The sequence below is a fragment of the Panthera leo genome, chromosome C2 (genome assembly GCF_018350215.1).
Source record: "Panthera leo isolate Ple1 chromosome C2, P.leo_Ple1_pat1.1, whole genome shotgun sequence".
Lineage (NCBI taxonomy): Eukaryota > Metazoa > Chordata > Mammalia > Carnivora > Felidae > Panthera > Panthera leo.
Genome location: NC_056687.1, coordinates 104161633 through 104301117, shown reverse-complemented (window position 1 = coordinate 104301117; position 139485 = coordinate 104161633). Strand labels below are relative to the sequence as shown.

At 38.0% G+C, this 139485-nt stretch overlaps 1 protein-coding gene and 1 non-coding gene across 3 annotated transcripts; both read right to left on the bottom strand.

The window, feature by feature from the left end:
- Positions 1–51952: 51952 nt before the first annotated feature.
- KPNA4 (karyopherin subunit alpha 4) lies at positions 51953–120094 on the bottom strand. 2 transcript variants are annotated; one of them, XM_042954290.1, is made up of 18 exons: positions 119745–119815; positions 119063–119184; positions 94295–94339; positions 93337–93426; positions 93203–93232; positions 93067–93119; positions 90098–90193; positions 89488–89573; positions 79768–79854; positions 76943–77112; positions 76810–76854; positions 73732–73863; positions 67455–67583; positions 65950–66054; positions 61275–61346; positions 59893–60055; positions 57273–57367; positions 51953–53937 (listed from the first exon to the last, which is right to left on the bottom strand). In XM_042954290.1, exons 2-18 carry the CDS (start codon positions 119072–119074, stop codon positions 53839–53841), a joined length of 1509 nt encoding a protein of 502 aa, XP_042810224.1. In that variant the 5' UTR covers positions 119075–119184; positions 119745–119815; the 3' UTR covers positions 51953–53838. The 2 variants fall into 2 exon arrangements, with proteins under 2 accessions (XP_042810224.1, XP_042810223.1); XM_042954289.1 differs by lacking the exon at positions 119063–119184 and having other exon boundaries at positions 119745–120094.
- On the bottom strand, positions 66909–67237 carry LOC122199066. Its single transcript, XR_006193334.1, has one exon.
- Positions 120095–139485: the final 19391 nt, after the last annotated feature.

Sequence of the window (139485 nt, the reverse complement as noted above, 5' to 3'; positions counted from 1 at the left end):
AATCTTTAGATTAAACTTTTAATAGCCTCTTGAGGCCAGAGCCAAGCTAAATATTTGCCATCAGACTTTCCTGCAATACCTATAGATTTGGGTGTATCCCTCTTCTCAAGGTCCTCAAAATATCCTGAGGTTTCTTGCACCGGGCAGGAAGTAACATTCTCTACTCACCTGTTAAGGTTGCTGGGAACTCTGTAAGCAAGGTATCAGGCTAACATTCTCAAGGAGCTTTATTGGCTCCATAAATTCAGCATTAATTCCTTAGAGCTGTCTGGTCATACCTCAGTCTCTGCATGTCTTTCTCAAATATGACATTCCAGTCAAAGCCTTGGTAATCTAACCAATGTTTCCAGTGGTGTACTATTACAAGAAGAATAGATGCTTATTGAATGTACAAAAATAATTATAATTGCCATGGAAGAAAGAATACTCAGTTTCTGAATTCTAGAAGGTTCAGGTAGGGAAAAAAAATTAAATGCTTCCATTTGTCCATAATGGAATATTTTATCATCTTTCTCAGTTCATTCAGTCCTATGTTATTAATTTTTGCTCAGTTTGAATGCAACTTTCCCATTACTTCTGGAAATTCTTACCCAGTTCAGTTTTATGATTTTACAGATATCAAAAACCTGTATTTGTCAAAAGTCCTTTTTATGAATCTCTTTGAAGACAAAACAGATTTTGCAAGTGCATCAGAACAATAACCATAAATGACCAAAAAACAAACACACAAACAACTCATAAATGGACACAGTTAAAGATCTGATATGAGAGCTCATTTGAAAAGGAAATCCGGTTATTTCTGTAATGCACATTTCAATAATTCAAGTAATGACCTTATACCAGCAGATATTAAAACTTCAGGAATTTCATATATTTTCTAGAATAGTTGGAGCAACAACCTAAGACTAATTATTATTGGTTTGACAGTGCTTTCCAAGTAACTTAACATACCAAATAAACAAGCCTATTCAGTAAAAAAGACTTCATTTACAATTCAAATCTGAGGGGATTTTGTTAAAAACCTCAGAAAGTTTTCAAGCGAATGCCTCAACTGGATTATAGATCATTAAAAATTCAATATTTACATTTAACCAAGGTGGCAATAAGGGATTCTACAAAAGATTATACAATTGTTAGTAAAACTTAACTCCTTTAACATTGAGAAGTTTTAACTTTCTTAAGTAATCAAAGACCTAAAAAGGCAAAACACAGAAGTTTGGTTTTCTGGGCAGATGAAGTAAAGAGAAGAAAAAACTTTGTTTACATATTCTTATCAAGAGCAGTCCAACAATCTAAGAAAACTGTCATTTTTTTTTTTTTTAATGTGTTTAATGTTTACTTTTGGGAGAGAGACAGAGTGTGAGCAGGGGAGGGGCAGAGAGAGAGGAGACACAGAATCCAAAGCAGGTGCCAGGCTCTGAGCTGTCAGCACAGAGCCCGATATGGGGCTCGAACTCACAAACTGCAAGGTCATGACCTGAACTGAAGCTGGATGCTTAACCAACTGAGCCACCCAGGAGCTCTGAAAACTGTCATTTTAACAGAGAGAGAAAAGAATTTCAATCCTACACCAGTGTACTTTTAAAATCCATTCATTTCAACCTTAGTACTGACCACATATAAAATTCTTTTCCAAAGATTTCTCTTACAAACTTTCTACAACTTCCGTTTTCATTCAGATTGTCCTATTTTCTATGTCCTATGTATTTCCACTCCTTTTGTCTTTCTTATTAAAAACACATCTTTTCTTGCACAGAGTTGCTTCTCTTACTTCCATCAGTCTTCATTACATTTAGCAGAATTTTAACTCTTAGAAATTTTAGTGTCCAGTGAAAATTAAGTAGTAACCAATTGCAAACTGCTATACCAGAATTCTTTAGATATGAAATTTGTAAATATATTTCATAATTTCTTAAAACATGTTCTTCCATACTATGATCTCTCAATAAAGCATAAAGCACATTTACCAACAGACCCAAGTATCCTCAGTTTCTCTGCAATAAGAAGCCAAAAGCAGACAAACCTACAATCAGTAACCAATACTTCAGTATTCTGTCTTATTTGGAAAAGACTTAGATATCCAATGAGTTTAATCCAATTTGTCATCTAACTTACACAAACTTTAAAGTTCCAAGTTCCCAAATATTTTGACAGCTATTTTATTTTTTTTTTTCTTTAACGTTTATTTATTTTTGAGACAGAGAGAGACAGAGCATGAACGGGGGAGGGTCAGAGAGAGGGAGACACAGAATCTGAAACGGGCTCCAGGCTCTGAGCTGTCAGCACAGAGCCCGACGCAGGGCTCGAACTCACGGACCGCGAGATCATGACCTGAGCTGAAGTCGGACGCTTAGCCGACTGAGCCACCCAGGCACCCATGACAGCTATTTTTATGATTACCCATGAGAACTTCGAGACACACAAATTTAGCTATCATAGTAAGCCATCTTTTCCTGACAGATTGCAACAGAGATAACATGAGCTTTTTTGCACTTTAGTAAGCCTTGGTAGGATAAAAGTTTTACATTTAATGCTGGTAACTCTAAAGACATGTCTATCTTAATTAAACTAACAGATTTAAATTAGGTTACTATGTTGCACCTGGGGCCAGCTAAAAGTTAATCAATTTGTTCCTCACTATGAATTTTCACCTGGGGCACCAGTAGGGAAATGAAGTGGGCAGTTTAAGTGCAGGGAGGGGTGCTCTTTGTTCCTTGATAGCGAGGCTAGGGGAGAAGGAGCCTGGGGATGGTATAGGAGCAGGTTATGCAAGCCCCGTGCATGATGGTGCAGAAATGGGGGGAGGGGGAGGGGCTGCAGAAGAAGTGAGGTTAGGCCAGGAAGGCTGGAGGTGGGGAGGTGGATAACACGTTTTCTTTCCACACACAAAAAGTGAAAATAAGCAGTCCATGCCAGGCTGGAGAAGACAGGGAACCTCCAGGAAACGAACAGAGTTTCAGCATCTGCTTGGGAATATTCCTTAAAGTCCCTGTCCCGAGGTAGACTAACCAGACATTCGACTCCAATTATTATAGCCATTAGCCTGGGAAATAGAGGAGGCAGGAAACCCCACGTATATCAAGAGTCAGGCAACATTCATCCAGTCCTCTCAAGATATATTCCAGATTTGACACACAAAAGAAGCAAACAAAGAGGAGATGAGTGATTCAGCAAAAACAGAGGGAGGCAGGTACAGGATCTTAGCAGCAACCTGGGCAGGGGGTGGGACACAGTGAGAACAGGACAGAACACAGAGAAGGTGGCAGATTAACAGAAGTAGAAGGGCCTGAGGCAGCTGAGCTGATGGTGGCTTCAGGGCGGGAGGGTCATATCCATATCCCTAAGGATAAGGGGGTATCCTTAGGCCCCCTAGAGGACTATGGACAGATCAAGGTTTTGGTACAGGGCCATGAAGGCCTGACCATATGGGATTTCAGACCATTTTCCCTGACACCTACAAAAAAAGGTCCCATTGGTAAATAGTATTGAAATTTAAGGACCCATTAATGGGCCATTTTTCATCATCCTCCAGAGAATATTGAGGCCAGGCATTATTACAAAAGAAGATGGGAACTTCTTCTTTAAATCCTGTTGTCCAACTTGACTCCAATGTGTTAGGAGACGGCCCAAAGGGGAATTGAAATTGAGGAAGTTGATCCCATAGTCAATTCCTACAAAACTAGGAGAGTACCTCAACTAAGTAGGAGTCCATTACCAAAATCCCCCTCAGCTTCTGACTGGATCCCATTAGGAATATTGCCAAAGGTCCTGGGGTTCCAAGTGGTGGGAGGCATCCCTGTTTCTCAACTACTCTGATAACTTTGTACTACATGAGAAGGGATGTCGACCTCCCTTCACTTCCCCTTTGCATTCTAGACTACCATGGGTGCCAGTGAATGGACTGAAACTATGTAGAGACTGGGGCTGCCTCTTTCCATTTTGGGGGAGTTGATATATTTGATGACCAATAATAATACCCTTTGTAAGCCTCTAGATCTAGTACTAATGGATGGGGTAAAGGTCCTGGACTTTGCCAAGAAGGGGCAGCTATTTTACATCATATTAAGTTATCCTGTATCTAAGCTAGAAGTGCTTTCAATCTAGAGAGCAGGATCAAGAACGCCAAACAACCCATGGGTAAGGACAAATGAGAGACATGGAAAAAAACAAAAGTATGGAACTTCTATCTAATCCAGGCTTTATCCATGATCCATGAGCTTTATCCATGATCCAGTCCCAAGGGAGCAGTCCCCTATTGGGTGAGTGTCCCAACTGGGTAATAGTTCTGGCCAATCCTTTTCGGGAAGCATGCAGTCAGACCTATCTTGGATTTTATGCTCATCGAGTTATTTAGGAGGAAACCTTACACAGAAGTCTTGAGATAGGTGGACATCCTAATGACACATGTGGCTGTCCTGTGCCTGACAAGAATACATGCATTAAAAGAACAGAAAAAACAAGGAGAATCTGATTGCTGAGCTTAGTGCTGTTAGGGCTGAGGTAATAGTCAGAAAGCAAGAGTCCATTCCTCCCCACAGTGTGGCCACAGGCAAGAGGTTCTCTTTTGAGCACTCAAACAAGACATGTTCCAAAGGGTCAAACTATTCAGGACATCTCTGATAAAGAAAAATAAAAAACAGGAAGGAAACAAAGCCTGGGGGTAAAGAAGACTTACCAAGTTGCACTGATGCTCTTGGAGTCACCCCGTTGTCCCCATACGGGCCACCAAAAATACTGTGGGATTGTGGAGCACAACTGCCAAGAAAGAATTCTTAAGACATTGTATGGTGCAACTTAGTAAGTTTATTGACGTAGCACAGGGACAGGACCTGTGGCCACAGGTCAGCCAACTGGGCTAAAGGTGAGCGTTTTTCTGCTTCTATCTCTCATCAGTAACACTGTGGTGGAGGATGTTGGTAATGGTGGAGGCTATGTATGGCAGGTGTGGTGCAGGAAATATGTAAGAAATCTCTGTACCTTCCCCTCAATTCTGCTGTGAACCTAAACTCTAGGGATAACAGTCTTGATCAAAAAATTTTTTTTTAATTTTTAGTGTCATTATATCTAGAATTAGTTACTGTGACTAAATAATGCTTTGAGCTACTAAATTTTCCACCTGTGTCTTTCCCTCTACCTCCTTACCTGAAAAGAATTCTATAGCAAGAGAGCAGAAGGAGCTCTTATTAGACCTAACTGGCTTCTGTTTTCCAAAGAGTCTCAGCCCATTGAGGAAAATAACGTATAAGGGAAGAGGCTGAATGTTTGGGAGAAGCAGAAAGAAGTCTGACAGCCACTTTAAACTACAGATTACTCAGGTCCTAATAAAGAAGCTATTGCACCTAACTAAAAGGGCTACATCCATTTCTGCAGGGAGACTGGCTTAGAGGCCCATGGGTTCCCAACTCTGCCAAAGATTTCTGTAACTCAGCACGGCCGGGAAGTGGCAGAGAGCTTTAGGAGCCAAACAATGGCAGCCTCAGCAGTGACAGTCAACTTGCCATACCTGGGCTTGTGAGCTGTGCCCCGTGCACTCTACACTATGTTGGCCTGGAAAGGTTGGATAGAAGGAAATATTCAGATGCAGAAGTACATACTTAAAATCCATAAGCTGAAAAATCTGAGGTGGTAAAGTGCTCACCTACCAAAAAAAAAAACAAAACGGGAGGGAGGGAGAAAGTTGAGCTTCTTTGGGTCTCTACCTATATACTTACATCAATCTCCTTTTGACAGAATACAGGAAGAGGATCAAAGATGGTAAATTTGTGCCATTATTAACAGGTTATCTGAAGAGGAAGCAACGAAACATGAACTTTATGTCAATCTTTGGTGCTCAAGTTAAGGTTCCCTGCTCAGATATTCTCGGTCTCAAGCACCAAAAGAGAAGGCCGCAGTCACAGAGCAGTGCCCTACAGGCGAGCTCAAACGCTTTCTGATTTGGGATCTTAATAGCTACAGAATTTAAACAGCCCCCTGTTGTCTCCCATTGCATTGCCCTCATCAGTGTTATAATAAAGACAACCTGTGATTTCCCAACATCGGGAGGCACCTGTGGTTCATCACTAGGCCTTCAAGGAAAGCACAGCAGCAGCTGGTACTGTGATTACAGCAGCAGCGCATTGAGGACAAGAGTGAGGAGGGTTTCCTAACAGTCCAGAGAAGTTCACGTTAGCGGCAAAACCTCATTTTCAGAGGAAAAAAAATCTACCAACCATGTGGGCATCGTTTGCATGATTGCCTTAATGCTGAGTTTGAGCCCAAAGTTGATACTACTACCTAAAAAGATATTAACTATGCAATTTTAAACACTCAGACAGACATAGAACTTATTTTCACACAGCCCTTTCCAGCTGTATCTCTAATTAATCCTAATTAGTCTCCCTTTCATTTACTTTTTATCATTAAGAATCATTTTATTTCAGCGGTGCCCAGGTGGCCCAATCAGTTAAGTGTCTGACTCCTGTTTTCTGCTCAGGTCATGATCTCAAGGTTCGTGAGATCAAGAGCCTGCTTGGGATTCTCTCTCTCCCTCTCTCTTTGACCCTTCCCCTCTCATGTTTTTTCTCTCTCAAAATAAATAAACTTAAAAAATAAAAGAAGAATTTTATTTCAAATTCCACCTTTTGGGGGCCATCAGCTTTCAAAAAATTGAGATATAATTGATATAGAACATTATATTAGTTTCAGGTGTACAATATAATGATTTAATATTTGCACATATTGCAAAATGATCACTGCAATAAGTTAACATCCATCACCACGCAGTTACGATTTTTTTCTTACGATGTGAATTTTTTTTATTTTTTTATTTTATTTAAAAAAATTTTTTTTAATGTTTATTTATTTTTGAGACAGAGAGAGACACAGCATGAACAGAGGAGGGTCAGAGAGAGAGGGAGACACAGAATCTGAAACAGGCTCCAGGCTCTGAGCTGTCAGCACAGAGCCCGACGCGGGGCTCGAACTCACGGACCGCGAGATCATGACCTGAGCTGAAGTCGGATACTTAACCGACTGAACCACCCAGGTGCCCCACGATGTGAATTTTTAAGATCTACTCTCTTAGCAACTTTTAAATACACAATAGAGTATTAACTATAGTCACCATGCTGTATGTTACCTCCCCAGGACTTATTTGTTTTATAAACTGGAAGTTTGTACCTTTTGACTCTCTTCACCCATTTTGCACCACTCCCCCCATCCCCCCGCCAACCTTCTACTTCTGGCAACAACCCACCTATTCTCTGTATCTATGAGTTTGGAATTTTCAAGGGGATTGTTTGTGTTTTAGGGAGGGAGGGGAGTTAGATTCCACATGTAAGTGAGATCTTTCAGTATTTGTCTTTCTCCACTGACTTATTTCACTTAGCATGATGCCCTCAAGATCCATGTATTTCGTCTCAAATGGCAAGATTTCCTTCTTTTTTATAGCTGAATAATACTCCATTATATATTTATATATCTCATAACATCTTTAGCCATTATCCACCAACGGATACTTCGTTTGCAACCATACCTTGGCTATTGTAAAAAATGCTGCAATGAACATGAGGTACAGATACCTTTTTGAATTGGTGTTTGTTTTCTTCACATAGATACCCAGAAGTGGACCATATGCCACTAACTTTTCTTAAATGCTCAGTTTTAACCTTAAAGGGTGTCTGTAACCTTACATAAATTTGGGAATCTCTTAATTTAGGCACCTTTCTAGGACATTATGTTTGTAATTGTTATGCCATCATCACATTTATTTTCATTATCCAAACTTCTTTAATTTTAAGAATGTTTTCCTGTAACTCATTCATAGAATTTTAATTTTGATTTTGCTTCAGTCTTGTATCACTCTCTAATTTCATCAAACTAATTTTTATTATTTGCCTAATAAATGTACAGCATGCAAGATGCTAAGAACACAGGTCCTATTTGCCTAAACAAGCTAATCCACAGATATAGTAGAGTTAAATGTAGTATCAGATAAACTGTAATGTACAGCGATCATCCAAGGGGCCCAGACCTGACGCTGCAGAACGCCCCAGATTGTTGGTGACTGGTGACCAGGTAGTTGGAGCTGCACGTATGTGACCAGGTAGTTGGAGCTGCACGTATGTGATCCAGAGAGAGGTTTCTACAGTAGACACAAATCAGAGTGGCTGGCCGCGACTATTCAAGGAGATAGTTAGATCTCCTTGAATCATGGCTGTACTACACAACCTTTCCAGGTTATGGTCTCTGTTACCGGTACTCAGAATGGCAAGATAAGTCTGGGATTGGCTGACGCCTTCCCACCGCAGCTGGCAGCACAGCTGAAAAATCAAGAAACGTTCATCTTTTAAGTTTTAGAGGCAGGGAATAACACACCCCTGTTGTTTAAATCCTCCGCTGAGACACTGCCCTGTTTTCTTTTAAAGGAGAAGGACTCGGACTCTGAACCAGGCACTGGACGAAGTCATTTAGTATCTCACTTCATCTTCACAACCACCCTACAAAATAGTTACTATTTTTTTCTTCTTTACTTCTTTTTTCTTCTTCTTCTTTTCTTCTTTTTCTTCTTTTCTTCCACCCTATAAAATAGTTGCTTATTTTTTTGAAAGAGAGACAGAGCACAAGCAGGGGAGGGACACAGAGAGAGGAAGACACAGAATCCAAAGCAGGCACCAGGTTCTGAGCTGCCAGCACAGAGCCCGACATGGGGCTGGAACTCACGAACCGTGAGATAATGACCTGAGCCAAAGTCAGGTGCTCAACTGACTGAGTCACCCAGACGCACCCTCATCTCAAGATTCTTTTTTTTTTTAATTTTTTTCTTTAACGTTTATTTTTTGAGACAGAGACAGAGCATGAATGGGGGGAGGGGCAGAGAGAGAGGGAGACACAGAATCAGAAGCAGGCTCCAGGCTCCAAGCGGTCAGCACAGAGCCCGACTTGGGGCTCGAACTCGTGAACCACAGGATCATGACCTGAGCCGAAGTCGGACACCTAACTGACTGAGCCACCCAGGCGCCCCTCAAGATTCTTAATTATATCTGCAAAGACCTTTTTTCCGAATTAGGTCACATTTCTCAGGTTCTGGGTGCTAAGATGTGGACACATGTTAACCCACCATACCTTCCTACTAAGATCCCTGAACATTGTACTTGTCACATATACAGTGTTGAGGGCTTCACAGACTCACAGAAAACTAGGTAATGAATCCCAGGGATCATCTCTTATTTTCAGCAGAATAAAGTGAGGCTCAAAAGAGAGGTGCCTTGTTCAAGGTGACACAGCAAGTTCACAGCAGATTCAAGGCCACAGTAAACTTTCTGAAGCCCCATCCAAAGGCCATTTCACATCATCAGAGGATGATTAATATACATCATTGTGTAATTAAAAATGTTTTCATCTGTCAAAGAATCATGATTAAAAATAATGATCAGGGGGCACCTGGGTGGCTCAGTCAGTTAAGCATCGACTTCGGCTCAGGTCATGATCTCACATTTGGTGGGTTTGAGCCCCGTGTCAGGCTCTGTGCTGACAGCTCAGAGCCTGGAGCTTGCTTTGGATTCTGTATCTCCCTCTCTCGTTCTCTCTCTCTAGCCCTCCCCCATTTGTGCGCTCTCTCTCTCTCTCTCTCTCTCTCAAAAATAACTAAACTTTAAAAATAAAAATAAAAACAAGCGAAAAAGAACAATGATCAGGGGGTGCCTGGGTGGCTTTGTCAGTTAAGCAACTGACTCTTGATTTTGGCTCAGGTCAGAATCTCAGTTTATAAGTTTGAGCCCCATGTCGGGCTCTGTGCTGACAGCACTGAGCCTGCTTGGGATTCTGTCTCCCTCTGTCTCTGCACCTCCCCCACATGCTCTCTATCTCTCTCTCAAAATAAATAAAAATAAACCTGGAAAAATTGTTAAAAACAATGATCAGTACGTCTCTGTGGCAAATTTCTCTCAGATCTCAGGCCCGGGAAAAAGTTTTTTTCCCACAGCTAGACTATGGTTCACATAGCTATGAAAGTTAAATAATTATATCTATTTGTGGCTGACTGCTAAGGTATTAGGTCCGAATCTGACCAATTTCCTCTTCCCCAGCCAAAAAATTACTTTTCCTGAAATGGCTTTTGTATTAGAAATTTCAGTTACAGCTTCAGGGGTGCCTGGGTGGACCCATTAAGTGTCCAACTCTCAGTTTTGGTTCAGGTCATGATCTTACAGTTTGTGGGACCAAGTCCCGTCCTGCTCTGTGCTGACAGCACAGAACCCACTTGGGACTCTCTCTCTCCCTTTCTCTGCTCCTCCCCTACCTGTGTGCACTCTCTCTCTCTCTCTCTCTCGCTCTCGCTCTCACTCTCAAAATAAATAAGTAAACATAAAAAAGAAATTTCAGTTATAGCTTCAAGATACAAGATATTAAATACCAAACTGAACCATGAGGCAGACCACCCTGGAGAACTTAGGGAATACAGGGGTTTTGAGAACTGGTGAGGAGTATTAACCTCTCACCCCCAGAGAAGGTGTGCAGGGCTGGGAGATGATATGTGAGGATTCCCTTTATAAAGGTCTGTGGGGCTACTTTGATACATGCCTCTCTCACCTAGTGTCTGCCCCTCAGCACCAAGCTGGTGAGAAGGGCTCAACTATACCCTGCCCTGCAGGGAGGGAGTGGACTGGCATTTACTAAGTCCCACAGAAATCTGAGCAGTGACCGCCAGCATGAGAAGAACTGGGCTGCAGTCTCAGAGGTGGTGGGCTATATGGAGCACAAGTGTCCCCGAGGGTCAGAGGAGCCGGTACGGGGTTGCCTAAGGTCCTGCCCACTGTGCCAACTGGACGGGCAGAGGAATCTCAGCAGGGAAAGGCTGGAAGTGTCCTGGCACTCCTAGAGGCTGCAGAAAGAGTAAACGAGGAGCTAGAGGGGAATACATCCACCAGCCCAGCAAAGTCCCTGTGAGAAGCCCCCACGGATAGACTCCAAAGAGCTGATGAAAGAGCTTCAAAATCTCCAAAGAGCTGCAAAAGAGTATCCATGAGAAAAGAGTCCGCTTCAAACATCTCCCAGGCCCAGAGAATTCACAGGTTTCCCATAGCATCAGTCAGGTGAGAACTTTCCCTCCCTTCCACCCTAGCCCCGACACAGGAAAGATTAGAGATAGTACGAGATAGTACATAGCTGGGGGTGGAGGTGGGTGAGAGGAGGTAATTTATAAAGAAGCCAGCCCTGTACCTTCCCAGGAGTCACCGGGCCTCCTGGAGCAGGATCGGAGGAGGAGGGAGTAGCTTGCAGTTTCAACGGAAGTTAGAAACTTGGACAAATGGGACTAATTGCTGAAATGAGACTGTGTTTTGTAATTTAAAGGAACCCCGGGACTTTTGGTACCAAATCGTGTGTGTGTAGCCAACCAGAACATTCAGGCCTATTGGCATTTTCCTCCAGGATCATGGGAAGAACTTTCCCCACTGAGTACATTTTAAAGGAACCTTCCCCAAAGAACAAAATTTTTAAAGTTTGCTATGTAGTTGATACGTTCCTGTTCAAATTATCAGTCACGTTGCGTTGAAAACAAAAGTCACAATCTCCACCACCTTCCATGAACAATTGGAGATCTATTACTCTTAAACAAAAAGATGTTTGTTCCAGGGGCACAATGTTGGCAGTGATGTCTGCCAGCTCGTGATGGCTTCAGCAGACTGCCCTGTTCACCACACATGGCCTTGCTTCCCTGGTTTCACTGGACCTCACTTCCAATCACCATCTATTCACTTTCTGCATAGAGAACAGCTTAAACGTTTTTGTTTTTTTTTTTTAAGTTTATTTATTTTTGAGAGAGACAGAGACAGCGTGAGCAGGAGAGAGGCAGAGAGAGGATCCCAAGCAGGCTCCACGCTGCCAGCTCAGAACCCAACATGGGGCTCGATCTCACAAAATCGTGAGATCGTGACCTGAGCTGAAACCAAGAGTAGGACGCTTAACCAACTTAGCCACCCAGGCACTCCAGCCATTTCTTATTTTATAAGCTTCTGACTTCCATACTCACAGAATAAGTCACTTTTCCTACAATGAGTGATAAAACGTTCCTTCTCTAAAAGTAATTCTGGCATCAACTGAAGGGACACTGTGGTTTTCATCCTGTACCCACTTGATGGCAACCAAAAGTGAGTCATGCATTTATAAAAAATAACCCACTTTGTGCCTTTATGAAGATAATTTTTCCTTTTCAGTAAAAATTACATAGCTGTCAAAACTATGAAACTCACATATATGGGGAGACCATGCTTGACTACAGTTCAGTGCTTTTGGTTCCTAGCAGTTTTTAGTGTGTTATATAAACTTCCTATTCACTCACAACTTCTGAATCCCTGTTCTTAAAACCTATTCAATCCAGCTGCAGGATTGACTAAAGTAAGTACTGCCATATTAATGACCAGGTTACCAAAAACGAGTAGCTAACATTTCCCACAGAACAAGGATCTGGATCTTATAAAACTGGGAGCTTTCTATTATTTAAAACTATTCACCTGAAGAATGATCCATTAGTAAGTCAGAGATGATGGACAGGATTATTTTTATAACTCAAATGATCTTAGATTATGAAGAATGACATATCATTTGCAGCTGGCAAGGTAGTTACCACAGGGGAGAAATTCTTGCCGAAGCTCCTTCTAGCTCTGGTTGTAACATCCCAGAATATTTCAGATTTCCTCGATGATTACTGTAACATTGCAAAATATTTTCTCAGCAGATCTTTTTTACTTCCATTTTTTAAATATGCATGGAACATTTGTAACCATAAAGTAGGTTGTATGAATTAACTTTTTAACAATCCATACCAGATGCATTCAGATCAGTGCCAGGCCTCTAAGTTACCCCGGGAGACTCGAGTGATTACACTAACATTGCTCAAAGCATCTATGGAACTCTTCTTTGGAAACTTTTTTTTTACATATAATTTTTTTTTTTTAGTGTTTATTTATCTTTGAGAGAGAAAGAGTGTGAACAGGGAAGGGGCAGAGAGAGAGGGAGACACAGAATCTGAGCTGTCAGCACAGAGCCTGATGCGGAGCTCACACTCACGAACTGTGAGATCAAGACCTGAGCCAAAGTTGGACGCTCAACCGACTGAGACACTGAGACACCTCTGGAAACTGTTTTTAAAGTTAGTCTATGACTCTTAAAAACTGAGAATAAACTGAGGGTTGATGGGGGGGGTGGGAGGGAGGGGAGGATGGGTGATGGGCATTGAGGAGGGCACCTCTGAGCACTGGGTGTTGTATGGAAACCAATTTGACAATAAATTTCATATTAAAAAAAAAGAAGTTAGAAAAAACAAGCCATAATAAATCTAAAAAGTAGACACAAAGGACAAAAAAAAAGTCTATGAACTAGACCAAAAAACAAACAAACAAACAAACAAAAAACAAAAACATTAAATAGGTGCATCTTTCCACTGGTCTATTTTATATTTGTTATTTTATTTGATTTTATATTATTTTATTTTATTAAGTTTATTTATTTTGAGAGAGAAAGAGAGAGCATGAGCAGGGGAAGGGCAGAGAGAGAGGGAGAGAGAACCCCAAGCAGGCTCTGTGCTGTCAGCACAGAGCCCAATGTGGGGCTCAATCTCACAAACGGTGAGATCTTCATGACCTGAGCTGAAACCAAGAGTCTGATGCTTAACCAACTTAACTGATCCACCCAGGCATCCCTTATATTTGTTTTTAAAAAGAATTCAGCAGGGGAAAACTAGCCCTACCAGACATTACAGCATACTAAAAAGCCTTTATATTAAAAGAATGAATTATGATGCAAAAATAGACAAATAGACCAGTGGGATAATCTACAACAGGGGTCAGAAAACTATGGCTGTTTTCTCATAGACAATGTTATGGCATTGTCTATGGCTGGTTTTGCCCTAAAACAGCAGAGACTTAAGGGCCTACAAGCCTAAATACCTACTATGTAGCACTTGAAGAAAAAGTTTGATGACACCTAGACTAGAAGGTCCTGAAATAATTTCAGATGCATATGAAATTTAGTATATAATAAAGTTGGCATCTTAAATTACTGAGGCAAAGATGGATTTTTAAATAAATGCTGCTGTGACAATTAATTAGCCAATTGGAAAGAGATAAAATTATATCCATACCTCTCAACATACATAGGAATAAATTCCAAATGGATTGAGTCTAAATAAAATAAAAATTAAACTATGCATGTATTACACAAAAATGTGGGTGAATATCTCTTCATACTCCAAGCAGGGAAAAGCTTTCCTTTTTTTAAAAGAATATTTCTTTTTTTTTTTTTAAGTTTATTTATTTATTTTGAGAGAGAGCAAGCAAGGGAGGGAGAGAGAGGGTCCCAAGCAGGCTCTGCACTGTTAGCACAGAGCCCAAAGTGGGGCTCTATCTCATGAACAGTGAGATCTTCATGACCTGAGCTGAAATCAAGATTTGGACACTCAACCGACTAAGCCACCCAGGCACCCCAGGGAAGGGCTTTCTAATGATTCAAAATCTAGAGGCAATTAAAGAAAATATTGATAAATTTCACTACATAAAAATGAAAAACTTGGCGTGGCAAACCCACCATAAACAAAGACAAAAGACAACTGCAAAACTGGGAGAAATATTTGCAACATATTTCATAGACAAAGGGCCAATAACCTCATAGATAAAGAACTAAAATTTGAGGGACAAATGACCATATATCTGATAGAAAATTGGGGAAAAGACGCAAACAGACAATTCACATAAAAGATATAAAAGTGGCACTTACACATAAAAAAGATATTCAAAGTCAATCATACTTAGAAAAATGCAAATTCTGTATAACACTTCTCATGTATATATCTGTAAAATATCATGGGAAATTAAAAATTATGACAGCACATTCTGTGATAAGGCTCTAGTGAGTCTCATACACTGCTGATGAGAATGCAGATTCTTTGGGAGCATATTATGGCAATATCTAACAAAACTAGATATGCACTTACCTTTTGATCCAACAATCCTAGGAATTTACTTCAGGAGACACCTCCAACAATATAAAAATACATATGCACAAGGGTATATGTTGTGGTACATTAGCAGTTGTTTGTATTTGCAAAATACTAGAAACAACCTAAATGCCTATTCACAAAGAGTGGTTGAATAAATTACAGAACGTCCATCTAGTGGAGTAGTAACCGGCTGTAAAAAAAAGAATGAGGAAGATCTTTACGAACTGATATATGGTGATTTCCAGGATATAACATCAAATGAAAAAAGCAAAGTTCAGAAGAATATCTACAGTACACTACTTTTCATGTAAAAAAAGAAGAGGATCTAAGAATATTCATGTATCGTCGCATTTGTGCAAAAAGAAACACAGGAAATGTAATCCAGAAACTAGTCATTGACTGGTGATGTACAGGGCATAGGCAGGAAAGGAGGGAAAAGAGTGAGGGATGGAAAATGCAGGTAAAGCGTCATTTCTCTGAGTATGCCTTTGTGTGTAATTTTGTCTGGAGAAGCAGTTGCCTCCCACCCTGCTGACTCCCCTGGAGTTTTCATCCTGCCGCTGACACCCCTGCTGGTAAGCCTTCTGCAACAACTCCTGGCCTGCCAGACCCAAGGGTATTACTCATTTCTCATCTCACTTTGCTTTCCCGTCTGCCACAACACCCATATGTGACTCTAAATAAATTAGGAATTATTTTGGTTGCAAGTAACAGAAAAGCAGCTCCCAAGTAAGGATTAACAAGTGTTAGACAAGTAAGGTTTTCATCTACTCGCATAACAAGAAACCTGGAGGTAAGTGGTGGCCTGTGTTCATTCAGCGGCTCAGCTCTGCGACATGGGGACCAGCGCTCTGCAGTTCTCTTAGCCTCTCCCTCAGGGGGCAGGAAGGTGGTCCAGCTTCAGACACGTGGCTCAGTCAGTTGAGTGTCCCACTCTTGATTTTGGCTCAGGTCGTGATCCCAGGGTTGTGGGATGGAGCCCCTTGTTGGGCTGTGGAGCTTACTTAAGATTCTCTCTCTCTTGGGGTGCCTGGGTGGCTCATTAGGTTAAGAATCCAACTTCGGCTCAGTGATCTTGAGGTTCGGTTTGTGCGTTCAAGCCCGCGTTGGGCTCTGTGCTGACAGCTCAGAGCCTGTGTCTCCCTCTCTCTCTGCCTCTCAAAATAAATAAATAAACTTAAAAAAAAGAAAAGAAAAAAAGGGAGGAAGGGGCAGTGCCAGTCATGGCTGTCTCTTTTACCAGGAAAGAAAAGTTTTTCCAGAAACTCCTCAACATTCTTATATGCTGTCTTCTTAGCCAAGGGGGCCGGGATGGACCCTAATAGCCTTTCCAATATAAATTATTATTTAAAAATACATGTACATACAGTGATTTGAAAGAAGGCTATTTATGAACGAGACATTTTCTGGACTTCTGATGAAAAAAACTAAATAATGAAACCAATTTTGTTTCTTACAAGAAAACTCTGAACATTTAAATTTGAAGGAGTTGGAAATACAAAGCAAAGTCAGCATCGGTCCCTGCTTGAACTGGATTTAAATTTTTTTTTTAATGTTTTATTTATTTTTGAGACAGAGAGAGACAGAGCATGAACGAGGGAGGGGCAGAGAGAGAGGGAGACACAGAATCCGAAGCAGGCTCCAGGCTCTGAGCTGTCGGCACAGAGCCCCACGCAGGGCTCAAACTCACGGACCGCGAGATCATGACCTGAGCCAAAGTCGGACGCTCAACCGACTGAGCCACACAGGCGCACTTGAACTGGATTTATACGTGCTAACTGTCCCGTGTGAGAACCATTTTGAATGTTACTGAGATGTTCTCATCTTTGTTAGCAACCAGCCCCGAACTGTGAGCCAGTGAGCCGAGGGCCATGTGGTGCCACAAGGTGACACAGCCATCAGGAAGGGCGGTCTGTGTGCCCACACGGCAGCAGCCATCACAAGTTTCAATCAGAAGCTTGTTAAAATAAACTTGTTACAAAACAGGTTAGTTCAGTTCCATGTCAAACACACACGTGCAAGGTACTCCTCTGCACCCGCTGAGTATCAACACAGCAAACTTAAACTTTATTTCCGTTTCATCTTTATGTGATAAAGCTGTTTTACCCTTTTTCCTGTTTCAAGTGAGAAAATAATCTCCAGGATCAGGAGACGGTCAAAGACTCAAGTATGAAATAAAATCGGCTTTTTAAAAATATTTTCTGATTGCAAAAGTAATGAAACTCCCCATTTTAAAAAAAATCATTGGTACAGAAATGAAGAAAGTAGAAAACGGAATAATCCTACCCTTTAGAGTGACCACTGGTTATAGTATGAGAGGTATAGAAATCTCCTTACATGGCAACATTCACAAATAAGGGGGGAAATGGACTCAGAGTAGAAGCCTCACTGTCTCTCCCAGGCACCAAAAGATGCAGTGAGTGGAGACTTGCAGAGTGCACTTAACATACTTAAGGACTTCGTGAACAGGTCATATATATATATATATATATATATATATATATATATATATATAAAGTCAAGTTGGCTAACATACAGTGTATACAGTGTGCTCTTGGTTTTGGGGGTAGATTCCCATGATTCATGGCTTACCTACAACACCCAGTGTTCATCCCAACAAGTGCCCTCCTCAGTGCCCATCATCCATTCCCCCTCTCCCCGGCCACTGTCCGTTGAGTTTTAAAGTGCAATTCCTGGGGCGCCTGAGTAGCTTAGTCGGTTAATCATCCAACTCTTGATTTCAACTCAGGACATGATCTCACAATTCATGAGTTTGAGACCTACATCAGGCTCTGTGCTGACAGCACGGAGCCTGCTTGGGATTCTCTTCTCCTCTCTCTCTGCCTTTCCCCCTCTCAGTCCCTCAATACCCCCCCCCCTCAAAAATAAATAAATAAACTTTTTTTTTTTAAAGTGCAATTCCTTTAAACTGCCTCCCACCCTCAATTTCCAACACCTGGGAAAATTCTCAAGTTTCCTCAAGATTTCTGAAAACTGCCATGCATTTAGCTTTAAGTCCCCGTGTCCCCATGGGTGATGTCTCTAATTCACCTCCCATGTCATCCTAGAAGGCAGAGCTCAACCCCACTTCTGGTTTGCACAAGAAATCTCTTCACCCAACGAATGTTATGTTTGAAAGTCCTTACCAGAGTTTGGAGGACGGCATCGTACAGTACCCAGCATTCTGCCACTTCCTTTGCCTCCCTCTGCTCTCCTTTCCTCCTGAACCTCCCTTCCCCAAATTCTTCCCCCTCAGTTATTCAGGCAATCTCCTGTTTCTTGTAAGCCAATGGTTCCCAAAATTTGGGGAGGCCAAACTGTTCCCTCCAAGCTCTTAAATAGAGTTCACTGCTTTGCAAGCCATTAGAGATTGGTCCTGGTGCTGCACCACCCCCTGCTCCCCACTACCCACTGCTCTGTGGGCCCAGCTAGACAGTGGTCCTCAGTGCTGCATAGAAATGAGGCCCCATCTCCAGCCCTGTGCCCCTTAGATCCCAACGTCTCACAAGGTCCCTTATCATCCAGTCCTGCAGCTTCTATCTGAATCTCTCAGGGTCAGCAGCATCAGTACCACCCAAGAATGTGTTAGAAATGCAAACTCTCAGGCCCTATCCCTGATCTACCACATCAGAAACTCTGGGAGCAGGAACTGACATTCTGTTTTAACAAGCCCTCCAGGGGGGTCGATGCATGCTAAAGTTTTAAGCATGTCTGCATTCACATCTAGGGTTTTAAAGCTACCCCATATATGCCTGTAAAATTATTTTGTGAATAAAGGAACACCCACTCCCCACCAAAAGAGGAATTTTCACACCAGCTACTGAGAGAATAAGAATGTCCCCGTCTCACTATATTCCACATCCATCATAATACATTTGCTTCTTGCTTGTCTCAATCTTCCCCTCTGATCAGATACCTTCTCTGTTTTCTGGAGGGAGGCGGAACCTGAGACCAGCCATCCCTTTGACCTTTGAGCACAGCCTGATTCACCGAGTGGCCAAGCCACTCCAGAGTAACCTGGGTGGATCCAGCCCGTGGGTGTCTGACGGGCAGGGGATTCACAATAGGACACTTAGGTGAGGGCAAGGTGTGCATAGAATTAACCAGCAAACACCAAACTTTAAGATGCGAGGTTGAAAGGCTAATATAAATTAGGAGCACTCCCCCTAGCTAACAGGTAATTAACTTAAAGGCTTTGAGTTATTTTGGAGGAGCAGAGGAGAAACGGGAAGGGAAGAGCAGCCCCTCCCCCACCCCATCCTGCCCAGAAGCTTACAGACCAGGTCATAAATAAATTCCCCCAAGAGGTGGGGGACACCCTATTCTGCACAGACTGATGGTCTTTCCAGAGAATGGAAAGAGGCCTGAACTTCTCTGGGCCATCACCTCCTAAGAAACCCAGCTGTTCTTTATGAGATCCGAATTTGCTTTCTCATTCCCACCTCCCAGTCTGCCTCTTCACCCCTCAAGTCCTGATTATCTTTGGTTGCTTCCATCTCTCATCAGACCTCCTCTTATGCATATTCACTACCTTATTCTTCTGGTCTTTCTTTCCTGACCTAATTTTCTACCATTCCACTCCCTCCAGAACTTTCCTTTCCCCTGTGACTTCTGGAACTTCTGTTTCCAGGAAAACAAACTCTCCTATAAACTCCTCTTTTCCACTAAAAGTTCTTTCCATTTCTGAAACTGGCTATTCCCAGAGGAGCCATGTCTCCTGCAGCTCCCTCCGAGAACTCTGCTCTCTCCCACGCCCAGGTACCTGGGCCCCCTCTCACCAGCCGTGGACACAGATGAGAACACTTTTTGTGCTTGCTCCTTCGTTCCCCAACAACAGCAAACCCTCAGCTTCCAAAGTTTCCCCAGTGATGTGCTGTGGCCTCAGAGGGGTCATTCACATGTACTCTTGCTGTTCCATCCGAGCTCTTACGTAGAGTTCACTGCTTTTCAGGCCATTAGAGGCTGGTCCTTATGCTGCCCCTTACCCACCCCCACACACACTGCCTGCTGGTCTCTGGGCCCAGATGGCGGTCTTCTGTGCTGCATAGAAGTGAGGCCCCATCTGCAAACCCCAAAGTCTCACAGGCCCCTCATCATCCGTCCTACAGCTTCTACCTAAACCTCTAAGGGTCTCCATTTTCTTCATCTTTCTCCATCTCCCACACACCAAGACAACAGTATCTTTTTCCTACATTTTATTGTTCTGTTTTTTTCTCCAGCTTTATTGAGATATAATTGACAAATAGCATTGTGTAAATGTAAGGTGTATGAAGTGATGATTTGATATATGTATATATTGCATGATGACCACAAGAAGGCTAGTTAACGACATACATCACCTTACATAATACATTTTTTTCTTTTTCCTCTTTTAGACAAAAAAAAAAAAGTTAAAACCATCCATGCATATTGAGATACAAATGGATTCCAGGGGGTGGGGGTTATTTACAGCCCCAAATGGCAAGTTTTACACCCTTAAGCATCTCTATCTTCTAGAAAGTAACTCAGTTTCAGCTTTCAGGATACCACGTGCTTTGATTTAACTCCTCCTCTCTGGCCGTGTCTTCTCTTTTAGGAGTCCTTTTCTGTGCCCGTGTCTACAGGTCCATGTTCCCTTCTTGGGCCCCCCTTTCCTTGCGCTCCACGCATTTCTCTCTGCCAGTCACACTTATTGTCCCAGCTTCCACTACCACAGGTAGGCTGAGGATTCTGTCCTACAGCTCTAGCATGGACTCCTTTCTCCACCACACAGCTGCATATTTTCCTGCTCATTGGACATCTATCTCTTCTTGGATGCCTTCCAGATACCTTATCATTAACATGTCCTAACTCACAGCCCTTCCCCACGCAGTAGCTTTTTGCCTTTGTTCCCCATCCCTGCACATGGCCCCATTTGGTTGCCCTGATTCCTACTTTCTGCTTTACGACCATGAATTACAGAGTCAGGACTCAAATCCTGACCTCATGGTTCAGGTCAATATGATTCCCTCTTGGATTTCCTATGTAATGGGGCTCCCCACCTAGAGTTTTGCTCTCCTCCAAGGCCATGCTTTCCAATCCATTTCTCATGAAGGACTCATGGAAAATGACAACTTCTGTATAGCATACTGGGATAACTATTTGAGGCTTCTCGAAGAAACCACCAGGTTTTGCCTATTGCCCCCAAAGCTAAAAGGTTCATAATCTGGGCTCTCTTTAATGTGATTCCTGCCACACTGGGAAGCTCTGGGCTAATCTAAAATTTCCTCCTAATGATTATTTTCATTTCTATGGTTCTTTTGCTTTTACAGTAGTATTTCACCTTCACTCACATTCGCTTCTTGAACATTTTCCTAATACATCGAATAGAGCAGTAGACAGGACTTGAGATTTGGGGGTGGGACCTGAGAATGAGATCAGGCAGAACAGTACAGGAGGGAAGGAAGTGCGAGTTAAAATGTGTTCCTGCTTCAGCCAGTTATCATTTCACAGTATGTGCCCCTGCAGATAAGATGTTTTTTCTTCTGGCTTTAGAGTGAGGGGTGCCAGGGTTGTTTCGATAAGCCCGCCTCGCGAGGGTGGCTGCTTGCGGGAGGATGGGCCCAGAGCTCTGTTTTCTAGGAGGTAGGGGCATCCGTCCCCTGGGCTTCAAGGGGTAGAACTGACCGCCCTAGAGGGAATGGGAACAGCGGTCTGGGCCCCCCGGGGTGAGTGCCAGAACACAGCTTCCAATGCAGGGAATGCCCCCCATGGGTCCTACAGACATGAGAGCTCGGGACTGGCACCTGGGAGCTATCCCCAAGTGAGGCCCTTCCTTGGCTAAGCCTAGTGCCGAGGGAAGGAGCGTCCTGCTTCAAAGGGTCACTTAGCCTTGTGGCCCACTTGGGTTCATGGGGCACAATCACTCAGAGGCCAACAGTAATAGTCTATGCTAATGCAGGACCAGCCTCAAAAAATGACACTAAATACCAGTGAGACACTATAGCAGCAATGGCTGTCGGGATTGAGGGACATGAGTGCTTTCCCCGCTTGAGGGGGCTGACACCCCTTTAAACAGGGCAAACCCTTCTGCAGAGTGGGCCTTCTAATGCACAGACTTTACCAGGTCACTGTCCTGCTCAGAATCCTTCTGTGACTCCATCAGCTCACATAGCTCTTCACGATCTGTCTCTGCCTCCTTCTCTAGCCTCCTCCCTTGTTTTCTCCTCATCCCCTTCCTTGTGTTCCAGTTGATGACATTAAGAAATTTTGGGTTCAGAGTGAACAGCTAAGAAACAATTCTTCAGATGTTTTGGGTGCAAAAAGGTGATTTTTTTATTATAGCACAGGGACAGGACCCCTGGGCAGAAAGAGCTGCACTGGGGTTGTAAGGAGTGACTGATTATATACTTTTTAATTAGTGGGGGTTAGGGATAGCATAAGTGCCTAAGGAATTTGGAAGCAAGGCTTGCAGGACCTCGAGGAGCTAACTGCTGTGAAGACAAGTTTACTTTTAGTCGTTAATAACACATAAACATTAAAGCACTAAGGCAGCCATGTCCCTGAGGAAGGTCACGCTCCGCCTGTCTCAGGCGTGTATCTGTGGGCTGCAAGCTGTTAGGTAATTTAATTTAAGCTACATTTCTCTTGCCTCTGTTTCCCTCATCACAATCACACCAAAATTACTTGCAGCTCCTGGCCTCTCCCGTAACACCCCGTACTCCCCTAAGGCTGGCACTCGCTGCCGTCCAGCAAGGAAATTCATGGAGGGCAGGAACTATGCCCACAACTGTGCCTGACACCCAGTGAGAATCCAAACACTTCCTGAAGCGTGTGAGTGAATGCATGAGTCCGCTTTTGTGATAAAGCACCAAACCAGAGAGGAGAAACTTGGGTCCCTGCTGTGCCTCTGACCCACTACACCACTCTAGATACCTCCGTCTGGGCCTCAGTCTTCTCATCCATCAAGCGAGAGGACTGGTCTCTGAATTCCTTCCCAGCTTCAAAGGCCTGTGCTCCCCAAGGGCTCTCCGATCCCAGCTGTTCTGCAAAACTGCCTAACTCTTGACCCTTGCAAATAATGGAGGTTTAAATTTGTAACAATTGCTACAAATTTCCTCACCAGCAGAAACTGGAAAGTAACTAGATGTAAACAGTATATTTTTATAATACTTTTTAAAAATTCCACATTTGGGGGAAGTCAGCAATACCTGGCTTCCCCACCTGCTCCCCACCCCCATCCCCAAGCCCACCCCACCAAACTCCTAGTGTTTGGGGTTCAGCTTGAGGACATAAGGTTGTGACTGTGGAGGAGAGAGGGTGTCAGAGTCTCTGTGCCTCCTCTCTTCCTGCTTTCATTCGCTTCCCCTCACTCCTCTGCCCAGTTCATTTGGTTGGAGGAAAGAATAGATACACTATCGGTCTCAAGGCTGACTGTGAAGTAAGATCCAAGTGAAGGAGGTGAAAAGGTAAGTAACACAAGGTCAGGGGCAGGCTCTTCTGTAAGTCCTTTCAAGATTATACTGATCTTCTCAGACCATAGTCACCAAACAAAAAGCTTTAGTCATCAGGAGGAAAATGGGTCACATTCATGCTACACTTTGTATTGGGCAGTGACTCTAAATTGAAAATGAAGCTAATAAATGACCCAACTCAAGAAGAAAGAAAAGAAAAGTCAGTCTTGCAAGGGAAGAGAAACTCGGCCATTTAAAAAACATTTTTTTTTAAGTTTACTTATTTATTGTGAGAGAGAAAGAGAAAGAGCACAAGTAGGGGAGAAACAGAGAGAGGAAGAGAGAGAATCCTAAGCAGGCTCTACACTGTCAGCACAGAGCCCGATGCAAGGCTTGAAGTCACGAACTGCAAGATCATGACCGGAGCTGAAATGAAGAGTCAGATGTTTGGGGCGTCTGGGTGGCTCAGTCGTTTAAGTGTCCAACTCTTGATTTAGGCTCAAGTCATGATCCCATGGTTTATGAATCTGAGCCCCACACTGGGCTCTGTGCTGACAGTGCAGAGTCTGCTTGGGATTCTCTCTCTCTCCCTCTGACTGCCCCTCCCTCTCTCTCTCTTTCTCTCTCAAAATAAATAAATAAACATTAAGAAAAAAAGAGTCAGATGCTTAACCACTGAGCCATCCAGGCACCCCAGAAACTTGGCCACTTTTAAGGACCTTTCATCCAGAAATTCTCTTAGTGTGTTTAAGACGAAAATTAAGTCTTAAAGTGATTGCTCCCATTAGGGTTTCTGCCAGGTAGAAATTTTATAATTGGAAGACCTTGCTAATAACCGCTAATCAAAATAATATTGACCATCAAATACTAAAGCATTGAGTTATTGTATCTATTGTGGGCAGGCTGAAGTCTGTGCTAGGGTGCATTCTTGTTCCTCTATATATTTGTTTCCTATATATTTTGTTTTGTTTGAGAGAAACTAGTGCTATACTAATAACTTAGGCACACACCTACACACACATACATGCATGTACATAACTAGTCCTCCGGAATATAATCTAAATTTTCCTCCTAATGATTATTTTCATTTCTATAGTTCTTTTGCTTTTACAGTGGTATTTCACCTTCACTCACATTAGCTTCTTGAACATTTTCCTAATACATCGAATAGAGTAGTAGACAGGACTTGAGATTTGGGGGTGGGACCTGAGAATTGAGATCAGGCAGAACAGTACAGGAGGGAAGGAAGTGCAAGTTAAAATGTGTTCCTGCTTCAGCCAGTTATCATTTCACAGTATGTGCCCCTGCAGATAAGATGTTTTTTCTTCTGGCTTTAGAGTGAGGGGTGCCAGGGTTGTTTCGATAAGCCCGCCTCGCGAGGGTGGCTGCTTGCGGGAGGATGGGCCCAGAGCTCTGTTTTCTAGGAGGTAGGGGCATCAGTCCCCTGGGCTTCAAGGGGTAGAACTGACCGCCCTAGAGGGAATGGGAACAGCGGTCTGGGCCCCCCGGGGTGAGTGCCAGAACACAGCTTCCAATGCAGGGAATGCCCCCCATGGGTCCTACAGACATGAGAGCTCGGGACTGGCACCTGGGAGCTATCCCCAAGTGAGGCCCTTCCTTGGCTAAGCCTAGTGCCGAGGGAAGGAGTGTCCTGCTTCAAAGGGTCACTTAGCCTTGTGGCCCACCTGGGTTCATGGGGCACAATCACTCAGAGGCCAACAGTAATAGTCTATGCTAATGCAGGACCAGCCTCAAAAAATGACACTAAATACCAGTGAGACACTATAGCAGCAATGGCTGTCTGGATTGAGGGGACATGAGTGCTTTCCCCGCTTGAGGGGGCTGACACCCCTTTAAACAGGGCAAGCCCTGAGGTTTTTAGCAAATTGTGTGCTTTACAATTCTTTCAGTCTGTGTGAAAGCCCATCTTCAAGTATTGAGAGAGTTCTTTTAAGGTCTCAGTTACTCTTGCTTGTTACACTATAAACAACCTATTTGAACAGAAAAACCCTGTGACAATTCTTACAGTAAGGCAGGAAGTAAAGGTGACATTGGAGTGGAAGCAGTCTGGAATTTACCAGATACAGCATTTTATCACAGGTAAATACCATTCTCTCTTTCTCTCAACGCCTCCCCCCCCCCATCTCTATGTTTAAAAGAGGGAAAAGGACAAGAACTCTGGAGAGAACACTGTGGCCACCTGAATACTAGTTGGGGTCACTTAGAGGCCTTCACCTTTTCATCCTCTGGTGAGCTCTTCTCCATGCATCCAGTGATTAAATCTCAACGAAACCACTCACTCCAACAAAGACAGAAACATTGTAAACAAAAAACATTGCTCTGAATTTCTGCTTGTTCTCTCTTCCTCAACTTTCTTTTGGAGGGGGTGATGGATCAATTATTATAATTTACTTTGAAGGTAAGGAATTGTAATAAAAATTTTAAACAAAAAGTTTTAAAAGTCACAACGAAAAAAAGTATCCCAAAAAGTCATAACGGGGTACTTGGTACTATAGCTCTGAGCTCTGATGACTAAAGGTATATTAAGATAAATAAGAATATGAGTTCTTTGAATGTAGGGAGAAAATTCTTGACTTCCAGATTGGCATATTTCAGGTGTTTTTAAATGTTTGGAAGTCAAAATGTGTTTTCCTATGGGTGTGGCAGGAAGTAGACAAATGAAGGAAGAAACATAATTAAAAAAAAAAAAAAGTGGGTCTCTACATATTAGAACAGAACTAGTTGGGATTAACAACTTCCTGCTATGGAATTTGAGGGAAAGAAAGGAAAGAGTGGAAGGGTGGGGGCAATTCTCAGAGCAGGTCACGAAGCACAGAACCGCTTGATTGCTCTCCAGAATAATGGTTTACACAGGTAGCCACTTTCTTCATCTGTTGTCATACAAAGGTCTTTTATAAGTCACATTACTGTCCTTTGGCCATCACTGCATGGGCCGTCCAAAATCCCCATTCTAATCCCCAGTGTGGTTAAACTTGATACAGAATCTCTTCTCTAGTCTCATACATTGCCCAGAATCTTCATCTATGAACAAACCCCTCATTTATCTTTGGCACAATCACCCTTCTCCTTTAGGGTACAACAGAAATCTCACTTTTATAGAAAGAACCTTTCTGACTCAGGCTACAGGAACATCTCTACCACCATATTTTGACTCTACCTAGAGAGAGGTAATCTCTATTTTTGTACATATTGTTTAGGTACTTATGCTTCTTCTTCTTTTATTTTTATTTTTTATTTTAGAGAGAGTGTGTGAGTAGAGGAGGGAGAGAGAGAGAGAGAGGGAGAGAGAGAGAGAAAAAAAAAATCTTAAGCAGGCTCCATGCTCCACGTGGAGCCTCATGCAGGGCTCAATCCCCCGACCCTGGGATTGTGACCTGGGCCAAAATCAAGAATTGGAGGCTCAACTGACTGAGCTAATCAGGCACTCCTCCTTGTGCTTCCTCTAATCTATATGGCTTCACAGTACTCTTGGAAAGCTTTTTTGCATCCTAGAGCCACTTAAGTTAGGTGAGCTTTCAAAGAATAGAGGATTTTTTTAATAGAACCATTTCTATATTAATTTTTTTTCTAAAATGAACTTTATTTCAAAGGCAAGTATTAAAAGTTGTTAAGTGTCTTATAAACTATCATTAATTATTTATTTATGATTAAAAACTAATCTTTTAGGCCAAGTACACAGTGGAAGGGGTAGATAGATCCTTCTAAGGCTACTATGAATAGATAACAATTATTACAAATTATAGGAACAGCATTTAGAAAAAACAATCATGCTAGTCATCACACTAGTTATTTAATGGCAACACATTGGTTTATTTAACGCCTAATGGTTTCTTCATATTCCATCACACAAAAGTACAAAAGCATGTAAGTATATGTAGTGAGTGGACTCCTCATTAAATTGAATCCAAGGAGTCATTAGGGAATCACTATATGTAATTTTATTTGTAGGAAAAAATCAAAATTAGTAACCCCATCACTCCTGTTTGGGATTATTGAAGAAGATGAAAATTACATAAATATTTTAAAATGGATGTTAGTTTTAGTAATAAATAGCTGCTGACTTAATTTTGGATAAACCAAATCTTAGTTGGTGCTAAAGGACCAAGGCCAGCGGGTTGACATCTACTTGATGCTCATTACTCAGAGATTTTTTTTTTAATAGCCATTGTCCCTCTGAATTATTCCCTCAGAAGTATGTGCCTGTGGTCAAGGGAAGCTAGCAGTGAAAAGCATGAAGGTGACTGAGAAATAACTCCAAGTATCCATCTTGAATGAATAGTCTTTGGTGCCTCCATATATGAAGAACATGTCATTTTGATTTTTGCATTTATATGGACATCCCATCTCATTTCCCAAAGGGTTTAAGGCAAACCACCATTCTTAATCCACAGTTTAAAACTGATACTTGAGGAAGTCATTAGACATGAGGGAAATATGAAAACAATTTTAAAAGTTGAAGTGTCTAGTATTCAACTGTCTGGGGTTCACCCTTGTGTATGATTGCTTCCCTCCCCTGAGTATGGGTGGGACCTGCGATTTGCTTTTTTTCTTTTTTTTAACACATTCATTTTTTTGAGAGACAGAACATGAGCAGGGGAGGGGCAGAAAGAAAAGGAAACACAGAATGTGAAGCAGGCTCCAAACTCTGAGCTGTCAGCACAGAGCCCGACGCAGGGCCCAAACTCATGAACTGTGAGATCACGACTTGAGCCAAAGTTGGACACTCAATTGACTGAACCACCCAGGTGCCCTGACGTGATTGCTTCTAATCAAGACTATGGCAAAGGGGATGGGATGGCACTCCTGTGATTACATTATGTTTCTAAGATTCCAACTTGCTGGCAGGCTTGTTCTCCATCTCCTGCTGGCTTTGAAGAAGCCATGTTATGAACTGTCCGTGAAGGGGCCCACGTGGCAAGGATCTGCAGGTAGCTTGTAGGAGGCCTGACAGCTTCAAGGAACTGAGTGATCCTCGAGGTGGACCCTTTCCCAGTCAAACTTCAAGATGAGATTATAGCCCAGCCAACACATTAGTTGAAGTCTGGTGAGACCCCAAAGCAGAGAACCCAGTTAAACCACACTTGGGACTCTTGACCTACAGAAACTGTGTATGTTGTTTTAAACTGGAAAAAAAAAAAGTGAAACTAAATAGGAATATTTTCTTTTTCAGCAACTCTATATGCAGAAGGATTTTTAAGTTCCATAATTCTATCCTGTCCAATTTCCTAAAAACCTTCAGGCCTATGCTAAGAGAAGAAGAAGAAAGAAGGGAAATCAAAATGGCAAATATAGAAGGTAAGCTTAGCAGTAATATTTAAGACATAAAGGAGACAGAACTAAGAGGGATTCTGTGAGATGACTAACCATGGTCATTCTTGGTAGCCACTTTTCACTATGTTTTTTTCTTTTTCCTTTTTCTCTTCCTCCTCCTATGTTCCAGAAAGGATGCTCGGCACTTTCATATATTACCTCATTGAATCCTACCATGAGATAGAACACATGTATTTTTCTCAGATTAACAAATTGAGGCTTGGATAGATTAAGTAGTTTTTCTTGTCTAGTACGTAAAGCAGAGGTAGGATTCAAACCCAGGCCTGCTGAACACAGATGCCCATGTTCTTTCCACTGCACTAAGGTCTAAGCAAGGAATCAGAAAGTCTTAGTGTCTGAAAATACACAGGGTTTGGTAGACCGTCTCTACTTCCATAGAAGCTACCTCTTTCTTTTTTTCTTCCTCCCTTCCTTCCTTCCTTTCTCTTTCTTTCCTTCCTCCCTTCCCTTTCTTTCTTTCTTTCTTTCTTTCTTTCTTTCTTTCTTTCTTTCTTTCTTTCTTTCTTTTTCTACCTATAGCACTTTGTAATGATTCTGCCTTCAGACCAAGAGTGTGTTGGAATAAGGACTGTTGGGGCGCCTGGGTGGCTCAGTTGGTTAAGCGTCCGACTTCGGCTCAGGTCATGATCTCACGGTCTGTGAGTTTGAGCCCCGCGTCGGGCTCTGTGCTGACAGCTCAGAGCCTGGAGCCCATTTCAGATTCTGTGTCTCCCTCTCTCTCTGCCCCTCCCCTGTTCATACTCTGTCTCTCTCTGTCTCAAAAATAAATAAACGTTAAAAAAAAAAATTAAAACAAAAAAAAGGAATAAGGACTGTTGAATGCAAAAGTTGCTTCAAAAGGAGTTTATGTAAGTAAGAATACATATTTATACTTAAAACAACATTTTCAAAATGACTAATATGCATTATACCTTGCTTTCTGAATATATGACCATTAGAGTTAGCCCTGGACATCCATTTGCCTGGAAGAGAAATTAGGAATATTATTGGTAATATTAGCTTCTGACATTCAAAAATAAAATTCTGAAACAAGAGAATAGCCTTGTAAGACATGCTACACTATAGTCTTGAGAGAAACAAAGCATCTACAAATCTTTTATCTCCCCCATTAGCATATCAAGGATCAGACTTGGCCAGCTTTATGAGTGGGATGTCCAGAGAGGAAGAGGAAGGACCACAAAGTAGACCCTTTCACATTTCAGTGTTAAAAGAAAATGTATCTGTGATGCATTAATTTGTGTAGCATCTTGCAGGCCATGAGATATCCAGATATCTAGTTAAACATTATTTCTGAGTGTGTCTGTGAGGATGTTTCCAGGAGAGATTAGCATCTGAATCAGTAGACAGAGTGAAGCAGATTGCCCTCTCTAATGTTGGTGGGCCTCATCCAATCCACTGGGGGCCTGAATAGAAAGAACAAAAGGGGGGAGGAAGGAAGAATTTACCCTGCCTAATTGCTTGAGTTGGAACATCAGTCTTCTGTGCTCAGACAGGGATTTATACAATTGGCTCCTGGTCTCAGGCTTCAGGCTTGGACTAGAGCTAAACCATGGGTTTTCCAGGACCTCTAGCTTGCAAACAGTAGATCATGGGACTTATCATTCTCCATAATCTACTGAGCCAATTCCTCATAATAAATCTTGCTCTCTACATATATGTATGTGTGTGTGTCTGTACATATATATGTATTTATGTGTATACACACACAGACACACACACATTCTCTCTCTCTTTCTCTCTCTCTATTGGTTCTGTTTTTTTGGAGAACCCTAATATAATATCCTATAATTTGGATATGCAGAGAAAATGTACCTTCTTTATTTTATTTATTTTTTTTTAATTTTTTTTTTAACGTTTTATTTATTTTTGAGACAGAGAGAGACAGAGCATGAGCAGGGGAGGGTCAGAGAGAGAGGGAGACACAGAATCCGAAACAGGCTCCAGGCTCTGAGCTGTCAGCCCAGAGCCTGATGCGGGGCTCAAACTCACGGACCGCGAGATCATGACCTGAGCCGAAGTCGGACACCGAACCGACTGAGCCACCCAGGCGCCCCGTACCTTCTTTATTTTAATCTCTAGCTGATCTAGCAGATCTGGTGATCTTCCCAATGAGCTTCCACCCACCTGTTACAAACGTAATATTTTTATTAAATTTTTTTTTAATATTTATTCATTTTTGAAAGAGAGAGAGAGAAACAGAGAATGAGCAGGGAAGGGGAAGAGAGAGAGGGAGACACAAAAATCAAAGCAGGCTCCAGGCTCCGAGCTGTCAGCACAGAGCCCTACGCAGGGCCCTAACCCACGATCCACAAGATTATGACCTGAGCCAAAGTTGGGACGCTCAACTGACTGAGCCACCCAGGTGCCCCACAAGAACAATATTTTTAAATAAAATTCCAATTTGAAGTTTAGTTCAATCTTGTCATTTAAAAAGTCTCTTTAGGTAGTGTTTGGTCTTGGAGAAACAATTGCTGAGGCTCCTTCTCTCTCTAAGGTGGGTCTGGATGATAAGGAGAGAGGTGTTCCTCTGTAACTTTGTACAGTCGGTTGGGGGAAGAGGCAAGGTCCTTAGAAACGTGTTCAGGTTTTGCTTTTGCACCTGGAGGCTCTGCAAAATCCATCATCTACTCAGTCCCTCTCTGTGCAGCTGGACTTCGTGGCTGAAGTCTGAGGCTGGTGTGAGTGGGGACTGGGCTCTCTCAGTGTAGGCAGTGCTCCCCCGGCTCCCCTAGCTGCCTGGCTTTCCCAGACCTTTCCCTGGCCTGCAGACCCCAGAGTCTGCCATATTCACTCTCCAGTCTTTTAGCCTTGTTCTCCACCCCAGGCTCTGGATGAGGGTGAGTCACCTTGCTCTGCTTCGCTGGGACTCAGTGTAGACCTGCAGCTCCGGCTTCCTTGTCTGTCCTGCGTGGGAGCTAACCTGTTTCCGTCCAGCTGTGCTGGTCACTGCACTGACATGGAAGTTCCCTTGTGGGTATAGGCAGCCTGAGGTGGGGGTACCTTCCACGAGTCTGAACTAAGTTGTGTGTCCATCTTCCTCCCTCCCTATTTCCTTTTTGTTTCCACTTGAAGGATTTGAGGGAAAGCAGAAGTAATAAAGACCATCCAGTGTACCCAGGAGACTCTGTCCGTGTTCTCAGTAGTTGCTAAACAACTTTTAGGAAAACTGCTAGGGACCATGTTAAGGAGCCTTCATTAGGTTTTCAAAATCAAACTCAAGACACCACAGGATTTGACTGAGTAATCAAAATAGTCATTGGAAAAATCGCAGTTGGGCATCTGACTCTTGATTTCCGCTCAGGTCGTGATCTCAGGGCATGTAGGATCCAGCCCCACCCCCACCCGCATTGGGCCCTGCACTGACAGTGCAGAGCCTGCTTGGGATTCTCTCTCCCTCTGCTCCTTCCCAACTCACACACACGCTCTGTCTCTCTCTCAATATAAATAAACTTAGAGAGAAAAAGGAAGTGCAGCTCTAAGGAAAGGCCTGCAGGAAGAAGATGGAACAGTAGGAGAGGTGAGCAGGTAGACCTGATGCGGTGCTATTCTTCATGTTATCCCCTTGATGTTTATGGCAAGTTTAGAACGGCGGGAGGCCCATAGCTGCCAGTGTAAACAATGGCCCTATGCTGACCCTGTTAACCTCTTCCTCAGACCCTTCACACTCTTTGGCTTGGATTTAGAGTTGCAACTGCAATGCCTAATAGTTAATATATCTGACATAGAGGTCATCCGGCTTTGCTCCCAGGCTGCACCTGCCGGCTCGCAGGCCTCACCAAAGGGTGCACATGCTGGCTGGCTGGGCACCTTGGGCCCTGAGCCCAGCCTCTTCCACCACCTCCGGCTCTGCTCCGAGGAAGGTGCCGCGAGATGCAGCTCCCCATCGCACCCACCCTTGGCCACTCCCCCCGCCCCGACCCTGGCACACCCCCCCCCCCATTATAAGGTCAGGAGAGGAAGACAGAACACATCTTCTTTTTTTAAAACTTAATTTGTAACATTTAAATAATTAGACATAAGTAATATTGATTCAAGTTTGTACTTTTCTTCCAGGCCTGACCAGAAAGAAAGGGAAGGGGCAGAGGAACTGGTGGGGAATGAGATCAGCACATCAAGGAGAAAGGCTAGCAGCGAGCTCTACTGTGAGTGGCCCAAGTGTATCTCTCATAGCGCTCCAGAAAACAGATGGTAGATGGGTGCTTCTTTTCAACGAATAAGAGAAGCCCTTACCTGAACTTGTATACACAGAAGTTGATAAATCATAAATTCATATGGCTTATGGTGATTCCGTGGGCTGTTTGCTTTCCTTTCAATAAATTCCTTGTTGCTTAAATCAAACAGAGTACATTTCTGAACTGCAATGAATGACAAAGGCTAGGGATGATATGGTCTATAATAACAAATTAAAAAACAAACAAATCTGGGGCCAAGCAAAATGCCCCAAAACAGAATTTATAAGTAAATTATGGTCTATCCATACACTGCAATACTATGTAGCCATTAAAAATCATGGAGTAGAAAATTTTGTGACTTGAGAAACTGGTCATGATGTAAGTGAAAAGAGCAGGATATAAAATGACATGGTATATTATCAAGTATACTTTTAAAAAATACACCATATGCATACTGAAGAGACTAAAAATAAATACATCATAATGGTAACAGTAATTATTTGTTTGGTGGATAATAGAAATTTATTTTCCCATATTTCCAAATTTTAGAAGTTGAGTATGTATTATAGTTATAAACTGTTATAAATACATATACACACACGCACGTACATATGAGATCTGGGGAAAGGAAATAAAAGGCAACACTACGAGTTATCACCAGAAAATTCCATTTCAATATGGTGATGAAATGTGTATTTTCTGTATTTCCATTTGGGAAACTGTTGAAACGAAAATGTAGGAGCACGTAAAGGAATAAACCCTTAGCAGTAAGGAGATTAGGTGAAGGAGTAAATCACTAGATGAGAGGTATCAAGTGATCTCAGGGGAAAAAAAAGTAGATAGGAGCAGGTTGGTCAGAATGGAAGTTGCTCATAAGTCTGGAGACTGGAGTGCAGATGGGGATTGACCTGGAAAGCTGAAGGAAGAGGCTCCAGGCCAAGAGTGGGCTGGTAGAGAGATGAAGAAGGGGTCTGAAAACAAGGATAAACTGAAGGTTGACCTTTGGCCCCTTAAACTCCCTTCCCTACCCTTATGTGCAAGTAAAAGAATTGACATTTATCTTGAGGGCAAAAAAAAAAAAAGGGAAAGCAAAACAAGTGGGCTCTTAGCCAAAGAAAACGATCTGCTTAGGAAGAACTTTGGCTTCCTCTGTTTTCCTCCCCTTCCAACCTGGGCCCTGATCCCACGACCCTGGGATCGTGACCTGAGCTGAAATCAAGAGTGGAATGCTCAACCTACTGAGCCACCCAGGCGTCCCTTATTCTATCCCTTTTCTACAATATTTCTTAACCCCTGATATGTAAGAAGAGTATTATCACTTCCACTCTTCACCCCTGTGCCCTTCTTCCACCTCACAACTTTTGTTAGCTTTACTTAAAAAAAATCTTGATTGATATATAATTTGTATGCCATAAACTCTACACATTTAAAATGTACAATTCAATGTTTTCTTGTTAAGTTTTATTTATTTTTTGAGAGAGAGAGAGCGCGCGAGCGAGCATACACGCGCACAAGTAGGGGAGAGGCAGATAGAGGAGGACTGAGGAGGAATCAGGCTCTGTGCTGACAGTCTCAGGCTGATAGCAGTGAGCTCAGTGTGCGGCTCGAACTCGCAAACTGCAAGATCACGACCTGAGCCAAAGTCATAAACAGTTGTGCAAGTATCACCATAGTGTAATTTTAGAACATTTTCATTACTCCCATACGCATTTGTTAACCACTCCAGACTTACACAACCACTGATCTGCTTTCTGCCTTTATAGATTTACTTACTCTAGGCACTTCATATAAATGGAATCATACAATATATGGTCTTCTGTGACCAACTTTTTAAACTTAGCATAATGTTTCTGAGGGCCATCCATGTTTTAGCATGTATCAGTATTTCATTCCTTTTTATTGCTGAATAGTAAACTGTTGTAAGGATATACCACATTTTGTTGGTCTGTCTCAGTTGATAGACATTTTCGTTGTACCCACATTTTTTTTGCTCTTATGAATAATGTTGCCATAAACTTAGATTTATTTTTCATTTTATTCTGTAGCCATAATTGCTTTATCTGCCTTGATTATGGATTGATTCTAAAAGTTGAAAAATAACAAATAAGGTTACATTATTGTGGACATGTTGCTTACTACAGAGCAAAATAGTTTGCTAAGATTTTATTTACTTCTCTATAAAACTAACCTCATAATCACCTTTTTTCCCCTGAGGCATCCCTTCCAGAGCCTTCCACCATCTGCTATAATGTAGACTCATTGCAAGTGGTAATCCAGGAATTGATCAATTCCTTCATGGATCCCGTCTTTCTCTTTCTTGTTTATTCCTTTACAAGTAACTTCCTCAGAAATGGCTCATAAATTTTTGAAGTCTTTGTGTGCCTGAAAATATCTTTATTTTACCTTCACATTAATTTGACCAAATATAATTTTCTGCATTCAAATCTAGAATTCCCAAAGCCTTGAAGAAGTTACTTCACTGTCTTCTGGCACCTAATATTACTGATGATAATTTTTATGACAATTGATTCTCATTCCTTTATTGATAGTCTATTTATCCTTTCCTCTTTGAGCCTTTTAATGATCTCTTTATATTTGGCATTCTGAAACTTTATGATGATATATCTAGCGTGGATCTTGCTTCTTTTATCATATTTGGCAGAGTCATGTTTTTCTTTAGATATTAGAAATGTTTGTTATTTTCTCGATAATTTCTTCTCCATTTACTCTGGTCTCTTTTTTTGGAACATACATGTTAAACCTTGGATGCTACTTATCATCCCCCCCCCCTTTTTTTTTTTTTTTTTTTGCTTAACATTCTAGGAAGTTGGTTTTTTTTGTTTTTTTTTTTTTTTTACTTTATCCACAGGTCCTTTTATTAATTTCTTTTTTTACTTTGGCAATCACATGTATATTTCATTTTCGGTAGCTTAATTTGTGTTTCTGAATGTTTCTTCTTCCTTACATTCTATTCTTGTTTTATGGGTTACTGGCTTCTTACACCTCTCTAAATATTAATTTGAAGATTATTTCCTCCTCTTTTCCTGAATCATATTGTTTTGTTTTTTTCTGTGATCAGGTGTCTTGCTTATATTGACCCTTATCTTTCTTGCCACTGGTTTTCATGTGGGTAGTGGTCTTTCATTTTCTCTTCATCTTTAAGAATGGAGGGTCAGACTGGTTGTGCCAGGTAGCTAGTGTGAGTTTTCTCTGCTGTTGCATTGTAGGTCCTTTTCCCCAAGAGGCTTTCCTTTTTTTTTTTTTTTTTTTTTTTTGAAAACAATGTGGTTTTACTTGATCAGTGGAATGTGGTTCTTCTTCTTTTTTTTTTAATATATGAAATTTATTGTCAAATTGGTTTCCATACAACATCCAGTGCTCATCCCAAAAGGTGCCCTCCTCAATAGGCTTTCCTTAAGCTGACAAGATGCAGAATTCTGCATGCTTTGGCTAGTTCTTGTCGACTGCAGACTTTGCCTTAGGGTATGTGGACAGGACGCTGATCCTCAGTCTGACATCCTCAACATTTCAGATTGAAATGCTTGGGATTCTCTTTCTCTGTGCCTCTCCCCCAATCTCTCTAAAATGAAATTTAAAAAAATTAAAAAAAAAAGAAAATGGATAGAACTAGAAATGGAGATTTAATGAACAACTTGAAGCATAAAGATAACCATTAGAAGAATTCAAAAATAATGTATCAAAATTGGGAGGAGAGAGAGAATAAAAGTGTAAGGTGTTAGTGAGCTACGTCTTTGTCTTTCATATTACAAGGAGCATGTACTATTTAAAGTTGATAAAACTAGAGAGATGGGTATTATTGAAATAATACTATAGACTATAGTTATAAAATTAGGGAAATGAAGGGACAGTATTCACCATAGCTCCCCAAATATGCTATTTTGTATGAAAAATAAATTTTAGATATTTTCAATCCTCAATTGGATCCTTGAAAATTACAGGCCAAATGAAAACATTTCTGTCCTGAGACTAATTTAAAAATACTGCGTTCTTCCATAAAGCCATTAACACTGCCACCTTGTGGCAGGAAACGTGAAACTTTACGTAAAAATTATTTTTGTTTATATTATCCATGTGGTTGAAAATTCAAAAAATATATTTTAAAACATCATGAAATGAAAAGTGTCTCTCCAACACTGTCCTTCAGAAACTGGGTTTTTCTCCACAGAGGATCCAATGTTAACAGTTTCTTATGAATATTTTTCCACAGAGATTTTAAGCATATTCAAGCAAATGTGTATCTGTAGTTATATTTTTAACACAAATAATAGAATACTATATACATTTTGCATTTTCAGTCTTTTAATATTTGGGGGATTTTTCTATATCAATACACAAAGAGACTTCCTCAATTTTTTAGTAGGTGTATGATGTTCCCTTTATATGTATGTTGATTGATTGATTTAAACCAGCACCCTCTTGATGGTTAATTCCAGTCTCTCGATTTTTCAAATGACGTTGAAATGAATACATTTGTAGGTATGCCATTTCTCACATTTTGGGAAGGCTATGTGTATTTATAATTTTGAGAGAATTGGTCAAAGTCCCCTCTACAGAGTTTGTATTAGTTTGTACTCCAAACAGCAAGGCAAACTAATGACAACACATTTTGTCATCCGGATTCTTGGTCTTTAACAATCAGGTAGACTGCAAATGGCTTCTTGCAGTTTTAATTTCACTTATGGTGAGGGTGGGGATGCTGAGTATATTTTCATATGTTTAAGAGCCTGTGTTAGTTTGCAAGTGCTGCTGTAGCCCAGTATTGCCAAGTGGGTGCCTTAAACAACAGAGATTGATTGTCTCACAGCTCCGGAGGCCAGAAGTCTGAGATCAAGGTGTTGGCAAGGTTGGTTCCTTCTAAGGGCCGTGAGGAAGGATCTATGCCTCTTCCTTAGCTGCTGGTGAGTTGTGGGCAATCCTTGGTGTTCTTTGGCTTGGAAAAGCATCTTTCTGATTGTTGCCTTCATTTTCACATGGTGTTCTTTCTTTGTGCAGGTCTGTGTCCATGTTTCCTCTTTGAAAAAGTTTTTTTTTTTTTTTTTAATGTTTATTTTTGAGAGAGACAGAGTGTGAAATGGGGAAGGGGCAGAGAGAGAGAGGGAGACACAGAATCCAAAGCAGGATCCAGGCTCTGAGCTGTCAGCACAGAGGCCCACGTGGGGCTCGAACTCAGTGAGATCATGACTTGAGCCAAAGTCGGATGCTTAACCTACTGAGCCACCCAGGCGCCCCCATATTTTCTCTTTTTATGTGGACACTGGTTACATTGGATTAGAGCTAATTTGATTATCTTTTTAAAAATGCTTTCTCCAAATGAGGTCATGTTCTGAGGTACTAAAGGTGAGGGCTTCAACATAGAAATTTTAGAGGAACACAGTTCAACTCAAAACAAAGTTATTTATATTTTCTTAAACTGTCTGTTCATATGCTTTATCCATTTTTCCATGGAGTCTTTAAAAGTTGATTTGTAGGACGTTTCATATGTTAGAATAATTGGCTCTTTGTCTAGAATGATTAGAATTATCTTTTTAGTTGTTTTTCTTTTGAAGTTTTCTTATGAAGATTTTCCTGCACAGATAATGATCTTTTATGTAAGTAAATTTATCAGTTTCTTGTTTATGGTGCTTCTGAAAGTTTGTATTATATCCAGAAAAATCTTCCTCTCTTTACAGTTAATTTTTTTTCTTTTAAAAGGTCAACTTTGGGGGGCTCCAGGGGGGCTCAGGGGGTTGAGCATCCAATTTTGGCCCAGGTCATGATCTCGTGGTTCGTGAGTTCCAGCCCCACATCAGGCTCTGTGCTGACAACTCAGAGCCTGGAGCCTGCTTTGGATTCTGTGTCTTCCTCTCTCTCTGTGCCCCTACCCCACTCATACTCTCTCTCTCTCAAAAATAAACATTTAAAAAAAGTTTAAAAAAATGATCTTTTAATTAAATGTTTGTGTTCAACTACAGCATTTTTTAAAACTTTTTATTTATTAATTTAAGTAATCTCTACATCCAATGTGGGGCTCGAACCCATAACCCCAAGATTAAGAGTCACACACCCCTTTGACTAAGCCAGCCAGGCACTCCCAACCATAGCATTTTTTAAAAAGTGAGATATAATTTACCTACAGAAAATTTCATCCTACTTAGTGGGCAGTTCTATGAATTTTGACGAATGAATATAGTTGTGTAATCACCACTACACTAAGGATATAGCACTTCTCCGATCACTCTCAAAAATGTCTCTTGTGCCCTTTTATAGTCATATTTTCTCCTCCCTAGACCTGGGCAACCCACTAATCAATGTTTTATCCTTATAGTTTTGCCTATTCCAGATTATCATATGATTGGAATCAAACAGTGTTTGAATTTGGCTTCCTTAAGTGTAGCAGAACGCATCTGAAAATTCATTCATGTTGTGTGTATCCATTTATTTATTTTTATCGATGGATAATAATCTATTAGATGGATGAGCCAGTTTATCCATTTGTCAGGTGAAGGAACTTTAGGGTTGTTTATAGTTTTGGGTGATTACAAATAATGCAGCTATACACATTCATGTGCAGGTTTTTGAGTGAATGAAGTTTTCATTTCACTTGAATAAATAAATACCTAAGAGCAGGGGTGCTAGTTGTAGGGTAAAGTCTATGTTTGGCTTTAAAAGACACTGCAAACTGTTTTCCACAGTGACCGGCCTACATCGCATTCCCACCGGGAATATAAGACAGCCAGTTGCTCGGCATCCTTATCAGTCCTTGGCAGTCTGTTTTTTGTTTGTTTTTGCTTTTGTTTTAACTTTAGCCACTCTAATATAGGTGTGTACTAGTACTTCATAGTTTTTACTTCCATTTCCCCCATGATTAATGACGTTGAGCATCTTTTCATGTGTTTATTTGCCATGCATGTATCATCTTTCATGAAGTGTCTACAAATTTGTGCTCATTTTAAACTGGGTTATTTTCTTATTGTTTTGAGAGCTTATGTATTTTGAAATTACACTGATTTCCTGCATTAATATTTTAAGTTCTCTTCACCTTAATCTGGTACATTTATTATAAAATTTATTCCTTGGATAAAATAGTTACTGTGAATCTAGTTTTATTATATACTCTATATACACACACACAATGCCATGGAAGAGGCCTGTTGGAGCTGCTCTAAAAGCAGCTGCCTTGTTGAGAGAGCATGGCCTGAAGGCACAGCAGGAGCTGGCCCCTGGTCACTGGGCTCCAGGGGTAAATCATAAACACGGACAACTGGCATCCAGAAGTGTCTTCTTCCCACAATTGTTCTATGGTGTCACTCCAGTGCTCTCTATTGACAAAGCCTAACATTGTGCCAGCTGGTAATGGAAAAATATTTATGGTCCAGCTCCAGTGTCACAAAGTAGTGCAAAGACGGGTGGATTTGGAGCTGAGAGACAAGTAATAACGGATAGGCTTCTAAGTATTTTTTAGGCCATTCCTTCTTTTCTATTTCTACTATGCACTGCCCTGTTCAAGACCTCCTTATCTCGTGCTCAATTGCTCTAAAACTTTTCTAATTGGTCTTCCTGGCTCTATTCTTATCTTCCTAAAATCCACATTCAGCAAAGTTGACAGTGATTTATTTAAAAATCTGAAAAGGACCCTCTCCCTCTTAAAAACCCTAAGTCTCTCTCCCTAAATAAAACATATTATATGTTGCTTGTTCTCATCCCTTCCCACCACTCCCTGATGTGAACTTTTAGAGTAAAAATGATTACAGGTATACCTTGAAGATACTGCAGGTTTCATTCCAACCACCTCAATAAAGTGAGTATCACAATAAAGTGAGTTGCATAAATTTTATGGTTTCCCAAAGCACATCAAAGTTATGTTTACACTATACTGAAGTCTGTTACGGGTGCAATAGCATTATGTCTAAAATGTAGATACTTTAATTAAAAAATATTACTAAAAAAATGCTAACCATTATCTGAGCTTCGGCTAGTCCTAATCCTTTTGCTGGTGGAGGGTCTTGCCTCAATGTTGATGGCTGCTGACTGCTCAGGGTGGTGGTTGCTGAAGGCTGGGGTGGCTGTGGCAATTTCTTAAAATAAGACAACACTAAAGTTTGATGCATTGACTGACTGTTCCTTTCACGAATGACTTTTCTGTGGCATGTGATGCTGTTTGACATCAATTTACCCACAATAGAACTTTCATAATTGGAGTCAATCCTCTCAAACCCTGTCACTGCTTTATCAACTTAGTTTATGTAATATTCTAATAAATCCTTTGTTGCCATTTCAACAACCTTTACAGTATCTTCACCAGGAGGAGATTCCAGCCCAAGAAACCACTTTCTTTACTCATCCATAAGAAGCAACTCTTTGGGCGCCTGGGTGGCTCAGTTGGTTAAGTGTCCAACATCAGCTCAGGTCATTATCTCACAGTCTGTGAGTTCGAGCCCCACGTCAGGCTCTGTGCTGACAGCTCAGAGCCTGGAGCCTACTTCAGATTCTGTCTCCCTCTCTCTCTGCCCCTCCCCTGCTCATGCTCTGTCTCTGTCTCAAAAATAAATAAAAATAAATAATAAATAAAACAAAAAAAGAAGCAACTCCTCATCCCTTAAAGTTTTCTCAAGAGATTGCAGCAATTCAGTCACACCTTTCGGCTCCCCTTCTAGTTCTCTTGCTGTTTCCACCACATCTGCAGTTACTTCCTCCACTGGTCTTGAACCCCTAAAAATCATCCATGAGGGTTAGAGTCAGCTTCTTCCAAACTCCTGTTCACGTTGATATTTTGACCTTTTCCCATAAATCACGAATGGTCTTAATGGTATCTAGAATGGTGAATCCTTTCCAGAAAGTTTTCAGTTTACTTTGCCCAGATCCATCAGAGGAATCACCATCTATAGCAGCTACAGCCTTACAAAATGTATTTCTTAAATTATAAGACTTAAAAGTTGAAATTACTCCTGATCCATGAGCTGAAGGACTGATGTTGTGTTTACAGGCATGAAAACAACATTAATCTCAGTTTACATCTCCATCAACTCTTGGGTGCTCTGTCAATGGACAGACATATTTTGAAAAGAACTTTTTTTACTGAGCAGTGTATCTCAATAATGAAGCAGCAGAAAGTGAAATTAAGAAAACAATCCCATTTAGAACTGCATCCAAAATAATAAAATATCTAGGAATAAACTTAACCAAAGAAGTGAAAGACCTGTACTTTGAAAAATACTGATGAAAGAAATTCAAGATGATACAAAGAAATGAAGAGACATTCCATGCTTATGGATTGGAAGAACAAATATTGTGGGCTTAAAATATTCAGTAAACCACAATGTAACCAGATGTTTGGTCATCTAGGCTTTGTTTTTCCATTTATAGAGCACAAGCAGAGTAGATTTAACAGGATCCTTAAGGGCCCCAGGATTTTCGGAATTGCCAATGAGCACTAGCTTAAACTTAAAGTCACCAGCTGCATTAGCCCCTAACAAGAGAGTCAACCTGTCCGTTGAAGTTTTGAAGCCAGGCATGGACTTCTTTCTAGCAATGAAAGTCCTAGATCGCATCTTCTTTCCATAGAATTCTTCTTCCCATAGAATTCCCATCTGTATTGAAAATCTGTTGTTCACTGTCGCCACTTTTACTACTGACCTTAGCTAGATCTTCTGGATAATAGGCTGCAGCTTCTACATCAGCACTTGCTGCTTCATCTTGCACTTTTATGTAGTGGAGATGCTTCTTTCCTTAACACTCATGAGCCAGCCTTTGTTAGCATAAGCTTTTTTTCTGTAGCTTCCTCATTTCTCTCAGCCTTCAGGGCACTAAAGGGAGTTAGGGTCTTGCTCTGGATAGGTTTTGACTTAAGAGAATGTTGTGGCTGGTTTGATCTCATACCCAGATGACTAAAACTTTCTCCATCTCAAAATAAGGCTGTTTTGCTTTCTTATCATTTGTGCATTCACTAGAGTAGCACTTTCAATTTCCTTCAAGAACTTTTCCTTTGCATTCACACCTTGACTAACTGTTTGATGCAAGGACCTTGAACGAGAATATTAGGAAAAATTACATGCCAACGAACTGGACAACCCAGAAGAAATGGATAAATTCCTAGAAACATATATCCTACCAAAAATTAAGCAAGAAGAAATAGAAAATTTGAACACACTGATTATCAGCAATGAAATTGAATCAATAATCAAAAAACCCCCAACAAACAAAAAGTCCAGAAGCAGACAGCTTCACAGGTAAATTCTACCAAACATTTAAAGAGTTAATGCCTATTCTCAAACTATTCCAAAAAACAGAAGGAAAACTTCCGAATTTACTCCATAAGGCTGGTATCATACTGATACCAAAACCAGACAAAGACACCATAAAAAGAGAGAGAGAGAGAGAGAGAGACAGAGAGAGAGAATTACAGACAATATCTCTGATGAACACAGATGCAAAAATCCTCAACAAAATACCAAGAAAGCGAATCCAACAATACATTAAAAAATCATTCACCACAATCAAGTGGGAGTTATCCTTGGGATGCAAGGGCATTTTTTGTTTTGCTTTGTTTTACAAGGGTGGTTTAATATTCACAAATCAATGAGTATGGGGGCACCTGGGTAGCTCAGTTGGTTAAATGCCCAGCTCTTAGTTCTAGCTAAGGTCATGATTTCAGGGCTTTGTGGGTTCGAGCCCCACTTGGGCTCCGTGCTGACAGTGCAGAGCCTGCTTGGGAGTCTCGCTCTCCCTTCCTCTCTGCCCCTCCTCCACTTGCATGGTCTCTGTCTCTCTCAAATAAATATATAAACTAAAACAAACAAATCAATGAGTACGATGCATCACATCAATAAGAGAAAGGATAAAACCATGTGATTATTTCAATAAATGTGGAATAAGCATTTGACAAAGTACAACATCCATTCATGATAAAAACCCACAACAAAGTTAGATCCAGAGGGAACATAACTCAACATAATAAAGTCCATATATGAAAAATCCATAGCAAACATCACACTCAATGGGGAAAAACTGAGAGGTTTTCCCCCTAAGTTCAGGAACAAGACAAGGATGTACACTCTCACAACTTTTATTCAACATAGTACTGGAATCCTAGCCACAGCAATTAGACAAGAAGAAGAAGTAAAAGACATTCAAATTGGTATGGAAGAAGGAAAACTTTCACTATTTGCAGATGACATATTATATATAGAAAACCTCCACCCCAAAACTATTAGAACTGATAAATGAATTCAGTAAAGTTGCAGGATACAAAATCAATGTGAAAAAATTTGTTGCATTCCTATACACTAATAATGAAGCAGCAGAAAATGAAATTGAGAAAACAATTCCATTTAGAATTGCACCCAAAATAATAAAATAATCTAAGAATAAACTTAACCAAAGTGAAAAACCTGTACTCTGAAAACTATAAAACAATGATGAAAGAAATTCAAGATGACACAAAGAAATGAAAAGACATTCCATGCTTATGGATTGGAAGAATAAATATTGTTAAAATATCTATACTACCCAAAGCAATCTACAGATTTAGTGCAATCCCTATCAAAATACCAACAGCATTTTTCACAGAACTAGAACAAACAATCCTAAAATTTGTATGGAACCAAAGAAGAACCCAAAAGGCTAAAGCAATCTTGAAAAAGAAAAACAAAACTGGAGGTATCACTACTCCAGACTTCAACTTATATTACAAAGCTGTAGTAATCAAAACAGTATGGTATTGGCTGGCATGAAAATATACACATACATCAATGGAATAGAATAGAAAACCCAGAAATGAACCACAATTATATGGTCAATTAACCTTCGACAAAGGAGAAAAGACTATACAATGGGAACAAGGAGGCAGTATGGAGATTTCAGAGAAAGTGGATGCTAACTTGAGGATTAGTGGCATGTCACTCACAGATGATGGTTTAAGTGTGACCATTTTGATTGATTAAGGGGAGTTTAATGTGAGAAAAGAATTTGGGTCAAGAATGAACCCTTTAAACATTTAATTACCAGGAAGAATGTGCTAGAAAGGAGACAAAATGCTGGGTAGGCATCTGGGGTGACATGAGAAAAGGAGGTGGCAATGACCAAAGAAGAAAAACAATGAGATATTGTGAGATTTAGTGGTCAAGTGTCTAATGTTTCTGAGCCAAGATAAAGAGAAAAAAATGTTCATTTAATTTAGTGAAATGTTGGCACTGGCGATTTTTCAAGGGCTTTATAGAGTGATGGGGCAAACAAGATTATAATGGGTTGAGAAGTGAATGAGACTTGAGCAATTGGAGGGAGCAAGCAAACTCCTCAAGACAGAACTTTGGTTCTGATGTTAAGGAGAGGATGGGGTGGGAGCTGGAAGGGGATTGCTTCACTTGCATTTTAAGATAGGAAGTAATTGAGCATGTTCAAATGTTAATAGAATCACACTGAAGGGGAATGGTTGAATAGAAAAAAGAGAAAAGCCTTAATGCATAGTGTGGGATTCCTGAGAAGTAGTAAGAAATAGAATTTAAGACAATAGGACTGCCATGGTTATGAGGAAAGATATCTTCTTAAATGGAGCACAAAGGAGTGGATGAGTTATATATGTGGATTTCTAAGCTGGAAGTGAGCTGAGCAGTTCCTCCTCCCATATAGTTCTCTTTGCAATCTCTCCCCACCGAAATAGGAAAAGACATCTACTAAGAATGAGGAAGTGGGGGTTGAGGGTTTGCAAAAAAATTACGTCTAAATAGGTAAAGAAAGTCTGAAGTTGGAGATACTGAATCTAGAGATACTAAGCCTAATTTTTTGTGTGCTCCATCCAACACTCTGATACAGTCCCAAAACAGTGGGGTCTAACAAAAGTATCATGTACATCTATCATTGTACTTACTTTTTATCTGGTTATGACTGTCTCTCTCCCCATAAACCCTGAACAAGTGCTACATTTTAATTGGCTTTGTATCTCTAGCTCCTGATTTAAGGCCTAATCCAATGTGGGCTCCCAGATATTTGTCAAATATAAAAATGAATAAAGCTTCTGCCTTTATTTGAAGTAAAACTTGAAGGAAATTTTCCCTAGCTGCTATGAGTACCTATTATTTATTTACCTAGAATATTCTAAGTGCTTTACATACATTAACTCCTTCAGGCTATAAAATAACCCACTGAGGTAGGCATTAGGATTACTTTCCATTTTTCAGATGACTAGGAACATAGAGATAAGTTTGCAAGGTCCCACAAAAATTCAGAGGCAGAGCTGGGATTTGAAGCCAGATTATCAAATGTGCCAAGGTCTGAATTTGTACCAAAGGCCTCTACAATAGCAGTAAAAAACCGAGTAAAAACCAGGGATTATCAGACTTGTTTAGATTAAGATTGGGATTAGACAAAATTGAGGGAGTTCCTTGTGCTTGCTCCTAATTATTTCTAGCAACCAAAATTTGTGTAATTGCTATTCAGGCAGAAGAAAGCCTATGTAATTATTTTAATCAATGAGCAGCGCAACAACCAAAAAAGCATTTTAATAATTTTGTACTACAGATCGACTAAGATAGCAATCACTTACCTTTATGATTTGGATAGTTTCTTTGTAAAACACCTACTGATATGATGCAAAGTTATTTCAACAAAATACATGTTTAAAAACATTAATTGCATCAATAGTATTAGATAGTAGGTTGCCTCTGGTTCATAGTATGTAAAACTGTTATTTGAAAACCCCATGAAGATCCATTTCACGATCTTATGAGTGTCAGATATCCAGATCTGATATTGGGTATAACATCAAAAATGAAGAAAAGGAAATTTTAAAATGACCATTCATCTGGCAAGGGATGAAATATCTTTCCTTCTGATAGGAAGCATTCTAAACCTCTGGTGCAATGAGGCAAATTTTTAAATTCCAATCAAAGACTGATTTTTAGAAGTAGTCCCTACAATCAGTTTATCAGAGAGGATGCATCATTATTACTGCAAACCTTTATTGAGTCCCCATAGAACTCATGACACTTTCATGGGGTTTACAGAGCTTTGTTTATATGCAGACCTCCCCCTTAAGAAACGTACAATCTAGTGGAAAGAAAGATGGAGAAATGCAGATGTGATAAGAGCAATGACTGATAGTCTCTACAGACTGAAAAATCACCATAAATGTAAGGCACATAACTGCAAAATAAGTTGATGGAGATGGCAAGGGTAGTAGATGGTACTGGACATACTTGGCTTCCTGAAGAAGACAGAGATCTGGAAAATTCAAGATACAAAGAGTGGAGTTGAGAAAAACCAGGATGCAAACAAGACACTTCCTACCTGCTGCCTCTCTGCAGCTGGGCAGAATTGCAAAATGAGGGATATGGGGATAGAGAGAACAGGAAAACAGACTTTTCAGTTCTCTTAGCACTTCTGAGCACTAGTTGACTCAGACTGGAATGAAGTTACTAAATCTAAGTACCTTAACAGCTGTCCTAACCATTTTAAATAGGTTCAAAGTGGGGGGAAAGGACGTAAAAACCAGTTCCAGTGCGCCTGGGTGGCTCAGATTGTTGAGCGTCTCTGACTCTTGGTTTTGGTTCAGGTCATGATCTCGCCGTTCATGGGTTTGAGCCCCACGATGAGCTCCACACTGACAGTGTGGAGCCTGCTTGGGATTCTCTCCCTTTCTCTCTGACCCTTTTTCACATTCTTTCTCAAAAAATAATAAAAACCAGTTTTTCTGCACCAGTTATATAGTGACAAGGGTGACTGCACTGGGAGCTACTTGATTTGAGGCAGAGTGTTAACTGTTTATGGAGGAGCACAGTGGCAAGTACAAAGGGAACTGGAGGTAGAAAATACCTACAATAGGTAAGTTTTGTGTTAATGAGTTGAACAGGGGGATGACTTGTAAAAAACAAGAGAAGTGTGGTAATACAGCAAGTCAAAATAAGCCTATATTGATTCCTTCCCAATCCCACAATTATGAGCCAAGATGGGGAGGGTTTGTTTTTGTTTTTGTTTTTTAAAGAAAAATCCTCCTGAGTCCAAGAGTTGGATATTTAGCATTGATAGTACGTCAAAAGAGCAAAAAGGTAACTATGTACAAAGGGTGGGGGAAAGATGGCTCACAAGGCTCAGAAACAGAGGAATGGAATGGAGAAGACAGGATGTTGAATTAATTATCTGGAGGGCAGGGCAGGTAACTGGAGATTAACAGCATCACAAAAAGGATACAGATTTAAGCAGACTATTAGACATTTTTAACAGTTGTTTGGAGAAAAAATAGATGGGAAATCTCAGATAAAGTTAGAGAGTAACAAAGAATCCATCAGCTACACAAAACAGAAGTTAAGACATGGGCAGGGAAAGTAAGATTCATGCTTTGAAGAATAACAGAAAGAAAAACTAAAGTGGAAAATGTTGTAAAAAATGTCTTCATAAAGAATAAAACTGGAAGAATTGATAGTCTGGAAAAGCTAAATAACCTGGAATAAGGACCATATTTAGAACTGAAGGATAAAAAATTCATGGAGAGAAGGGAGAAACTGGGGTAAAAATACAAGCAATGATAAGGGACTAGTACAGTCCTCTGGTGAGAGGCAGATCAGAAAGAATTTGTAGGGCAGTAATTTTCACATTCTGCTGCCCTTATTCATGTTAGCAGCTGTCAGTTTTATAAACAGTACAACTTAACATGGACATTCTGAACCAAATTTGTCACCTAAGGGGCCTGAATTTAAAGGGAGTATTAAAAATTAATGGAAATGCTAGGTTAGGTCTTAGGGAAAAAATACTAAATCTATCTTCTCTGTCATTGTTGATACTTGACACGATAGTCAGCCCACAGTTGCTTCTTGTCACACTGGAATACAGACTTGACAAATCTGTTTTTCATCTTCCTTCAATTTAGGAATTTGGATTTTAAGGCTGTCAACGTGCACCTTAATTTTGCTTAAAGGCATCTAAACTTTTATTACTGTACTTATATTAAAAAACATTTTATTAATGTGTTTGAAAAAAGGTTTGTAGGTAAACTTTTAAATTTTTTAAAGTATGGGTCTTTTATGTAAAAAAATTTTCCTAATGTTTATTTATTCTTGAGACAGAGCTCAAGTGGGGTAGGGGCAGAGACAGAGGGAGACAGAATCTGAAGGAGGCTCCAGGTTCTGAGCTGTCAGCACAGAGCCAGATGCAGGGTTCAAACCCATGACCTGAGCAGAAGTCAGACACTCAACCGACTGAGCCACCCAGGCACTCCTCTTTTATTGCTAAGTAATCTCTACACCCAATATGGGGCCTGAACTCATGACCTCAAGATCCAGAGCTGTATACTCCACCAACTGAGCCAGTTAGGTGGTCCAATGTGTTTATTAAAAGGAAGTTTTCTCCTTTAAATGTTCAAAATGTCAAGTTGGCTAGGTATGGATTTGCTAGTTTGGGAATACTGAAACATCTGGGCAAATTTTTCTTTCCTAGTCAGTATTAGATTACTGGCTGATATTTCATGGATTTTGCCAATTAGTAAAATAATCAAGAAGAGGTACAAAAATTTACCATATTCCCTGACCTTCAAAATAGTCAATTCAACCTTTATACCTATGATGTTAACTTTTATACTTAGGTGAATAATTCACCAAACCTCAAAAGTTACTTGTGACTGCCTTTGATTCAAGCTAGGTTGGCCTGTTTCTAGTTCACCTCCTTAATATCTACAATGGAAAGTTGTTTTGAAAACTCAAAATAATTTCAAAATTCATACTCAAGCTTTTTTACAAGTGTTAGCCATTCCTCAAAAGTTAGAAAAAGCTGCATCATTTTATGCATTGGTTTACAAATTTAAATGAACTTAGAACAATGGCTGAAGTGCAGCTTCTAATGACAAGGGAATTGAGATAAAGCTTTCATCTAGCCCTTAGTAGCTGTGGGACTCTTGGCAATCATTTAAAACGGGGGGGGGGGGGGGGGGGGTGCGCACTAAGATCATTCATTTATACTCTGAAATTCATGGACTCCTACAGACTCCCTAAAAAGCTGTTAGCTTCTGCATTTGGGAGTAAGCTGGTCCAGAGTTTTCATTCAATTCCAATAGGTGGTCCCAAACCAAACTTGCAATATATTAGGGGGATCACTTCCAAATTGTTCCAGGGTCTAAAGACTGATAGTCCTTTGTGGTAGGCAGAACTCTAAGACGGCTCCCAAGATTCCCTGGTGCACATACTTTATAACCCCCTTCCTTCAAGTGGGGCAGAATCTGTGAGTATGACGGATGTTATAGGTTGCAGCATAGAGCAAAAGGGAAAGGATTTTGCAGGTGTAATTTAGGCATTAATCAGTTTGGCTCTGAGATCAAAAGGGAGATTACCCCGGATAAGCCTGACTTAATCAGGTGAACCCTCTAAAACGGGGGTTAGGGCCTGCTCTGAAATCAGATTCTCCTGCAAACCTTGAAGTAGCAAGCTGCTGAGTTCCACAGCTGAAATGAAATGGATTCTGCCATATAAGCATGGAACAGGACCCCCAACCTTGAGGCTGTGGCTCTGGCTGACACTTTGCAGCCTCGTAAAGCCTTGAGCACAGGATCTAGCTAAGCTGTACCTGGGCTCCCAGCGTGTGGAAACTGTGAAATAATAAATACATGTTGGTTGAAGCCAGAAATGTGTAATAATTTGTTATAGAGCAACAGAATATATATCACTTCTCTTAAAATACAAAGCTTAATTTCTCCTTTTTCTTGAGGGAAATGAGGCAATGGAGAATGCAAATAGGGTGTTCCACAAATTACATTGATGTTACAATTAACCCCATCATTTTACAATGCAAGGATACCTTTAAAGAAACAAAAAACCTATGAAATGCAGTTACCAGGTAAGCCTAAACTAAGAGTTAAACGGTCTTCCAGGGTATTTTTAATCATTAGTCAATAATTTTAGTTATACAAAATGCCTGGTTTTGGTTCAGAGTAATGTAGAAAGTACTAATTCCATCAGAACACAAAACAGAAAGGAAAAAATATCTTTAAAGATATATTTTAGAGTAGGGCTACTCACACTTCTGTAATAGAATATTCTTATTTTATGAGATGGGCTCAATGCTCCAAAAGGCAGTTTAAGATGTGAAAAGTCAAGAACGTTAGGGCTTAGTCCATTAGTCCATTTTTTCCCCTCACCATAAATAACGCTCTATGTTAAAAAGGAATCAGTAGAGAATAAAACAAAGAGTTGTGTTTACGTTTTTTTAATGTTTATTTATTTTTGAGAGCGCAAGCAGGGGAGAGGCAGAGAGAAAGGGGGACAGAGGAGCTAAAGCAGGCTCTGTGATGACAGCTGAGAGCCTGATGAGGGGCTTGAACTCATGAACCGTGAGATGATGACCTGAGCCAAAGTCAGATGCTTAACCAACTGAGCCACCCAGGCGCCCCAAAGAGTTGTGTTTAAATTCATAAACTGTGGTGAACTGTTAACTGTGCTGAAACAAATTTCAGACCCTGAAAAATCCTTCCAAGAATTCTATTAGAAAATCAATGTCCTATATGAGACCATAGGTAGAAATGAAATATTTAGGTCATCAGGTAGCCCTTGTATTCAGATGTTGATATCATCCACAACTAGGAGGTATTATAGAAATAACTATTTTATAAAATCATTTGGCTTCTTATAACTTTACTGGCTTACTCTGAGCCAGATTTTTGCTTACTAAGAAACATGGATGATACACAATACCGTTATGTTCACCTTTTGTTAATTTAAGCCTTCTGTAAAAAACAAGCTTTGTATGTAATCTGCCATTTGGAGCCACGTGTTGAAGTTAAGAGTATTATGTAAAATACAGTTCAAGCTGTCTTTCTCAGTCCGTTTTGCTGGAAGAATGAAGAAAGGTCAAAATCTTGGGTTGGACAGCAGAAGCAAAGATAGTGTCACCTGAACAAATCCAGCGGGTTAGAATATTACTAAGTCTGTACTAAAAGACATTTCTTCTGTTATTCTGGTTCTAGGTCAAAAGCTTAAGGACAATCTAAAACAAGCCAATCAGTTATACTCTTAACTTTACATTAATATATATGTAATATAAAAAATCCAAACAGCACACACACACACCCCATGTAAAACATTGCTTTAAGTTTTAATGTTTATTTCCCCAAGACAGCCTAGCCTGCATTCTACTTGGATAAATTTTACAAGCTAGTTTTCTGCTGCTTCTAGTTTTAAACTTTAACCATGTTTCTGATGACAAGGAATGCTGCAAAAATACTCTAGTTCAACAAAGAGTTATGATCACAAAATAATTTTTATCCATTCTACAGTGTTTCAGAATTACCAGTTGATTTTTAAACACAAAGTAGATATAGATGCTAATGGTGGCTAATCTGGTATGTTTCTTATAGCAAACTGTTGTTCATGCAACACTTGTGCTCAAAGGGGAAGGCACAGGATTTCCTACAATGAGCCACCTTATAAAGAGTTCTTTTTGTACAAATTAATTTATGTCACATTTAATTTAGTGTGCATAACCTCAAAACTGAGGTATTATTCCAATTTATAAAAACCACTTGCATAACTTTTATGCAAGTTTTAAAAATACAAAGTTTTCTCCCTAAAGTGGCTCAAAATAGATTGTTCATGGCTGCCTACATCTAAGATAAAAAGATTCTAAAACAATTGAACAGATTAGGCATATTATTAAAGGTGTTCAAACCATTACTTGATTTGTACATCTACTCAAACCTCTTCATCGGTCTTTATTCAGCAGTACATATGCACCAAATTCCATTTTAGAAGTTTCCATATCATTTTCATAGAAAACAAAGTTTGAAAACAAGTAACATTTAAACACAGCACGGTATTCTACCACAACTGAAACTTTTTTCTTCTTCTTCTTTACAGGACTCAACAAAATCTAAAAATGAACTATGCTGTAGATTTACCTCATGCAAAGATCTTTATGTTATCTCTGAAAATGAAAAGGATGGCTTTTTAAAGCACATTTTACTGTTTTATACTATTATGGTAACTTGTGTACTGCAACACAGTCTATTTTGAGGGAAATTTATGATTTTTTTCATGCAAAAATCTACACAAATTAGTTTTGATGATATGGAAAGCTTTTCATAGCATCAAACATTCATCTGGTGCAAATGCACAGGGAAACCTTCCTGAAAAGTTTTCTGACTTGAGAAGCAACTAAAAAGCCATACTAGGTAAAGTAAATAAAAACTAAAAAGAAAAAAAAAGGAGGGTGGGTGGGAAAAGGGAAGAGGGGGAATAGAAAACACAGGCTGCAGAGTAAACCAATGTCTGCTGCTAAACCGGTCTTTGTTTTCATGTCCAGTGTACATTAACACTTATGATCTCACTTTGATGATTTACTAGGTTTGTTATCAGCCCCCTGAAGGCGAATCAAGCTTGCATGCGTTCACATACAGCACCACAACCATACTCTCGTACACAGTCACTCCAGGACTAGGAGTCTGCTTCATGAGTGAAGAGCCCTAGATTTGAAAGATGAACCTGACTCCCTATCACTGAGCCAGACATTCATTCAACATTGTCCATTCACACATTGCTTCATAGCAAGGCCTGGGCTCGTTTTCCTTTGACTTATATGGGCATCATATCCTCTTTTATGCTTACAAGGCTTGAAGATGACAGTACTGCACTTTCCCCTCAATTGATACAGAGTAAGTCAATGTTCCTTCTCAGGCACGGAAGATCTGTGACCTGTAGCCCTTTTTACTTTGAACAACCTAAATAAGCATTCATGTAAAGTTTTCGTTACATTTTGCCACTCATTCTCACTCGCACCCACTCGCCATCTTGACCTCATTTGGGCATTTTCTGTGATTCCAAATGAAATCTTCACATTTTCTTTCCCGATTTAATGCAGCAGCAGATCCCATGAGCCAAGCTTGATGGATCAAACCTTTTTATATATATGTATATATATATATATATCTCAGTGCTGCATTGTACCTAACTTCCACAACATCTTTCTAAAACTGGAACCCTTCTGTTGGTACATTGGCAGATGAATTGAAACCAAATGTTCCACCTTGTATTGCCTCTGGAACAAGGCTAGGATCTTCATCAATCTAAAGGAAAAGAGAAAACGCAAGTGATAATTAGTTTTAAAGGCTATATAAATAGCATTATAGAAATATTCTCATTTCCCATAAAAAAAAAGTATGAGAAAGATGAGGAGAGTGAACACTGTCCCACCATCTCTTTAGAAAGCTGAAACATTTTGGGGTGTCTGGGTGGCTCAGTCAGTTGAGCGCCCAACTCTTGATTTCAGCTCAGGTCATGATCTCATGGTTCGTGGGATCGAAACCTGCTTGGAATTCTCTCTCTGCCCCTCCCCTGCGCACACACTCTCTCTCAAGATAAATAAACTTAAAAAAAGAAAAAAAAAAAGGAAAAGAAAGTGTGACTATTTTGTAAAGGCTTTTTCTTAAGGGACATCAAAATGAGAGGGAACTTAAGAGAATATGCAAGATAGGTATCTTCCAAAAGAGTGAAATATAAGAAATTAGAGATGGTCTTTTATATCTCAAACTGAGATGTATAATTTCTCTTTTACCTGGGCAAATAGATAAAAGTTGATGACTTAATTAAAAAAATTAGGGGAACCTGGATGGTTCAGTTAAGTGTCCAACTTCGGCTCAGGTCATGATCTCACAGTTTGTGAGCCTGGAGCCTGCTTCGCATTCTGTGTCTCCCTCTCTCTCTGCCCTCCCCCTACTCACGCTCTGTCTCTCTGCTTCTCTCTCAAAAATAAACAAACATTAAATAAAAAATTAAAAAAAGAGAAATTAATGCTGTCACTTTTGCAGAGTAAATGTAATCTTTAGATACTTTTCTACTAGCAATTGGAGACAAATGACCTTTGGGCTTAAAACAGTAAAATAATAGCTATGCTATAATGAATAAATAATATTCTATATGCTCTATAGCTAAAGGTTCTTTTTGAAATACCACAAAATCACTGATTTACAGCACAGTTCCTATAAATACGCATTTGATTTGAATTATTCTTTTCACAATGTAAGAGAGTAACAAATAACTTCATGTTGAGGTATTAGAAATCATAAGGTCTTGTGTGTATCTATTTGCAAATTAGGACTTCCAAAAATCCAATTCTAAGACATGTGATACAAGATACCCTTAAGAGAGTATGTTTTTCTGGATTTTAGTTCTGATTTATTTAAATGGCATTACATTCTAAACAGAACTTAGCTTGATCATCTGTAGGTAAATAGTCTATAAATTTTTTTCCCAGTATTGTTTTTGTCAGGTTAATGTTCAAACCGTATATACTTAACAAAATGTTTCATTAACACTGAATTTTTTTTTTTTTTTTTTGATAATGTGGAAAGGTTGGGGGTATTATGACTTACTTATTCTTTGAAAAGTTGAGAATCATCAAAAAAAAAAAATCCACTGGTGGCTGTATCTAATTAAAATTTTCTTTTCTTAAAAATTTTATTTATTTTTTTAATTTATTATTTTTAATATTTATTTATTTTGGGGAGACAGAGAGACAGAGTGCAAGCAGGGGAGGGGCAGAGAGAGGGAGACAGAATCTGAAGCAGGCTCCAGGCTCCAAGCTGTCAGCACAGAGCTCGACATGGGGCTAGAACCCATGAAGTGCGGGATCATAATCTAGGCCGAAGTCAGATGCCTAACCGACTGAGCCACTCAGGTGCCCCTAGTTAAAATTTTTAAAGGAATAACTGCTTTTAGGTTTATTTTTCCAAAGAGGCAATACTGAAAATGAGTTAATACTTTAATTTCAACTACCACATACTGACAAAATGAAGATACTTTTGTATACTACACTTTACATTATACAGTAACTTAACTTTCTCAATGATTTATTGTTTCCATTTTATCTATCCTCATATTTATTTTTGGTCACCTACTAAAAATAATAGTGACAACATCTTTAAGTATGGGTTAACTAATTCTTGTCATAAACATTATAGAATATACTAGTGTCACTGCTTTGTTTACAAACATGTTATGCTATTAACTATAAGGATATCAAGTGAAAATAAATTCTGACTTGTCCAGTGTTAAAAAAAAAATCCTTATCATAACTCAGTAGCAAAAAGACAACCCAATTAAAAAATGGGCAAAAGACCTGAGCAGACATTTCTCCAAAAGAAATATAAAAGGTACACACATACATGAAAAGATGCTCAATATCACTCGTAATTAGGGTAATGCAAATTAAAACCACAATGAGATATTACCTCACAGACATTAAAACAGCCATCACAAAAAAGACAAGAGTTAACAAATGCTGGTGTGGATATGGAAAAAGGGAAACCTTGTGCATTGTTGGTGGGACTGTAAACTGGTACAGCCACTATGGAAAACAGTATGGAGGATTCCCTCCCCCCAAAATTAAAAATAAAACTACCATATGATTCGGCAATTGCACTTCTAGGAATATATTCAAAGAAAACAAAAACACTAACTCAAAAAGACATCTCCACCCCATGTTCATAGCACATTATCTACAACAGCCAAGGCATGGAAATAATATAAATGTCCATCAACAGATGAACGGAAAAAGAAAATGTGGTATATATACACAACAGAGTATTATTCAGACTAAAAGGAAACCCTGCTATTTGCAGCAACATGTATCAACACTGAGGGCATTTAATGCTAAGTTAAATAAATCAGACAGTGAAAGACAAATACCATATGCTCTAACTTATATGTGGAATCTAACAAAACAAAAAACAAGCTCATAGAAAAGATCAAACTTGTGGTTACCATAGGTGGAGGGTGGGGGAAGAGAAAAGTGGAGGAAGGTAGTCAAAAGGTACAAACTTCCAGTTATTAGATTAAAAAAAAAAAAAAAAACAAAGATACTTTACAAGCAAACCTTTCAGCATCACTGCAAAATAAGAACATTTCATTCTATTTTTAACTATTAATGTCAATACATTTGTAAAAAAAAAAAAAAAAAAAAAAAAATCCTTATCTTTTTTTTGCCCTTAGAACTAGTACTACATTTTAATGCCCTGAGGGACTTAAAAAATTTTTATTTTTATTTTTTTTCTTGAAGGAGAGAGAGACAGAGCATGAGTGGGGGAGGAGCAGAGAGAGAGGGAGACACAGAATTTGAAGCAGGCTCCAGACTCTATGCTGTCAGCACAGAGCCCAATGCGGGGCTCAAACCCACGAACCCCAAGTTCATGACCTGAGCCAAAGTCGGACGCTCAACCAACTGAGCCACCCAGGTGACCCTGAGGGACTTCAAAATACTAAAATATTTATGTTCCTGGAGGTGACCTTACTACTACATACTTAATTCCATTCCAAATAAATATATACATGTATGACCTGCTTACTATATTTCTAGATTTATGTTTATACATAAAACTAAGAAAACTATAAAATTATTAAATACATCATCTGAAGAGAAGAACTGGTCAATGATCTCATAGGCCAACTTGTAGATGTCTTCATTTTCATGATTTTGAAGCTGTTCAATTTTCTCCAGTCCTGCAAGAAATTTTATGAAGTGAAACAACGGTAATATTTAAAATTCAGTAACAACAACAACAAAAAATTACATTACTCTTGGGACCACATAATCTCAATTTTTGGATTGCAAATCTGATTTTTAAAGAATCTATTCTAAAGGTGAATCTTAAAAATAAAAAGGTTTTATGCACAAAGATGCAGCATATTTATCTTAAAAAGTTAACAACTTGAGTGTTTAAACGCATGTAAATGTTTAAGCAAGCAAAGGGGCACCTCTATTCAGAATACTACATAACCAATGTGTATAAGGAATAACAACATGGACTGCTTTTGTTCGTTACAAGTTAAAAGCAGATTCTCTCTACTTTCTAGCCTCTGTCAAGTTTTTATAATGACCATGTATAAAAATAATGAAAATAATGGTGATTAATAAATATGAATGTTAAGACATCTGTTAAGCATTATAGAAAATGATCAAGATGAACCACAGTATTTAAGGAGAAGCTTCCCTATAAACATTAATGAGTTTTTTAAATCATAGGCAGAAAAGAATATATAAAAAGTGATATGCAAATTGGATCTTGTTTTGTTTGACAGGAGTAATAATTTTAAGGCTTCTGAAATAAAGTGAAATTGCCCTTTCATGAGTGTTCTTCCTTTATTGCTTACAAGGGAGAAACTGTTACGGGCTCATTTCTCACTCTATACACACTTTGTGGGCCTGCACTTCCAAGTGAAAAAAATTTAGCTAGGAGGCCTGGCTAGCTCAGTCAGTACAGCATGTGACTCTTGACCCCAGGGTTGTGGGTTCAAGCCTCATGTTGAGTATGGGGATTGCTTATGTATAAAAGCTTAAAAAATAAATAAAATCTGAAAAGAAATTTAGCTACTAAGATAGGTGAGGACCTGCAAATCTACAACTTCATTTCTTTTCTGAGCTTTAGATACATAGAATTAAAACACCTGTATGATAATTCCACCAGACGTTTCATGGGTACTTGAAACTTAAAATGTCCAAAACACAATTTGTTATTTGCCTCTCCTCAACTGAATTGTTCGATCTACTGTATTCTTACTTGGTGATAATAAACAACGTGAAATCTGAGAGAAAGCCCAAGTTCCCCTTTCCCTCCATACTCTATCATCAAATCTCAAAACCTCAAAGTCTATCCATTTCTTGATGTCATCATTTATTATGGCCCAACCGCTGTATACTTTCCTAACGGGCTTCCTGCCTCTTGTCTCCAATGGTCCCAATCTCCCTGCTATCCATGCTCTATTTAAATATACCAATCCCCCAGGTAAAATCTTTCAATGGCTTGTAATACCCTGGGGCAGAATCCAATGGAGAAGCCTAAAAATACAGATTCCTGGCCTTACGTCTAGTGATGGAGGCAAGGCTCTGATCTACATTTTAATTTTAATATATAAAAATAAAATTTTTAATAATTACAATGTTTACATGGTAAAAAAAAAGTAGTAAAAAATTTTTTAACTATGTTTAATTTTTCTGGTACTCAACTTCCTAATTAGGTTCCCTAACACTATTCTCCCTCTTCTGTTTCTAACTTGATAGTTAGGCATTATTTTTCTGTTGCTCTAATTGTCACGTTAGTAACTTTAAACATGCTTTTCTTATTAAATTCACTTTCAAGCCTCTGAACTCCACACCAAGCAAACTGAAGATTTGGTTCTCCTACTCTTATAGTTACTTCTCCTTTCATTTACTTCTCCACTTGTCAGAAATCCCTTTCCTTTTATGCTCATCCACGTTGGTAACATTTACATTTTGTTCCATGGCTACACTTGAGACTTCTATGTTCTATCTAAATGGCAATTCTAAGAGTTGAAAGCTAAGACATGCTGTTTACATTCTGGGTGGCTCTGGCACACAGTCACGTTTGGGAACCACTGACCTATAGAATAAAGAATCTGCTGTGCTACAGAGCTTCTGTAAGACTGCAGACGCCTGGTGACTGGCTGTATCTACAGCCTCATCTTTAGGCAGCCATCTACCCCGTACTTTGTGATTCAGCAACACTGAACTACTTATTATTTGCTGAATGCTAGGTCTCACCTCAGACTTTGCTCATGGTGTTATCTCTGCCTGGAACACCTTTCATCCCTTTTTACTTTATTAATCCTTATTCATCTCTCAAAATCCAGCTCAGGTGTCACTTCCTGCTTCTTCCAGGATGGATAAGGTATTTCATTTTGTTGTACATTTCTATTAGGGTAATTAGCACATTAAATCAGTTCATATTTATCTCCATGACTAGACTACATGCCTTGAGGGCAAGGGCTGTGTCTTGTTTACCACTGTTTTCCCAGTACCTTAGCACAGTGCCTGTTCAATGCATGGCAGCAATTCAATTACCTAAGCATATGCAAGAAGCTGAGCAGGACTGTACATATAGAATATAGTATTTACTTTATTCTGTTACTTGATTATCTGAGAAAAATACAGAAGTGCTACATTAGTCAGAAAATAAAAGTAGTTACAAAAAGAACATTAAAATGTGAAATAATAGCCTATAACTTACCTCCACATTCTTCTATAAGATTGGCTATGGTTTCCGCCTCATCTTCAGCCATTTTTAATATATTACTTAGTCCATCAAGTACTACTTGCACAACTTGTGCATCTTTTACAGTCAGCAAGTTGCAAAAAGGTGGAATAACATTTTGTTGGATTAGATAGGCCACCTGAAAAATAAAAACACCATGACATAATAAGTGAACTTTGTGTACCAAATGATCTCACTGAAATAATTCTGACTTTAAAATTTTGAGTAGGAAACATGACCTCATCTTTCAGGTTATGTTAGACTACATTAGACTATTTTATGACTTTATTGTTAGATAGTTTTATTATTAGATTCCTTCTCTTTTAAATGTAGTGTTTACTTTTCTTGAACTTAGAAAAAAAGTGAAAATGAAGGAATCACTCAGCTTCATATGAAACATATGCCATAAAAAGTATTTTCTTCAAAGATCCTTTCCTCTCCTTTAAGATTAAGAAATAATGAAATCTGTTAAAAGGCTGGATTTTTTTAAAGCTACAATCGTTTGTTGTTGGAGTATTCAATGTGAGAGTGCTACAACATTTAGTGCCCTCATAGCCACCTTCAATTCACTATTCAATTGGTTCAATTCAATTTTCACAATATTTTTCAATCATTTTATATTTTGCTATGCTGTTATTACCATGTACTATTACTTATATTCTGCTCTGGATTCCTTGCTCACCACCAGTCTACAGCTCACTTGTGACAATTACCAGCTTATTGTGTATCAGCTCTAAATTCACCCTTTTTACCTATCTGTAAAATTTATCTGAAACCTTTAAAACTCATTTTATTCTTCTAGTTTGGCACAATGTTAACCTCTGTCACCCACACAACTCTAGAATGAGTGCCACTTTAAATTTTACAACCTAGGCACCTCACATTCCTTTCCCTAATTTCTAGTCTCAGCTTTTTGGTTTTGGTTAGTTCCCTGCCTTCCTTGCTTTGTCTGCTGCTGATAAATTTTTCTTGTTGTTTGCTTTCTTTTTATTTTTGATGTTCACTTGTTAGGAGAATCTGTGAAGTTGTTTCAGTCTGCCCTATTAACCTAAAAAGTCCTATTTTTCCCTAATACTGTTTAAAAATAAAAAACCAAAATCTTGACTACATGTGCTTTGATCTTACCATGGATTAGAAAATTCTTAGAGGCTAAGATGGTATAAAGAGAACACTTCTCATCTATGAAATATAACTAAAGGAAGTCAAGGTGACACTTTTATATGGGGTGAAAAAAATTACAGAATGCCTGTTACCTTGCTATTATTTTAAATTAGGATTTAACTGAAATCTAAATCTTAGAATTATCTGTACTGTTTTATTTTTACCAGTTTTGAGAAATAAATAAGAGCTGAACTTACTTGATCTTTCCTCCCACTAATTGTTAAGTTACTTATGGCCCAAGCAGCTTCTTTCTGAGTGCCAAAATCCCCCTGTAAAATCAAAGGATACAAACTTCAATTTAGGATATTGGGAAAAAATGTTGTCTGAAATTATTTTCAACTGTTTATTTCCCCAGGTTTTCCTCTAGCCTTTCTATATGCATATATAACTTTTAAAAGAACTTTTTAATGTCTATTTCTGAGAGAGAGAGAGTACATGCACAAGCAGGGGAGGGGCAGAGAGAGAAGGGTACAGAGGATCCAAAGCAGGCTCCAATGCTGACAGCAGAGGAGCCAATGAGGGGCTTGAACTCATGAACCAGGAGATCATGAACTGAGCCAAAGGCGGGTGCTTAAGTGACTGAGCCACCCAGGTGCCCCCATAATTTTCATTTAAGAAAAGCTTTTCAACTCAATTTGCCCTAAACAAATGTAGACTCCCTTTTGCAGTCTCTCCTAGCAACAAACTGACTTGATTTTACTGTTCAGTTAGATTAAATGAAGTCAATGATAAAAGGCAGGGGAATGTGCATTTCACTTTAATCAAAGAAATGTCAAGTTAAATTATCCTTTTAAACACAGTTTTAAAAATGATAATGTCCACCATTAAAATATATTTAAAAATCATTTAACAAGTCATACATATGATTTAGCAATATACTTAGTAATACTTAATAATATGAAGTTCTCATAGGTGAGAACCTTTGAGAATTTACCAAGAAAATAATTTAAAACCAAGTAATACTATGTATCTTTCTATATATTGTATTAGAAGCAATACTAGTCAAAAAGTAAAAGCCACTAAAATTCTCAACAGTGAAATAACTAATTACAATAAATCTAAATGGAATAATAACCAGTTATTAAACATAAAGAAGACTAGCGGGGCATCCGGGTGGCTCATTTGGTTATGCGTCTGACTTCGGCTCAGGTCATGATCTTGCAGTTCCTAAGTTCCAGCCACTTGTGAGTTTGAGCCCCATATTGGGTTCTGCGCTGACAGCTCAGAGCCTAGAGTCTGCTTCAGATTCTGTGTCTCTCTTTCTCTGCCCCTCTGCCACTTAAACTCTGTCTCTCTCTCTCACTCTCAAAAATAAACGTTTAAAAAAAAAAAAAAAAAAAAAAAAGACTAGCAATCTGGAAAAATGCTTGTAATTAAGAAAAAACTTATGTAAATATGAGGAATAAAAATTAAAGTTGCAGTGGGCATCTATTTTTATACATCAGACCGATAAAATCCAAATATCTGTCAGTGGTAGGAGTGTAAAACAGTACAATCTTTACAGACAGGGATGAATATTATACAGCAAAATTTACATATATGTCTATCTGTAATTCTAGTATTCCCTCGTAAAATACTGAAAAAGAAAAAAAACCTTAATCTTAGAAACATCTCAAATATCATAAAATAGTAAGGTGATTGAATACATTATAGTACATCCATATAATGGAGTATCATACGTCGGTATAAAAAAGGATTAAAGAAGCTCTCTATATAATGCTATGGGAATGATCTCTGGGATACACATTTTTTAATAAAAAAAAGCAATACCATCTGTGTAAGAAAGGGTGGGAATAAGCAAATACAAAAGCATTTGCTGATATTTAAAAAGAAACAATAGAATAACCCCAAAGCTAATAAAGATGATTATCTGTAAAGGAAGGAAGAGTATGTGAAAGAAATGGAAATTAGATCTTTGTGTATGTACTTTTAAAACAAGGCATACATTTTTTACCTGGAAACTATATAACCATTTGCTTTATATAACCAAAAAAACCCTAAACAAAGAAAAGTAACAATGCAGTGAAGAAATGGGCAAAAAACATGAACAGATGATTTTCCAAAAACACACAGATAACAAGACACATGAAAAGATGCTCATCATCACTCATCATCAGGGAAATACAAATTAGAACCACAATGAGATACTGCCTCACATCTGTCAGAATGGCTAAAAAATTAACAACTCAGGAAACAATAGATGTTGTCAAGGATGTGGATAAAGAGGAACACTTTTGCACTGCTGGTGGGAATGCAAACTGGTGCAGTCACTCTGGAAAACAGTACAGAGATTCCTCAAAAAAATTAAAAATAGAACTACCCTACGACCCAGCAATTGCACTACTAGGTATTTATCCAAAGGATACAAGAATAGTGATTTGAAGGGGCACATGCACCCCAGTGTTTATAGCAGCACTATCAACAATAGCCAAAGTATGGAAAGAGCACAAATGTCCGGTGCTTGACAAATGGATAAAGATGTGGCATATATATACAATGGAGTACTACTTGGCTATCAAAAAGAATGAGATCTTGCCATTTGCAACAACACAGATGGAACTAGAGTTTATTATGCTAAGCAAAATAAGTCAGGCAGAGAAAGATAAATATATGATTCCACTCATATGTGGAATTTAAAAAATAAAACAGATGAACACAGGGGAAGGGAAGAAAAAGTAAGATAAAAACAAAGAGGGTGGCAAACCATAACAGACTCTTCAATACAGAGAACAACAAAAAAGAACAAAATAAAAAAAGAACAAAAAATACAGAAAACAAACTGACAGTTGCTGAAGGGGGAGTGTGTGGGGTTAAATGGGTGATGGACATTCAGGAGGGCACTTGATGGGATGAGCATTGGGTGTTAAATGTAAGTGATAATCACTAAATTCTATTCCTGAAATCATTATTATACTGTATGTTAACTTGGATTTAAAACAAATAAAATAAACTGAGTCTTGACCCACTCTGCAAACAAAAGAAAACAGAAATAATCTAATTGTATTTCATGTTGGTGACTTAGCCACACATGCAAAAAATCATTTCAAGTGATATATTACTGTTAAGTACATCACTGATGGAAAATATCCTAAAGACAAAAAACCGTCAAGGAAATCTTAGAAGTGGAGTAGTCATGTTGTTAGTGGCAATGTGATTTTGTTATTTTGATAAATTTTATATATCTCAATATATATTGCAATCTTTTTATAAAGATTCCAGCATAAAAGAGATAAAAATATAAAATCGAAGAGAAAATAAAAACAGTTTACCCTAAATACCCAGTAACAGCTGATAGTTTCCTTTCATTCATGATTCGTTTCTTATGAATTCTTATGTTCACAAAAATACTATATATTTTCTACTTTTTTTTAAAGTAGGCTCGACGCCCAATGTAGGGCTTAAACTCACAACCCTCATATCAAGAATCGCATGCTCCACTGACTGAGCCACTCAGGCACCCCTATCTTCTACTTAAAAACAACAACAACAACAACAAAGAAACAAACCCAGAACCCCCTGATCCCCTATTTTGTTCACTCAGGCCTAAAAACAATGACAACCTCATAACAATGGTCATCTTTAGGACCTGAACTATGGTCCTTAAATACTATCTGCTACCTAAAAGGGCATCCTGGAGAGTCTACATCAGAAAATACACAAAATAAGCTTGAGAATCATGTCATATTCAAAGGTAGGAAGCTCTCATAAACTACTGAGGAGATGTAAAAAAGACACAGGCACTAAATTTAAGAGGTTCCCATTGGTCAGGGACAATTTGTTAAAAAAAATGACTACAAGATATAAATTCGTAATTTCCTAAGGACACTAAAAACTCCACCTTAGTCAACTTTTGAAGTTGTTAGGGAACCATGTTATTCTAAAAACTGAGTGATAATGAGAATTTACCTTGTCTTTCTTATATGAAACATATTTTAGAGTAAACCAATAGCTGATAGTTTTTTATTGAAAAATCACAGGTAATACATAAAGAATGATAGAATTAGATTGTCACCATTTTGCAGTTCCTTGTAAAATAAGGGATCCATGCAATGATCATCAATGACTGATTACCTAAAAACCCCTAGGCAAAAGATTGGTGGACAGGTTTATAACAATCAATTGCAGTAGGCTGAGAACACCTGAGCTCACTCATCAATCTGGAACAGGAGATCTAGGACATCTGGAGATACAGGACAAACAGTATGTGTCTTCTGATGTGAATCATCAGGAAATACAGAGTAGTGCATTAAGCCTTGCCTAAAACACTGAACCTGATCTACCAGTCTACAGGAAACTAAGCCTTTACTATCAGCTTGTAGAAAATATGGAGGGAAAGAAGACAGAGGTATCTTCTCTTTAATTACAGATCAGTGTTCAGAAAAAAACCCTCATGCTGTGACTGTGGTCTCTTTCCCAAACATTAAAGTAAGTATGAGAGATGATATAGCATCCAATTAAATAGCACACTTACTTGCTGTTTGATTTTGGGCAAATTTATTGGTCTATACCATAGTTTGGAGCTACAGTATTAAATGAAGTAATATATGTAGAGTGATGAGACTATGTAAGCATTTATAATCAGTAATAATTATGACCATGAACATTATCATCAGTAGTAATAATAATGTATTTTTAATAAATCCTAGGACGATGGTAATTTTGGTAAAAGAATGATACAGAAGAAGGGTCAGGGGTTCCTAAAAAATGTCTTTTATATATAAAAATCAATGGGTTCAAAGTTTTCATGTTAATACTACTTAACTATACTATTCATGCCACTGTATAGGTTCTAATTAAACAAACAGAAGAGTGTATCTGTTAAATTTAAACCCTTTTCTTCTTACCCAGATGCATGCAAGAGGATTTTCTTACCTTATCCAAAAGATGTATTATCATTGGTACAAGATTGGCATCAATTACTGCTTGAACCTGCTGCTGATTTCCTGCAGTTATGTTAGAGAGGAACCACACTGCTTCCTGCAGAACAAGACTCTGTCAATATTTCTCATTAAAAATTAAAATCTGCATCTGACCTAAATTCAGTATGTTTGCTACAATGTCCAAATGATTTTATTATGGACTGAGTTCCATAATAAAAATTTTAGGAATCTCAACTCCTCTATCCCCTCCTATATTTTCTTTGGACAAATTGTTTATGGCCCTGATCCAACTCATAATGAACTAACCCTTCTGAAGAATTCTTAAGCAGTGTTCCCAAACATAGGACTCAAAAGAAGCTTGGCTGAACAAATACTAAGGAATTGATGAGCTGTAATACAGATACAAATCCTGAAACTACTGTAAATGAGACTTAGCATCCCCCTCACATAATGTGCTTTATTCTCTATTCTATTGTGATCGAGAGTGCTCGCCAAAGTTGGGAAGTCTCTCAATTATCCATGATGATGGAGACCCAAAAGCTGAAAGAGTGGGTCGTTTTAGTATACTTATTTGTAAGTCATTCACTGTGCTATTTCTCTCAAGAGCTAACGTGGCACCAAATGTTTGATTGCTTCATTGGCCCACCTTAATGATCTTTGTGTGCCACCCTTTACACTACAGTGCTGCTACTTTTGCCAAGATGATGGTAGTCAGGTGTTTCACAAGTTAATACATAATAAATAGACACTAAAACCAGTTAGCATGAAATAAGACACAAAATATCTACCTACCTATCCTACATAGGATATTATAAAAATTATGGTAATTTATCAAACTTAATAAATTTATTATATTTATCAATGTAAAGGGAAACATTTTCTCTGTTAAAAATTAGGAAACAAGTTTTACTCCACAAACTATTAGTATTAGCTAGTGTGAAGTAGGCTCTTTTGGATCAGATCACAGGGCCATGTTTGATGAACCTGTTAGAGATTTTAGGGTGCTAGGCTACTTAGGTGAGCTGTTCTTGGGTTATAATCATCGGCAACGTTGTAATCAACAACCCATGTATTTTTACAACAGCCTCAAATGCACTCCAATATCAGCATCACCAGTCAGTGCCCCCTTTCAATAGCCTCCATGAGCGCACACACACACACACAAATGGCACACACACACACTCTATTGTCTATAAAATATTAAGCTTAATAACTTACATATCAAAAGTTTCCAATCACACAACATTCAACACCCAATTATCTCTATTTCATCATTTCCAAGAGAGCCAAATCTGCACTGTTTACTACCGGTTTTATATACAGAAAATCATAAAGATCCATGATATAAAGAGAAAAATATTCTATCTTCTCTGGATATCTAGCTGATGGTTTTATATTAGTAATCATTACAGATACTTCTGAATCCCTAATTTTATAAATGAAAACTGCTGATACTTTATACATTATTATTATTAAGTAGTATTTAAAAATACTTACTTTATTAATTTTCTCTTTGGGATGTGTCAGAAGTGCTGGGAAGTGTGAAAGAGCATCACAGTTCAAAACTACTTGTGTTTGCTCATCAGTTCCAGTAACAATGTTGCCCACAGCTCGAAGTGCTGCAGTCTGCAACAAAAGATTTAATGAGATGTTCTATTATGAAAGATACATTCTTTCATTCACGCCAACTATGCTTTTTGAGCAAGTTGTGTCTGATACAGATTTAGGAACAGAGGAGTGATTAGGACAGACAGGATTAGGGAGTTTACATTATTGTAGAAGACAGTCAACAAACAAATAAGGATAATTTTGGATAGTAAATTAGGGCCATAAAGACAGGAAGACAGTACTTTATATTTTTGATTCAGTGTTTCAACAAATTACAAAACAAAAACACAGTGCTTTTCTGAAGGAAAGCTGCTTACTATGAGATTTCAGTATTGTACGAATTTGAATTATCAATTATTTTTCTGTTGTTGTATTACACCATTTTCTGTCAAGTTACAGTTTTCTCGGGGGGGGGGCAGGGGGAGCTAATTTTAATATTTACAAGACAAATGATTCCGTTTTCAACCCTCAATTGAGACATAATTCATATTAACATAAAATTTACCCTTTCACAATGTACAATTCAGTGGTTCTTACACATTGAGTTGTACAACCATAACTAATATAGAATTCCAGAACATTTTTATCACACCAAAAAGGAGTATCTGTACCCACTGGTAGTCACTCCCATTTCCCTCACCCCCCAAGGGTTCCTGACAGCCACTATAGTATGCCTGAGACATCTCTGTTGATTTGCCTATTTCAGACATTTCATATAATTAGAATCGACAGTGGGTGGCCTTTCTGGTCTGACTTCCTTCACTTAACATCATACTTTCAAGGTCCATTCATGTTGTAGCATGTATCGATGCCTCATTCCTCTTCATGGCCAAATAATATTCCACTGTATGGATATGTCATACCACCATTTCCACCTTTTATTTAACCATGCATTAGTTGACGAACATTTGGATTGTTTTCACTGTTTGGCTATGGCAAATAATAGTGCCATAAGCATTTGTGTGCAAGTTTTTGGGTGAACAGGTGTTTTCAGTTCTCTTGGGCATCTACCAGTGAATGGAAAATGCTGGGTCATATGGTAACTCTATATCTAACTTTTTGAGGTACTATTCAAACCGTATTCCAAAGAGGCTGTACCATTTTACGTTTTTATAGCAGGGTGTATGGATTCCACTTTCTCTACATCCTTGATGAAACTTGTGACTGTCTTTTTGATTATACCACCCTGGTGCATACAAAGTGGTATTTCATTGCAGTTGTTTTTTTTTTTAAGGTTTATTTTTGAGATAAAGAGAGCGCAAGCGGGTGGTGGGGGCGACAGAGGATCCAAAGCAGGCTCTGTGCTAACAGCAGTGAGCCTGATGTGGGGCTCCAACTCACGAACCATGAGATCATGACCTGAGCAGAAGTTGGAAACTCAACTGACTGAGCCACCCAGGTGCCCCTTCATTGCAGCTTTGATTTACATTTCCTTCATAACTAATAATGTTGAACATCTTCTCATGTGCTTATTGATCACTTGTAGATCTTTCTGAATAACTATTTAAATGTTCAATGTTTAATGGGGTTATTTGTCTTTTTATTGTTGAGTTGTAGAAGTTCTTTATGTATTTTAGATAGAAGTCACTTTTCAGATATATGATTTGCGAATATTCCTTTCCATTCTTTGGGTTGTCTTTTCATTTCTTGATGGTGTCCTTAGAAGCAGAAGTTTTTAATTTTGGGGTGCCTGGGTAGCTCAGTCAGTTGAGTCCCCAACTTCAACTCAGGTCATGATCTCGCAGTTCGTGAGTTCCAGCCCCGCATCCGGCTCCATGCTGACAGCTCAGAGCCTGGAGTCTGCTTCAGATTCTGTGTTTCTCTCTCTCTCTCTCTCTGCCCCTCCCCCACTCACACTCTCAAAAATAAATAAACATTAAAAAAAAAATTTTTTTTAAGTTTTTAATTTTGGTGAAGTCCAATTTATCTACTTTTCTCTTTGATTGCTTATGCTTCTGGTATCATATGTAAAAAATTGCTGCATAATCGATTATCACGAAAATCTATTCTTATGTTTTCTTCTAAGAGGTTTACACTTTTAGCTCTTACATTTAGGTGTTTATTCTGAGCTAATTTTTATATACAGGAGTCTAATTTCATTTGTTTATAGGTATATATTTAGTAAGTCTCAGCTACATTGTACAAGTATAGTTGAATCACTACTTCCTGAAAAGACTATTCTTTGCTAAGTGAATTTTCTTGGCACCTTTGTTAAAAATCAACCGATCATAAATGTATGGGTTCTTCTGGACTCTTGATTCTATTTCACTGATCTATATGTCTACCCTTATGCCGGTATCACAAAGTCTTTTTCACTGAAACTATGCAGTAAGTTCTGAAAGTGAGAAGTCCCCAACTGTCCTTTTTTAAAGTTTGTTTCTGCTATTTCTGGGACCTTTGTATTTTCATATGGATTTTAATATTAGCTTGTAAGTTTCTACAAAAAGGCACCTGGGATTTTAACAAATTGAATTTAATCTGTAGGTAAATTTGGGGAGCACTATCATTCTAACAATACTGTCTTCTACTCCACGAATGTGGATGTCTTTCCATTTATTTAGTAAGTCTTTAATTTGTTTTAAAAATGTTTCTAGTCAGGTGCCTGGGTGGTTCAGTCGGTTAAGCATCTGACTCTTGGTTTCAGCTCAGGTCATGATCTCACGGTTCATGGGTTCAAGCCCTGTGTCAGGCTTTGAGCAGACCGCGCAGAGCCGCCTTGGGATTCTTTCTCTCCCTCTCTCTCTGCCCTTCAGCTGCTCATGTTCACATTCTCTCTCTCTCTCAAAATGAATAAACAAAGTTTCATAGTGACCCAGCTTCTTTAACAAATAAATTTAAGAGGGGAAAGAAAAATAAAACTGTAGAGTAACAGGAACATAAAAACAAAGCTACCAAATGCAATGTCAACCTTGTTTTGATATAGATTTCATCAAAGTGTGGGAAAAAAAATGAAGCAATCAGTAAAATTTGGATACTGATTGGATTCTAATATTAACTTTCTTTTTAAGTTTATTTATTTGAAAGAGACAGAAACAGTGCAAGTGTGGGGGGGGGGGCGGGCAGAGAGAGAGGATGAGAGAGAGAATCCCAAGCAGGTTCCACACTGCCAGTGCAGAGCCCCATATGGGGCTCGAACCCACAAAGCTATAACAACATGACCTGAGCTGAAACCAAGAGTCAGACATTTAACTTACTGAGCTACCCATGTGCCCCTGATTTTACTAAGATTTAAAAGATACTCTAACAGTACTGTGATTATATAAAAACATACAGCCTTATTTTTTAAGAAAAGCTGATGAAATTATATACTATCTGGGACGTGTCAAAATAATTTGATGGGGGAAGTAGGAATATAGAGGAAACCTACATGGAGGTTCATTACAAGTATTACAACATTAACTTTGAAAGCTGGCTAAAGAAAAATTCCAGCCCTATTTCTGAATGAAGTCCAATATTAAAACTAAAGATGCATTCTGAAAAAAAGAAAACAAAAAACAGACCAAATACCCATACCAAGATATAAGTATTGCACTTAAGAAATGCAAACTCAAGGGTACCTGGGTGGCTCAGTTAGTTGAGCGTTACCTTTGGCTCAGGTCATCATCTTGTGGTTCGTGAGTTTGAGCCCCACATCAGGCTCGCTGTTGTCAGTGTAGAGCCTGCTTCGGATCCTCTGTCCCCCTCTGTCCCTCCCTCACTTGTGCTCTCTCAAAAATAAACAAACATTAAAAAAAAGTTCAAGAAAAAAAAAAGAAATGCAAGCTTAATAATACATATGTATACGAATATTTATTTTTTAAAGTTTATTTTTTTTTAGTAATCTCTATACCAGACATAGGGCTCAAACTCACAACTCTGAGATCAAGAGTCACATGCTTTTCTGAATGGGCCAGCTAGGTGCCCTAGTAAGAATACTTTAGTGAACCACAAATAACCCTAAATGGCAAACTACTCTATTAATTCCTTCTGAATTCAGCTCAGTGTTCCCTTTTTCTTTAAAGTGTTTTACATTTTAAGATAGTGTATCTCCATTCTAACTGTACATGAGAAACATCTGAAGAGCTTTTTAAAGCCCAGGTTTCTAGGAAATATCCCAGATTTACTAAAACAGAATCACCAGGGGTCAAGCAAGGGAAATAAAAAAAAAATTTTTTTTCTTTAAGCTTCACAGTTGATCTTAATGTCCACCCAGGGTTGAGAAATAGTGCATTAGGTTAACGGTTTTCCTTATGCTATTATTGACCAGACTGTAAGTCATCATAAGATGAAAGCATTCTATTTACATCAGAAGGGTAGGGAGAGAGCTTGCTGTATATCCCTTTACCACTGCAGTTTGACAGTTACTGCTCATAATATTTGTGTGAACTTCTCACCCTCTCTTTTTTGGCTCTTTCTAGATGGCTTGGGATAAATATTTATATGGAAGGATTTAGAAATAATAAAAGGATAAAAAGTTAAGAAGATTTTAGGGGTGCCTAGGTGGCTCAGTTGGTTAAGCTTAACTATCCAGCTTCAGCTTAGGTCATGATCTCATGAATCATGAATTTGAGTCCCACATTGGGCTCTCTGCTGTCAGCTCAGAGCCAGCTTTGGATCCTCTGCCTCCCTCTCGCTCTTTGCCCCTCCCCCGCTCTCTCAGAAATAAATAAAAACATTACAAAGAAAACAAAAATTTGAAATAATTAAAAGGAAACAATTTAGGAAGCTCCTGAGCAGCGTATTTCAGTACAAAGCCTTTATCACAGTGCCAATGAAGTTAAGCATTAACTAAACTTGCCAGGTGCAGTATGGCCGTTAAATAAAAAGGGGAAAAAAAGGAGTAGGGTAGGCAAAAAGAAACAGGACAAAAAGAAAAAATTAAAATATCAGTACTTATTTCAGATGCCACCATGTTATCACATGAAATTTCCTAAGAAATTCTTAGAAATCAGTAATTAACAAAGGAGTTGACCTGGGATGGGGTTTTTGGTGGGGTGGGAATAGGGGGACAGGGAAAGATTCTTGTTGACTTGTAGTAATCTTACCCCATTTTCTCTCTCTTTTTAAAAGTTTTAAAAATTATTAAGTAGTCTCCATGCCCCACATGGGACTTGAACTCATGACCCTGAGATCAAGAGTCCCATGCTCTACTGACTGAGGTACCTAGGTACCCCTCATTTTCTTCATCTTTAAAATGGGGATATAATTGGGGTGCATGGGTGGCTCAGTTGGTTAAGCACCTGACTTTGGCTCAGGTCATGCTCTCATAGCCTGTGAGTTTAAGCCCCACATCGGGGTCTCTGCTGTCAGTGTGGAGCCTGCTTCAGATCCTCTGTCTCCCTCTCTCTCTCTGGCCCTCCCCTGCTCACATTCTCTCTCTCTCTCTCTCTCAAAAATAATATACATTTTTTAAATATGGGGATATAATTAATACCTCACTCCTTTCAAAGATATGTTCTTACTTTATTCCAAAAAGATATCTGCACCCCTATATTTATTGCAGTGTTATTTATAATAACCCAGATATGAAAGCAACCCAAGAGTCCATCGATAGATGAATGGATAAAGACATGGTATATACATAAAATGGAATATTAGTCATAAAAAGATGAGATCTTGCCATTTACAACCACATCGATGGACCCAGAGATCATGCTAAGTGAAATAAGTCAAAGACAAAATACCTTACGATCTCAATTATATGTGTAATTTAAAAAACAAAATGAACAAACAAACAAAACTCAAAAAAAGATCCATAAATACAGAACAAACTGATGGTTGCCAGAGGGAAGGGAGGTGGGGTGATGGGCAAAATGGGTGAAGGGGAGTGGGAGAAACAGACTTCCAGTAACTGGATGAGTAAGTCATGGAATACAGAGCACAGCATAGGGAATACAGTTAATGGTATTTTAATAGCATTGTATGGTGTCAGATGGTAGCTACACTTGTGGTGAGCATAGCATAACATATAGAGAAATTGAATCACTATGTTGTACACCTGAAACTAATGTAACCCTGTGTCAACTATACTTCAATAAAAAAATAGATTAAAATAAAGATGTGTTATCAGGCTAGAAATATACTTTGAACTAATGAAACTGGCCATTTTTAAATGCCATGCTTAAAGCAAATTAGTGGTAAAAAGCAAAACAAAACAAAAATATTGTATTATTAACAACAAACTCACCTGAACTTTGACTTCCTGGTGGCTGAGTAGAGGAACCAAGTGAGGGACTATTCCAGAGTCTATTACCATCTGTATCTGTTCATTGCCAGCATCAGTAAGGTAAGAGAGGGCCCAGACTGTATCTACCAATATCTAAGGGATAAAATGAAAATTCAAATAGCCTTTGAATATTTTCTAACTTTAATAATTCTTAACCATACAGACTAATCTATGATTGTTCCACTGCCTTTTTTCTTCTTCTCTCAATTCACTGAAATCTTAATCTCTATTATACTAAACAACATCATCTATCAATGTCTGTTATCAAGTATGTGAATCCTTTAGCCATATTCAGTATGCTTCAGTTAATTATAATCCTGACCACAGGTTGGTAGCTAATCTTAATTCACTAAGATACACAGTACACCATACAGGAAATAGAAAAAGACATTCTCTTTCTCAAATACTCACACTGACGCAGAATAAGTCCAAAGATATTATAGTAAATACACAGAGTTGGAAAGACTATTAAGTATCCAACATACACAGCGATTCAAAACATCTGGGCTAGATGTATTTGTTCAAGTGTTCTCTAGTATCACTGGCATCGTGTTGGTATGTCACGAGCCAGTATTTAAGTATTAGGAGTTAATAGCAATTTCATCTTTTCCAACCAGTTTGCTTTGCCTTATAAAATTGGAGGCAACTTCTCTAATAATGAAGTGTCCCACAGCTGCACATCGAAACATTAAAAACAACCATAGATCAATCTGTGTGATCTATAATCAAAAACGTTTTAGTAAAAAAAGAAAATGCATAATTTACAGCATGTGCCAAAACTACCTATTAAAAAAAAAAAAAAAACCTCTGTAGCTAAATTATACTATAATTTAACCTATAATTTTTAATGTTATATTCTGAAGTTCAGAAGCCCATTGTGTTTCATCTTTCTTTTGTATTAAGTCTAATTAGTAGTTACGTCCAAAAGGAAGTAGGGCAACTGTTGAACTGTTGCATAAATAATACAGTTATTGACAAAGACACAGGAAAAGTAATTGTGCCTGGAACTTTACTTCCGAAGCCTTTCTGGAATATGAACTCTGTGTCAAAACACAAGCCAGGAACATTTGAAACCTTTTAAATTCTAAACCAACATTATGTTTGAAACATCTGAGAATCTCCTGGTAGGAGAAAACAACACTTTGCTATTGTTTCTTTCAAAAACTAAAGAGAGCTCTTTGGTTATTTTTAATGTAAAAAGAAGACTCCAAATCAAAGAATTCACACACATAAGGTGGTATTGAAATACATGAAAGAACTAAATTTCAACTTACAAATGTAAATCTTTTTTCTAGAGTTCCAACATATGCCAAAATTGGTTGATAAAGGCAAAGAATTTCAAGTTATTTGTCCATGACTGTACAATTTTTTTTTAAAAGGCCCAACACTAAATGTCATTAATATGCTCACATCAAAATCACAATTTAAACAGACTTGATCTCCTATATAATTTCTGTATTAAAGTTAGTGTTCTATAATAAATTTACTAATTATAACTACAGTATAATTTCAGTGTTTCACTTATGCTTTGTGGAAGCAGTTTTTTATTTTTTTCTTTCATGGTCTGATTTAAGAATTTGCTAAGTTAAGTTTACCTAAAAAGATTATATTTTTAATAAATATTATTATATAGTAAACAATATTACTTAGCAAACATGCTACTAAAGAATAATGAGACTAGCTTGAGAAATTTAAGATACATTAAAAGAAAGATGGAGTTACAATTTCAACTGGGTTGGGGTAAATGGAAAGAACACAATACATCTCTGAAATAAGGTCAATCAAGTTGTCAGGTTTTCTGGGAGAGGTATAAATGTTCAGACTAACTTTCCATGGAAATTTTTTAAAAGTGTGAAAATTTGTAATTTAATAAAAAAACTTGGTATTACAGGAGCCAAACTCAAAAATGGCTTATATGTTCCTTTAAAACAAAACAAAACAAAACAAAACACCTTGGACTATTAGGATTGAAAACAAAGTATCTTTAGAGCAAAGATCATGTTAATTTAATGAATTTTGTACATATGTCACTCCTTGATGTAATATAATATAATTCTAAGTTTGATTTGTTCCATATGCTTTAGACAGATCCTGGAAAAAATGGTATTACCCTGGAAACTGTAAAGGAATGAAGCAGCTTATCAAACAATGGTCATCACACCAAGCTGTTTCTAAGGAACCACGTAAGTTCCTGAATGTTGCTGTGCATTGTATCCCTGTGCTTTCTTTTACCCATTATATTTCTAGCTTTTCTAATACACTGAAGGTGAGGCTGGTTTTGTAAGCAGTCAGGGCAGTTTCCCACCTCATCATACTTCCTGAGGTGCTTTTTCTTTTGCCATCTGTATTGGTGAGAATGAATAAGGTATATTGATTACTTTAAAAATCTAGTCTGCAGGAACTTTTTTTCTTGTTTGGATATTTATGAGTTTTCTCTAAAACATGTGAAGCCACTAAAAAGTCACCATAGATGGAAAAATATAGTGAAAATGAAATTAAAGAGCAAATGATGTTCTCAAATTGATGTATGTATTCTTATGAATACAAACCCATACATAAAGGCACAAATATTTCTTTTTTAATCTTTCAAAAAATGAAAGTACAATTAGGCCTATGTATTCTCTCAAACACTGGCCAGGCTGTTAAAATGAGCTTCCATAAAAAGCTCTTGACCAATCAAAGATATAATCTTCATGGGAGAGATCACTAACTGGCAACTTTAAAACTTTGAAAATGAGTTTTTGCAACACGCAAACAACACACACACACCTTTAAGAATTTTCAAAATGAGTTTTTAACTCCCCCTCCAACATGTTATTGCCCAAAACAAAATATAGTTAGGCTTGATTTCTTCACTGTAAATTATATTTTATGATACAGGAAAACACAAAGTAAATACAGTAATAGTAAGCTATTACAGCTCTTGAAATGGAAAAATCTGATAGAGTATACTAACATCATGTTCAGCATAAGATTTTCTTCCCTATGTCATAGAGGCAGCCCTAGACATACATACATATACACATAAAAAATACTCACATTTACGTCTGTGTGATGAATTAAGACACAAAGAGCTGGAAGAATCTGAAGAGAGAAATATACAGATTTAAAAACATATACATAATGGTATCTAGTTAAAAAACAAAAAAGAAAACACACAACACCTGTTTACCTCCTGAATGGTTTCCATTGGGGGTGGTGGGTCTTTGTGGCGACATAAGTTGACCATAACCCAAGTAACATTCCTTAAGAATGTTATAGGAATAGATGGACTTATGAAGGAAAGTAAAGGTTTCACAACTCCAAGACTTATGACATAATCTCTACATTGTGGCCCATCACCTGTAGGAAGGAGCGATTAATTCAATAAAATACACTGACAATAAGCAATTCAGAAAACATACGGCAGTGGGTTCAATATGCTGCTTTCTAGATTTTTAACTATTAGTTTTATATAAAAGTGTAGCTATTTAGTCTTACAAAGAAGTTCTGGACAACAACCAAGTTCTCATTTTAGGTCTTTTAGCCAAGAGAAGCAACATAAAGTAATAACATTTTTTTGGTACATGATTTACATATTCAGGTTTATAAATTGTTCACCTATGTTTTTATGCCATCCAAAAATAGAAGCCTAAGGATTCTTTAGAATACTTTGTGAGCAGAGAACTGCTGCTTTTACCTTCTCTCGCAATGGTACTCAGTTTAACAAACTTTCATGTAATAAAAACATATGTATATGTACACACATCAAAATACTATTAGAAAAAAAATCTGTAGAATTTATACTTGTGACCTAATATCAGAGTACCAAAAGTATTAACTACAAATTATTTGACATATTTAAAAAAAACTATGTCAAAAATAAAGTTAAAAAATAAAAAACTATGTCAAAAAAAAGGAGTGGGTGGAGGAATGAACCAATATCCCTAGAGGAGTGGTTCCCAAAGTAATTTTTGGGCCCTATCCCAGATCTGTTAAAACAAACTCTATGAATCCAGAATTCTGGGTCAAGAATTCAAGCCCTTATCATAGGATACTGAAAACAGTTAAAAGTTTGAGAATCATTGCCTTAGAGAACTGCCAAATGGAATTTCTGTATCTAGAGTATTGCCGTAATTTCTATCATGAAAGTCATGTTAAGTATTACATTCCACAAATGAAAACCCTTTTCTTTGCACTGCAATATTTGGAGATAAAATCCCTGTTATTTTGGCATCCATGTAGTCTAATTATTCTACGATGTCACAGGAATTGAAAACCAAAGATCAAGATACTGCATTAATAGTTCTAAATCTAAAATTTAGTATAAAAGCAAAGGGGTGAAGGAATTTGAATACACAAAAGACAGCATTCTTTTTTTTTTTTTTAATTTTTTTTTTTTTAACGTTTATTTATTTTTGAGACAGAGAGAGACAGAGCATGAACGGGGGAGGGTCAGAGAGAGGGAGACACAGCATCTGAAACAGGCTCCAGGCTCTGAGCTGTCAGCACAGAGCCCGACGCGGGGCTCGAACTCACGGACCGCGAGATCATGACCTGAGCCGAAGTCGGCCGCTTTACCGACTGAGCCACCCAGGCGCCCCAACAAAAGATAGCATTCTTAACAGCAACAGATCATATGTGAATAACACTTTACGGAGAAATTCTCCCATTTTAAAACTCCTACTTGTGGGACACTAACCATCCCTCTGCATTCTACCTTGGTCCCCCCAAACGGTAATATAGAAGAGGTACATTAAAGTAATACTGACTACTTCCATGCAAGAACAATGGTCTGTGGCAAAAATAAACTTAAAAAAAAATTTTTTTTAACCTTTATTTATTTTTTTGAGACAGAGAGAGACAGAGCATGAACGGGGGAGGGTCAGAGAGACAGGGAGACACAGAATCTGAAACAGGCTCCGGGCTCTGAGCTGTCAGCACAGAGCCCGACGCAGGGCTCGAACTCACAGACTGTGAGATCATGACCTGAGCCGAAGTCGGATGCTCAACTGACTGAGCCACGCAGGCGCCCCAAAAATAAACTTTAATACTAAGGGACATAATACAGTTCAGATTCCAGTTTTTTTCCATTCTCCACTCACTGGAGGACAGTTTTTTTAAATTTTGGAGTTTGAGTAAAGTTCAGATCTAGTTTAAAAACAAATCTTGAGGGGCGCCTGGGTGGCTTAGTTGGTTAAGTGTTGGACTCAGGTATTGATCTCGTACCTTGTGGGTTCAAACCCCGTGTTGGGCTCTATGCTGACAGCTCAGAGCCTGGAGCCTGCTTCAGATTCTGTGTCTCCCTTTCTCTCTGCCCCTCCCCTGCTCACCCACTCTGTCTCTCTCTCTCTCTCTCAAAAATAATTAAACATTAAAAAAAAATTTTTTTTTTAATCTTGAAATATTAGAATCGTCTTTATTCTTCCTACAATTATGTCAAAGAAAAACTGAAAGGTATGGTAATCATGGTGTTCAACATTTAATGTCACGGTCTGTAAGCTACAAACACCTTCTGTAGGATGACGACCTCACAATAATAATGGATAACATTATTGTATTTTACCATACTAAAATCTATAAAAAATACTAAAAATTTCCATTTATACTCTTTTTAGAACTGCCATTATGGAGAAAACTTATTGGTTTATTTTGTACCACCTTTTTTTTTTTTTAGTAGTTTCTATGACAATGGAGAGTTAGGGAATAAAATGGACACATCAACACAATAAAGGAAGGAGATACATATTTCATAATTACTCAAATAACTAAGATTGACTATATATTTTTTTAAAAAGCTGTCTATATATAAAAAGATATTACCGTATCATAAGCAACAAAAAATTCATTCTATTTACCATAGGTTTACACTTAAAACAGCTTAATTTCTATAAATTATTTCACAAAAATCAGTACGAAAATGACAAACTGTTTCTCATTTTTCACTATTTGTAGTCATTTTTATTACACAGTATATGATAATAATTTTTGGACTAGCATTACAAGTTTTATACAAACCTATGATATTTCCCAGTGCCCACACTGCCTGCTCACAGACATTTTGATGGGGTGAATGTAGAAGCCTCAGGAAAAGTGGCACAGCATCTAAAGGAAAAAAATGTAAGTTACATTTAAGTTTAAAAATAGTTTTAGAGCTCAATTTCAATAATATTGATTAAAAAAGGGGGGAGGGGACTAAAGATACTATGCTCTAAACCAAAAATCAATCTGTTTTTGCTGAAACCTAAGAAGAAAGAAAGCTATCACAAATATATTTGGGGTGCCTGGGGTGGCTCAGTTGGGTAAGTATCTGACTTCAGCTCAGGTCATGATCTCACAGTTCATGAGTTTGAAGCCCACACTAGGCTCCGTCTGACAGTGCAAAGCCTGCTTGGGATTCTGTCTCTCCCTCTCTCTTTCTGCTCCTCCTTGATTTCAGCTTTCTTTCTCTCTCAAAATAAACACACTTAAAAAAATTAATATATATATATATATATATTAAAAATATTTATTAAATGTTTTTTTACTAGGGTAAGAATAATGGAAAAATTTTAACTAGCAGACCACTTAATTCACCATCAAAATGGCAGTTTCAACATACAAATATCGTAACAAGTTGGCAAATTTTCATTCATAATTAAACCTGGATAAAATTCCAAATTAAAAATCAATCCTTATAAACAAACATAAATAAATTCCTTACAGGTTAAGCATTATTCTCAAATTTTGAGGAATAAAAAGGACTCCAGTTGTTGAAATAACTTTTGAATGTGGAAATGTGAAATAACAGGAGGGTGCAGTTCAATACAGTGGCATAGTAAGATCCTGACCTCACCTTCCACCATGGCACATCAAACCTACAGCTACATATACAACAATGCTCTCTACAGAACTAGCTGAACAGGTCCTCTGTATCAAAAGATAAAAAGATCACACTGAGACAGATAAGAGAGTCAGAGACTGCCATCCTTACAAAGCCATGCCCCCCCCCCCCCCCACCCACCACCGCAATAGGAGGGATTCACAAGTGGGATGGATCTCATAAATATGGAACATATCCCTGCGGAGGGGTTAGAGCCCCAAATCAGGCACCCAAACCCTTGGGACCTACACCAGAGACAAACCCCCAAATCATCTGGCTTTAAAAACCAACAGAGCTTATGTCCAAGAGACCCAAAGGCTGTAGGAAACCAAGGGTACACTCTTAAAAGAATCTGTTCAAAGACTCACTTGCCCCAGGACCCAGCACAAAAGCAGTAGGTAGAAAAGTACCTAGAGCATATGTAAAGGAGGTTCATTGGCTAAGCTTAAAGCCTAAGGGATGAGGGTCTTATGGAACTTTCTCCAAGGATGGAGGTGCTGGCAGGTGCCATTTTTTATACATACTACCTTGCTAGCAAAACTTGCACCAGCCCTTCACCCCAGCCCTGAGCACTGCTGTAGCCACACCCCACCAAACCCAGTGGGATGGCTCATCCTGGCCTAGCACTCCCCTGTGGCCCTGCCAAAGCTGGCAGGAGCACAAAGTCCACATAGGGGATACTCCCTGAATGCCTAGTACTGGTCACTGGGGTGGGGTGGGGGGTGTCTTAAATTTGGGGGTTCCGTGGGAATGACAATCTGAGACTACTTTTGACAGGCTCCACCTCCACAGCATAGCACAGATTGCTGCCTAAAACATTGTCTTCCTGTGACCATTCCTTCAAGACTGGGAGAGAGAGCCATTTCACCTAATACATAAAAAACAAACACAGAAAGTCAAGTTAAGTAAGTAAACTGAAGAACAGAGCCAAATAAAACCCCAGAAAAAAGCTCTACTGAAATGAAGATAATTTACCTGATAACGAGTTCAAAAACATGGTCATAAAGATGCTCCCCAATCTTGAGAGAAGAATGGATGAATATAGAATAAATTTCAACAAAACAGAAAATACGAGGAAGTACCAAACAAAAGTCACAGAGCTGAACACAATAACTGAAGTGAAAGATACAGGAGAGGCATTCAACAGCAAGTTAAGATAAAGCAGAAGAAAGGATCAATGATCTGGAAGACAGGGCAATGGAATGCACCCCAACAGAGCAGCAAGAGAAAAAAGAAATTTTAAAAAGTGAAGACAGCTAAGGGACCTACAGGATAACATCAAGTGAAACACATTCCCATAATGGGCTCTCAGGAGAAGTGAGAAAGAAAGGTACAGAAAATTAATTTGAAGAAATAATGACTAAAAACTTTCCTAACTTGGAGAAGCAAACAGTATCCAGATCAGGGAAGCCCAAAAAGTTCCAAATAAAATGAACCCAGAAAAAGCCACACCAAGACACATTATAATTAAAATGTCAAGAGTTAAAGATAAAAAGAGTAAATTAAGGAAGCAACAGAAAAACTTATTGCGTATATGATAAGCCCCATAAGGTTATCAGTAGATTTTTCAGGATATGGTTTACAGGACAGAGGCATGATATATTCAAAGTGCTGAAAGGAAAAAATTCCCAACCAAGAATACTCTACCCAGTAAAGTTATTATTAATTGAAGGAGACAGACAGTTTTCCAGACAAGCAAAAACTAAGGAATTCACTACTACTAAACCAGCCTTACAAGAAATGTTGAAGAGACGTCTTTAAGCTGAAAGGATAGGACATTAACTTGTAACAAGAAAAAATATGAGAGGAAAAATAATCAGTAGACAAAAGAAATATATGGTAAAGGTAGTAGACTAATTACTTCCAAAGCTAGCATGAAGGTTAAAAAATAAAAGTAGTAAAAATAACTGTAATTACACCCATCAATTAAAGGGACATACAAAATAACAAGATATAAAATGTGAGGCAGGGGGTAAAAATGGAGTTTTGGAATGTGTTCAAACTTAACCTGCTATCAACTTAAAATACTCTGGTATATGTAAAAGCTATATATGTAAGCCCTACGGTAACTGCAAAGCAGAAACCGGTAGTAGATACACAAAAGATAATGAGAATGGAATTTAAACATAACATTCAAGAAAAGGCATCAAACCACAAGGGACGAGAGCAAGAGAAGAAAGGAACAGAGAACAACAAAACAGCCAGAAAACAATTAACAAAATGTCAGTAAGTACACATACTTATCTATAATTACTTTAAATGTAAGTGGATTAAATTCTCCAATCAACAAACACAGAATGTCTGGGGTGGCTCAGCTGGTTAAGCGTCTGCTTTCAGCTCAAGTCATGATCTCAGAGTTTGTGGGTTCCAGCCCCACACTGGGCTCTCTGCTGTCAGCGCAGAGCCCACTTCGGATCCTCTGTTCCCTCTCTCTCTGACCCTCCCCTGTTCACATGCATGCGCGCTCTCTCTCCCCACCTCTCAAAAAAGAAATAAACATTAAAAATAAAAAGACACAGAATGTCTGAATGGATAGGAAGTAACTCTCATCCATATGTTGCCGACTAGAGACTCACCTCAAATGTAAGGATACATACAGACTAAAAGTTAAGGGATAGAATAAAAGGGTTGCATGCAAATGGAAACCAAAAGAAACATGGGGTAGCTATCCCATGTGTATCAGCTATGGGTATCAGACAAAATAGACTTCAAAACAAAGACTGCAATAAAAGACAAAGAAGGGCATTACATAATGCTAACAGGGTCAATCCAGCAAGAAAATACAATGTTTGTAAGTCTTTATGGATCCAATATAGGAGCACCTAAATATATAAAGCAAATATTGACAGATGTAAAGGGAGGAACGGACAGCAATAAATAGTGGGGAGGCTTTCATACCCCACTTACATCACTGGATAGACCATTCAGATAGAAAATCAGTAAGAAAACATTAGCATTAAACAACACATTAGACCAGAATGACTTCACATATATATATACACAAACATTCCATTCAAAAGTTATAGAACACACATTCTTTTCAAGTGCACATGGAACATTCTCCAGGACAGATCACATGTTAAGCCACAAAAGAAACCTCATGAAATTTAAGACCAAAAACACATCAAACATCTTTTTAGAACACAGTGGTATGAAAATAAAAATCACAAAACTGGAAAAATTATAAATACGTGGTGATTAAACAACATGCTACTGAACAATCAATGGGTCATGGAAGAAATCAAAGGAAAAATTTAAAAATATCTTGAGACAAACGAAAATGAAAGTACAACATGCTAAAGTTTATGGGATGCAACAACAGCAGTTCTAAACCTGAAGCTCACAGTGATACAGAAGGACTACCTGAAGAAACAAGAAAAACCTCAAATAATCTACCTTTACTAAAAGAACTAGGAAAAGAGGAACAAGGCTCAAAGTTAGTAGAAAAACGGAAATAATAAAGATCAGAGCAGAAATAAATGAAATACAGACTAAACAGATAATAGAAAAGATCAATGAAACTAAGAGCTGATTTTCTGAAAAGATAAACAAAAACTGGTGAACCTTTAGCTAGACTAAGGAAAAAAGAGGGTCCATATAAATAAAATCATAAATTAAAGTTGGGAAGTTACAACTGTTATCAAGGAAAATTAAAAGATCATAAGAGACTTCGATAAACAATTACATGCCAATAAACTGGACAACCTAAAAGAAATGAATAAATTCCTATACATTTACCATCTTCCAAGACAGAAATGGAAAATCTAAATAGACCAATTGCTAGAAGCGCAATTGAACCAGTAATCAAAAATCTCTCAATAAAAAGTCCAGCACCAGACAGCTTCACTGTTGAATTCTACCATTCAAAGATTTAACACCTATCCTTCTCAAACTCTTTCTAGAAAGTGAAGAGCAGGGAACCCTTCCAATCAGTTGAGGCCAGCATTACTCTGATACCAAATTCAGACAAGGACATCACAAATAAAAAGTATTATAGGCCAAAATTTTTGATGAATACAGATGCAAACACCCTGAATGAAGTACTAGCAAACCAAATTCAACAATACATTTAAAAAATCGTAAGTCATGATCGAGTAAGATTTATTTCAGGGATGCAAGGATGGTTTAACATCTGCAAGTCAATTATGATATACCACATTAACAAAATGAAGGTTAAAAATCATATGATCATTTCAACAGACGTAGAAAAAGCATTTGACAAAATTCAACATCCATTTATGATAAAAATTCTCAACAAAGTGGGTACAGAGACCAATATAATAAAGGTCTCATATGATAAGCCCATAGTTAGTATCATACTCAAAGGTGAAAAGCTAAAAACTTTTCCTCTAAGATCAGGACTAAGACAAGGATGTCTACTCTCACCAATTTTATTCAAAACAGTATTCAAAGTTCTAGTCAGAGCAAATAGAAAAAGAAAGAAAATGCATCCAAACTGGAAGGAAGGAAAACTGCCATTATTTGCAGATGACATAATGCTACATATAGGAAACCATAAAGACTCCATAAAAAATACTACTAGAATAAATGAGTTTGGTAAAGTTGCAGGATGCAGAGTCAATATAGAAAAATCTGTAGCATATTTATATGCTACAAACTATTAGAAAAATTAAGAAAACAACTCCATTTACAATTTCATCAAAAAGAGGAAAATACCTAGGAATAAATTTAACCAAGGAGGTGAAAGACCTATGCAAAAAACTACAAGACACTGATGAAAGAATCAGATGAAACAAATAAAAACAAATAAATGGAACAATATTCCATGCTCCTGTCAAAATCCCAATGGCAGTTTTCAAAAAAATAGAACAAACAATCCTAAATTCGTATGGAATCACAAAAGATTCTGAATGGCCAAAGCAATCTTGAGAAAGAAGAATCAAACTGGAGGCCTCACGCTCCTTGATTTCAAACTATATTACAAAGCTACATTAATCAAAACAATATGGTACCTATGTTGGCATAAAAACAGGGATGTAGATCAACAGAAAAGAAATAAACCCATGCACATATAATCAATTAATTTACAGCAAAGGAGGCAAGAAAAGACATTGGGGAAAGGACAGTTTCATCAATAAACAGCGTTGAGATAACTGGATAGCCAAATGCATTAAGAATGAAACTAAACCAGAATGTTATACCATATACAAAAATGAACTCAAATGGATTAAAGACTTGAATATAAGACCAGAAACTGTAAAAATTTCTACTAGAAAACACTGGTGGTAAGCTTCTTGACATCATTCTTGACAGTATTTTTTTGAACTTGACTTCACATGCAATTAGCAACAAAAGCAAAAATAAATGCAACTACATCAAACTAAAAGCTTCTGTACAGCCAAGGAGACTATCAACAAAATAAAAAGGCAACCTACTGAATGAGAGTATATTTGCAAATCATGTATCTGGTAAGTGGTTAACATCCAAAATATATAAAGAATACCAACCCCCTCCCCCAAAATTTGATTACAAAATGGGAATAGAACCTGAATAGACATCTTGCTAAGGAAGGCATACATATGGCCCACAGATAGATGGAAAAGATGCTCAACATCACGAACCATCACGGAAAAGCAAATCAAAACCATAAGGAGGTTATCACCTCACACTGGTCAGAACAGCTAATCAAAAAGACAAGCAATAACAAGTGTTGGGCAGGATGCTGAGAAAAGAGAGCCCTGGTGCACTGCTGGTGGGCATGTAAATTGGTGCAGCCACTATGGAAAACAGTGTAGAGGCTAATGAAGAAACTAAAAACACATGATCCAGTAATTCCACTTCTGGGTATTTATCTGAGCAAAATGAAAACAAATTTAAGAAGAGTACCCAGTATTTTCACTGTAAGTATCTTTGCCACAAACACTTTCACCCTATAACTAATTGGCCATAAGGCAATTATGCCATAAAAGAGAGGCATTCATTTAAAAGGACATAATGAGGGGCGCCTGGGTGGCTCAGTCGGTTAACCGTCCGACTTCGGCTCAGGACATGATCTCGCGGTTCGTGGGTTCAAGCCCCGCGTCAGGCTCTGTGCTGACAGCTCAGAGCCTGGAGCCTGTTTCGGATTCTGTCTCTCTCTCTCTCTCTCTCTCTCTCTCTCTCTCTCTCTCACCCTCCCCTGTTCATGCTCTGTCTCTGTCTCAAAAATAAATAAACATTAAAAAAGAAAATTAAAAATAAATAAATAAAAGGACATAATGCAATATGAAAAATGCATTAACAAAATTAAAAAGACTTTATTGCAAAATACAACATTTGAATACATTTAAAATGTGTGTAGATTCATGTAATTCTATGCAAACAACTGATTTTATTTTGCAGACTAAGCACTTGTCCTCAAAGTCTTTCTTTCATAATATACATTTTTTTTCCTTATTGATTCATCTCTTTATTTGGCATCACCTTTTCTCATTTTTTCGCTAAAATTTTTTCCTTAAGGGAGGTATTAAGTTTCTAAATACAAGGATGCATGCATATTTGTAACAGTTTTGTATGGCACTGTGAAAGTCTTCTACCTTGTTCTCTGTTCTCAGCATGCTGTCACATGTCTGTTGATAGATGTTTCAAAGTTCTAGGAGAAATGTGGGTTCAAAACTCTGTGCCACTGTATACACTATTATGAGGGCTAAGATTAATATAAAAATGGGAGTACCGTGTCAATGGAGAAATGAAAGCAAACTGTCAATTATTTGATGAAACAAACACACTATCAAATCAAACTGTCAACCAGTTTTTCTGATACCTTTTATGGCAAAACTGCTTTACAGCCAATGCGTTTTGTGGGGGAAGTGTTTTCAGCAAAGATACTTACGGTGAAATCGCTGGGAACCTTTGAAGATATATGCACCCCTATGTTCATTACAGCATTATTCACAGTAGCCAAGATATGGAAACAAAGTGTCAAATGATGGATGGATGGATTACAAGATGTGTGTACATGTACACATGTATACACACACATGCGTACACACAGACACAGACACACACACAATGGAATACCACTCAGCCATTAAAAAAAGAAAATAAATAAATAAATCCTTGTCCATTATGATGTCAATGGATCTTGAGGTACTAAGTGAAACAGGTCTGAAAGACCATGTATGATTTCACTTACATGTGGAATCTAAAAAACAAATGAACAAAATAAAACTCATAGATGCAGAGAACAGATTGGTGGTTGACAGAGGGGAGGGTTTTTTGGGGGTGGGTGAAACAGGAGAAGGGGGCCGGTGAAACAGGAGAAGGGGGCCAACAGTTACAAACTTCTGGTCATAAAACAAGTCACAGGAATGAAATGAAATGTACAACATGGTAACTGTAGTCAATAATACTGTAATGCATACTATGTAATTTGATATGAAGATGGGGAAACTAGAGTTACTGTGATCACTTCTTGATGTATACATTTTTTTTTTTGAGAGCAAGACAGCAAGTGTGACAGGATTGGGCAAAAAGAGAGGGAGAGAGAGAATCCTTAAGCAGGTTCTGCACTGTAAGTGCAGAGGCTAATGTGGGGCTTGAACTCATAAACCTTAAGATCATGACATGAGCCCAAGTTCGGACACTGAAACACTGAGCCACCCAGGCACCCCTTGGTGTATATACATACATTTTGAGTCATTATGTTGTACACCTGAAACTAATTTAATGTTATTTATGTCAATTACACCTCAATTAAAAACAAACTTCACATGTGTCTTCAGACAGGCCAGTGAGTCCTGTACCACATAGCCCTTCTGAATCAAAAAGTGGTTCTGTTACTTTAGAACAAGGATGGGAAACAGAGAAAACTCTGTATCTAAACAGAGTAATACTGCATTGAACACATGATTCTTCCATTTTTTCTTTCTTCTGATATTACTTTACTTTGAAAAATGCTTTTTAAGTACATGTAGATCATGCTTTACTCATAAAAAATCATTCATTCATCTATTATATTTGGTAAAATAAGACAGACTGACAGTGTTAAAACCAATTCTAAGCCTCCTTCTAATCTTGAAAAAGCACTTAGGAAGCAAAATGAGCGACTAAAAGATTATCTTGAGATAATAAAATTTACTAGTCAATTATACAAAATAAAACCAAACATAAAAACCGAAACCCATTTAAACCTCAAATTAAGCCAATTTTATCATGATTTAAGGTAGTATTAATATTCTATGTAATATAAGAACAGAAATGTCTACAAAATAAAATGTTTACTTGGGTAAAACCTCTGTTCCCCTTTAAAATCATGTAGAAATTAGAGCTTAAGATTTTAACAGGCTTAGTTAGACAAGCATCCTGCTTACACACCTGAGAAGCATTTTAGAAGTACCTTCTTTAAAATTATTAATTTCTTTGTTTGATAAGAGAATTAAATAGTATTAATGAAAACAATACTCAGGTTATTACTTCCAATAATCTTCCACTTACAACTTTTGGAACATAAAAGAAAAACAATCCTATTAAAATAGCAATGAACAAATTTCAAGCTATTTTTCAACAGGACTACTTTATCAAAGATTTCTCTAAATCGCATGATGAAAATCTCATTAAGAGAGGCCAAGAGGTAGTATGGCAATGGGAAAAAACACTTGTATTTGTATGAGGTCCTATAAATAAAGCGAAACTACAATATAATCGCTACTAAGGAAATGTTGTCAGATTTAGCATCAAATGAATGTTTGGAAATAGAAAATGTCAGTCATTGGAACAACATGATCAAAGTAATATACTTAAGTTGGCCTATTTCAACTACCCCGTTATTGGATAGATATTATTTTATAATATATTCTTTTAACAGAATCGCTATTTTTTTTTTTACTAACTTCTTTGTTAGAAACCATAATTTTATCCATCAATCACCAACTTACTGGACTGAACTACTGCTTGAGTTTGTTCAGAGGTTCCAGATGCAATGTTTGTCAGAGCCCATGCAGCTTCAAACTGTAAAGAAGGACTACAAAAAACAAATAATTTTAATTAAACAGTAGGGATTTTTACATTGGTCCAAATACACTATCTGCCAACCATTCCTCTCCTGGAGCATTTTTAAAGTATTAAATATTTTGTTTCAAAAGGTGTCTATACATCTAGCTTTTTTTTTTTGTTTAAACTTCCAATGATTATTTACAATATCTCTTCAGTATAAAAAGCATCCAATTTCCTTGGGTGTCCATATTTTTAGTAAAAACTCTTTATTAAGATACCTATATATTACTACCCAACAGTTTTCTTAAGTACTTACCGGCCAAGCTACTACTTGTCAATTCTCAAAGCTTAAAAGTTAAATGTATCATTCTCAAGTTCCTCTTTAGCCTTTATGTTCACCTCTTGGTGTAAACACACCTTGCACTGTTTTACCCTTTGGCTTTTTCAGTTCCATCTTATAGCCCTTTTCTTTAAAGATCAAACTAACTACTAGAAAATCTTGTTTTCTGCAAAAGATAGATTCTAAATTAGTTCTTAAAATAATGTACTTACTTGTCATCTCTTTCAAGACAATGGACTAAAATAGGCAATATTCCAGATTTTATTAAGTCATCGATTGGTGGATTTCGATCACTGGACAAAAGCTTCCTATAAGAGACACACATACCCTTGTGAAATTTAATGACATATAATTAAATTCAAATTCGTATTTGACATAGGGATGACACAAATCCTCACTCACTTGAATACCCTGCACAGCAATTTTATAAAAGCTTAATCAGATGATTCCTCTATATAAACCAAGTGATGGCTACTTATTTACTACCCAATAAATGAAAACTCTTTGCCCTAGCCTAAACCATTCCACAAGTTGGCTCCATTTTACCTAACTAATCTCATTCTCTGTAATTCAACAATAGATCAGTTGTCTGTCCCACCATTTCAATCTCATTTCCAGGCCCTTCACATCCTAGTCCCTACACTTGGAATGCCCTCTTTTCCATCTATTCAAACTCTTATCTATTCAAAGTCCATTTCAAGTTGTATGTTTTCACAGTACCCTCTCTGAATTCCAAGAACATTTACACAGCATATGCTTACATTTGCTATTAAGTATCGCTATTTTTAATACACTTCACTGCCTTCTCAATTAGGTTCTAAACTTTTTACATAGCAAGAATTATACTAAATGCTTTTCACAGTATTTTCCACAACATGGCACAATTCTTAACACAAAGTAGAAAATAACCCAGTCTTTCTTAATCGAGGTTCTAGATTTAATAAAAGAATTTTACTTCATTTACTTTACTTCATTTTACTTCACTGAGGACATTCTTAAATATTCAGAAATGTCCTTTTTTTCTGAGTGCATAATGTTGCATATAGTATCTACAAAATATGAGATCAGTTTGATGCTACTGTCTTGATCTGTGCTAAGGTACCATCAAGTTTTACCACATGTGCTTTTACAACATCACTGTAAATTGTTAGCATATTTAAAAAAGGCAAGTAAAGTCTTAGTATTATTGATAAATGAGTTTGATTTTGTATACTCCCCGAAGTTGTCTCAGGATCTCCTAGAGAGTCAAAGACCATCATCTGAGGGATGCCTGGGTGGCTCAGTTGGTTAAGTGCTCAACTCTTGATTTCAGATCAGATCATGATCTCATGGTTTGTGGGATCGAGCCCCTGCTGGGGCTGTCAACGTGGAACCTGCTTGGGATTCTCTTCCTCTCTCTCTGCCTCTCTCCTGCTTGCACGCACACACACACACACGTGTACCCTTTCACTCTCAAAATAAACAAACATTAAACAAACAAACAAAAAACACAAAAAAAACAAAGACCCTAATTTGAAAATATCTGCTCTAGGGGCCTTAGGGCTTTAATTATTTTGTAGAACTCCTATTGAGAAGAGTTGCTCCAAAACTATCAAATAATCAACAATGAAAAATGGTGAGCATAATGTATCAATTTTTTCCAGTTTATTTATTTACTTTGGGGAGGGGGGGCAGGGAGGAAAGACAGTGACACAGAATGAGAATTCCAAGCAGCCTCTGCACGGGAGCCCGACACGGGGCTTGAACTCATGAATCATGAGATCATGACCTGAACCGAAATCAAGAGTCAGACACTCAACCGAATGAGCTACCCAGGTACCCCTCAAATTTCTTAATCATTCTATCTATAAACATAATTTGCCATTTTGAGATGTGAATACTCCTATGATTTTCTTCCTACATAACCAAGTCCTCTCTACGAAGTTCTTTTACCTGTAGTGGGCAATAGTGTTAATTCTATAATTTTCCTATCTGTTCTAGGGTTTTTAAAATACACAAAAGTAGGAAAACTAATAACCTATTCATTAATATAGAGGTCTCAGAAACAAGTTTTTCTGGTTACCCTCTTAAAATATAGGAGCATACACCTCTAGACCACAGATTTCACAGCAGAAATATACAAAATAACATAATATTCCTACCTGGAAATCCACTGGGAAACTCTGTAGCCCTCAATCTTTTATCTTTTATTTTTAAAACCTTTACATCCAAGTTAGTTAGCATATAGTGCAACAATGATTTCAGCAGATTTCTTAATGCCCCTTGCCCATTTAGCCCATCCCCCCCCCCCACAACCTCTCCAGTAACCCTCTGTTTATTCTCCATATTTAAGAGTCTCTTATGTTTTATCCCCCTCCCTGTTTTTATATTTTTTGCTTCCCTTCCCTTGTTCATCTGTTTTGTATCTTAAAGTCCTCATATGAGTGAAGTCATAGGATATTTGTCTTTCTCTAATTTCACTTAGCATAACACCCTCTAGTTCCATCCACGTAGTTGCAAATTGTAGCCCTCAATCTTAATGTCTACTTGCCTTTACACTGCTATAGTAAGCTTATAACTCAATTTATTGTTTGATTAAAATAAGGACTGTGAAAAGAATTAGCTACCTGGGCAGGAGATGAAAAACCTGACTTTTTATAAAATTAAACCTATTAATAAAAAGTGAAGTTTTATAAATAACGTTTTTTGGGGTGCCTGTGTGGCTAGTTGGTTAAGCATTCAACTTCGGCTCAGGTCATGATCTCATGGGTTCATGAGTTCGAGCCCCACATCAGGCTCTATGCTGACAGCTGAGAACCTGAAGCCTGTTTCATATTCTGTGTCTCCCTCTCTCTCTGCCCCTCCCCAACTTGTGCTCTCTCAAAAACAAATAAAAACATATAAAAGAATTAAAATAAATAAATAATGCTTTTCTATTCGTTGCTAGCAATAACCTGTCAAATCAACTCTTTCCTAGCATCTGTATGTATTCTGCAACTTGAAACTTTATCTGAGTTTAGAAAAAACTGCTATCAATACACTAAACCAGAAAAAAAATTTTTAAGTAAATTTAGTTGGTCTATGGACTGTTCTTTATTGTTTGTCATCAAATTTGAGTCACAGTAGTATTACATAGTGAAAAGTCAAACAGAACTCCTGTGTAAGTTATGAAATTTAAATATGTCCTCAAAATTTAACTTACCTAGCAGCTTGAACTGCACTTAACTGAATTCCTTGGTTATCACTTGAAGCATTCTATAAAAAATTAAAACAATTTTTGATATAGATACACAGTAATTAGAAATACAAATGAAGACACGGGAAAACGCTCAACTTACTTGAACAATAGCTTCTAGAGAGGTATTTTGCTGTAAAAAATTACAGAGAAAACAAAGTTAAAAAGTCACCTTAAAATTCTTTATGTAAAATCTTTCATTCGTTGTTTTATGTTACCAGAATGATGATAACTTACCACTCTATAATCGCCATCTATATCAGAATCTTCACAGATATCTTCATGTGGTACATTCCTTCTCTTTAAGAGATGTTCATCTCTTTTATTCTTAAAAAAAAAAAAAATCAGAAAAAGAACTTTAGTTAAATAAAAGGATAGCTTCATACAAAGGTTACGCAATCCTGTCCTACAAAATGAAACAGGAAGTGCCTTTTAAAAGTAAAACACAAATGAAAAATTAAACCAAATTGTGAATCAAACACTTAAGCAACACTAATTTGAGACCCAAACCCCAAATACTACATTTTTAATGAACCGTGAACTATGTAAAAACAAACTGAAAAACAAAAAATTCTGATTAAAAAAGATAGTGTACAGTTTAAGCCAGAACCAAACATACATATTTATTTAAAAGTACTAAACCATTTTATACATCATCTGGGAGCTTCTCTTTATCACCTAAAAACAAAGTCAAAGCAAAAGGTGGGCAGTTCAAAATCAGATAGAAATCAACAATTCCTTACAAAAATCTAGGGCCACTTAAATTTCACTTAAAATGTGTGGGACAAATTTAAAGATATATATTTCCAACTATAACCTATTTTTCTTTTTTTACAGACATAACTTATTTTAATACTTGAAAAGGTGATGAAATTATAAGTAAAATAAGTTCTTTTCAGGGCATATTTACACCTGTAAATAGCAGAATTATTTAGTAAAACTGTATAGTTATGACTTACACTTCATATAAATTATTAAAAATTACAGAAGAAAAAACGCCACATAAGAATTCATTTATCTCTATTTCTGGATAGTGGACAAGTTGTACCTTGCCAACTTCAATAGCCTATCCTTCAGTTTTCAAAAGAAAAAGAAATGCTAGGCACTTGAGATTAATATACATTTAGTACCTTCCATATATGCTATAATGTTGTTAGAATTATGCTTGGAAGTACCCAATATTAATCAGACTCACCTTCCTTAATTCAACTACAACTTCATTTCGTTGTCTTCTCATAGTCTACAAGAAATTAAAGAAAAATATGTTTTTAAAAACACCCCAATTTCCATCACCCAGAGAAAACCACTAGTAACATTTTAATGAACATCCCATAATCTTTTCTTCTAGTCATGTATGTACATAGTCACATTTTACTCATAATAAAGATCATAGTGTATATACATATATACATATATGTATATATATATATATGATTTTCTACATTAGATATAAAATTTTAAAACTGTAGCATTTATAAAAATACAAAGATACAAAGAATAATAGAACCCATAAGCTCGCCTCCCATATGAACCACAACACTTAAGTAATACATGTACAAGGTTAGTAAACTCAACTGCTTAAAAGGAGGGGTGGGGGCATCTACCTGTCAATCCAGCTCTTTCTCTAAAGGTGACCTGTGTTAGATTTACTGTGTGATTTACTGTGACACACTTATCGATTTATTTTGTCTTCACCTTATTTTTGTTTACTTAATTTATAGAGTTTAGAGCCCTTCCATGGTGGTATATACAAATATCTTCTATTATTATTATTATTATTATTATTATTATTATTATTATTTGAGAGAGAGTGAGTGCACAAACACATGCATTCACTTGCACAGGGGAGGGGCAAGCAGAGACTCTTAAGCAGGTTCCACACCCAGCACCAAGCCTGAAGTGGAGCTGGATTTTGGATCTCACAACTCTGAGACCATGACCTGAGTGAGTCCAAATCAAAAGTAGGAAGCTTACCCAACTGAGTCACCCAGGCATCTCTCTTTTTCGTTATTTCTAATGACCACATAATTTTTATCACATACTGTAACTATTTTCTTATTCTTTTAATATGAATTTTTCTCATTTTAAACTTACCTAACATATGGATACATGTTCACTGTAAAACATTCAGACCTTCAGATGAACAACAGAAGTTTCTGTTCTTTTTGTATAAGTTCCCCTCATTCTTTCTAGTGACTGCATAGGTCAGGGCATACCAAGTAGAAATAGCAAAATCACAAATACTCAGATGTTTAATAAAGATCTCAAACTTATATCCAAAGCCAAACTTTTGATTTTTAACAAACATACATAACTCTATCTGATCTCACATGGTTCACATAGGGGGTGAGACCATGAGTTCCTTTATTCTTTGTACCTTTTTATTAGCCTTATGTTACTGCTTAAAAAATTTATGACATACCCAGTATTATAGATCTGCTGATAATTTCAAAGAGATTTCAGTAAATGTCAACTCTATTCTTCCAGATGCACAGACAAAAACTTTAGAGCAATCCTGGATTCTTCTTCTTCTCTCATGTTACACATTCAATCTGCTAACAAATCCTCTGGTTCAACCTTCAAAACTTATCCAAAACCCAACTACATATCACTATCTTCTCTGCCACTACTCTGGTCCAACTTTCCATTATCCTTCACCTAGATTATTGCAAAAGCCTCTTAACTTGTATCCCTCTTTCTGCTCTTGCCTGCCTTCTCCCCAGTTCATTCTTATCACAACAACCAAAGCAATCCTCACAGGGAATCTTAATTCTTGAATGCCACAGTCTCCTTTGACAGCTGGTGAAATCAATGAACACCTTCCACACGGTGTTTTTAAATACAGATAAGAAATACATAAGGTTACAAAGAAAAGCAAGTATATTGACATACAGTTGTCAAAAATATTTAAGCATGAAAAATCTGTAATATATGTACTTCGTTATCACATTAAACAGGTTCTAGCAGTGAGTCCAACAACTACTATAATTTCAAAGTGATGATAATAAAGATATCCTGCAAAAATGTTTTACTGGTGGTGACAAAAAGTCACAGGTAACTTTAATAACTGCTGCAGTTTACTGGCTACATTATTAAATGAAGGAAACACTGTTAGAAGTTAGAAGTTAGTGAAAAATAAAGATGTAATTTTTTCTAAGTTTCTAGGCCTTCCTGAATTCTACTTATAGACTCCAAGGGAGGAAGGACCCAGTAAAGAACCCCTTTCTAAAAAGTCAGCCAGATCACGGACTTCAAATTGTATTACAAAGCTGCAATCATCAAGACAGTATGGTACTGGCACAAAAACAGACACTCAGATCAATGCAACAGCATAGAGAACCCAGAAATTTACTCACAAGTGTATGGCCAACTAATCTTTGACAAAGCAGGAAAGAATATCCGATGGAATACAGACAGTCTCTTCCACAAGTGGTGCTGGGAAAACTGGACAGCGACATGCAGAAGAATGAACCTGGACTACTTTCTTACACCACACGCAAAAATAAACTCAAAATGGGTGAAAGACCTAAATGTAAGACAGGAAACCATCAAAATCCTTGGGGAGAAAGCAGGCAAAAACCTTTATGACCTTGGCCACAGGAACTTCTTACTCAACACATCTCCAGAGGCAAGGGAAACAAAAGCAAAAATCAACTATTGAGACCTCATCAAAACAAAAAGCTTCTACACAGCGAAGGAAACAATCAGCAAAACTAAAAGGCAACAAAAAGAATGGGAGAAGATATCTGCAAATGACATATCAGATAGTCAGTATCCAAAATCTATAAAGAACTTCTCAAACTCAATACCCAAAAAAACAAATAATCCAGTGAAGAAATGGGCAAAAGACATGAATAGACACTTCTCCAAAAAAGATATCCAGATGGCCAACTGACACATGAAAAAAATGCTCAACATCTCATCATCAGGGAAATACAAATCAAAACCACAATGAGATACCACCTCACACCAATCAGAATGGCTAACATTAACAACTTAGGCAACAACAAATGTTGGTGAGGATGCGGACAAAGAGGATCTTTCTTTTGCACTGCTGGTGGGAATGCAAACTGGTGCAGCCACTCTGGAAAACAATTTTAAAAAAATTAAAAATACAACTATCCTACGACCCAGCAATGGCATTACTAGGTATTTATCCAAGGGATACAGGTACGCTGTTTTGAAGGGGCACATGCACCCCAATGTTTATAGCAGCACTATCAACAATAGCAAAAGTATGGAAAGAGCCCAAATGTCCACTGATGGATGAATGGATAAAGATGTGGTATACATATACAATGGAGTATTACTTGGCAATCAAAAAGAATGAAATCTTACCATTTGCAACTACATGGATGGAACTAGAGGGTATTATGCTAAGCAAAATTAGTCAGAGAAAGACAAATATCATATGACTTCATTCATATGAGGACTTCAAGACACAGAACAGATGAACACAGGGGAAGGGAAGCAAAAATAATATAAAAACAGGGAAGGGGACAAAACATAAGAGACTCTTAAATATGGAGAACAGTGTTACTGGAGAGGTTGTGGGAGGGGGGATGGGTTAAATGGGTAAGGGGCACTAAGGAATCTACTTACTCCTGAAATCACTGTTACACTATATGGTAACTAACTTGGATGTAAATTTAAAAAATAAAATTTTTAAAAATCAAAAAAATAAATAAATAAGAAGTCAGCCAGATGATGTGATTTCCCTTTTCAAAACTATCAAAGGCTGTCCAGTTTGGAGTAAAAGCCCAGTCATTAAAATGGCTTAAGTCCTCTCAAATCTCTAACCTTAACTGTTTTTCAATTACCACCTTTCAGACCTCAGGTTCTATCATTTTCTTGATTCACTTTGCTGTATCTGCACTAACTTAGCTATTCTCCTAACACACTAGAAATTTTCTCTCTTCAAGGCCTTCACTAATAGACTCTACAGCAACTCCTAAGAATGGACTCCATGGCCAAACTGCTAGGGTTTAATTTTCAGCCACACTACTTACTAGCTCTCAATGCCTCAGTTTTCTCATCTATAAAATGAGGATAGTAAAAATACCTATTGCATAGGATACTATATAAAGATTGAATAAGTTAATATATGTAATGGGCTTAAACAGCTCCTGTCACATAGCAATGTATGTGTTAGCTATTATTATTACTGCTACTGTGAATTCCTCAGGTTGTAATGCTGTTCCTTCACTATCTGCAGTGCCCACATTCATATTTGAATCTCTCAGAAGTCACCTCCATGGTAAGGTCTTCCCCTTCCTAACCATCCAGCAACTCTCCAACTGGGTACTCTCTATTCCTCTTCTATGTCTTATTTTTCTCCGTATCATTTATCACATTCTAATATGCTATATATAATTTTACTAATTTTTACCCTCTCCCTACTAGAATATAAATTCCATATATAGGGAATAACATAAGGAATAAATATTCCTTCTCAAAATGTATTGGGTAATCTTTTTTTTTTTTTTTTTTTTTTTTTTAATTTTTTTTTTTTTTAACGTTTATTTATTTTTGAGACAGAGAGAGACAAAGCATGAACAGGGGAGGGGCAGAGAGAGAGGGAGACACAGAATCTGAAACAGGCTCCAGGCTCCGAGCTGTCAGCACAGAGCCCGACGCGGGGCTCGAACTCACGGACCGTGAGATCGTGACCCGAGCCGAAGTCGGCCGCTTAACCGACTGAGCCACCCAGGCGCCCCTGTATTGGGTAATCTTATATGTACTTATATGTAATCTTATATATGTAATCTTATATGTACAGAAATCTTTACCTCAATTTTTGACCAAACCAATTTATTCCATCTCTGTTTAAGTGAGTTTCTGATGATCATTTGAGCTTTGATACAGATACATATTTAAAAAATAACAAAAGAATCAAACTGGACCACTTTCTTTAAAAATTTTTTTTTTCAACGTTTTTTATTTATTTTTGGGACAGAGAGAGACAGAGCATGAACGGGGGAGGGGCAGAGAGAGAGGGAGACACAGAATCGGAAACAGGCTCCAGGCTCCGAGCCATCAGCCCAGAGCCTGACGCGGGGCTCGAACTCACGGACCGCGAGATCATGACCTGGCTGAAGTCGGACGCTTAACCGACTGCGCCACCCAGGCGTCCCTTTTTTTTTTAAAAAAATTTTTTTTTCAACGTTTTTTATTTATTTTTGGGACAGAGGGAGACAGAGCATGAACACCACTTTCTTAAACCATCCACAAAAATAAACTCAAAATGGGTTAAAGACCTAAATGTGAGACCTAAAACCATAAAACCCCTAGAAGAAAACACAGGCAGTAATTTCTTTGACATCAACCATAGAAACATTTTACTAGGTACGACCCCTCAGGGAAAGGAAACAAAAGCAAAATTAAACTAGGACTATACCAAAATACAAAGGTTTTGCACAGCAAAGGAAATCAACAAAACAAAAAGGCAACCTACTGAATAGAAGATATTGACAAATGACATATCCGATAAGGAGTTAATATCCAAAATATATAAAAAAATGTCTACAACTCAACACCAAAAACGAATAAATAATCCAATTAAAAAATGAGCAAAGGATCTGAATGGACCTTTTCCCAAAGACATACAGATGGCCAACAGACACATGAAAAGATGCTCAACATCACTAATCATCAGGGAAATGCAAATTAAAACCACAATAAGATATCACTTCACATCTGTCAGAATGGCTAAAATCAAAACCACAAGAAATAATAAGTGCTGACAAAGATGTGGAGAAAAGAGGACCTGTGTGCACTGTTGATGAGAATGTAAATCGGTGCAACCACTGTGGAAAACAGTATGGAGTCTTCTCAAAAACCTAAAAATATCAATACCATACAACCCAGTAATTCTACTACTATTTACCCCCCAAATACAAAAACACTAATTCAAAAGAATCCAAGCACCCCTATGTTTACTGCAGCATTACGTACAATAGCCAAATTATGGAAGGAGCCCAAGTGCCCATCAATAGATGAATGGATAAAGAAAATGTGGTGTGTATATATATGTATATATACACATATACATACATATATATACACACATATATATATATACACATATATACACACAACAATATTTTTCAGCCATAAAGAAGAATGAAATCTTCCATTTGCAAGGACATGGATGGAGCTAGAGTACAATGCTTAGAGAAGTCAGTCAGTCAGAGAAAGACAAACACCATGACTTCATTCATATGCAGAATTTAAGAAACAAAGAAAAAAAAGAGACAAAAAAAGAAAATACAGAGAACTGCTGGCTGCCAGAGGGAGGTGGCTGACAGGTGAAACATGTTAAGGGGATTAATGTACACTTATCAGGATGAGCACTGAAAAGTATATAGAATTGTTGAATCATTATATTGTACACCTGAAGCTAATATAACACTGTATGTTGATTATGTTTGAATAAAAAATAAAAACCAAATCCCTGCCAACTGTTTTCCAAACTGGTTGTATAACTGTCCATCCCAGTAACAGCAGAGTTTCCTTCACATTTTTATCAATATTTGAAATGGTCAGTCTTTTTCATGTAGCCATTTTAATACATATGTAGATGTTTCATTTCCCCAGATGATTAATGATACTGAACTTCTCATGTGTTTCTTTTCTTATATTTTCATTCAGAAAGTCCTTGTGAATCTTTTGCCCTTAAAAAAATACAAAGATCAAAAAAATACAAATAAGGCTGCAAAATGAATAAAAATACTTGGCCAAGTACTATCATAAGAATTTCAACATTCACTATCTTTTAATTATTATAGCCTTAAGAGATAAAAACAACAACCACAACCACAAAACATTTCTTTCTTTTTATAAATAAGGAAACTGAGGCCTAGAGAAGTTAAATTACTTAATTGGCCAAGGCCACACAGCTATAGTGGGACAGCTAGGATCAGAATTCGGACAGTCTCATACAAAGCCAATTAACCACTAAGCCATACAGTTTTCCTCAAGTCTTAATATCAAATACAGTTCAAGCCAATTTTAGAGCCTATGGCTGATACTAAAGAAAAAGCACTATCATGAAGACAGTGGGCTTTGCACTGTCTCACAATACAACATCAATAAACAATTCTGGTAAACAACAACAACAAAAATTTGGTCCTAAAAAAGTAGGTCCAATGTCTCACAGACAGAAAATAAAACTGTAAACTGTACTACTTAACAGATTATACAATAGACTTCTGAGGGACTGATATTTGTGGTCAAAAAAGGTTTTAATAAAAACTAGTAAGTATTCCATCTAATAAATAAGCAGAATTAAGTTATAATGGGCTTTAACTTCTTTTCAATAAAGCAAAATATTGCACAAAAAATAAAATATTAAATATACACTATTACACAAATATTTACACTCAAAGAATTTTTCCCATTACATCTTATTAAATTTGGAGTTTCTGATAATTTGAAACTATTAATAAAGGATTTATCAAACCAATTTAACATTTTAGTAGTGACACAAGCCTTAGGCTACTACTACCGACAGAAATTTATTTACAAAATAGGAGATTTGACAATCTATTACACAGCAAGAGAGCAAGAAAAGAATTTTCTTCTCTTGAGAAAAAGCTATTACCTTCAAGGTAAAGAGAAGACCGAATGAACTAGTAGAAAGACATCCTATGCACCAGTGTGGCAGCATTTACCCATGTTTTTTATTGTAAAAAAACCATGTCTTAAAAGTGGAATTAGATATTTAGACAATTACAAGTCACAACTCCATCTCAAATAAAGGACTTTTATTTCTCTGGGGCCCCATGAAAGGGGTATAGAAGGCTTATTTTTCTAAGTCTTTTCTTATCTTAAAGAGTTTTCATATACTACATGCAAATATAATAGTTGTGAATTCACATGACTTACACTGATGTGGCGAGCTGTCAATTAGAATTCCAAAAGGCTGACAAACTGGCCAAAGACTTATTTATAGGCCAAAGAGCTATCTAAAGGACAAAGGCAGTCAATGGGGGGATGGGGAGAGAAGCAGAGAAAGGCTGAGTAAGGAGTATAGTTTAGGCAGATAACCCAGAATTTTTATATTTCTTTGCTTGTAATAAATATAGTTACAAAATCTTATATTCAGGCAAAAGGGGACAAGAAGTTGTCAAAAAAAGTTCAAACAAGTGAATCTTACAGAACACAAGATAATTTTTTAATTTAACAAATTAAAAATAGTTATGATAGTGTTCATCACTATCATAATTCTAGGGATTAAACACCTTCCTCTTATGATAACAGGGTTCAGTACTTCCTTTTCCAATTTATAGCTATTTGATTTCTAACTAGTGCCTACTTAATTTCTAAGTCACTTTTTACCAATGTATAGTTTTTTGAAAAAAAAACTCTAAAAACTAGTAATTTAAGATGTGACGATGTTATACTGTATGAAATTTTAATACCTTAAATTTTGAGTAAAATATGAGGGTTTAGATTAGTAAGGACTCAACTCACCTCACTGAAGAAAAATTCTAAAGTTGGTCATACAGAAGATATGGCATATAATGCTGTGATTTTATTTTATCCAGCCTATCTTTATACCCCAGGGATGTTAACATAGCACAAAACAAAACAAAACAAAACACCAAGAGAAAATAAAAAGTTAAATGATTTATCAGGCATGAGATATTTTGTGGGGTGATGGGATATATTCTATAACCTGGATTGTAGTAATGGTTGCAAAACTATGAAAATTCACTAAAAATCATTGAACTGTACACTCAAAATGGGTTTTAGGCAAAATAAATTACATCTCAATAAAACAATTTTTAAAAAGTTATACATACACAAACATACATAACCTTCCCCTCCCCTTGTAGCATGAGATTCTACAGTATTATTATTTACAGCCTGCTGGGAAGCATTCACTCAATCATTCAAATATTTATTAATCACATACTTGTCAAGCACTAGAAGATACAAAGGCGGATCAGAGATAGCATTATCAATGGCTTTAAGGTGGCAGTTCTTATGACAGAAAAATATAATTTAATAAAGTCTAACATTCTGCAAACATTTGGTGCCAAACACCATTTAAAACACATTACTTGACTTTACTCATCTAATAAATGTGTTATGCATGTACTGTTTTTGACAGTAAAATGTTTAAAGTAAGCGAAGAAAGACTGAAGATGAAATATAAGCTGAATCTTTAAGAACAAATGAAAACTGATCTAGAGACAGGCATTCCAGGTAGAAAATATAGCTTATACAAAAAGAGAGGATTATAAAAGATGGTGCACGCAGGATCTGTTGAAGAATGTCAGAAGCCAGAAATGGAAAAGTAGGCAAGGAACCAAATCAATCACATCATATAAAGCTAACCTACACAACAGTAGTTCAGAGAAAAGCAATTTACTGGCGTTTTCAACCCAAATGATCATCACATCTTAAACATACCTGGTAGGTACAACAGTTGTTCAACCCAATAAATATGGTAAACCAAATGCTAAAATGTGTAACTACAAAAGTCTGTTTTCCCATTCCTTTCCTATTTCTACCTCCTTTCATTTCCACTTGCTGATCTCTCCAGGAGGAGTCATCATGGTACTTATCCATGCCTTTGCTAAATATGTATGCTGGCAAATAAATTCCAATTTTACATTTATGACAATAAAAGGGACATTAAAAAAATTTTTTTCAATATTTATTTTTGAAAGAAAGTGTGAGTGGCAAAGGGGCAGAAAGAGAGGGAGACAGCATCCGAAGTAGGCTCCAGGCTGTTAGCACAGAGCCTGACGCAGGGCTCGAACCCATGAGCCGTGAGATCTAAAAGGGACATTTTAAATGCTTAATGTTAAATGCTTACTAAAACAGCGATTTCTCAGAGATAGTATTTATTAATAGTAGTAAAATTCTAATTAGCACCACTAGCGATGGGCAAGTCTTCAATCATATTCTTACCTCCAACAAATAAAAAGATAACTCAAGACTGAGTGTAAGTCTGAAAGTAAATTCAACAGGAGGCCAGATTTAACTGTGGCAAGCTACAGTAACAGTTTTTAAAAAGAATTCTACTAAAAATAATAATACTTTAAAATGATCCACATCTAGGGGTGCCTGGATGGCTCAGTCGGGTAAGCGTCTTACTTCGGCTCAGGTCATGATCTCACAGTTCATGAGTTCCAGCCCGCATCAGGCTCTGTGCTGACAGCCCGCTTTGAATTCTGGGTCTCCCGCTCTCTCTGCCCTGCCCACCCCCCACACTCACATTCTCTCTCTCTCTCTCTCAAAAATAAAAAACATTAAAAAGAAAATTTTAAATGATCCACATCTAAATTATAAGCACTGAAATAATTAGTGCATAATTATAATTTAAAAATCACAAAAAACGTTAAGAAATTATTAAGTTGTTAACTCCAAGGAAAGGGGTTACAGTAGTTTTACTATCTAACATTTGAACAATAGGGAAATGTATTAAATTCAGAAGTTATACATATCTCTTTGGAAAAGTCAGAAAATAAAGAACAGAAAAAAATTGCATTTCTAGTTTTTTATATTCACCTATTTTGTACAAGACACACACACACACATCTTTGGTGTCATACCCAAGAAATCTCTGTCCAATCCAATGTCATGAAGTTTTTGTCCTGTTTTTTTCCTAAGTTTTGTTTTAGGTCTTACGTTTTGGTCCTTGATCCATTTTTAGTTTCTAGCATATGGTGTTAGGTAAGGGTCCACCTTCATTGTTCTGCTTGTGGATATCAAAATTTCTCAGCCCCATTTGTTGAAAAGACAGTCTTACCACTGAATGGTCTTGGCACTGTTGTCAAAAATCTCTGACATAAAAAAAAAAAAATCTTATATGCAAGAGTTTATTTCTGGGCTCCCTATTCTATTCCACTGGTCTATGTATGACTTTATGTCAATACCACACTGTCTTGAATACTATAGCTTTGGAGTAAGTTTTAAATTAGGAAGTGTGAGACCTCCCCAACTTTTGTCTTTTTCAGGATTGTTTTGGCTATTCAGCGTTCCTTACAATTCCATATGGACTCTTCTATTTCCACAAATAACACCACTGGGATTTTGACAGAGACTGCATTAAATCTGTCGATCACTTTGTAGACACTTAACAGTAAGTCCTCCAACCTATGAACATGCGATGCCTTTCCATTTATTTGTGTCCTCTTTAATTTCTTTCAGCAATGTTTTGTAATTTTCAATGTAAAAGTCTTTTACCTCATTGGTTAAGTTTATTCCGAAGTATTTTACTCCCTTTGATGTTACTGTAACTAAACATGTTTCTCACTTTCCTTTACAGGTTGTTCCTCAGGAGTGTATGCTGATTTTACATCCCGTAACTTTGCTGAATCATTAATTACTGCTAACATTTTTTTGGGAGGATCTTTAGAGTTTTCTACATAAAAAGATCAAGCCATCTACAAACATAGTTTTACTTCTTCCTTTCCACTTTGGATGCTTTTTATTTCTTTGTTCTTGCCTAATTGCTTCGGCTAGGACTTCAAGACTATGCTGAACAGAACTGGTAGAAGTGGGCATCCTTGTCTTGTTCTTATTCTCACAGGAAAAGCTTTCACTTATCATTGAATATGTTGTCTGCTGGTGTTTTTCATATTTGATCTTTATTATGTTGAGGTAGTTTCCTTCCATTCCTAGTTGAGGGTTTTTATCATGAAGGAGTACTGATTTTTGTCAAATGCTTTTTCTGTATCAATGGAGATCATGTGTGGTTTTGTTCTTCATTCTTGTTAATGTGTTATATAGTACACTCATTTTCATATACTGAACCATTACATTACATTCCAGGAATAAATCCCACTTGGGCACAGTATATAATCCTCTTAATATGCTGTTGAATTGTTTGCTACTTTTTTGAAAATTTCTGCCAACGCTATTCATCAAAGATATTGGTCTGCAGTTTTCTGGTAGTGTCTTTGGCTTTGGTACTAGAGTAATGCTGGCCTCATAGAATGAATGTTAAAGTATTCCCTTATCTTCAGTTTTTTGAAAAAGTTTAAACAGGATCGGTGTTAATTCTTTAAATGTTTGGTAGAATTCACCAATGAAGTCCTCTGAACCTGGGCTTTTCTTTGTTGGGGGATTTCTGATTAGTGATTCAATCTTTTTACTAGTTATAGGTCTGTTTAGATTTTCTGTTTCTTCAAGATTCAGTCTTGGTACGTTGTATGTTTCTAGCAATCTATCCATTTCATCTAGGTTATCCAATTTGTTGGTGTATAAGTCATACATACCCTTTTGCAATACTTTTCTCTACAAAACACACAACAAGTGAAAACATTACCTTACATGAGGAAATACTAAATGTGGGTACATAAATAACTACTCTAAGAGTTCAATGAGTGATCAATACAAATTGTTGATGAGGAAAATCTGTATGCCAGACTCTGTGATGAGAATTTAGAGTAGTATACAAAATAGACAAAGTCCATATTGAACTGACGCCTCCAATTCAACTGAGGCTTCAGTGCAACCTAGAAATATAAATCAGAAATGGCAAAGTAAAAGGAAAACAAGAAGGTGTTTCCAAGGGATCCACTAAAAGCAAAGATAAGACAAGCAAAACTGAGTGTTAAAGTTAAGGTGGATTTACCTGCCCAAGTGGCAGAAGAGTCTAAGATGAAGTTATTATACAAATGGGGGAATTATAAACTAAAAAGGTAAGAATTAAAAAAATTTTTTTTTTAATGTTTATTTATTTCTGAGACAGAGAGAGACAGAGCATGAGCGGGGGAGGGGCAGACAGAGAGGGAGACAGAGAATCCAAAGCAGGCTCCAGACTCTGAGCTGTCAGCACAGAGCCCGACGCGGGGCTCCAACTCAAAAACCGTGAGATCATGACCTGAGCTGAAGTCGGTCATTCAACCGACTGAGCCACCCAGGCACCCCAAGAATTAATTTGCTGTTTAGTGTTTGCCCCTTCCCTAGTATTTATGTAGGAAACACTCAGATATCTGCTAAACCGAACTGACAGCCTGAAATACGTGACTTATTAAAAAATTTTGACTGACTTAATTCAGTGAAGTAATGGTGTTCTGGGAAATCTACTGAACTTAGTGAATCCCAACAGTTCTCATCCAGGGAGATTTTCCCAGTCAGGGAACACTTGGCAATTTCTGGAGACAATTTTAGCTGTTAACACTGGGAGGGAGCATGCTACTGGCATCTAATAGTAGGGGCAAGGGATGCTGCTAAAACATCCTACAATGCACAGAATGGTTCTCCCACAACAAAATATCATTTGGCCCAAAGTACCATTAGTGTCAAGGTGGAGAAACTTGGCTGTATTCTACTATGAGTTATTCTCATAAGAACCCAAATTAAGTCCAAATATATTTGAAAAGCTGTACACAAGGAAAAGGAAACATTCTAAAAGATTAATAGCAGTAAGATTATGGAAGATTATTTTCCCATTTTTCTGAAAGACTTCTATAATTACCATGCCATTACCATTTCAAGAGACAAAAATTACCTTGACTTAAAAAATTTTTTGATTTAGCCATCAATTCTAATCAGAGTGCACACACACGTCTTTTTTTAAGTTTCATTTAATTCCCTCAAGTATTTACTTAAGTGCCACTTACATGCCAGGCCCTGTAATGAGAATTAAGAAAAGAGTGGTATTCAAAACAGACAAAGATTGTACTCTCACAGAGCTTCTAGTCTGATGGGAGAAATTAATAGTGAGTGAACCCACTAACAAATTATCATCAGTGTTCTCAAGAAAAACAACAAGGGGGGTTAAATTTCAATTAGCTCAGTGGGGGGTGGGGAGTTGGGAGGATGGCATTTCTAAGTAAATTACATTGAAGACTCAAAGAATGAGAAATAACCAAGCAGTGAAGGAAAGGGGATGCAGGTAGAGGGAGTGAAGAAAGCATTCAGATAGACCAGCATGTGTGAAGAGCCTAAAGAGGAGAGAGCTATTGAAGTGTTAGAGTTCAAAAACTTAAAAGAAGATGAGAGTATAATAACTAAGGGAGAAAATAAAGTGACAGAGGTAGGAGAAATAGATAGTGACTGGATGTGGCAAGGCCTTGAAAGTCTCAGTAAAGGTTTGGAAGCTAAATGTGGTGGGAAGCTACTGAAGCAGAGGAGGGCATCATTTCATTTTTTAAAAGAACCACGCTGATTGTTTTATGAATTGGACAAGAGCAAAAGCAGAAATAAGGCAATCACTGTGGAGATGAGATTAATAATGAGGTAAATCATGTGCCCCAGATTTTTAACAGTGAGTAGAAAGTTAACAGAAAAGTAAGAATGGAGTGACATTAGCTAAATAATGTCATACTTACAACCCTAAGAGAAATTTCTCTTTCCAGGGATGCTGCTGCAGAAGCAAGCAAAGGCTGTTCTTTATCATGTGACATCCCCTCTTTCACATCACTGCTGACTGGGGTGGGGTGAAGGGAAAGCACGTGACTCAGGAAAAGCCAATCCATAAGCAGGCCAGTAAAAACAATCTGTTTCACCTTGGGCAGAGCTGTATTAGCTCAGATTCTCTCAGTAATTGAACACAAAACTACATAAAGACTAATAAGACCATTGATATCTGGGAAAAATAAAACTTAGCAACTGGGTTAGTGGCTGGCAGAGCAGCACAAAGAGTATCCATGAATTCCTACCACCAAGACACTCTTACCTGAGATATGCTGCATAATGTGAGAATTGGCTCCTTAATTTTCCTAACATCCCACCTTATTTGACCTGGTCCGAATAAAAGGTGTTCTCTGCATTCTTAAAAGCTTAATCAAAGCAAGTACCTATTAGGTGGATTTTAATTTTACAGAAATTGAGGTTAAAAAAATTTATTAAGCTTTCCTAATGGCGTACAGTTATTAAAATGTAACCCTAGGTCTTTCCACTCTAAAAATCCAGCATTTCCACAAACCTCAAAGGAAGAGTTACTGGACAGTAAACATTTAGGATGTCTTTTCTGTTCATGTTTGGGGCGAATTTGAGTTTAGGAAAGAAAGATAAGAGATCTACCACAACACTAGCTCAATTTATGTTAGGTTGAATATCCCCACAGGGTCAGTTTAGAGCAGGAATCTGAGAAATCTTGACTTGCTAGAATGTAAACTCCATGATAATTTAGCCAGTGTTATTCATTATTCTATCCTCACTGCTTACAACAGAACCTCAGACACAGGAACTGAATAAATATTTGCTGAACAAATAAATTCAACACAGAGAAGGGCAGATGGAGAAGTCGGTAAAAAGAGATAACAGGAGTTCACCTGTGACCCTTCGTTAGTGGAACGTTGTCACAGTCCCTATTTACTTCTAGTAAGCTTTTTTAAAAAGACATACAGCTTGAGATATAATTCACACACCATACAATTCACCTAAAGTGTACAATTCACTGTTTTAGCATAAAGTTGCACATAAACCACCATCTAATTACATCTAATTACTGTCTTCACCATAAAAAGCCCCATACCCATTAGCAGTCATTCTCCATATGCCCCTTGTCCCAGGCCTTGGGAACTATTAATGTATTTTCTGTCTCTATGTGTTTGCCTATCCTGGACATTTCATATAATTGAAATTATAGAGTATGGGATCCTTTATGACTGGCTTCTTTCAGGTAGCATAATACTTTCAAGGTTCATCATGGTATAGCATGCAGTGGTACTTCATTCCTTTTTATGGCAGAATAGTATTCCATTGTATGTATAGACCGTATTTTGTTTAGCCATTCATCAGTTGATGGACATTTGGGTTGTCTCCGTTTCAGCTACAATGGATAATGCTACTAGGAACATTCATGTACAAGTTTTTGTGCAGACGCTTGTTTTTAAATCTCTTGGGTGTTATAACTAGAGGTGGAATTGCTAGGTCACATGTTAACTGTATAACTTTTTGAGGAACTGCCAAACTACATTCCAAGGTGGAATGCACCATTTTACATTCCAATCAGCCATGTATGAGGGGTGCCCTTTCTCCATATCCTCACCAACACTTTTTATTGTTTTTGTTTACTTACTTTAATTTTCATACTTACTAAAGAACCCCTTCTAGCAGGTTGAAATGGTATCTCATTATGGTTTTGATCTGCCATTTCCCTAATGAGTAATGATGTTGGTCTTTTTGTATTTGTTCATTGGTCCTAATTAAGCTTTTCCATCATTTGAGGAGAATACTGTTACTATTTTAAAGCAGGAGAACAAAAGGGAACTGGGAAAAATTATTCAAGACATCAAGAGAAAAAATGTGAACACTCAAAATTTTGGAGAAAACAGTTGATCAACAATGAGTTCAATTTTATAGATACGCCTGTAATACAACAAACATTCCCACATAATATTCAAAGGCAAAATAAGGAACCATTCTACATCTGTATTGAATGGTGCTGCTTTATAATTTTGTCTTCAGTAAATTTTTTCTTCCTTTCTTACTTACTCTTAACAGACCCCTCATTCTTGTGACAAATCTGAGGGTTAAGTGAAATTACCAACATCCCTCCCCATCTACCACACACACACACACACACACACACACACACACACACACACACACCTGGACACATGACATGTGACTTTTTGCTGGCCAATCACAGAATCATATTTCTCTACCCAAAGTAATTGAGGCATAAGCATGCAATCAAATCTTGATCAATCAGTCTTCCCTAGACTTTCACTAGAACTCTTACCACAATTAATGCCAGTTGTGGCCCTGGACTTACTGGGTTATGAAAGCTTATGTTTCAACTAATGTGAACTGGGTTTCTTTTCCTTAAAACATAACTACATAGTATAAAAATGAGCTCTCTCGACCTAAAGCTATCAGACTTAACTTTTCATACTAACATTATGAAGAAAGAGTTCAGGGTATCCTTAAAGCCACTATTTAGAGTAAAAAAAGACTGGGTTTCATATTTACTAAAGAACCAAGAATAATGTACCAATTACTTGAAAATATTAAGACTATATTTTGCTTGCTTTTCTGGACCAGCAACAGCTGAAAGTGAGTACAAAGGACCAAGGTAAAAAGGCAGGATGGGTGGCAAAGAGGATAAGGGTCATTCAGTACAACCAAGCAGACACTACTTGTAAAGCTATCAGGATATAATTACCATTAACTAAATAAATTTATGTAATACCTACTTTAAGGAATCACAAAGACATTCTATAAAAACTAAAAGAAGTACTTGGGGTGCCTGGGTGGCTCAGTCTGTTAAGCATCAGACTCTTGGTTTCTGCTCAGGTCATGATCTTACGGTTTGTGAGTTTGAGCCCCACACTGGGCCCTGTGCTGACAGCCCAGAGCCTGCTTGGGATTCTCTCTCCCTCCCTATCTCTGCCCCTCCCCGGAGGCTCGCTCTGTCTCTCTCAAAATAAATAAACTAAAAAAAAAAAAACAAAAACAAAACAAAAAAACTAAAACAAGTATTATGAATAAATACTGAGCAACTAAACTTTTTTTTTCAATTGCATTTCTTTATTTTTGAGAGGCAGACAGAGACAGAGCACCAGCGGGGGAGGGGCAGAGAGAGGGAGACACAGAATCCAAAGCAGGCTCCAGGCTCTGAGCTGTCAGCACAGAGCGCGACGCAGAGCTCGAACCCACGGAACGTGAGATCATGACCTGGGCCAAAGTCAGACACTCAACCGACTGAGCCACCCAGGCGCCCCAGAACTAAACTTTTCATAAAAGAATAGGATGGGGTGCCTGAGTGGCGCAGCTGGTTAAGCATCTGGCTCTTGCTTTCAGGTCAGGTCATGTTGTCACAGTTTGTGAGATTGACTCCCACAATGGGCTCCATGCTGACAACACGGAGCCTGCTTGGCATTCTCTCTCCCTCTCTCTGCTCCTCCCCTACTCACTAGCTCTCCCTCTCAAAAATAAATAAACATTAAAAAAAAATAGGAAACTGAGAATATGATTTGCTTTCCAATATTAAAAATATGTCTACCACCAAATTATAAAACACCATATTATCTTAGGATTCTGACTTTTGTTAATAAAAGTTTAATAAAATACAGGTTTCTCAAAACAAATTATTGAAATTGTAATTTATGTTAGGTTTCATGTACAGTAAATTTACGGTAAAAGTGACAGCCAATAAAATTTTGTTCTAATAGTAAATAAACAGTAATAGAAAAAGCTTAGATTTTAAATAGTCAAGCTACTTTTATATCACCAGCATGTCTATCACCTTAAGTCATTTTTCATCACAGGTATTAAACACTGTGAATTAGAACTATTTTCTGATTAAATTTACAATCTTGTGGAAAAACAGTTACAAACTACATAAAGTATTTACTAACCTACTTACAACACAGAATTAAAGAAATGAAGTCAGAAACTAGTAATTTTGCCACAATTTGGTTGAAGCACACAGGAGAAAGGCTTTCACTTGAGTGCTAATGAAGGGAAAAGGAAGCCTTCTCCAATTTACGTGATTATGATTTGAGTTATGGTACACAGTGGTAAAAAAGGAACTGCAAACAAAATATTATTCTGACAGGGAACACAAGGGGTTATCTGGATAAAATGAACGATGAAGCAAGCTGGAAGAAATTTAAAAAAAGCCTCCATTCACCCTGCATATACTATATGCCAGGCACTATTAAGCATTTAAATGGTTTAGAGAGATTAAGTTAACTTCCATAACTATTAAATGGAAGAAACAGGGTTCATATCCTGGTGTGACTCTATAGTCCATGTTCTTTAACTGTGATACTACAAAGTCTTTTAAGAGCTTTATTAATTAAAAGTGACAGTCACCTCTTACAGAAGTAACGCTAATCAACAAAGACAACAGTACTCAAAAGTGTTATCAATAGGTCCCTGTGGGGACATTGGAAACCTTTTCAGAGGGTCCACAGATCAAAACTATGTTCATATTACTACTAATATTATCGTGCTAATATTTGCACTGCAGTGCAATGCAGCGGGTAAAACTGCTGGTGCTTGAGCATGAATTAAAGGCAATGTCACCCAGCTGTATAAGTACTCACTGTATTTCAGTTAAAAAAAAAAAAAAAAAAAAAAAAAAAAAAAAGCCAGTTCACTTAATGTCCTTGATTAAACAGTAAAAAATTACCTTTATTAAAAACCAGACTTTCTAAAATTTTGTGATAAAATGGGGATTACACATAAACCTCTTCTGCAAAATACCCACTTCTGCCATACCAGGACTGTCTCAAGGAGAAAGTTTTTGTGAGCTTGATTTGCAAAAAATGAACTAGTCATTTTTTCATGGAACACCATTTTTACTTGAAAGAACGACTGACAGACAAATTATGGCTATTCAGACAGAGTCTGGCAGATGTTTTCACAAAAATGAGCAAAGTGAGCTTATATGGCTTCAAGGGAAACAACTACAGAGTTTCTTGCTAATGATAAAATTTAAGCTTTCAAATGAAAATAAGAATTTTGGAAAACCTGTATCCACCACTGTGACCTTCACAAATGCCCAATATTTAAGATTTTTCTGATAACCTATTTGGTGACACTAACTGACAATAATTGTGAATTTTAATTATATAATAAAATGTGTCAGTATTTAGAAGATCTATATAATTCTGTGAACTAGTATTTTCCAAATGACCAATACATGCTGTTACAAAATCAGGCATGGGCAAAGGATACATTCCAGGTGCAAGACAGACCTATAAATTCTAACATAACAGAGTATGAAAGGTTCACTGATGTGGCTTCAGATTCCATATTGCAACTAACCCTTAAGAAACTATTTTGTAGAGTTATTGTATAGAATCAAAAACAAAAATTTCCATAATTATCTGAAAAGCCTATTAAAACATCCTCCCTTTCCAACTGCCTGTGTGAGGTTAGATACTCTTCATAAACTTCAACCAACATTAGCACAAAAGACTGAATTCAGAAACAGACATGAGAATCCAACTATCTTTTCTTGTCCCATACATAAGATACACTTCAAAAACATGGGCATTCTTTTCACCAAATTTTTGGGGTTTTGGGAAATAAGTTATTTTTCATTAGAAATTTATGTTTCTATAAAATAGTTTCATGATTTTTTAGGAGTTAATATTTTTTAAAATTCTTAGTTTTAATTTCTGAAATGATAAATGTTGATAGAAACCCACAAACAAAGCTCTTTGAGGTTCTTAATTTTTAACAGCATAAACACATCTTATGCTCCCAAAGCTTTTGAACTGAGGCCATTAGAAGCACATACAGTATATATCTGTCCTTATTTAACAGGTGCCAATACAGAGGTTGTTCTCACATTAACTGTAAAAAAACCAGGAGTCTCCCCTAGCCCTTTTACTAAATCTAAATAGCCTATAAATGTGTTCTCTAGAGTTTAAAGGTCACATTAGATGTACTATTTCCAAAACTCTCTTTGGGAGAAAAGGAAATACTTATTGAATATCTACTATACCCATTTGACTATGCTTTTACATATAGCCTTTTAATCAACTTTCAGACCTGTATGAAGGCTGAGAGAAGTTAAAGACAAGTAATATGGTATAGTATAAATAGTACACACTTTACTATGACATGTACCTGAATTAAAATCATTCCTTAAATGTGATGCTATTAAGTCACTTTACTGTAGAGATTTTTCTTCTATAAAATGAATAATTAATTCCTACTTATTAGACTGAGAGAAATGAGAATACAATTAAAAGCATATACAGTGTGTGCTCAAAAGTCAGTTCCCTTCAATCATACTTCTCTGTTCCAAAACTAAACCAGCAACTACCAAAATCATCATTCAAGGTTAGACTTGACCACAAGTTGTCATTTTATCACTATAGGCCTTAATTAAGTATATGAATGCTGCTCCAGAAAACACTTAAAAATATTCTGAGGACCCACAGTCACTAACAGGTATTAGACATCAATGCCTAAAAACTACCTACACATTTCTTCTAAAGTAATTTCATTCTTTTACAGCTAAATCACTCCTAAAATTCTTCCCAATCTTGTATATTCATTTGACTATGAAAAACAAAGACATTTTGATATCTCAAAGATGATTATCAATGAAGCAATTCTGAAATTGACTGTCTTATAAACCAGGAAAGCTGGCAGGAAGCACAAAAACAATTATTTAATTCCTAACTATACTTCCATCAGATGTTTCATATTGTCACATGCTTGGACTATTATATGAAAAATTAGACAGTAGTTATTTTAAGTATAGTAAATATGTTCCAAGATTTGTGATGAGAGAGGTCAGTCTCTAAAAGTTAACAAGACTTAATAGCTTAACAATGCTTTTCACTCTGTATAGTTACAAACTACCAAAGCCATTTAACAACAACAAAATAGCTGATCAATTTATTAAACTCTTGCCAACCAAACAACTATTTATTTCTAAAGTTCAAGCTGACTTCATACTTTATGTTGTGTGGACAATCACAAGTTTACAATCACATAACATTTTATTATTCTTTAATATTTAGGGTTTTTTTTTAATTGTGTTTTTATAAGATCTAATTATTTTCTAACAGAATTTATGCTCTATTAGGCCCTGGATACTCTCAGAACTTGTATAAAAATCATGCAGATTTATTTGAAAGTCTACAAAAGAGTCGACCCTCTACTTCTAAAACCTAAACTAGATGAGCTTAATTTGCTATATTTTGACATATACTTTATTTGAAATTTGGTCACTACACATTTCCTGTGTTGCATTCGGTGTACCCTTTCTATGGTTACTTTTCTTAAACTAATAATGATGATCCTTTGCCACACTGCAAGAAAGCATCTGAGTCTTGAATATTACCTGAGATTCCTATAAACTATTTTACATGGATACTGACATATGCTTTCTTTAATGCTTTTGTGTTTCAAGAAGTTAGCATGACCACATTTTGGAACACCCAGAATGGTAGGATGAAAGGTAAGAATCAGTGTCGTATTTAAATCTCTAAATCAGTTTCAACTTCTAAAACTTAGAAATTATGACTTTAGAAGGGTCAATAATTCCCTGTGGCCAAACTGCCCTTCAATGAGCAATTACAGATCTCTACCTTAAAAACTTTCCCTGTTAATTATAAGTTCAATGTAACTTAAATTCTGTATGGACACAGAGGAAAAACAAAGAGCCAACTGCAAACTAGGGAATAAAAGAATCAATTACAATGAATCCTATTAAGTCACCCTAACCCCCTAGCAGAACAGCTAAAAGAGATAAAATGCTCAGAGAACTACTAGGCATCTTCCTAACATTAACCCATTAATTTTCACAACACTCATGAAGCAGATGTTAAGTACCTCTAGTTTTACAGATGAGAGACTCATAAACCTGACTCTCTCAAGGTCACACACAAATTTAGAGAATATGAGATTGCACTAAACTCTAAAACTTTGTACCCTATTAATTTCAAATCAAACAATGTTAGATCAAACTGAAAAGTGGTACAATTATCTCATTCTATATGCTATTCTATTTCTGTGCTGTCCAATAAGACAGCCAATAGCCTCATGTGGTTATTAAGCATCTGAAATGTAACTAGTCCAAACTGAGATATGCTTTAAATGTAAAATACAAACCAGATTTTGAAGACTCTGGATGAAGAGAATATAAAATATCTCAATATTTTTTTTACATTGCTGATGTTATATTGGTATTCTGGATGTACTGGATTAAACAAAATGTATTGACTAGCACTGGTCTATACTTCTTCATTAAAAACCTCCCAGTGAAACAGATGGCATCATTAAGACCTAAACCAAAAAGCAGTATTTTCTTAGAAACCGTTGTAGCAAAACATAGTAACCAATTTGTAGGGGAAGATTATGGGCATAGTAATTGTTCTGAGGCACAGACATATATGTAATTAATAAATACACAAAACAGGCCATTCGAGTGTTCTCCAAGGATAATAAAAGATGTTTCTGTCTCACTACAGGTGATGTGACTAAAGAAGTGAGGAGAAAGTATGATTTTCCATTAATGTCATTTCCTTAGGTGGAAAAGTGAAAATATCACTATTCCTTTTGTACACACATGGTTACTAAAGTTACCAAAGGATGCATTTAAGGCACTATAAACTTCTCAAAAATATTTGGTTAATTTGCATTTATTTAAAAATGTTTTTTATTTCAGAAAGAGCATGGGAGGGAGGGAGAGGGGAAAGGGGGAAAGAGAGAGAAAGAGAGAGAGAGAGAGAGAGAGAGAGAGAGAGAGAGAAGAGAGGGATTCTCAAGGAGGCTCCACACTCAGCAAGGAGCCCAATGTGGGGTTTGATCCCAGGAGCCTGGGCCTGTGACTTGAGCCAAAAGCAAGAGTTGGATGCTCAACTAACTGAGCCATCCAGGTGCTCCTATTTATGGTTACTTTTAAAAATCACTCATAATATTGTTTGAATAGAGACAGCACAATCTGACTAAATAAGAGATTCATGATAAGAGGAAACATCAATTTACCCAAAAAAAAAAAAAAAAAAAAAAAAAAAGTCACTTTAAACAGTTTGGCAATCCCAGAAAAGGTTACACATAAAGTCACCCTATGATCCAATTAATTCCACTCCTCAGTATATAACCAAAAAAAATGAAAACACAGTTCCACACAAAATGTGTAAGTAAATGTTCATAGCAGCCTTATGAATAATAGCTACAAAGTGGAAACAATGCAAATGGCCATCCACTGATGAATGGATAAACAAAATGTGATATATCCATAGTTTGGAATATTATTTAGCAATTATTCAGCCACTAAAAGGAAGGAAGCACTGTTACATTTTCGTTACATGTGTGAACTTTGAAAGCATTATGCTACCTAAAAGCAGCCACTCACAAAAGATCACATACTGTATAACTCCATTTACAGGAAATGTCCAAAATAGACAAATCTAGAGACACAGAGAGTAACTGGGAAATAGAGATTGCTCATGAGTTAGAATTTTTTTGTAGTGATAAAAATGTTCTAAGATTGATTGTGCTAATGGTTGCACAATTATGTGAAAACACCAAAAAACACTTTAAATAAGTGAATGGTGTGGTATATGAATTAATTTCAATGAAGTTGTTTAAAAAAAAAAATTGCCAGAAATGTAGAGGGGAAAGGGTTAGAACCTGTCAAGCATCTAATTGCTATTTTTTTGGATTCTGTCACTAGCGGTATTTATACTTTTAAATTCTGTAATTTTTTTTCGTTCTAAATACTGATATTCGTAAAAAAATTTCCTTCACATCATTACACAACGAGGTAAACTTAATAAGAAAATCACAAACTGGACACTTAAAATGGTGATTACTATAGCATATGAATTACCTCAATAAAGATGTTAAAATTTTTCATTTAAAAAAGGGATCACAGGATAATGTCTCACGTTAACCTTAAAACAGTCACAGAACGAAGAGCCACAGTCACAGCTCCTCAAACTATGAAAACCACTAAAAACAGCACCAACTACTTTAGAGACTGAATGGCTTTGTGAAAAGCCCAGAAAATAGTTTCTATCTCAGTCAAGCAAATGCTCACAGTTCAGAAACTGGTGATGGGAATTTGAAGATCTCAGTACAAAAAAGGACAGAGGAACAACATAAAAAATACTTCACTTTCTTTTCAAAGCTAAATTCCTGATTCAGACGCAGGATTGAACTATTAAAAAAAAAAAAAAAACCCACCTCGATTTACCTAGACTCTTAAAACTAAAAGCGAAGTCTTCTATCGAAAATCTGTGTTGTGTGTCTATGATTTCACCCTCACACTTCATGTAGCCTAACCACCTCAGGAGCAGCTGTATCGAAGATAATGAAGGGTGGGTTTTTTTTTTTTTCCGCCCTTTTAAAATAATAAAACGTTATGGTGCCATTCCATAACCCACCCCATCCCCCCACTACCACCACCAGCAGGTGGAGGGAAAGGATACTGTAGACTAGAGGATGACAGCTTTGTATAACCCTGTGGACTTTATATATAAGAATGCAGCTGGTGGTCTCTCAGGAGGGGATAAAGAGATTTGTGAGCAAGCTGAAATAAGGGGTATTCTTTGCCTGGAAGAGGGCACACCGTGAGCCACATCTTGAATCAGCTATATCCAGAGTAAAACACAGGCCGCTGGAAGGCACTGTTAGCATCACCAGGATGGCCTCTCACGCCGGGGGTGTTTTTTTCAACGGAGAAGTTGACTCCTGTAGTTTGGATATTGGGGGGAGGCAGGGGTAAAGCGGGAGTCGGGAAGACCAGAAAAAATGCCTTTAAGTGGAGACGCGGACCCCGCAGGGGAAGTTCCGAGCCCCACTCGGTCGCCACACACTTGTCCCCCCACCTCCCACCGCCCTCCTTTTCGCGGCGCTAGACGTCGGGGCTCGGGGGACAGCCGGAATCTCCGCCGCTGCCGGGGCTGGGGCCGCAGCCCGGCCGAAGCGGCGCGGCACACGCACGCCTCCTCCGCACTCGCCGCGCCCGGCCTCCCTGCCGCGCGGCCCAGCCCCTCGCACCCGCGCCGGCTCCCCCCGGCAGGCCTAGGCCGCGCCGGCCGTACCCCAGCACCTCGCTCCCCGGCGGAGGTGGACCAGGCCCGACACAAACTTCCCGGCGCGTTCACAGAAGCGTCACGGACGGGCCGGCCCCCAGCGCCATTCCCCCGCGGCCCGGCGGCGGCACCCGCCCCTACTCCCCACACTGGGAGTCCCGGCGGAGATCGGCCCGAGGCCCAAAGCCCCCACCCCTCCGGCGCCCCCGAGTTTACCTCCAAGTCGCGGCCTTTGTTCTTGAAATTCTTGAGCCGTTGGTTGTCCAGTTTCTCGTTGTCCGCCATGGCCGGGCCGGTGACTCCTTCCCCCGCCCGGGCCCCGCGGGATCCGCCCCAACCACCACGCCGCACCGACACTCCCAGGAACCGGGCCGCCGCCTGAGCTGCAATGCTCGCCGGGCCGCCGCTTCCTTCCTCCTCTCACCTGCCTCCGCCTCGGCCTTCTCCTCCTCTCCCCGCCCGCCCCCCCCCGCCCTAACCCCAGCGCGACGGCAGCTCCAGAGAAGACAACTGCGGGGCCGGGCGGCGGCAACGGCGGCGGAATGTGCTGCCGGCTGAGAGGGGGAGGCAGCCTCGATCTGAGGGCCCCGGAGTCGCGGCCACGCCCATCACCGCCAGCCCAGCTCGCCGATTGGTCAGTCAGGCTCCCGTGCGCTCGACCAATCAAAAAGGACGATGGAGAGCGGGGGCGGAAGAGAAAACGGAAAGGGGAAGAGAGCGGCGCCGGGAGGGAGGGCCGGAGGACTGGAAGGCTGGGAGGGGCGCGGCGGGGGCAGGGCGGGGAGGGACCACGTGCCTCCGGAGCAACCCGGAGGAAGCGAAAGAGAATTGGACGACTTGAAGGGAGGCGGGGAAGGGGAGGCCGGGGTAGGAGTTGGTTTGCTCTTGTCGGGGCTGCCCCAGACCTCTGTGTTCCAGGATTGCAGCAGAGTTAAGTACATACTTCTTTGTCGGGTGCGCCCTCTCTTCTAGGGCATTCCTTTCGCGCTCTATTGGCTTTACAGGAAGTGGGAGCTGCGCCTCGGCTCAGTTCGCCGGGACACGCCTTCCCGTCCTCCCAGCCCCCAGCCGGCCCCAAACCAAACTCCATTCCCAGGTTGGGGGGTTCCCGCTGTGTGAGGGCTGAGACTCGGGGTTTGGACCGGCAGGGGTGACGTGCGTTCGGGAGTCGCAGCGGAAAGCGAGAAAGGCAGTGGGTGGAAAAGGGAAAGGATGCATTTGACAAATCTGATTCATCTCTTCAGACCAAGTCCCCGCAACAGGTAGGAACTTGGAAGCGCAGATGATCCGGTGATGGTACCGCCTCTTAGGTATTTCGTTTTAGAAAGTTAAAGAAGCTACTTGGCCACAAAGTACTAACTTCTGGAAGACGGGGATTGTGGCACCTGACATAATATAGTGGTGTAACTGTTGAGAAATGAAATGAATTCCCAAAGGAATACATTTCTATCAGAAATGTTATTACTATAGGCAGAAATAACACAAACTACAAAGGAACGTATTCAAATGCTTAAGAAAATGGGAGAAGGAAATGGTTTAAAAATACATTTACCAACGAATAGCGCCTCAAATGTGCAGGGAAACGAAGTAGGCAGCAGCACGCAACTCAGGTCGGAAGGAAAGGGGGCGGTGTAGGAGTATTGGGCGCGTTTAAATTTGGCAAGGTATGGGGATTTCTTTCGAGAACTCTTACTCCTCGCCCGCCTCCTTCCCTCCTACTTCTTTACTAATGTACATATATATATATATATATATATATATATATGTATATATATGAGTAGAACAACGTACTGAGAGATAAAACCTTTAAAATGAGAATAATACTTGCAAAGTTCTCAGTACTTTGTATACTTTCAACCGCCTAGGCAAACAAGCTGTACCTGGAAATAATTCACTCTGAAGGTTAACTTGAATGTAAGTTCATTGCCGATCTTAAAATATAAATGAAATTCATTATAGATCCTTATTCACCAAAGAATAATTTAATTGAAGTAACATTGCACACTGGAGCACTGGTGTTTTCAAAATAAGTTTAGTTGAAAAGCTGGAATATATGTGTGTGTCACTATTACGGATTTTTGTCATGAGCAGGATTCTAGAAAACCTGCTGGTGAATTCCCACACTATGAATAGAAGTTATCTTGTCAATATGCATGTATAGATGAATATTTTGTACTTCTTGGAATAAATTCCATGATAGCTTTCAAGATAAAGTTTATGAAATCATCTATCATTCTGTCTTTATTTCTCGCAGCTACAACTGATTGTCTCCCGTAGTTAAACAACTTCGCAAAACTCTTTGCAGAATACTCCTAAGAGAAGGGTGTGACCACAGTTACCCACTGTAAAAGAGGCAGTACAAATAGGAAATAACCACAAAGTGATTTAGTTTCTTTTATTATTATTTAATGTCTTTCGAAGGTCTCTGGCATGTCTCCGAAGTCAAGGAACGAATGTGTTTTGTTCTCTGTCATGTATTCAGAAACTAGTAGTGCTTGGCACATAGTATGCCCTCAGTGACTTTGACAAATATAGGACTTGAATCTAAGTTTCTTTGAATGTATATTCCATAAATTAAAAAACAAGCTAACACTTCTTGATTAAGAAATGGATTGAGGGTCGTCTGGGTGGCTCTGTTGGTTAAGTGCTCAATTTGATCTCAGGTCATGATCTCCTGGTTCTTTGAGCCCTGCATCAGGCTCTGCACTATCAGTATCTCTCTCTCTCTCTCTCTCTCTCTCTCTCTCTCTCTCTGCCCCTCCCCCACTCACTCTCTTTCAAAATAAAGAAACTTAAAAAAAAAAAAAAAAAGAATGTGGATTGAGAGGTGCCTGGGTGGCTAAGTTGGTTAAGCATCCCACTCTTGATTTTGCTTCAGGTCATGATCTCACAGTTTGTGAGATTGAGCCCTGTGTCAGGCTGAGAGCACCTAGCTGGCTTGGGATTCTCTCTCTCTCTCCATTCCCCACTGGCCCGTGCCCTCTCTCTCTTTTTCTCTCTCTCAAATAAATGAAATATTTTTTAAAAAAAGAATGTGGATTGACTTGTTATTGCTTTTAATTTATACTGGGTCCCTCCTAAGAATTCTTAATTTGGTATCTGCTTCTTCCAGGGATAAAGCTTAGGGAGTAGATCAGACATAGGTTTCAGAGCAGACCCCCCAACATGTTTAAAAATAGTTGTGACACACTTTGGTAAGAGGAACAATTATCCTTAATTATAATGCTTAGGTAGTCTGTTTGATGGCCTAAATTTTTCATTTGAAATTATAACTACCTGTTCTGTACTTCCAGTCCTTCCTAAATAGAATATACACAATTTATCAGACGGGTAAAGAAGTTCTTCCAAGAATTGGTAATAGCTCTTAAATGCAGATTGGCAACCTAATTGGCAAGATATGGTAGCTCTAACTGTAGTTAGGAGATTTCACAAATTTAATTTGCTGAATTAAGGAAGTATATGCAGCCATTAATACAATTTCGACAGACTGTTTCACAAATGTTTTTGTGTATATGAAATATAGTCATAATCAAACTACAAAACTTATATATAATATATAACACCTGTTTTTAAATAGGATATTTAATGTCTGCTAACTTCATATCTTGACTTGTTACTACTTTAGTGTAAAAAAGTCTAAAATATTATAGAGCATGAATGTATCATGAAATTCTCCTTAGTCACTTTCAGAATAAAAAAACTTTCTTTGTTCTGCAGCAGAGATTTGTGAAAGGATTTGTGAAGCTTTACATAAGTTTTAGTTGATCAAATGTAATTTTAAAAAGAATTATAATTGATAATTCTTTCATTTAAGAAGTTTGGAGTATTCTCATGATACATACATTAAATTGAAGTTAGCAGAGTGTTTCTTTATAATATGGATCTTATGGTTTCTGTTTGGGGGATTATATACTGGGTTATGTACTGGGTACATACAATTATGTACTGGGTAGTATTTGCTGAAACAGGAAGCAATTATATATATCGCTAAATTTTTTTAATCAGGGTTTTTTTAGATTTGAGAGAGAGGGAGTGAGAGAGAAAGAGAGAGGGAGAGAGAGAAAGAATCTTAAGCAGGCTCCACGCTCAGCACAGAGTGCAACACAGGGCTCCATCCCACGACCCTGGGATCATGATCTGAGCCAAAATCAAGAGTCTCACACTCAACTAACTGAGCCACCCAGATGCCCCTGTTGCTAAATCTTAACTAAAATGTAATTTGTGTTTTTTATAGTTGGACTCGTTCCTTTTTTGAAAGACAAACACTGGACCTTTGGTAATATACCTTAATTTTCTTAGGAAAACGTAGTTCATCAAGAATTGGGAGACTTCATTCATTCCTCTTTATTGCCAAGACTTTTCTGACTTCCAACTTAAGGAGCTTAGGAAAAAACAAGCAAATAAACAAAAAACTACCTCTTTACTTGGACTGAAGTTCCTGAATGGTAAGAGATGATGAATTAAAAAGCTAGCTGTTGGTGTTAATTTGATTGAGAGAAATGAACCATATAGTTTTTCTTTAACTTAGTTTTTAGGTTTATTTTTTACTAATTAATCGGAGGAAACAATTAATATGTGTATAAGTCATTGATGACTAGTGGATATCTATTTGTATTGCTACTAAGCAAACATGGTTAGATTACCTAAAGCTTTTTTTTACTTGCTTTTTTATTTGGGCCTAAAATATGTTTTTAATTTTTAAAAAATAACTACTACAGCCATTTAAGAAGCCAAATAGTCAGGAAGATTGATCATGTGATATAGAAGTGTTTCTCAAACAGAGAGTTTTTGGAACTCCCCAAACTTAGTAAGTGTTTGTTTAAAAAAAGTTTCTTGGTCTAACAATTTTAGGAACTTAGAGAGTGGGTGGCAGTGGGAACTTTAAGACATTAGTGTTAAGCAGAACACTATTTGGAAACTTGAAATCAGTGAGCCTAGAATGATCATTATCACTCAATTTAAAAATTTTGTGTTAATAGCATCAACTAAGTATAATAACTTACAAATTGGTAGTGTTTCAGAAGTTTGCTTGAAGATTAGTTCTTTGAAATATGTCCATAGAACATAGTCACAATTAGTGGGTAGGTGTCCAGGTTAGTCCACAAAGGCTTTTTTTTTTTTTTTTTTTTTAAGTTTATTTATTTATCTAGAGAGGCAGGGAAGGGCAGGAGGAGGAGGAGGAGGAGGAGGAGGAGGAGGAGGAGGAGGAGGAGGAGAGAATCCCAAGCAGGCTCTGCACTGTCAGCAGAGCCCAGTGCCCAGTGTGGGGCTCGATCTCATGACTGTGAGATCATGACCTGAGCTGAAATCAAGAGTCTGACACCCAACCGACTGGGCCACCCAGGCGCCCCCACAAAGGCCTATTTACTTAATCTATAAAGTACTTATGTGAACATCACAGAACCTAATCACATTATGTGGCAATATTTCTATGAGGAAAATATTTGGATTTACAATTTTGATCCAGAAGAGCACATCTTTTTGTCTTTGCCTTTGTGCACAAGGAACTGTGTTAGGTAATGAAGTTACAGGGATTACAGTGTTCCTTACACTAGAATTCCATGCATCAGACATTCTCCAAGTTCATACCTTACCTGATATTATGGGAGCCTGGCCTAGCTCTCACCAGACTCCCCTGGCTTCCAGTAGCCCACATTGGTAAAGAGGAAGGTTAGGATTCTAGGGACTGATAAATAAGGAACTGGGGGTGGATGAGGTACCCAACCTCTTGCCCCAACACTTCTCACTTCAGGTAAACTCCCTACCCCTATTTTTTTTTCACTTTTTTATTTCTAAATAATTACAGATTCACAGGAGTTAAAAAAAATGTACAAGGAGGTCCTATATGCCCTTCACTCAGCCCCCCGTCTATTGGTAGCATCTTGTATAACTATTATACACTATCAAAACTAGGAGATCGATATTAATACAATATACAGAGCTTATTCAGAGAGGAGGGAAGACATTAGAATATAAAGAATGTATGAAAGTGTCAAGGGCTGCCCATGTACTGGAACCTCTTATAACACTATGCTTTATAAGAAAGAATGTTGCAATGACAGTAATAATTATATTGAATACTTAGCAAACTCTAGGCCTAGGTGTTTTATGTACATGTAATATTTTATTATTATCATTGTTTTTATTTGTATTTCTAGTCTTACAAACAGGTAATTATTGAGCAATTATGTGGCAGGTAGTCTTCTAAGCAATTGATACATATTAACTCATTAAACCCTCACAACAACCCTGTAAGGCAAGTATAGCATAACTCACTTTACAGATAAGAAAATTGAAGCACAGAGAGGATTAGTAATTTGTCCAAGATCACACTGTAAGGAGAAAAGCTGGCATTTAAACTGGGCCTGATGCCAGAGCCAGCATTCCTGATTACCATGTAGGCACATAAACTTCATAGTGTTCATAGTAACCTTTCAAGGTAGGCATTATTCTTTCCATTTTTAAAATAAGGAACCTGAAGTTCAGAGAGATTGAGCAACTCGCTCAAAACCCTACCCAGCTGACGAGTGCTGGAGCCGCAGTTTGATTCCAGGTCTGACTAGCTGTAAAACCCCCACTGTTTCTGGTTGACCATTACTGTTTGTGTCCTCCTAAAATTTATGTGTTGAATCCTCATCCCCAGTGTGATGATGTTTGGAGGTGGGGCCTTTGGGAAGTAATTAGGTCATGAGAATGGAACCCTCAATGGGATTAGTACTCTTAGAAAAGAGGCTCCTGAGAGATCCATCATCCCTTCTGCCAAGTGAGATTAGTGAGAAGGTGGGGTCTATGAAGAAATGTGTTCTCACCAGACACCAGATTGGCCACTGCCTTGATCTTGGACTTTCCAGCCTGCAGAACTGTGAGAAATAAATTTCTGGGGGCACCTGGCTGGCTCAGTTGGAAGAATATGTGACTCTTGATCCTCAGGGTTGTGAGTTCCAGCCCTGCTTTGGGTGTAGAGCTTACTTAAATAGGAAGGAAAGAAGGAAAGAAGGGAGGAAGGGAGGGAGGAAGGGAGGAAAGAAGGAAAAAAAGAAAGAAGAAATTTCCGTTTTTTAGAAGCACTGCTCTATGGTATTTTGTTATAGCAGCCTGAACAGACAAAACCACCATGCTGCCTCCCTGGCCTATAATACAGCTCTCTCCTGGAGCTCTGTGATATTGTGGTTTATATTAAGAAATATATATTTGGTCCTCCTCCCTGGTTCCTGGCAAATAACTCCTAAAACCTTTGTAATTTCTTAAGTGATAAGAGTTATAGGGCCATCTCTCTTTCTCAGCTTCTGAAATAGCTCCAGAATGAAATGGATGTCTTTTGTTATTCATAACAAGCCCCTTTCAACCACATCTGAATTTATATTAATACAATGACTTTTGGAAAGTCCCTAAGGATACTGGGGGCTGGTTGCCAGGGGAACCAACTGTGTGATTAGCGGGTTGGAACTTTCAGTCCCACCCCACTCTGACCTCTGGTGAGGGGAGAGGAACTACTGGTTGACTCAGTGGCCAATGATTTAATCAAACATGCATTCTTAATGAAGCCTGCTTAAAAACCCAAAAAGGATGGATTTGGAGAGCTTCCAGGTTGGTAGACATGTGGAGGTGCTGAGTGGGTGTCAAGCCAGAGAGATCATGGAAGCTCTGTGCCCCTTTCCCCATACTTTGCCCTATGTATGCATCTCTTCCATCTGGCTGTTCCCAAGTTATATCCTCTTATAATAAACTGGTAGTCTAGTAGGTAAACTGTTTTCCTCAGGTCTATGAGCTGCTCTAGCAAATTCCCCAAATCCCAGGAGGGGGTTATATGAATCTCTGACATATAGCTGGTCGGTCAAATGTACAGGTGACAACTTGAACTTGTGATTGGTGTCTTAAGTTGCTTAGTGTCTGCAGTGCTTAGTCTTGTGGGGCTGAGCTCTTAACCTGTGGGATCTAAACTATTTCCAGGTAGTATAAGAACTGAGTTAAATTGTTCTCACTCAGCTGGTGTCACACAATTGTTTGGTATAGGAAAAAAAACTACCACACATTGGTAATCAGAAATGAGAATAGGACTGTGAATAGACAGAAAACAGAACAGGATTTTTTTCCTAAACAGACTCTAAAGACATCTAGTTCTGAAATGCTTGAGGCCATGGTTCTCAAACTGTAGAGTGCTTTAGAACCAGCAAGACGACTGAAAACCCAGATTGGTGGATTCCATCCCCAGTTTCTAACTCAGTAGGTCTAGGACAGCATGTGAAGATTTGAATTTTTAACAAGTGCACACTCAATGCTGATGGCACTCTTTCCTGGAACATAATTTGAGAACTACTAGATCCAGACTTATATCTCATGTATGAAGTGGTTTCAGTCTAAGGTAAGGACAGAATTAAAATAAGGATAAACAGCCTTCACAGTAATAGATGTGATGTGTTATACAATATTTCAAACTATTGCACATGTGAAATAATGGTTATATAGCTCTCACTAAAAAAATGTACAAAATAATTAATGTTTCAAGGACAGAAATTTACAGGCTAGTAATAGCCAATTCCATTTTACTTTTTAAAAATGTTTTCTTTATTTTAGAGAGAGAAAGAGAGAGACAGAGCATGAGCAGGGGAGGGACAGAGAGAGGGGGGAACAGAAGATCTAAAGTGGGGTCCATGCTGATAGCAAGAAGCCCCATGCAGAGCTTCAACCCACAAACTGAGATCATATCCCAAGCCAAAGTCAGATGCTCAACTGACTGAGCCACCCAGGTGCCTCCCATTTCACTTTGAAAAATATATATGTTTGTTTATTTTGAAAGAGAGAGAGAGAGCAGGGGAGGGGCAGAGAGAGAGGGAGACAGAGAATCCCAAGTGAGATTAGTGCTGATAGCTAGGAGCCTGATATGGGGCTCAATCTCATAAACTGTGAGATCATGACCTGAGCCAAGATTGAGAGTCAGTATCCCCATTTCACTTTTTATCTTATTTTATTTTTTTATTATTAAAAAAAAAATGTTGGAGAGAGAGAGTGCGAGCAGGGGAGGGGCAGAGAGAGGGGGACAGAGGATCTAAAGTGGTCTCCTCGCTGACAGCAGTGAGCCCAATGTGGGGCTTGAACTCATGAACTTTGAGACCATGATCAGAGCCGAACAGACACTTAACTGACTGAGCCACCCAGAAGCCCCTCCATTTCACTTTTTAAATAGATTTATGTAATATTTTCCCAGGTCCCTTTGTGCCTCTAGTTTTTCTCTTGAGTTTTCTCAAATGCCATTTTCTTTTTTACAAATACCTATTTATGAGAGGGGGTGGTAAGGGCAGAGAGAAGGAAAGAGAGAATCCCAAACACGTGGGGTTCAGTCCCATGAATGGTGAGATCATGACCTGAGCCAAAAATCAAGAGTCAGCTACTTAACCAACTGAGCCACCTGGGCACCTCTCAAATGCCATTTTCTTGATGGCATTCTTCAAAAAGACTGACTCCATTGAGCCTGTGACATCTAGTCTGAGTTCCTTGTTTTTAGCTTAAACCTTATATCCTCTGCCAGTGCCTTCCCTAGTTCCTTGAAGGCTCAGGCCTGTCTCAGTTCTTGAGTGAATTCCAAGAGGCAGAATGTGTCTCCTAACGGTTCTTCCTCTGCTCAATTCCAGCCCATTTGCCAGACATTCTGGTTTACGTCTACGAACCTCTGCCTCAGGGCCATGCCCTCACAGTTACAGTCAGGAGTGCGGTCTCCTGCCACATCCCGGTTGATCTCCTGGAACCATCTCTGGTACCAACAAAGAAGTTCAGTGTTCTCCATGTTTAGGCACCCTATTCAGAGTGGATTCTTTCAAAACAACAAAAAAGAAAAACCTAATGGTGCTAATGTACAAGTAGTTTCTGAAGCTGAAAATATTGGTGTTTTTTTAAATTACTAAAAAAAAATTTTTTAGCAAGAGAGAGAGCATGTGCATGTGAGAATGGGGGAGAGGGGCAGAAGGAGAGAGAAAGAATCCCAAGCGGTTTCTGTGTTCAGCACAGAGTCCAATGCGGGACTCAATCCCATGACCCTGGGATCATGACCTGAGCCGAAATCAAGAGTCGGACACTCAACCAACTGAGTGACCAGGCGCCCCTGAAAATATTAAGTGTTTTTGATATTTTATTCTTTTCTCCTGGGTTCCATGTTCAAACAGTGGCAACTTGTATTGAATAAATATAATATCTTTATGGTATCTCTCTCATTTGCCTCCTTTCCATTCTTTGCTCATCCTCTGTCTTGTTCAAGACTGATAAGAATTGTTTTGTGTTCATGATGTCTCAGAGTTAGAAGAGAACACAAATATTATCTTGTCCAACCACCTATTTTGTGCTTGAATTCTCGTTTCAACAGTTTCATCGTATGCAACACATTCATCAATGGGGAACTCAGTATTTCTTGAATCATAGCCCATTCAGTCTTCATAGGATATCATTACAAAGTTCTTTATGTCAAACACATGTGTATATAATATCACTTAAAAGAAAGTCATTGTAATATTTAAGGTAGAAGCAGTTAAGTATACAGAAAACAAAGGAAAAGTGCATTAAATAGAGCTATTTTTTGCATTTGTGAAAATGATAGATTTCTATCAACTGTAATAGCTTATACCTGTATTATGGGTCCTGTTTTGAATTTTGAGAATAGTAGTGCTAGGCAACCTGATGAAAATTCTCAAGAATATGAGTGATTTTTAGTAGTTTCAATAAAGACAGAACTGATACCCTAAAACAGATGACTACCTTGGATAATTACACATAAGGAGGACTCTCCTGTATTTATTAGTGGTTTTATCCATTACTGAGCAAAGATTATATGTGACGTATAGTACCATATATACACATATAATTCAGGAAGATGAATTAAAAAATATAAGATTGAAGACTTTTAAGTACAGAAATTAGTCTTGAAATTCACAACTCATAGGATTTATCAGCTTTCTACTTACAGTTCTGTCATTATCTTATACAACACCCTGAAGTCTTGGAGAACTCAAATAGCTTCAACACATTCTCCAGATGCCTATGAAGTCAAAGGTCTGTAGCTCCTGGTGTGTTAGACTTTGACCTCTGATTACCGTATGATGGACTGCAGAAAAATATTTAACAACAAATCTTTTAATGTTTTTCTCACCCTTTCCCTATTTGGTTGAATCCTGGAAACCTTTGTCCTCTCACCTATATGTACTTATCCCAGCATCATCAGAGGCCCTGTTAAAAGTTTTTGTCTTTAATGAAAATCAGAGTCTGGTAAGATTAAACCATCTTATTTAGAGCCCATTAGATATTAGAATGTCTTGTTCTCTTGTATTTTGGCTTTAACCCTAAGATCTGTCTAATCAAACCTTGATATTCTACATGGCAGAACATAAGCTGCCACGCTGATCCCAAATTAGACCTCTTGGTTTTTAGTTCTACTTATAAATAGAAGCATCAGAGGAAGCATTTAACTTGTGGACATATGAAGTCAACTAATAACTAGTAATATTATTTGGTTAATTCAAGGAGATCACAGAACCATTTAGAGCTGTAGAAAAATATCCATACATGGGTGGCCCAGTAGAGCTATTTAATTCCTAGAAATCAGAAATTTCTGTTATATTTTTATTCCCATTTTTTTCTTATACTTCTACTTCACACATGAAAAAAGGAAAGAAATTACCTATCACTTATCTGTCCTGATAGTCATTATCATAGAACCTCATTAAAAGTAACTAAAATGTGCCACAGAATTCTCTTTGGAGGGCTGCACATCTCTGTTGAATTTCTGCTAGTCCTCTGGAAGGCACTCTTGTGGCATACGAAGTGATCCAAGGGGTACACCGGCACATTGTTAATCTCAGCACCCTTAATGTGTTAGCTCTTTTTAGGAATAATTTAAACACACCTTGGATTGCCCTTATCACAAAGTGCTGCTCTTATTACAGTACCCAAAATAACAACAGGAGGGGGGTGGGGCAGAGATAGACAATGTGTATATCTCTAACCACCTATCCATATATTACCACACTGTAGTGTATGTCTTAGTGTATATCATATAGTGTAATGGATAGAACAGTGTAGCATATATCTAAGTGGAAAGCATAGCATATAGCCAGGGTCAGCTTCAAGGGCACATCGCTTATAGAGTCTCACAGGGCCCTGCACTTAGAAGGGCCCCATACCTGGTTGAATGCTCAGCTGTCACCATCTTGAAATTTTTTATTTTTTAACAAGAGGCTCCACATTTTCATTTTGCTCTGGGCCTTGCAAATTATGTAGTCTGCCATGGATAATGAAGTGTATATTCTTCTAAATACCTACCTACCCACAATTCATTTTAGCATGTATTCCTTCAATCTAAAAAATAAAAAGACCTATAAAATATTTCTATTTCAAATGTAAATAAGTAATGTAAATATACATAGGAAAATACATACTAGTTTTGTTTTTCATTTAATATATTATGGATGTACTGAAGAATACTTTTTTGTATGTATCAATCATAATTTATTTAACTTCCTACTGATGGACACATATATCTCCTGTTCTTTGCAATGACAGAGTGAACATCCTTGAGTATACATCTTTGCTCACTTGCCCACTATTTACCTAGGATAGACTTCTAAAAGTAGAACTGCTGAGTCAAAGGGTAAGGGCTTTTTTTCCTTTTGAGGAGAGAGTGGGAGAAGGGCAGAGAGAGAGGGAGACAGAGAATACCAAGCAAGCTCTAGGCTCTGAGCTGTCAGCACAGAGCCTGATGTGGGGCTCGAACTCACAAACCTGAGATCATGACCTGAGCCCAAGTTGAACACTTAACCATCTGAGTGGCGCCCCACCCCACCCCCACTGCCAAGGGGTAGGAACATTTAAAATGTGATACATACTACCTGATTGTTCCTCAAAAGATTGCACTAGTTTATACCAATCTAAATCCCACCCACAGATTACAAGCAGATGCTCATGATTGCCCCACATGCTAGCATAATAATTTAGATTCACCTCTGCCAATCTGATAGTGCTGGTATTTCTAATGGCATTAACCTGAATGATTAGCCCACTAGGATTTCATTGATTGTGCTAATATGGAATGGAAGTTTACCTATCAAAGTGAGTACTTTTAGGTAGGGAGAGATTTTGTAGAGGTCTCCTAGCCAAATATTTGAGGCACTCTAAGCTCCCACCTTTTCTTTCAAAATAAGGATTTTGTGTTCTGAGTGTAACGTTCAAGGATGTTGTAAGTGCTCAAATAAACCCTTAGGACGTTGACCTTGCTATCTTTCTGCTCTAAATCTCCCCAACTTTTAAAACCCTTTTATTTTATTTCATTTTATTTTATTTTATTTTATTTTATTTTATTTTATTTTATTATTTTTTAAGCATCTTTTTTTAAATTTTTAAAAATTTTTTTTCAATATATGAAATTTATTGTCAAATTGGTTTCCACACAACACCCAGTGCTCATCCCAAAAGGTGCCCTCCTCAATACCCATCACCCACCCCCCCCCTCCCACCCCCCATCAACCCTCAGTTTGTTCTCAGTTTTTAAGAGTCTCTTATGCTTTGGCTCTCTCCCACTCTAACCTCTTTTTTTTTTTTCCTTCCCCTCCCCCATGGGTTTCTGTTAAGTTTCTCAGAACCTAAGAGTGAAAACATATGGTATCTGTCTTTCTCTGTATGGCTTATTTCACTTAGCATCACACTCTCCAATTCCATCCACGTTGCTGCAAAGGGCCATATTTCATTCTTTCTCATTGCCACGTAGTACTCCATTATGTATATAAACCACAATTTCTTTATCCATTCCTCAGTTGATGGACAATTAGGCTCCTTCCATAATTTGGCTATTGTTGAGAGTGCTGCTATAAACATTGGGGTACAAGTGCCCCTATGCATCAGCACTCCTGTATCCCTTGGGTAAATTCCTAGCAGTGCTATTGCTGGGTCATAGGGTAGGTCTATTTTTAATTTTCTGAGGAACCTCCACACTGCTTTCCAGAGCGGCTGCACCAATTTGCATTCCCACCAACAGTGCAAGAGGGTTCCCGTTTCTCCACATCCTCTCCAGCATCTGTAGTCTCCTGACTTGTTCATTTTGGCCACTCTGACCGGCGTGAGGTGATATCTGAGTGTGGTTTTGATTTGTATTTCCCTGATGAGGAGGGACGTTGAGCATCTTTTCATGTGCCTGTTGGCCATCCGGATGTCTTCTTTAGAGAAGTGTCTATTCGTGTTTTCTGCCCATTTCTTCACTGGATTATTTGTTTTTCAGGTGTGGAGTTTGGTGAGCTCTTTATAGATTTTGGATACTAGCCCTTTGTCTGATATGTCATTTGCAAATATCTTTTCCCATTCCGTTGGTTGCCTTTTAGTTTTGTTGGTTGTTTCCTTTGCTGTGCAGAAGTTTTTATCTTCATGAGGTCCCAGTAGTTCATTTTTGCTTTTAATTCCCTTGCCTTTGGGGATGTGTCAAGTAAGAAATTGCTACGACTGAGGTCAGAGAGGTCTTTTCCTGCTTTCTCCTCTAGGGCTTTGATGGTTTCCTGTCTCACATTCAGGTCCTTTATCCATTTGGAGTTTATTTTTGTGAATGGTGTGAGAAAGTGGTCTAATTTCAATCTTCTGCATGTTGCTGTCCAGTTCTCCCAGCACCATTTGTTAAAGAGACTGTCCTTTTTCCATTGGATGTTCTTTCCTGCTTTGTCAAAGATTAGTTGGCCATACGTTTGTGGGTCTAGTTCTGGGGTTTCTATTCTATTCCATTGGTCTATGTGTCTGTTTTTGTGCCAATATCATGCTGTCTTGATGATTACAGCTTTGTAGTAGAGGCTAAACTCTGGGATTGTGATGCCTCCTGCTTTGGTCTTCTTCTTCAAAATTACTTTGGCTATTCGGGGCCTTTTGTGGTTCCATATGAATTTTAGGATTGCTTGTTCTAGTTTTGAGAAGAATGCTAGTGCAATTTTGATTGGGATTGCATTGAATGTGTAGATAGCTTTGGGTAGTATTGACATTTTGACAATATTTATTCTTCCAATCCATGAGCAGGGAATGTCTTTCCATTTCTTTATATCTTCTTCAATTTCCTTCATTAGCTTTCTATAGTTTTCAGCATACAGATCTTTTACATCTTTGGTTAGATTTATCCCTAGGTATTTTATGCTTCTTGGTGCAATTGTGAATGGGATCAGTTTCTTTATTTGTCTTTCTGTTGCTTCATTATTAGTGTATAAGAATGCAACTGATTTCTGTACATTGATTTTGTATCCTGCAACTTTGCTGAATTCATGTATCAGTTCTAGCAGACTTTTGGTGGAGTCTGTCAGATTTTCCATGTATAATATCATGTCATCTGCAAAAAGCGAAAGCTTGACTTCATCTTTGCCAATTTTGATGCCTTTGATTTCCTTTTGTTGTCTGATTGCTGATGCTAGAACTTCCAACCCTATGTTAAACAACAGCGGTGAGAGTGGACATCCCTGTCGTGTTCCTGATCTCAGGGAAAAAGCTCTCAGTGTTTCCCCATTGAGGATGATGTTAGCTGCGGGCTTTTCATAAATGGCTTTTATGATGTTTAAGTATGTTCCTTCTATCCCGACTTTCTGAAGGGTTTTTATTAAGAAAGGGTGCTGGATTTTGTCAAAGGCCTTTTCTGCATCGATTGACAGGATCATATGGTTCTTATCTTTTCTTTTCTTAATGTGATGTATCACGTTGATTGATTTGCGAATGTTGAACCAGCCCTGCATCCCAGGAATGAATCCCACTTGATCATGGTGAATAATTCTTTTTATATGCTGTTGAATTCGATTTGCTAGTATCTTATTGAGAATTTTTACATCCATATTCATCAGGGATATTGGCCTGTAGTTCTCTTTTTTTACTGGGTCTCTGTCTGGTTTAGGAATCAAAGTAATACTGGCTTCATAGAATGAGTCTGGAAGTTTTCCTTCCCTTTCTATTTTTTTGGAATAGCTTGAGAAGGATAGGTATTATCTCTGCTTTAAATGTCTGGTAGAACTCCCCTGGGAAGCCATCTGGTCCTGGACTCTTATTTGTTGGGAGATTTTTGATAACTTTGATATTTGATATTTGATAACTTTGATATATTTTTGATAACGTTTATTTATTTTTGAGACAGAGAGAGACAGAGTATGAACGGGGGAGGGTCAGAGAGAGGGAGACACAGAATCTGAAACAGGCTCCAGGCCCTGAGCTGTCAGCACAGAGCCTGACATGGGGCTCGAACTCACGGACCACGAGATCATGACCTGAGCCGAAGTTAGCCTCTTAACCGACTGAACCACCCAGGCACCCCCCCCCCTTTTTTATTTTAAAATAATTTCAGACTTTCACTAAAGTTGTAAGAGACTAGTACACAGAATTTTCATATACCTTCCCCCAGATTCCCCAAATGTTCGCATTTTACCACATTCGCTTTAACATCCTTGCTCTTTCTCTGAACTCTGAAAATAAGTTATATGCATGATGCCTCTTTACCCCACATGTTTTGGGTTCATTCTCTTATGGAATCACAGTGTATTTATCTAAGTCAGGAAAATTGATATAAAATTATTTTTACACATTTTTAAAATTTCATTAATTTTCCCAATAATTTTCTTTATAGAAAATGAAGAAAAAAATTTCCAGTTCAGGATTCAAACTAGGGTTACACATTATATTTAGTTGTCATAAGTTCCCCCCAACCACACACACCTTTTTTGTTGGTCATATTTTCCTAGATATATTCTAAGCTGATATAAAAAAAAAAAAAACAAAAAACCTTTTGGCAACCTGAATTTCAAAAACCTGGTTGGTTACCTTTTTTTTGGTATTTGTATTTTTTTAAAGCAAAGTTGCTTAAAAAGGAAAAAAATAAGATCCAACAGGTTAAAGAAGTGACACACTGACTATAAATAATAGAAATTTGAAGCAGTAAATCATAAGCTGTAAAAAATAAAAATGTCAAAACCCTTTTAATAATGCTCTGGACTTTTAACAAAATTCTTCTCAGGGCCTTTCTAAAAAGATTGCCACATTTGCTAATGATACCAGGTATTAAGAAGTCCTATTTGATTATAAACAAATAAAGTCACCTCTTAGTTCCTAGAGAGTCAAAGGAGGGAAAAAAATGAAGTAGATATAATGAGAAATGAGTAAATTCTGGAGACAGGGGCAATTGCATTCCTAGTAGGAGAACCCTAAGCAGTTTTGTTTTCTCTTGATAGTTTTTATTAAAACCAAAATAGTGTGAGGTATGTTAACCAGGTAGACCAAAGCTTTAACTATGGTTATCACATGAGTCGATACCCTGAGGCACTCAGGATTTTTGATAGTTGCCATCAATTGACCTGAGAGCTTTTACAACTTAAAGTAAGTTCATAAAGAAGGTGCAGATGGGTGTTTTACTTATTAAACCAACTTTCAAAAAGTCATCACAGCCTGTCAAATCGTGTTTTAACTACTTTGAATGAAACCTCATTAGGCTATTATTTTTCCCATTTTACCAATGGGGAAGAGGAGGCACAGAGAGGTAAGAGCAATTTGTCTAAGGTCACGCAGCTAGCGGGTGACTGGGAAGCTGAGAATCTCAAGGGAACACCTATAGGACCCAGGGTGGTTTAGACCCAAGAACTCTCAAGACTGACCCATTTGTTTTACCTGGAGGCTAGGGTCTCATGCTGAGGATAAATGGCTGCGAGCACAGTCAAAATTCAGGTGGATGGAACAGTGAAGAAGCAAAGAGAAGATCCAGACTAATGTGGGAAAGGGAAACACTCAGAAAGCCTCAGAAAGCAAACTGCCCTATTTTTTATCAAAGTTATAAATGTCTATCTGAACGTCTTCCTTCTTAAGGTTCAGGAAAACGAAATTCACATAAAAATGAGCAATAAAAAAAAATCACGATCTGATGCCAGATGAAGTTATAAGAAAAAAGAATAAGGAGTTAAATAACAGCCATATAGACAATAAAAGCATACCAGAAAGACAGGCCCAAAACGCAGGTCCAAAGCACTGTTTTAGTTCAAAATGAAGTTAAACCACATGAAGAAAATTATATAAGAAATGAAAGAGCAAAATAAATGGGAATTCAAAAAGGAAGTGACAAAACCTCAAGAAAGAATTCAAAATTAAAGTAGCAGAGCTGAACTTCCTACTCTGGAGCCTGGCTCCAGGGCTCCTGCACTTTAGACCCAGCACAGGGCTCCTGGGGCAGCTGCCTCCAGGTTTATTAATAAAGCTGCTAAATCTCTTTACTTTCAAAAGTAGCCTTAAAATATTTTTAAATAATAAATGTTGAGTAATTCTAGTAAAAATTATTATTTTAAATAAAATATGAACCTTTTGTTTTATCGTATCATGGGTGCATCACTAGAGAATGAGAATTTCAATCTTAGACCCTGTGGTTTCAATCCAAAGATTGTGGTGCCTTACTATACTAAATGCAATTTTGTGAAAAGTGAATACATTTTTTTTGGAAGCCAGAACCATTAAAGTGGCAGCAATGTCAGTTAATAAATGGCAGCAAATGTCACAATATATTATGGAGACATTATACTTATGTAAAAACTCACTCAAAATTTATTTGAGCAATCCTTTGTAATGCGTTATGAATTGGAATTTTACCATCATAAAGGTGTGAGGAATATGTTCAGGAAAAGGATGCTGTTAGCAGAACTGAATGCTAAACTTAGAACAATCATTCTCAGGGTGGGAGACCATGTGCAATTTTAAGAAATGAATTAAATATGACTATTGCTCTCCTAATACAACCCAAGAAAATTGAGCTTGATAAAATCTGTTCTGCTGGTGGATGAGTTGTTCAACCATGAGAAGGCACTATAATGGAATAGAATAAGTCTGACAGATAGTGATATAGACCCTGATGTGTGTGTGCATGTGTGTAAAGAGTACACTGGAGGTGTATACAGACTGAATATATTCAAATCACTGTGGTAGATTTTCCAAACTAAGAGTACCCCGGTAAAGCCCATCCTGCCCTAACTGAAAACCACAAATATGAAATACTAAGGTGAATTGGAGAGATATTTGGACTATGTGCAGAGGTTGTATATTCTAGCATAGATAATCATGGAAATTTTTCCAACCTCTAAATTTGGTTACATAAAACATCAAGTTAAATGCATGTTGAAAAATCTTAAAGAAAAGGGATGGCTTTGTCAGCAACTTGTTTTTAAGTTCTTCATAACTGGTTTCATTTCTTTGAGCCAACATACAGCTGAAGGAAAAAAAAATGTTTTAACTGGATTTTGATGAACATAGAGGTCCTAGAACTTCTCGAAGACAATTTCAAATCCAGTCTTTGGATCTCCAAGTGGGCCTTCCTTACCAAGAAGGGAAATGAAGGCAAACTAGACCTTTTTGCCCAGTGTTCATAATAAGTTAATTTACTAGTACAACTGAGCCACAGATGAGCACAGGTAACATTAACCACTTTATCTGGGGCTCATTTCCAATGTGAATTTGGACCCTGGACTCCAGGTGACTTGTGCCTGTGTTGTTTCCTAGCACCTTAACCTCAGAGCCTAACACAGCCAATTCTTTCTTTCTTGCCCAGTGACTGAATCCTTTCATGACTTGTCCAATTCTCTGCCCTTTTTCTAAAAAAAAAAATTGAAAAAAAAAAAGCGCATTTTCACTGCTCATGGCACATTCATTGGAGCTTGGAGGTTAAGAGATGAGAATATTTAACTCAGTTTGACTCAGTCCATTTTATTTTTTGTTAGCAGCTTTTAACATAAAGTTTGTTGCAGTATGATCAAAATATTTGATTGAAGTGAGATTTGAATTTTGAAGAGTCCAGTTTATTGTTGATACCATGACCCTGGGAATACGATAATTAATTTGTTCTTATTGGCTATATAGACATTCAGCTTTGTTTTTACATAATACAATAAAGAATTTTGGGACTTCTGGGTGGCTTATTTGGTTGAGTGTCTGACTCTTGATTTCAGTT

Coding starts and splice junctions, on each gene's coding strand:
- KPNA4 (XM_042954289.1), bottom strand. CDS start 119,813: ATGGCGGACAACGAGAAACTGGACAACCAACGGCTCAAGAATTTCAAG. Junction 61,347..65,949: donor TAATACATCTTTTGGATAAG/GTAAGAAAATCC, acceptor TTGATTTTACAG/GGGGATTTTGGCACTCAGAA. Junction 53,938..57,272: donor AGTTCTTCTCTTCAGATGAT/GTATTTAATAAT, acceptor CTTTTCCTTTAG/ATTGATGAAGATCCTAGCCT.